General features: G+C 42.7%; 3 protein-coding genes across 3 annotated transcripts; 1 reads left to right on the top strand and 2 right to left on the bottom strand.

Annotated features, from left to right (window-relative positions):
- Window positions 1-6,376: 6,376 nt before the first annotated feature.
- LOC144696536 (filamin-A-like) lies at window positions 6,377-20,725 on the bottom strand. Its single transcript, XM_078567935.1, has 3 exons — window positions 20,460-20,725; window positions 17,611-17,780; window positions 6,377-6,547 (listed from the first exon to the last, which is right to left on the bottom strand). Exons 1-3 carry the CDS (start codon window positions 20,587-20,589, stop codon window positions 6,425-6,427), a joined length of 423 nt encoding a protein of 140 aa, XP_078424061.1. The 5' UTR covers window positions 20,590-20,725; the 3' UTR covers window positions 6,377-6,424.
- Window positions 20,726-34,202: 13,477 nt separating this feature from the next.
- On the bottom strand, window positions 34,203-48,135 carry ccdc59 (coiled-coil domain containing 59). The gene is made up of 4 exons (XM_078567934.1): window positions 47,952-48,135; window positions 43,261-43,498; window positions 37,981-38,059; window positions 34,203-36,186 (listed from the first exon to the last, which is right to left on the bottom strand). The coding sequence occupies exons 1-4, from the start codon at window positions 48,094-48,096 to the stop codon at window positions 36,016-36,018; spliced, it is 633 nt and encodes a 210-aa protein (XP_078424060.1). The 5' UTR covers window positions 48,097-48,135; the 3' UTR covers window positions 34,203-36,015.
- On the top strand, window positions 48,065-136,368 carry mettl25 (methyltransferase like 25). Its single transcript, XM_078567933.1, is given in 13 exon segments — window positions 48,065-48,227; window positions 48,230-48,568; window positions 55,832-55,984; window positions 63,558-63,664; window positions 81,863-82,501; window positions 83,975-84,128; window positions 100,896-100,990; window positions 101,114-101,143; window positions 113,173-113,270; window positions 117,356-117,449; window positions 130,935-131,009; window positions 135,362-135,433; window positions 135,948-136,368. Coding segments are annotated over 13 exon segments (2,055 nt in total). The 5' UTR covers window positions 48,065-48,115; the 3' UTR covers window positions 136,035-136,368.
- The last annotated feature ends 7,811 nt before the right edge of the window (window positions 136,369-144,179 follow it).

Genomic DNA, 144,179 nt, shown 5'->3' with positions numbered 1-144,179 from the left:
CCATTGTTTTTAAAGCAAGATTTGTAGTCCATCTATTAAATTAATCACATTTGAAGTGTAAAATAAGAGTGCAGAGAATTACTAAATCATGCTGTCAGTTATGGTGAAGAGCCTGACCTGTCATATGGCAGTACTTCCACAATGAATGTGCCAGGCATGAAGGAATTTACCAGATAGCACCAGACATGGCTATCTACCAAGTCGTTTAAATCTTTCACAAGGAATTTCTGGCCTTCGGATGTGATCTGTATTAATGATAGAAAGTCAGGAGTGAACTTCAATAGACTGTAATGAATTTGGTAAAAGTTATATTATGGAGGAGGGACTGGTGAGCACTGTGGGTCAGAAATTAGCAGCATTGAACAGGAACAGAAACATTGAGGTGGAGCAAGATCCAGAAGCTTCGAGGAAGAGGAGAGTTTAGCAGAATGGAACAGGAGCAAAGACTAGCATCATGGGACTTATGACAGGCAGGATTTTTTTTTGTGGGCTTCCTGCACCTCCTTGGCCACACAAAATTAAAAATGAAAAATGTATTAAACTGTTTTTTGAGTAAGCTTAAACTGACAAGTGATTGGCATCAACTAATATGATGGTATAATCAAGAATATTCAAAAAGAAATCTTAAGACAGTTTAAGATCCACTTGAGATCAACTTTTCTTCTTATAAAACCACACACCAATGTCCGAGTGATGTAGCCTGATTGATGTTACTACAGTAATTGCTTTTTATATCAACTCAGTGATGGTATTAACACTTATTATGTGACAATATGAAACATAATCGCCTCTGTGTTGAATAAAAGCACCTGTACGTGGGCATTAATGAGATCCAGGATGCATTCAACAGCGGAAGGATAATAATCCCAGCCTTCTTTAGGAATCTTCTTGTTAAATATTTTAGCTACTTCACGACCTTAGAGACAGAATGAATAAAATAAAAATTAATTTATACTTTTTCAATCCTTGGACAGCTAGCATTTCTTGTAAAGAAACATTCCAGTAACTTTTGAGAGACTGAGGTTGTGATGCCAATTATTGCCTGGAAACTGAACACATCAAGTTGCTTGCCAAATATTCCATGTTCCTGTCAAGAGAGAGACTCCACAGCAACAGTGTTTTGCCTCACAAAATTACATTCACTCATACATAGTTAGAAAGAAAATAACGCTGAAGTCATTCAGGATACACTTTATCCTTCCTCTAGACCTCAGATAATAGTGACTGACATCTTCATAGAAAATGTTTCAATGAGATCCCATTTTCAAAACCAACATGTTTTAATACAGCAAGTGAGCCATTTCAGCTGTGCAAGGTATTAGCTTTGAAAGTTACTACAGCAATATGAACACATGCTGAAATTTTGTGCACAGGGGTTTCTAGCTTTTAAGCTGAGGAATGGGGTTAAAATTGCTTTAGTGTAGTAACATTATAAATGCATTCAAAAAGAACATGATTATAACTTTACCACACAAATAGCTCTTCCTATGCAGTTGAGTAAATGTGTCCTGTGCTCACTGGAGTTTAGAAGAGTCAGGGGTGATTTCACTGAAGGGGCTTGACAGGGTAGACATTGAGATATTGTTTCCCCTTACTGGAGAATCTAGAACATAGCGACACAGTCTCAGGATAAAGTGTCAGTCATTTAGGACATGTTTTGTTCTATGATGTTCCTGTGGAGTTTGCTGTTGATTGAGATGAGGAGAAGGTTCTTCACCTGGAGGGTTATGAATCTTTGGAATTCTCTATCTGAAAGGATTATGTCCGCTCCATCATTGAATATATTCAAGGCTGGGATGGACAAATTTTTGATCTCTCTCGGAATCAAGGGATATGGAGACTGGGCAGGAAAGTGGAGTTGAGGCAGAAGGTCAGCCATGAAAGTATCGAATGGCAGAGCAGGCTCTGTCTACTCTTTTTCCTATTTTTATGTTCTTAATACAGCAGAAACTAACTTAGAAGACTTCAATTTATCAACGAACAAAATAAGAAAAAACAGTATTTGTGCTTAAAATCATTGTGACAAATTACCTGGATAAGGCTCAGAATCCTCCAATTGTAATGATTCAGTCAGAGAAGAAATAGATCTCTTGGTAGCACTTAATGAGGCTTCAAGATCAGCAAAAAAGGATAGTGGTGCTCTGGTTTGTTGTTTAGGCTTCTCCTGGTCTGGTGATTGAGCCTTTGGGGTCCACTGAATCCAAAACATAGCACAATCTCCTTAATCTGAATCCCTATTCCACAATTACCTCAGAAAACAGTAGCGTAATTACAAGGAACATGTGTCACTGTGCTCTTAAGTGCATTCAGCAAATCGATTCAAAGTTATTTGGTTTCTGTGTCATGTAAAATATATATATAGTGACCAATAGTACCGAAATTCTATGGGCAGAATTATTCGCTTGGTGTGCAGGCGCACACCCAACCCGCTTGAACATGAAATAACGCATGATGACGTCAAGCGAATGTCCTGATGTCATCACGCACTCGCACGATATTTCACTTGGCAGGCACGCGTGAGAGTCAGCCGCGCACCCGCCAACAGTTAAGAGAGGCCTATTAAAGTATAAAGTAGTAATCAATGGTGATTTTTCGTTGCCCGTCCAACGTTACGGTTGGCGGGCGGGCGAATCGGCCAGGGTCTTTGCCTTTTTGAGGAAACTTCATCCAAGGGCGGGGTGAGGTTTCCGATATTAATTTAAAAAAAGATGAAAATGTTTGGACAGAATTTATATCAGCCATAAGTTGACGTGACTGATCCTGATGCGTAGTCATTTTTTTCGGCATTTGAAAATCTTTATTCATGGCTTTTGGATTCTTCAGCTCCCTGAGGCAGCTCTCTAACTTCAGGGAGCTCTCTGTAAGCGCTCCCCCGTACCCACGCTGACTTCAGCCCCCACCCCAGCAGTGCTGAACATTTCAGCGTGCCTTCCATGCTGGCTGGCCATTAATTAGCCATCCTGCGTGAAATCATGGCCGGGGGCCGATCGAGGGCGATAGCCCATTTCCCGACCGCTCCTGGGCCTGCCGACTACGCCCACACGCCAAACTCAGAATCCTGCCCGACATTTCTGGCTTTAATGTGCATGCTGTTAGCAATGATATTTTAATAAGTATACCAAACTTGATTCAAAAGAAGATTTTCAAGGATATAGCAAAGTTTAATACCTGGAATGGGTGAGTTGTCTTATGAGGAAAGGCTGGACAGGCTAGACTTGTATCTGCATCGAGCTTAGAAGAGTAAGAGGCGACTTGATGAAACGTATAAGATCCTGAGGGGACTTGACACGGTAAATGTGGAAAGGATGTTTCCTCTTGTAGGAGAATCTAGAACTCAGGGGGCAGAATTTTGCCCTCGGATGGCGTGCGGGCCCCACTGGCTCGGTGGCTGGCGGACAGCCGACCCCCGCCACCGAAACGGGGCCCGCCGCCATTTTGAGTGGCCCAGCAGCCTGCCCGACAGGAAGCACTATGCGCTTCCTGTTCCGAGGTGGGAGGGATTCCCCATCTGTCAAAGAGCACTCTTTTGCGCATTGCTCCCTGAGGCAAAGTCCTGTCTCAACGAGATTTGTGACAGGTAAGTAAAGTCTAAAAATAGAAAAATATTGAAATTATTAACATGTCCCCCTCATGTGACAATGTCACACGAGATGGGACATGTTAATAATAAACACACAAAATTTATTAAATGTTTAAAAAACGGACGTGAAAATTCATCCCGCCAGTGGATGAAGTTTCATGAATAATCAGAAGGCCGCTGGGGCTCTTGGCCTGCCCGCAGTCTTAAGGTTGTACAGGCAGGTCTTTAATTATCTTAATTAGCCTGTCAATGGCCTCAATTGGCCGCTGACATGTCAACGGGCGGACAGCTGATTTCACTGTCCGCCCGCCCTCCTAAAAATTTAAAGGGACCGGGATGACGTCGGGGATTCCTCCCGACGTCATCCCGGGTCATTTTCCCCTTGGCGGGCGGGTCCCGCCCCCAAATCACAGAGGGAAAAATCCTGCTCAGGGTCACTGTTTCAAAATAAGGGGCAGGGTTTTCAGGTCGGAGGGCGGCCACAATTGGCGGGCCTGGGAGTGGCCAGGGAACGGACCGTGGTCCGCGATGGGCCCCTGACCGCGATTTCACGCTGGCTGGCCAATTAATGACCAGGTGGTGGGGGGGCGGGAGGAGGGCGAGCGCTTAAGTCAGCGCAGGCGCAGGGGGCAGTGGAATGAAAGCTCCCTGAGGGCAGGGAGCTCCCTCAGGCAGCTGAAGAATTTAAATTCAATAAAAAAAAGATTTTAAAATCTGGGGAAAATGCCCACGAATCAGAATGAGTCACCTAAACACATGGGGCAGAATTTTATATCCTGTGGGCAGACGGGTGCCGGATCCGATCGGGAGTAAAATGGTGCACAATGACGTCGAGCGAGCGTCCCAACGTCATTGCACAGTCGTGCGATATTTCGGTTGGCGTGCGAGAGTCAGCAACGCACCCGCCAACATTAAGAGGCCTATTAAGGCCATCAATCAATTAATTTAATACAATTTTTCGCTGGCTGTCCAACCTTATGGTTGGTGGGTGGGCAAATAGGTCAGGCGGCCTTTGCAATTTTAAGGAAACCTCATCCGCGGGCGGGTTGAGCTTTCCAACAGTAATTTAAAACAAAATAAAAACTTTTAAACATCACGGCCAGAATTCTTACCTTAATGGGCGGGCCCCACAAGCTCGGCGGCGGGTGGGCAGCTGAACTCCGCTGCCGAAACGGGGCCCACCGCCATTTTGAGTGGGCGGGCCAATTAAGGCCCGCCCAGCGGCCTGCCCGACAGGAAGCACTATGCGCTTCCTGTGCGGGTGGGGGAGGGATTCCCCATCTGTCAAAGTGCGCTCTTTCACGCACTGCTACCTGAGGCAAAGTGCTGTCATTTTCCCATGGGCAAGCGGGCCCCGCCCCCAAATCGCTGACGGGAAAATTCTGGCCCATTTTTAATATGTCCCTGCTCGTGTGAATTAGTCACGTGGGGACATGTTTCCCTTATTTTTAAAATCTTTATTTTTCATTTTAAAATTCTTCAGCTCCCTGAGGCAGCTTTGTGTCTTCGGGGAGTTTTCAGTCCGTGCTCCCCCCACATGCATGCACAGACTTCGGCTCTCGCCCTCCTCCCGCCCCCATCCCAGCAGTGCTGAGGCCCCTAGCGTGTGTTTCATACTAGCTGGCCGGTAATTGGCCAGCCATCATGAAATTGCAGTCGGATCCTGATCACGGGTGGCGGTCCGTTTCACACCCGTTTCCGGGCCCGCCCAGTGCAGGGAAAACCCTGCCCATGGATGCTGAAATTTGTGTCAAAACATTTTTACCTTTTTTTAAATTAATCTCAGAAACCTCATCCCCCCTTTGGATGAGCTTTCCTGAAAAATGCAAAGGACGCCTGGCCGATTTGCCCACCCGCCGACTGTAATGTTGGACGGGCAGCGAAAAGCCCCATTTAATTGCGCCGTTAATTGACTTAATAGCCCTCTTAATTGTTGGTGGGCACGCTGCCAACTCTTGCACACACCTACCGACCGAAATATCGCTCGAGTACGCAATGACATCAGGACACTCGCCCAACATCATCGCGCACTATTTTACACTCGAGCATGTCGGGTGCACGTCCGTACGTCAAAGGAAGAAACCTGGCCGAGGGGTTGCCCATTTAGGACAGAGATGAGGAAAAAAATTTCTGAGTTTTGAGAGCTTGGAATTCTCTTCCTCAAAAGCTCAAAAGGTGGTTGAGGCAGAGCCCTTACATATCTTCAAGGCAGAGGTAGATAGATTCTTGGTGAGCAAGGAGTGAACGGTTAGTGGAGAGGCAGGAATATGAGGTTAAAATCAGATCAGCCATGATCTTATTGAATGGCAGAGCGGGCTCGAGTGGCCTACTCCTGCTCCTAATTCGTATGTTCACACATCAATGATATAATAGACAGAAATATTTCAACATTATATTCAAAAGCAATTATTTAAAGTATCTATCAAAATTCCAAACCTCATTATCCCAAATTTGATTTAAAAATGAATGGATTAGGTTTTTTTTTATTCATACATGGGATGTGGGCATTGCTGGCTAGGCCAGCATTTATTGCCCATCCCGAATTGTACATGAGAAGGTGTGGTGAACTGCCTTCTTGAATCCCTGCAGTCCATGTGGTATAGGTACACGCACAGTGCTGTTAGGAAGGGAGTTCCAGGATTTTTACCCAACGACAGTAAAGGAGTGACAACATATTTCTAAGTCAGGATGGTGAGTGGCTTGGAAGGGAACTTCCAAGTGATGTTCTAATGTGCCTCGTGACATTGTCCAGGTTTTGCTGCAAGAAGCAAATAGATTATATCCCTTTTCCATTTTGACAATATGTTGAATGAGTAGCTGTGAACACTTAGAGAACATGAATAGTCACCCTTGTACCTTGAAACAAACAGAGCAGACCAGTTTGTTGTTGTCGAGCTGCAGTTGGCTTGATCTTTCCCAGGTGAATCGGATGTCATACACTATTAACTTCCATAGCAGTTCCGCTATCTAAAGCACAAATCAAAATGCATTCTTCACAACGTAAGTCACTGTGCAATCTAAGCGTTACTTGTCAAGAATCAGTGAATAACACTGTTATCAGCTGATCCATTTAAGAAGAATAATCACACAAATACATTGGCCTTGATTTTATAGTTGTAATGACAGTGAAATTGTTAGCGTTCGCTGTCATAATCCTGGAACGGACAACAATGTCTGGCATCCACACGTGCACAGTTAAATGCTTAAATTCTGAAGTTGCTGTGACGAATCATTGGCCATCCATAAGGTACCCTGTTGTATATTTGAAAATCATTGAACTGATGCAAATTTATCTTTTTAAGCTGTAATATCGCTGTTAAAAATATGAAAATGTTATGCATTGTTAATGAGGTTTAACTGGGTTTTAATGGCATACTAAGTCATAACTACTGTTGGACAATCTCTCTAGCCCTGGGAAACTAACCTTATGTCTGTGTAATGTCCCAATATTTATTTTGCTCTCTGTAAAATTTATAAAAAGTGAAGGATAATCAGTGAATTTTACTTCCAGGTTTGTTGTCTGTGAGAATACTTCAATGTAATTGGCTGCTTATTCTGCTTGATGATATCACAATTACTAGATGCTTAAAGATCCCTTTGACTTAGCGTCATGATTCAAAATAACATTGGGAAAGATGGAATCCATGCCACAGAGATTGCTAAATTTTTTGGGCAGCTTTCTTCGAGGTCAGAACTGAGTACCATTGTTTCATCGCTGAGTGCAAAATTTTTTTTTCTATTTGTTCATGAGATGTGGGTGTCACTGTCTAGGCCAGCATTTATTACCCATCCCTAGTTGCCCCTTAGTTCAGAGCGCATTTAAAAGTCAATCACATTGCTGTGGGTCTGGAGTCACATGTGGGCCAGACGAGGTAAGGACAACAGGTTTCCTACCCTAAAGGGACATTAATGAACCAGATGGGTTTTTTACAATCAACAATGGCTTTGTGGTTATCATCAGACTTTTAATTCCAGATTTTTACTGAATTTAAATTCCACTTACTGCCGTGGCAGGATTCAAACCCAGGTCTCCAGGACATTACCCTGGGTCTCTGGATTACTAGTCCAGCAACAATACCACTGCACTATCACTTCCCTCTGGGCCAATAAATCATTTTAATAGTTTGCCATCAATAAAGAACTAATATTCAATTACATTTTCTGTAACGCAACATTTAAGGGCAAAATCATCATCATGGGAAGAATTTTTGGAGGGCAATGAGGTTGGCGACAGAAGCGGGTGGTCATGTAATTTCTCACCATCAGCCAGCGTGCCAGTTTATCTGTACCATCCCGCCCACTGAGCTATTTTCAGGAATGTCGGGTAGTTTGTTCAAGTAATTAAAATGTCAATTAAGGCCATTGATCAGAGGTCTCCTATTGGGCCTCCAGCAATAGAGAGTCCACCTGCCATTCTTAATGGGACAGCGAGAGAGCCCTCTGGCTAATAAAGGGTCAATCCAAAATCAGTGTCGAGTGGCTGCTCCCAACATGGTGCTTTTGATCTTAACATCGAGGTCCTGACCTAAAATGGAAAATCCTACTACACGGGGAGGATTTTTCCCTCGTCGGACGGGCTCGGCGAGGGTGGGCGGGGACGGTTGGGAAGCTGGCCGCCGCCTGCGATCAGGACCGGACCGCGATTTCACGCTGGTGGGCCAGTTAAGACCCGCCCAACGTGAAACACAAGTGGCAGCGCTCAGCACTGCCTGTGCGGGGGGGAGGAGAGCAAGCACAAAATTCATGCATGCGCGTGGGTGCGTACTGGAAAGGCTCCCTGAGGCACAGAGCTGCCTCAGGAAGATGAACATTCTTCAAAATAAAAAATAAAAATTTCTAAAATGTTATAAAACATGTCCCCTCATCTGATTTATTATGTTATTTATTAAATTTTAAAATTTCTATTTATTTTTATTTGCTGTTGTAAACCTCATTTCACCCATGGAAGATCCTTCAACTTTGCAAACATGAGGCAGACCCAACCGAGCATAAAATATTTCGGTCTGAGGGGAGCTGCCGACTCCGCCCATGGATGAGGTTTCCTAAAAAATGCAAAGGCCGCTTGGCCGTTTTGCCTGCCCGCCAACTGTAAGGTTGGACAGGCAGCGAAAAATTTATTTCAATTACCTTTTTAATGGCCTTAATAGGCCTTTTAATTGCCGGAGTCAGCAGCGCGCCCGCTGACCAAAATATTGCGCGTCATTTTACGCTTGGTCGGGTCTCCTCCATGTTTCCAAAGTTGAAGGATCATCGCTACATTTGCAAAGTTGAAGGACATGTAACTGGAACAGATCTGAAAACTATCCTTTTAGCAAAACATAACTTACCCAGCAGGAAATGTCAACATACTATAGGAATTCATCATAATCTTACCAAAATTATAACCTTGGAGATATATTTTTTAAATTGCAAGACCTCTTGGGGGTGGGGGCAGTTAGCTAGATGGCTAGCATGTGGACCTAATTAATGTCAACTGTACAGGGTTCAATCCCTGTTTCAGCTGAGGTAGATTCGGGGCCTACCTCCTTGTCCTTCTCATAATGAAAAATCATGGCACTTAGCTGTGTTTCTGTGAAAAATTCCCAAGTGCCTGCCTTCAGACAGGCAACTGAGAGAAACTGATTTAATCTTGGGAGCCCTAAGTGGGATGAGGAAGGGACTCAATCAGAAAACTAATAAATGCATACAATTGTGAGAAGGACCCAGTCAGAAGGAAAAGTTAGAATAGTGATATGCCAGTAAACAGATTTATAAATATGCCATACACTGTTTATCAGATTGCTTTTTAACTTTACATGAGATTTCGGTGGTCTATGCATCTGTGGTTCAGTTGGCCGAACTCTTGCCTCTGAGTCAGAAGGTTTTGGGTTCACAGTCCCACTTCACGACTTGATCACAAAAGTCAATGCTGACACTCCAGTACGGTACTTGGTATTGTCGGAGTTGCTGTCTTTTTGATGAGACATTAAACTGAGGCCCCATCTGCCCTCTCAGGTGGATGTAAAAAATCCCATGTCACACAAAAATATAGAAACAGTGGGGGAAAAAAAACCCTAGTGTCCTGGCCAATATTTATCCCTCAATCAAGACAACAAAAAATAGATCTGGTCATAACCATATTTCTGTTTGTAGGAGCTTGGTGTGTGAAGATTGGTTGGCACGTTTCCATCACTTTGCTGATGGAAGTGGTCATTGACACAGCTATCAAGTGGCACTTACTCAGTAATAACCTGCTCACTGACAGTCAATTTGTGTTCCGCCAGGGCCACTCAGCTCCTGATCACACAAAAGCCTTGGTCCAAACATTGACAAAAGAACTGAACTCCAGAGATGAGGTGAGAGTGACTGCCTTTGACATCAAGACTGCATTTAACCAAGTATGGCATCAAGGAGCCCTCACAAAACCAGAGTCAATGGAAACCAGCGGGAAACGCTCCACTGGTTGGAGTCATACTTAGCACAAAGGAAGATGGTTGTGGTTGTTGGAGGTCAATCATCTCAGTCGCCCCTTGACATTTCATGGCATTACCATTGCTGAATCCCACATTATCAACATCCTGGGGTTACCATTGACCAGAAACTGAACTGGACTAGCCATATAAATACTGTGGATACAATAGCAGGTCAGAGGCTGGGGATTCTGCTGAGAATAACTCTCCTCCTGACTCCCCAAAGTCTGTCCACCATCTACAAGACATAAGTCAGGAGTGTAATGAAATACTCTCCACTTGCCTGGATGATTGCAGCTCCAACAAGGCTCAAGAAGCTCAACAACATCCAGGACAAAGCAGCCCGCTTGATTGACACCCCATCCACCACCTTCAACATTCACTAAATTCATGAGCAATACACAGTGGCAGCAGTGTGTACCATCCATAAGATGTACTGCAGAAACTCATCAAGGTTCCTGCAGTAGCACCTTCCAATAGCACGTCCTCTACCACTTAGAAGGCAAAGGGCAGCAGATGTATGAGAACACCACCACCTGCAAGTTCCTCTCCAAGTTACACATAATCCTGACTTGGAAATATATCGCTGTTCCTTCACTTTTGCTGGGTCAAAATCCTGGAACTCCCTCCCTAACAGCACTGTGGATGTACCTACACCACATAGGCTGCAGCAGTTCAGGAAGGCAGCTCACCACCACCTTTTCAAGGGCAATTGGGATGGGCAATAAATGCTGCCCCAGCCAGTGATGCCCACATTCCGTGAAATAATTTTTAAAAATGAATATCAGCAGGGGAGTTATCCCTGGCGTCCTAGCAAATATTTTATTCATCAGTCAAGATTTTTTTTAAAAGTTTTTCTGGTCATCATCATGTTACTATATGTGGGAGATTTGTGTGAGTAAATTGATTGGCATGTGTCATGAAAAGCAGATTATAGCCACAAATTACTTATGGGCATATTGAACCTTTTAAGGAAGACCTGTTGATCTATATCTCAGGAAGTGTAAAACGGTCTGAGATGAAAAAACATGGATGCAAGACTTCTCTTCCAAAATACACAGAGAAATGGGTTAAATAGCTAGCTAGAGAACTGATCTGAGTACTGGTGTACTGTGTGTGTATCAGCAAGGAGGAAAGCCAGTCACCCCTGCAGTTTAACAGGCAAAGTCTCTCTCTCTCTCTCTCTCTCTAGCTGGAGGCAAGGCTCAGCAGAAGTCACACTCAAAAGGAAATAGGACAGATTCTTCAGCTACTTTGCAGAACAAGGTGTCTCCAACTGAATGCAAATCTGCCAAAGTCAGCTCTACAGGAATCACCCAACTCAACAGCCAAAATGTACCGCCATCTACGCCTCACAGACAAGTCAAGGACTGATTTTGTATTTTTTTAAAACTTTAATTTGGAATCTTAACTTCTCATTTCTGATCTATATGCATGCGTGTTGTGTCTTTATTATTTTTCTCAGGTTTTAGTAACTAATAAACTTGCTTTCTTTGACTCAATTAAGCCTGGTTACATTGGCTCATTCTAAAACATAAATACGTTTGGGCTAGGGAAAGGTATCCACAGGGAAGTGATTTTTAAATTAACCATGTTGTGACCAACTTTGGGGTTGAATAAAGAAGGGGAACCAGCTCATTCCCCCTCAACCGGGATCATAACAAAATTGGGGTCCCGTTCGGGAATTTAACATTTAAAGAAAAAGGCTATTGCTCTTGGGCAGATGGAAGATAGTTCCCACAAATGTGCCTTACAAATGGAACACTGTCTGATGGGAGGAAGTCAATTATGAAGCACAGTAGGTGAGAGGGGCTTGTTCTAGTTTCAAGTTACTTGTGCGAGTTCATTTGATTTGTGACAGATGGACAACATCATAATATAAACTACCTAAGGGATTGTAATCGAAGAGTCATATCCCCTCCATTGGAGTGATTGACTGCATAAATTGCTTAAAATAAATACTTGTACCTCCAGTTCAATTAAAATATCTATTTGGATCACATACACAGTTTCACATGGCCGTTCTCGGCATCTTTATCTTGCATTTATAATAACCTGGAAATTCCAATTCTGGGCACTTATCAATCTTATTTGTAGGTCTCTTTTCCGCTACATTGACTGGTTACAGCTGCTCATAAGACTAAATAAATATTTTCTTTTTAAAATGTAAAAGACGAAGTGAAAGATGGAACCAGTAACCTTCCAGCTCTATTCAGGAGTGAAAATATGAATTCAAAGCATCAGAACTTCCTGAGGGGAGCAGGATGAAAGTTTGTAATATTTGATAATTGTCCTAATTGCATAGCACGAGGGAATGAATGTGCAAAAAAAAAATGAAGCACAAAATGACTGTTTGCTTAGAGACCCAGGTTTCTGTTATATCCAGGTGCTAGTTTGATATCAGTACCTCTTTTGGCTGCAAGTGTACTCCAGTCACCAGTCTCAGATTGGTAATTGTAGTGTACGATATACAGATGGCAGATCAGAGATATGTTGCATTTGCTGTGGGTCACACTAGGGTCAGCCACAAAAGAACACTTTTCACGTGTGCTTGCATGTAAGCCAAAACCTCTATTCCCTGAACAGCTAATTTTAATGTTGTGAGAAATCAATGTGGACAGGGAGTAGAGGCAGCATGCAATTTCTCCTAACGTTAAGTTTATAAAACCCAATGGAGTAGTGGGGCACTTTAAAATACAGCTTTGCATCAGGCTGGCATTATAGTGCAATTTATGCAACAATGGCAACTTGCATTTATATAGCAACTTTAATATAATAAGATGCCCTACATCAGTTCACAGGACTGGTATCAAAGTATGATACTGAGCCAGAAAAAGAGAAATTAGGGCAGGTGGACATAAGTTTGGTCCAAGAGGTAAGCATTAAAGAGCATTTCAAAAGAGCAGAGAAAAGGAGGATTAGAATCCCAGAGGTTAGGGCTTAAATAGCTGAAGACACAGCCAAAAATAGCCGGGCGAAGAAAATCGGGGATGTACAAGGGGCTAAAACTGGAAGGGTGCAGAGTTTTTTCAGGTGGTAGAACTGGATTACAGAAGTTATAACGATAGGGAGAGGTGAGGCCATGGAGATAGTTGAAAACAAGAATGAGAATTTTAATTCTTAAAATGGCTGCGAAATGGTTTCCTGGAGGGAATATTACACCTCCTGACATCAGTGCGTTCAAGAGTCAAATTTCTATGATTTCCTATTTGATAAATACTGCACTCAAAGCAGTTTCATATCGAAGCAAAGCAGCATCTTAATAATAGTGATCTGCTTTTGCATTGTTTTTTAAATCATTTATGGGATGTGGGCATCGCTGGCTAGGCCAGCATTTATTGCCCATCCCTGATTGCCCTTGAGAAGGTGGTGGTGAGCTGCCTTCTTGAACCGCTGCAGTCCATGTGGTGTAGGTACACCCACAGTGCTGTTAGGAAGGGAGTTCCAGGATTTTGACCCAGTGACAGTGAAGGAACGGCAATATATTTCCAAGTCAGGATGGTGAGTGGCTTAGAGGGGAACTTCTAGGTGGTGGTATTCCCATGTATCTGCTGCCCTTGTCCTTCTAGACAGTAGCTGTCTCGGGTTTGGAAGGTGTTGCCTAAGGAGCTTTGGTGAGTTCTTGCAGTGCATTTTGTTGTTGGTACATACTGCTGCCACTGTGTGTTGGTGATGGGGGGGGAATGAATGTTTGCAAATGAGGTGTCAATCAATCAATCAAGTCCTGGATGGCGTCAAGCTTCTTGAGTGTGGGAGCTGCACTCATCCAGGCAAGTGGAGAGTATTCCATCACACTTCTTACCTATGGCTTGTAGATGGTGGACAGGCTTTGGGGAGTCAGGAGGTGAGTTACTCACAGCAGGATTCCTAGCCTCTGACCTGCTTTTGTAGTCACAATATTAATGTAGCTAGTCCAGTTCAGTTTCTGGTCAATGGTAACCCCAGGATGTTGATAGTGGGGGATTCAGCGATGGTAATGCCGTGAAAAGTCAAGGGGCAATGGTTAGATTCTCTGTTGTTGGGAATGGTCATTGCCTGCCACTTGTGTGGTGCTAATGTTACTTGTCACTTGTCAGCCCAAGTTGTCCAGGTCTTGCTGCATTTGGACATGACTCCTCAGATAATGAAGCAGTCCATGACTGGTGCTGTACATTGTGCAATCATCAGCAACCTTATGACCTTACAATGGAAGGTCATTGATGATAATGCAGCTGAAGATGGTTGGGCCTAGGACACTACCCTAACGATTGACCTCCAACAAACAAAACCATCTTCCTTTGTGCTAGGTATGACTCCAACTAGTGGACATTTTTCATCTTGATAATCATTGACTCCAATTTTGCTAGGGCTCTCTGATTTCACACTCAGTCAAATGCTGCCAGTCACTCTCTCCTCACCTCTGGAATTTGCCCATGTTTGAACCAAGGCTGCAATGAGGTCAGAAGTTGAGTGACCCTGCCGGAAGCCAAACTGAGCATCAGTGAGCAGGTTATTGCGAAGCAAGTGCCACTGGATAGCACAATTGATGACCCCTTCCATCACTTTACTCATGATCGAGAGTAGACTGATGGGGCGGTAATTGGCCGGATTGGGTTTGTCCTGCTTTTTGTGTACAGGACATATCTGGGCAATTTTCCTCATTGCTGGATAGATGCCAGTGTTGTAATCGTACTGGAACAGCTTGGCTAGGTGGGCGGCAAGTTCTGGAGCACAAGTCTTCAGTACTATTGCCGGAATATTGTCAGGGCCCATAGGCTTTGCAGTACCCAGTGCCTTCAGCCATTTCTTGATATCATGTGAATTAATCAAAATCGAATTGGCTGAAGATTGGCATCTGTGATGCTGGGGATCTCGGGAGGAGGACAAGATGGATCATCCACTCGGCACTTCTGGCTGAAGATTGTAGCAAATGCTTCAGCCTTATCTTTTGCACTGATGTGCTGGGCTCCTCCATCATTGAAGATGGGAATATTTTTGGAGCCTCTTCCTCCAGTAAGTTGTTTCATTGTCCACCACCATTCATGACTTGATGTGGCAGGACTGATCCATTGGTTGTGGAATTGTTTAGCTCTGTCTGTCACTTGCTGCTTACGCTGTTTGGCGTGCAAGTAGTCCTGTGTTGTAGCTTCACCAAGTTGATGCTTCAATTTTAGGTATGCCTGGTGCTGCTCCTGGCGTTCCCTCCTGCATTCTTCGTTGAACCAGGGTTGATGGTAATTTAAAAAAATTATTTGTTCATGGGATGTGGGCGTTGCTGACTAGGCCAGCATTCATTGCCTTATTGCCCTTGAGAACTGAGTGGCTTGCTAGGCCATTTCAGAGTCAACCACATTGCTGTGGGTCTGGAGTAACATGTAGGCCAGACCAGGTAAGGACAGCAGATTTCCTTCCCTAAAGGACATTAGATGGGTTTTTACGACAACTGTTTCATGATTATCATTAGACTTTTAATTCCAGGTTTTTTTTTATTGAATTCAAATTTCACCATCTGTGTGGTGGAATTCAAACCTGGATCCCCAGAGCCTTACCCTGGGTATCTGGAGTACTAGTACATTGACAATACCACTACACCACCACCTCCCCCGATGGTAAAGTGGGGGATATGCCGGGCCATGAGGTTTGAAATTGTTGTTCAGTACAATTCTGCTGCTGCTGATGCCCCACAGCACCTCATGATTGCCCAGTCTTGAATTTCTAAATCTGTTTAGCACAATGGCAGTGCCACACAACACGATGGAGGGTATCCTGGACTTGGTCTCCACAAGGTGGTCACTCCTACCGATACATCATGGACAGCTACATTGTGGCAGGTAGGTTGGTGAGAATGAGGTCAAGTACGTTTTTCCCTCCTGTTGGTTCCCTCACCACCTTCTGCAGGCCCAGTCTTGCAGCTATGGCCTTTAGGACTCGGCCAGCTCGGCCTGTAACTCTTTCAGAGTTAAAACAATTAACTAAATTAACAAAATAAGGGATAAATCAAGCACAGCCCCTAAGTCAGGTCAGCTGTAAAATCAAGGAAAAACTTTAAAGGAACCTTACAAACATCAAACCAAAATGTGATTAAAGGGGTCAACAAAACACCCCAGTCCCCGCGGTGCCCACCGGGCACGGAAGGCCTCGATGGTGCCGGCAGACACCGCGTGCTCCCTCTCCAGTGACACCCGGCCGCGAACGTAGCCGTGGAAGAGGGACAAACACAGCTCGGCCTGTAGTGGTACTACCGAGTATCTCTTGCTGATGGACATTGAAGCCCCCCCACCTAGGGTACAATCTGCACCCTTGCCACCCTCAGTGCTTCCTCCAATTGGTGTTCAACATTGAGGAGTACTGATTTATCAGCTGATGGGGGGATGGTACCTAGTAATCAGCAGGAGGTTTCATTCCCCATGTTTGACCTGGTGCCATGAGGCTTCATGGAATCTGGAGTGGATGTTGAGAACTCCCAGGGCAACTCCCTCCTAACAGTATACCACTGTGCCGCCACCTCTGCTGGGTCTATCCTATCAGTGGGACAGGACAAACCCAGGGATGGAGATGGTGGTGTCTGGGAAATTATTTGTGAAGTATGATTCCATGAATATGGCTATGTCAGACTGTTGCTTGACTAGTCTGTGAGACAGCTCTTCCAATTTTGACACAAGCTCTTAGATTGTAGTAAGGGGGACTTTGCAGTTTTGACAGGGCCGGGTTTGCCATTGTCGTTTCCAGTGCCTAGGTCAATGCAGGGTGGTCTATCTGGTTTCATTCTTTATTGACTTGTTTTTTACACAACTGAGTGACTTGCTAGGCCACTTCAGAGGGCATTTAAGAGTCAACCATATTGCTGTGGGTCTGGAGTCACATGTAGGCCAGACCAGGTGAAGATGGCAGATTTCCTTCCCTAGAGGACATTGGTGAACCAGATGGGTTTTTACTACAATCTACATGGTTTCATGGCCATCAATTGACTTTTAATTCCAGATATTCGAACTTGGGTACCCAGAGCATTTCTATTGGTCACTTGATTACTAGTCCATTGGCAATACCAGTGTGCCACTGCCTCCCCTGGTAAGGAAAAGTGAGGTTGTTTTAATTTAAATTCATTTGTAAAGTTAGGCTCATGCAATCTCTAGAAGAGAACACGTGGTTACCTTTCGAACTTTCAAATTTAATTAAGTTGCATATTACATCAGTGCCAAAATAATACTATATGATCGCTTGAGCTGTTTTGCTTTTGAAACCAAATCGCAAAGATCACTATAGTCATGTAGCTGATTCCAAATCTAAGTTACAGCAAATTGCTGTGAAAATCTGACGGGTAATTCTCCCAGAGGGGAGCCATGCTCACAGTGAAAAGAGCAACAGTATTGTAGTCGTAATTCCCTGATCCGCCATCCCTATGAGTTCAGCTTCCGCGGAAGCATAGGATGCGCAATTACCTCCTCAGCTGTACATTGCCTATTAAACATGATTTCAAAACCCAATGGCATTGAAAAGTGCAGTTGCATGATAATTAGAATCATCAAAAGATCACCTATTAGGATATCAATGTGGTGTCAACTGAGTAAGAGAGTTAAAGTTGAAAGAGACTCTGTTACATACACATTTAGTGTTTTTCTTGGCAATCATCTTACAGTCAATTTCGCTATTCTCTGGTATGATGCCAGCTTCTCGTAATTCAACTAAAAGCAACTCAAATTGTGCAGTAAGTTGTCGGTACGTATGGCAGCGAGTCATGTTGTGCATATTCTTAGGTGACTTTCCGATAAAACCTAATCAAAAGACACAGAGAAGAAATTCAGCAAATCTCAATCAGCATTTAGCAGAAAAGCAGTTAAATTTGATATCAGGGATTAAAGGCTTGCATTGATTAAAGAAAACTTATTACTTAGATCTTGTCAGTGCTAAAGTTCCTTACTTAAACGTGATAAAGTCAATTTATAACAGCTAAATAACGTTATTTACAATGAAACACACTGCGCTGTGGCCCCCAAACCACAGGGGGGCCCCAAAATGAATGAGTTTCAAAACGTTCAAATTGGATCCGCAAACTGATGCTGCATTTGCAAAGTTAAAAAGGGAAGCACCGAGTAAATGAGTTATTTTTGGGACTGAGTACCGTGTGTGACGGGAATGACAGGCACCCGGGTTGGTCTCGGCAACATCTCTGCCTCTGAGCAGCTACAAAAACATACACGAAGAAAACACCTTTCAGATGTACTCGCTTTACTGACAAATGATCATTTTGCAAAGTGGGTCTGTCTCAGTCAAATCTTCACAAAGTAAATAGTAAGACTCCGCTATTCCACCAGGAAAGCGATGGTTAGAAAAGTAAGTTTGAAAGGAGATTGAAATGTTCACAAATTATATTAACCAATAGCTAGGAATTGCTTCTTTTCAACCAGATTGCTGCAGTAATTATATTTCCCCCTTTTTTTGATAAATCCCTCTCCCACACATACACACTCTCTCTCTCTCTCTCTCTGATACAAGGTGTGCCATTTGCTAACAAGTCTAGAGCAGACCGCTAGGGATATATGGTGAGCTCATTCACTTTACCCAACAATAGTTAAGTCCGTCCGCTCCCCTCAGCCCATGATTGCCAATGCAAGTAGGGAGCTCACTCACTGGTTGTTTGAATGATTAGCCAGGGCCACGGGTTAAAGGTGTCAGTGGTGGCCCCAGTGCTAGAGGTTTGGCCTCTGGGTCAGACAGTTGTGGGTTCAAGTCCCACTCCCATCCAGACAGTCACTCCAGGGAAGTGCTGACCTGTCAGACATGCCTGCTTTGGATGTAAAAGATCCCATGAGGCTATTTTGAAGAAGAGTTACCCTTGGTGTCCTGGCCAATATTTTTATCCCTCAATCAACATCACACAAAACAGATTCTGGTCATTATTGCATTGTCTGTGGGAGCTTACTGGGTGCAAACTGGCTGTGGCATTTCGCACATTCCCACTTCAAAGGTACGTCATTGGCTGCACAGCTTTGGGACTTCTGGTGGTGGTGAAAGGCGCTATATAATTGCAAGTCTTTAAATTTTGGTATGGCTATGAGGTGGTTTTAAAAGTACCGGCCCACCATGCTGGGGCAGGAGGAATTGTAATCCACACACATGCTTATGGCTAGCTTTTTACCTAGTTAGACTCAATGACAGGAAATAACTAGAGACAGATTCGCTTGGCACTGCTCTGGGTTACATCCTATCAGCTGGTTTCATAGTCACTTCAGAATCATTCCTTGGCTCTCACTCCAAACTTCGTGTCCAGTGCAGAGAGGCACCAGAAACTGGATCGGATGTTGGAGGGAAGATTCTGGGCAGTCCCAGAGCCTTACTCCACACATTCCCATTCTCTCTTAAAAATCAGCAAGCTTTGATGGGCAGAGGAGTTTCAGTAAAACTTCGGCCAGTTTGGTCAGAGGTTGAACCATTGACCTCGAGCTGAGTTTTAATTTGATTTTAATTTAAATGATTGTAACATGGGCCGGCCTGAAACCACAACAGCAGCTCATGCCCCTCCACTGAGCCACACTGTTATGAGATTTTCCAGTGAGTGATGAGATCTCAGTAAAGTGCAATATTTCTCGTGTCTCCTAGGTAACAGATGTATTGTCAGTGCTGTTTTGCCTCAATAAAATGTTGGCACCGGAGCAGGGCTTCAGTCTGCTGTCTCTGTCTCTGAACAAAATTATACCAACGGGCTGTTATATCTATGTTTGAGTGGGCATTTCGTCAGCTTCCCTCACCTATCTGCAGACACGCTCTGTCCCTCTCTCTATGTATAATCTGTCCTTGGTTTTTGGCTTTACTCGTCAGTAAATTCCATGTTTGCTCAACGCACATCGCAATATTTACCAACTTTACTATCATTCAGATAAGAGGTAAGCTTGGATTTCAATGAGGCAATTATTCACAGGGGCATGTTTTTACAAGTGAAGAAGCACTGATCCATTTGTGTATTTTCTTGGCTTTGCCTTTTGCACCCCAGGAGGCCCAAAAATGAAGCTGATCACAGGGCCCCAATATCTGTAAATCTGCCACTGAACATAACCGTTATATTTTCAATTACTCTACTTTGGGTATTCTTTAAGAGCTCTGTTCAAAAATGCAACAATTATGTTTAAGTAATTTGGGGAATTAAAAGCGTATTCTGCCTCTTCACCTGTTTCTATCAGCTACACCGCCACTTGCCGTTTCAATTTACTTTCCATAAAAGTCTACAGGAAGGTGTGAACTATAGACCAGATATTATAATAATTACACAGCAGATTAAAATTGATTTGATAAAGTTTTGTTTAACAGATTTGCAAAAACAAAAACAGAGCTGTACTTAAAAAATTTCATGCAAATATTTGAACAATGAAAGACAAAATGTGGTATACATACCGAAACAAATGACCTATAATCAAATTCTACTGAGATTGTTTAAAAATCAATTTATCTGAACCAACCTTCTAGCAGGGATTTCAAATGAGTGCCTGTGAATAGATCTGTAAATATGTTGCAGAGTGGTCGGTTAAATGATGAACATCGCGCATTTGCCCAGGCTGTGTAGCACGTTACTTTTGACTGTAGAGGCATTTAATCATATATTTTCCAAATTATTAGTCTGAAATGCCTTCAATATCTGCAAATAAAAAAGTAATTAACTTAATAAATGTTAACCATTAACCATTCTAGTTCCCAAGTTCATCATCCCCTGCAAATAAACTATTCCTCTTGGTCAGCATGGACAGATAATCCAATTCATGGATTGGAGCCACAACACAAGATACTTTCAGAGACACTGGCAGCTTGGGAAGCACACACTGCAGTGAAGATGGCAGTGGACTGATAAGGTCCTCTTTTTACTATGGCGATCTTTTACTATTTCCAGGACTCTGCTCTGCTTCCTAAAATCAAGTACAAACCAACTTTATTAGAACTGTCCTCATGCAACATATAGATCCTCCACAGGCACATTGTTTCATTTTATGTTATACTGTTGTCCAGGTTATTAGGTAACAATCTAAATTTCCATAAACCTTGGGAATATCATTTGGGACAGTCATCAAAGGAGGTTGTTGGGTTAGGTCACCAAAGCTGTCCAGCATGATCTCCAAACTGCAGCAAGAGAGGATTGGTTAGAATATTTTGCATATATATCTCATTGTACACAAACTCCAGCCCTGACCAATGATCACCAATGGAACGGTGACCAAAAGGGTATTTTGCATATTTTGTATAAACTTCTGCTTTCAACCCATCTTGAAGGCCACTGGAACCTTACCTTGGATCCAACCTCTAGCTCTATCCTCAGCTTCCTTACCCCTTGCTCCTCGTAGTCAAACGGTTTATTCCTTATCTTTACTGCAATACAACATCTCCATTGCCAAATGTGGATGAAGCACCTGTGGGATATTTGCTTACCAGTGTGCATAATGCACAGGAGATTAAGAAAGTACGAGAGGGTAGTGCCCTATTCCTGCACACTCGCTACTCACTCACTCACTCCACGCTGTCATTGATCAAGGAATTTCAAAAACAACCACAGAGTGAGCAAGTGGTAGTACACCATCACATACCAACCATCCACAGACAGAAATACCCAATGCCTGAGATTTTTTGTCCCTCCTGTCTTCCCTCCCATTGTATGATCTGAGCTCCCACTAGGAAAAGATACTGATCCAGTCAACAAGTGGAAAGATGATACCCAGTGAAATTTAATGCAGAGTATTTTTTAGAAAGTGAATGTGTATAGTGCACGAATGAAGAATTGAGAAAACTAGAGGTTCAAATACAGTTTTGATGTTATGACATGGTGACCATTACTGAAACATGGCTGGAAGCTGGTCATGATTGGGAGTTAAATATTCCATACTATAAGGTCTTTTGAAGGGATAGTAAATCTGTAAGAGGAGGAAGTATAGCCTTATTGATTAAAGATAGTATTACAAAATTTGTAAGAGACAGTTTGATTAAGAGAAAGCAATCAGTAGAGTCAGGTTAGGATTCCTTCCCTAAAGGACATTAGTGATGTTGTCACTGGGCGAGTAATCCAGAGACCCAGGGTAATGCTCTGGGGACTTGGGTTCGAATCCCATGACAACAGATGGTGAAATTTGTATTCAATAAAAATCTGGAATTAAAAGTCTAATGATGACCGTGAAACCATTGCTGATTATCTTAAAGACTCATCTGGTTCACTAATGTCCTTGAGGGAAAGAAATCCACTGTCCGTACTTGGCCTGGCCTAAATGTGATTCTGGACCCACAGCAACGTGGTTAACCCTTAAATGCCCTCTGAACAAGGGCAATTAGGGATGGGCGATAAATGCTGTCCTAGCCAGTGATGCCCACATCCCATCAATGAATTTAAAAAAAGGAATTAAACCTGCAACATGAGCTATCGACAGGACTCTTGGTAGCAACATTGAAGTGGTAGAAGGTATTAATTCAACAATGAGAGAGTTTGTATCAAAAGCAAAGTTATTTTAATAGGAGATTTTAATTTTCATACTGTTTTTTAATTATTCATTCATGGATGTGGGCCTCACTGGCAACGCCAGCATTTATTCACCATCTCTAATTTTTTTATTCTTTCATAGGGTGTGGGCGTCGCTGGCAAGGCAAGCATTTGTTGCCCATCCCTAATTGTCCTTGAATTGAGTGGCTTACTGGACCATTTCTGAGGGCAGTTAAGAGTCAAACACATTGCTGTGGGCATGGAGTCACCTGTAGGTCAGACCAGGTAAGGATGGCAGATTTCCTCCCCTAAAGAACAGAGTGAACCCCATGGGTTTTTACGACCAGTTGATGCTAGTTACATGGCACCAATACTGAGACTAGCTTACGATTCCAAATGTTTTTAATTGCCCTTGAGAAGGTGGTGGTGAGCCACCTTCCTGAACTGCTTTAATCTGCATGGTGAAGATAGCCCTACAATGCCCTTCAGAAAAGAGTTGATCGATTTTAAAACAGCAACGATATAGGAACAGGGATATACTTCCAGTCAGGATGGTGTGTGATTTCGAAGGGAACTTGGAGTTGGTGGTGTCCAATGTATCTACTGCCCTTGTCCTTCTAGGCAGTAGAGATCATGGGCTGCATCTTCCGGTTGGCGAGTGGGGGGCGGAGCCCGCTCGCTGATGCGTAAAATGACGCAGGGTGACGTCGGGCGAGTCTCCAACTCGGCTGTATGCCCGCCGATCTGACAACTGCCATTTAAGGCCTTTAAAAAGCTAATTAAGCCAATTGATGGACCTGCCGTCCAACCTTATGGTTGGCGGGCAGGCGAATAGCCCAGGCGGCCTTCAGAAAAAATATGAAACCTCATTCACGGTCGGCATGAGGTTTCATGAGGGATTTAAAATGTTTATAAAATGTTGAAATGAAAGAAATTGACATGTCCCAGCCTATGTGACATTGTCACATGAGGGGTCATGTCAGGAATTTCTTTTGTACACTTCCAAAAATTTTTACATCTTCCACCCATCTCCCTGAGGTAGCACTTTGCCTCAGGGAGATCTGTGCGCTCTTTCATGTGCATGCGCAAAAGAGCACACTCCCGACTCAGGGAATTCCCTCCACCGCCCACACAGGGAGCGGTCGGTTCTTCCGAGCGGTCATCACGCTGGGCGGGCCTTAATTGGCCAGCCCAGGTAAAATGGCGGCATGCTCCCGACTGGAGGTGCCAATCAGGAGCCTGCCCACCCACGCCCGCTCCCCTACATCCCCCCCCGACGGGGGAAAAATGTTTGAAAGATGCTGTCCAAGGAACATCTTATAGATTGTACACACCGCAACTGTAGTGTTCCGATGATGGGGGTGTGCAAGCTGAAGGTGGTGAACAGGGTGCCAATCAAGCCAGATTCTTTGTCTTGGATGCTGTCATATTCTTGAAGATAGTTTCATGGCACCATTACTGAAACTATCGAGTGTTGTCACTAGTTTCTCATCCAGGCAAGTGAAAATTATTCCATCACACTCCTGAATTGTGTCTTGTAGATGGTGAAAAGGAAGTAAATCATTCGACTTTTAATACCCAATGTTTGACCTGCTCTTTTAGCTGGTCCAGTTAAGTTTCTGGTCAATGGTGAACCCCAGGCTATTCATGATGAGTTATTCAAGAATGTTAGTGCTGTTGAATGTCAAGTGGAGGTGGTTAGAATTTCTTTTGTTGGAGATGCTCATTGTCTGGCACTTTTGTAGCATGATTGTTACTTGCCACTTATCCGTCCAATCCTGAATGCATTCCATGTCTTGCTGCATGCAGACACGAACTGTTTTGTAACCTGAGGGGTTGTGAATGGACTTAATACTGTGCAGTCATCAGCAAAAATCCCTATTTCTGTCATTATGGTAAAGGGATGGTCAGTGATGAAGCAGTGAGGGGAGGTGATGATGTAGTGGGATTGTCGCTGGACTAGTAATCCAGAGGCCCAGGGTAATGCTCTAGGGATCCGGGTTCGAATCCCATCACAGCAGATGGTGGAATTTGAATCCAATAAAACCCTGGAATTAAAAGTCTAATGATGACCATGAAACCATTGACGATTGTTGTAAAAACCCATCTGGTTCACAAATGCCCTTTAGGAAAGGAAATCTGTCGTCCTTACCTGGTCTGGCCTATATATGACTCCAGACCCACAGCAATGGCCTAACAAGCCATTCAGTTATAACAAAGTCACAAAAAAAGAATGAAACCAGACAGACCACCCAGCATTAACCTAGTCACTGGTAATGGCAATGGCAATGGCAGCCCTGTCAACCCTGCAAAGTCCACCTTACTACCATCTGGGGGCCAGTGCCAAAATTGGGAGAGCTGTCTCACAGACTAGTCAAGGAACAGCCTGACATAATCATCCTCACGGAATCATTACTTACAGATAATGTCCTAGACACTGCCATCATCATCCCTGGGTCTGTCCTGTCCCACCAACAGGACAGACCCAGCAGTGGTATACAGTCGGGAGGGAGTTGCCCTGGGAGTCCTCAACATCGACTCTGGACCCCATGAAGTCTCATGGCGTCAGATCAAATATGGGCAAGGAAACCTTATGCTGATTACCATGTACTGCCCTCCCTCAGCTGATGAATCAGTGGTCCTCCATGTTGAACATCACCTGGAGTAAGCACTGAGGGTGGCAAGGGTGCATAATGTACTCTGGGTGGGGGACTTCAATGTCCATCACCAGGAGTGGCTTGGTAGCACCACTACTGACTGAGCTGGCCGAGTCCTAAGGGCCATAGCTGCTAGACTGGGCCTGGAGCAGGTGGTGAGGGAACCAACAAGAGGGAAAAACATACTTGACCTCATCCTCACCAACCTGCCTGCCACAGATGCATCTGTCCATGACAGTATTGGTAGGAGTGACTGCCGCATAGCTATTGTGGAGACGAAGTCTGGCCTTCATATTGAGGATACCCTCCATCATGTGGTGTGGCACTACCACCGTGCTGAATGGGATAAATAGCAACTCAAGACTGGGCATCCATGAGGCACTATGGGCCATCAGCAGCAGCAGAATTGGACTCGAACACAACCTGTAACCTCATTACCATAAAGCCAGGGGATCAACTCTGGTTCAGTGAAGAGTGCAGGAGGGAATGCAGGAGCAGCACCAGGCATACCTAAAATAAATGAGGCGTCAACCTGGTGAAGCTATAACACAGGACTACTTGCGTGTCAAACAGCATAAGCAGCAAGTGATCGACAGAGCTCAGCGATCCCACAATCAACAGATCAGATCTAAACTCTGCAGTCCTGCCACATCCAGTTGTGAATAGTGGTGGACAATTAAACAACTCACTGGAAGAGGCAGCTCCACAAATATCCTCATCCTCAATAATTGAGGAGCTGAGCACAGCAGTGCAAAAGATAAGGCTGAAGCATTCGCAACAATCTTCAGCCAGAAGTGCCGAGTGGATGGTTCATCTCGGCCTCCTCCAAAGGCCCTCAGCATCATAGATGCCAGTCTTCAGCCAATTCAATTCACTCCATGTGATATCAAGAAACAGCTGAAGGCATTGGATACTGCAAAGGCTATGGGCCCTGACAATATTCCAGCAATAGAACTGAAGACTTGTGCCCCAGAATTTGCTGCACCCCTAGCCAAGCTGTTCCAGTACAGCTACAACACTGGCATCTACCTGGCTATGTGGAAAATTGCCCAGGTATGTCCTGTACACAAAAAGCAGGACAAATCCAACCTGGCCAATTACTGTCCCATCAGCCTACTCTTGATCATCAGTAAAGTAATGGAAGGGACCATTAACATTGCTATCAAACGGCACTTGCTGAGCATTAACCTGCTCACTGATGCCCAGTTTGGGTTCCGCCAGGGCCACTCAGCTCCTGACCTCGTACCAGCCTACTTCAAACATGGACAAAAGAGTTGAACTCCCGAGGTGAGATGAGAGTTACTGCCCTTGACATCAAGGCAGCATTTGACCGAATATGGCATCAAGGAGCCCTAGCAAAACTGGAATCAATGGGAATCAGGGGGAAAACTCTCCGCTGGTTGGAGTCATACATAGCACAAAGGAAGATGGTTGTTGGAGGTCAGTCATCTCAGCTCCAGAACATCGCTGAAGAAGCTCCTCAGGGTAGTGTCCTAGGTCCAACCATCTTCAGCTGCTTAATCAATGACCTTCCTTCCATCATAAGGTCAGAAGTGAGGACGTTCGCTGATGATTGCACAATGTTCAGCACCATTCGCGACTCCTCAGATACTGAAGCAGTCCATGTCCAAATGCAACAAGACCTGGACAATATCCAGGCTTGGGCTGACAAGCGGCAAGTAACATTCACATCACACAAGTCTCAGGCAATGACCTTCTCCAGCAAGAGAGAATCCAACCATCGACCCTTGATGTTCAATGGCATTACCATCACTGAATCCCCCAACATCAACATCCTGGGGGTTACCATTGACCAGAAACTGGACTAGCCATATAAATACTGTGGCTGCAAGAGCAGGTCAGAGGCTGAGAATCCTGCAACGAGTAACTCACCTCCTGACTCCCCAAAGCCTGTCTACCATCTAAAATGCACAAGTCAGGAGTGTGATGGAATACTCCCCACTTGGCCGGATGAGTGCAGCTCTCACAACACTCAAGAAGCTGGACACCATCCAGGACATAGCAGCCCGCTTGATTGGCACCACACCCACAAACATTCACTCCCTCCACCACCGACGCACAGTTGCAGCAGTGTGTACCATCTACAAGATGCACTGCAGGAATTCACCAAGGCTCCTTAGACAGCACCTTCCAAACTCACGACCACTACCATCTAGAAGGACAAGGGCAGCAGGTCGTTGGGAACACCACCACCTGGAGGTTCCCCTCCAAGTCACTCACCATCCTGACTTGGAAATATATTGTTGTTCTTTCACTGTTGCTGGATCAAAATCCTGGAACTCCGTTCCTAGCACCTACATCACATGGACTGCAGTGGTTCAAGAAGGCAGCTTACCACCACCTTCTCAAGGACAGCTAGGGATGGGCAATAAATGCTGGCCCAGCCAGCGAAGCTCACATCCCCTGAATGAATTTTTTTAAAAAGCTGGAGATGGTTGGTCCTATGACACTGCCCCAAGGAATGTTTGCAGTGATGTCCTGGGACCGAGATGGATATTTTCCAACAATCACAGCTATTTTCCATTGTGCGAGGTATGAATCCAACTTTTCCCCCACCGGCTTTCCCCCGATTTCCATTGACATTTTTACTCAGGTTTCTTGATGCCACACTTGGTCCAATGTTTCCTCGATGTTAATGGCAACCACTCTTACCTCATCTTGGGAATTCAGTTATTTTGTCTATGTTTGGACCAAAGCAACAATTTATTCGCAGCTTATGGACCTGAACTGCACCACTGGACTCATCAGCTACTACTATTGAGCTTGGATGGCTCTGTACCCCTTTATATAGCCACAACAAGCTTCAGTCTGCCCAGAAGTTTTGATTTCCAAATCTCAGTTTCAGTTGTTGTTAGAAATTGGTTGGGTCAGTTTCTTTTCTCTGTTTCCTTTTTCAGTTTCCTCTTTCAGTTTCTGTTTTCAGTTTCCACTTTGAGTTAGGGCTTGCCGCAAAAAAGACAACCTTTGAAAGCACAGATTCCATCACAGTAGTTGGATGGAATTGTGATACAGATCAACGGTAATCTCACTGAATGGTGGAACATGGGACTGAATGATCTGTGCCTGTTCCTATGATATTGATGCAATGAAGAATGTAGTTGACTAGCAATTTGGAGCCAATTCCAAGTAACAAAGCTAGGAGGATGTTGCATAGCCCAAGAAGTAGACGATAAGTCAGATAAATCAGAGGAAGTTGTGATCAAACTATGTGGGACCCAGGCCAGACCACACTTCCCAGTTCTGTGTCAAGTTCAGAACACCAAGAAACAAGAGGGACATTTAAGTCCTGAAGGCACTAAGTGGATCTGAGTGGTGAAGACAGATTGTATATACTTGGGCTTTTCAACCTGGAAAGGAGGCATCTGAGAAGTAACCTTGTAAAGTATAGAAAAAGTCAACCTTGAACACTAAATTAAACTGCAGTATACTTGGGGGGTAAATATTCAAACTAGTAGAAGGTAATTTTGGACTGATATCAGGAAATTCTTCACACAGATAGAATAGTGGAGAAAAATACTCTGGAATCACTACATGGATGGCTGAATTAAAATGGGCTGAATAGCCTTCCTCACCTGTGATTATCTCATGGAAAGCTTGCTCGCAAGCTAGAGTTTAAGCTTTGAAAACTGGGATAGCTCCTTCCTGATCTACGGAGGGGGTCGGGGGGGAGGCTATGCCTTCAGCCCCTTACCACGCAATTGAGAATGAGCCATCCCTATGTTTCCTATTGTTACAAAGACCACATCTTTCATCATTAAAGTCCTTAGACATCGCATTAATCTTTAATGACCAGCTGAGAGAACAGTTACCGTTCATGTCGCACCCTGACGATCTGAATAGGAAACTTTTGCCTTTCGCTGTTGAGTTCTGCACCTTTGCGGAAAAGACAACATTCGGAGCCTCCCGGCAACCGCGGGACTTGTGTCTTTGCGATTGGTGCATTACCTCAATGATTTACGCGTCAGAGAGAAAGGCGCAGCATTGTTTGGGGTTACTATGACTCCGAAAGAATCCGCTTGGTTCTCACTCACCGCTTTAGTGGAGTTTCACTCACGTTCTCCCTTCACCTACCCTTTGTTTCATTCAACTCTTGTACTTGGGTGTCAATATCTCCCTAGCGTCAGTCGTGCTGTAACATCCCTATTGTTAAATTACCCTCAAATTCGAGGCTGTTGTTGTTACTAGAACGTTTAAATAAACTAAAGAAAAAAAATACTGCAGTATTCTGGCAGCGAGGCAACTATACAGCGAATAATAGTTATTTTGGACCTGATTAAGGTTCGAATGACATATTGAACTATTAAAGATCCAAAGGTTTATAAACTTCATTTTAGAATCAAAGAATGGTTACAACACAGGAGGCCATTCGGCCCTCATGTCTCACTGCAAGAGCAACTCAGCTATTCCCAGTTCCCCGACTTTTCTCGTAGACCTGCTTTTTTTGTTTGTTTGTAGGTAATTACTTAAATCTCTTTCGAGAATCTGCCTCTACCACATTCCCAAGCAGTGCATTCCAGGTCCTAACAACTGGCTGCCTAAAAGAGATTTTCCCATGTCCCCATTGGTTCTTTTGCTATTCATGTTAAATCTGTCACCTCTGGTTCTCAAACCTTTTCACCAATGGGAAGATTCGTATACTCCATACAGATGCCACGTGATTTTGAACACCTCCATCAAATCTCCTTTCAACCTGCGTACATATACCCCAAGTCCCTCTGCTCAGAGTTATTACTGCACAGGAGACCATTTGGCCCATCAAGTCCATTCTGGCTCTCGTCGAGCAATCCAATCAACTTCATTGCCCTGCTCTATCCCCATTAAATTTATTTCCCCCATGGTGATTTCCTTTTAAAATCATTCATCATCTCTGCTTCCACTACCCCCAAATGTAATGAGTTCCTGCAGTCACCTTTAGAATTGTATCCTTTATTTTACATTGCCTCTCTTTGCTTGTCCTAGAAAAATATATTACTTCACACTTCTCTGTATTAAATTTCATCCGCCCATTCCACTTGTTTGTCAATGTCCTCTTGAAGTCTATCACTATCTCCCTTATAATTCTCAATACTTCCAACTTTAGTGTCATCCACAAATTTTGAAATTGTGCCTTGCCCACCCAAGTCTAGGTAATTAATATATATCAAGAAAAGCAGTGGTCCTAATTCCCACTCCTGGCAACCCCACTATTCATCCTAAATCTGTCACCTCTGGTTCTCGAACTTTTCACCAATGGGAAGATTCGTATACTCTATACAGATGCCTCGTAATTTTGAACACCTTCATCAAATCTTCTTTCAACCTGCTTACATATACCCCAAATCCCTTTGCTCAGAGTTATTACTGCACAGGAGACCATTTGGCCCATCAAGTCCATTCCGGCTCTTCCTCCTGTCCAAAAAGAACTGTTCATCTCGACTTTCTGTTTTCGGACACTCAGCCCACTTTGTATCCATGCTGCTACTGTTCCTTTTATTCTATGGGCTTTAACTTTGCTGACAAGCCTGCTAAGTGACACTATCAAATGCCTTTTGGAAGCCCATGTACACCACATCAACTGCATTACCCTCATCGATCCTGTTACCTCATCAGAAAACTCAAATCAAGTTAATTAAAATAGATTGTTATGGTTAGTAAACATAGATTATAATGGATTATTTACATTACTCTCAGATGCTGAAAGCATTAGTTTTAATTATTATGGGGTTGTTTTATTTAATCTTGGGTCTATTTTACTGAAAGCAGGATCTGTGAGCATAGATACTGCCAGTGTCTGCCAAGTCAATCGCAATTTTCAGACTGATTTCTAATTTTAGATCCAAATTACTTTAGTGCTTGCATACAATATTAAATGTAATCTAATAGGAATAAATTACTATTCCTTATTTCAGATTTCCAGCATCTGTAGTATTTTGCTTTTATAGAAATCAATAACTTATATGGTGTAGGTATATGTATTTCGTTACATGATGTGAGAATGGATGTTATTTTTTAATATTTTGGGGAATATTGTTGTATTCTGTAAAAAAAAAAGGCTGGGTGTCTGTGTTTGTGATTTAATTAAGCTGGGCAAGAGTTTGATAGAAGTCAGGTTGTCTGAGGGTTTTGGAAACATGAAAAGGTTAGAGGTGTTATGTTTGAAGTACAAGTATATAGGTTAGATCTAACATTTGCATTTTTAGGTAAATTGAGAGGTTGTTTGAATTTCAAAGGGGTGCCAGAGATGAAAAGGAAGATGTTTGCATCTTGCAGGAGTCCATAGGTAAATAGTGTGAGGATATTATATTTTTATTGACCCAAAAGTAAAGACAAGATGTAAACATGAGAGACCTTGTATTTGTAAGGGTTTGAGTTTCAAAGGGGTGTGAGATGAAAGGGAAAAAAAGGTTTATGGGAGTTACCCTGGATAGCTGTTAAGGTAGAGATGACTGTATAGCTATCGAATTGGAGGGCTGTTGAGCTGTTAAACTGAGATGGCTGGAGCGGTTTGAGCTGTTGAGAAGCCTTGGGCTGAAGCAAGCAGTTTTATTCTGTAGTGAATACCACCGCAAAATGGAAGAGGGTAAAGGTCATATGGTACACCTTTATTGAGGCTACAGCAGTTTGTCTTGTGTAATATTACTGGATTTCATATATAAATATCTATAAAGGGGTGTTGCCTGGAAAGTGTTTGCTTATGGGTTTGACCAAGTAGAAAGTTTTGGGTTAATGTTTTGTAAGCCTAACCGTAACTGTGTAACTGGAATCTTGTGTGCTTAAATTTTCTTTTCTTTCTTGTTAATAAAACTTTCACTGTAATTTCTAAAAACCCAAAAGTGAAGCTCTTACTGCTGAGATCGGTACACCTTCTTCTCGTCATTGGAATACAAAAAAAAAGGTTGTGGCCCATAATCCCTCTGGGATTTGGTTTGTGGAGCGATTAACACCGGCTGTTGCCATAACACTGGTGATATGCCTTTTTGAATTGGCAATTTATTCAGGTAGGAACTGGATTTCATTTTGTATTTAACATAAGAACTTAAATAGATTCCATTATTGCCATGAAATGAAGTTGAAATTTATAAGTGCCTTTCATATTCTCAAAATGCTCCAACGTGCTACAAAGCTAATGAATTACTTTCTCAATGTTGTCACTGTTGCTTTATCGTCAAACATTACAGCTAGCTGTGCAAAATATGATCTCATAGACAGCAGAGGTAAATGACTAATCTTTTTATGGTGTTGGGTGTGATAAATGTTGGGCTGCACACAGAACATCCCTGTTTATCTTGGAATAATGCCATAGGGCTTTTTTTTGTCCCTGTAAGCAGGCATGCAGAACTTAGATGAAAAGTGCCACCTCAATGTTGCATTCCCACAGTAAAATAACTGAAGGGCTAGCCTAGATCATATCCCCACTGAAGAAATTGAGCAGACAAACCTCTGGCTCAGAGACAAAATCTACCACTGAATCAGGTCCTTAGAACTTCCTTCATTGAAACCCTAACTCTTTTGAGGCACAGTGGAGCTCTCCTAGTGATTGTTTGTTTAACTAACATAACTTACTTAATAGAATGCCTTATTTATTTCATCATTTTTGTGATATCTTATATGAAAATTAGCTGTTGAATTTCTCACATTACAACGATGAAGTGCTCTGGACATCTTAAGGTCATGAAAAGTGCTATAATAAATACAAGTCCTCTCTTTCAAGGACGTGTGCTAGTATCTTGTAGTGGCAATGTACATGCTGGGCTGAAATTTTGAACGCCAAAATGTCAGCAGTTTATTGTTTTAACTAGTGGATGTTTCTTATCTAGACAATGTTAAACCCAGTGCACTGCTGAGGAATACACCTTTACTGCACAGCACCTTTATGGTTTGATTTTTTAAATTTCAAGGACATCATGTTAAATTCAATCTTAAGGGTTTGGGCTTTCCATTTGGCTTATTGTATGGTTTAAAACATCTCTGCTGATTTTGAGTGTTTGGACTTCAGCTCATTCATAAACTTATATTAAATCCATAACTGTCTTGAATCACTACAATCTCAAATAAAATCAGAGACAAAATTGAAGAATACTAATATTGTCTGTTATGCTTATTGAGACTACAAGATCAAAGGACTTTTAGCAATTTCTTAAGTTGATACCTTAAGTTTTTTAAAATAAAACTTTGTGAAAACTGCTAGCAATGCAAGTATTTAATTTTCACAACTGGAAAATGGAGAGTAGTACCTGCTAACATTTTTGATGATTTACACAGTTGGTTTAGGAGTCCAAAGCAAAATTAACTTGGGAGGTTTCAACCCTTTTCCCAATGAATACAAATTCGCAGCACAAAACTGGCAGTAATCAGTATTTTCATTCAGAAAAACTAGGATTGGTACAGTAAATGAAAATATCATACTGGTATAAATTTGGCATTTTCCACAGTATTGAAGTAGAGATTTTTTTTTCCCTTTGTTTCTATGATGTTAGGGCTCTACGATCTTTACTCCCTGACAAGGTAAATTTATTCAGTCAAACTGTTGGTCAGCCTTAATCCTTGACCAGGAAAAATTTTAAGTTATAAGAATTTAGTTAGTATACTAGCTATAGACTTGGTCTTAATATAAAATGTTCTCCCTCCCAAGAGCACTTACACTAAACAAAGATATCTCGAATAAAATATACTTACTACAGGTCGAGTATCCTTTATCTGAAACACTCGGGGCTGATTGCATTTCAGAATTCAGATAATTTTGGTTTTCGGATATCGCATATAGGCCTAGTCCTACTTACATTACAATGGCCTAAACCATGGCTAGCTATAATCTAAAGTAAATAAAATGGCTAGAAAAGTAAGATATGCCACTGAATAATAAAGATTGGGTGTGGTCAGCGAGGTTTGGGTCACAGACTACCCATGCTAAAGGTTGATGAGTGCGGTTTTCTACGTGTTTGGTTTTTGGATTTGTAGATAAAGGATATTCAACCTGTTGGTATATTAGCAGAAATAAATTCTTCTGAGTTGACCTCTCTGGGAGCATAGAATCCCTCAACGAAGAATTCTAGAGAAATTCGGGTCCCAAGGCTTACAAATTGAGTCTACACTTTCATAATGGTTACTTAATAATACTTTATTATAAGCCTAACTCTTAGATTACGTTATAGTAATTATTGCAATATTACAAAGTGTAAATGCAAAATAAGCTAATCCATCTAAAATATAAATCCACCCAAAAATAAATGTAAGATATTCAAATAAATAATGAACTAGGTTTATAGTTACAATCAAAGCATAAAGTGTAGTTTCTGTCTTTGTCTCAGCTAAGACCTCAACTCTTCTTCAGCCATTCAAGTCTAACTGAGATGTTTACCTTAGAGCCTAATTTAAAGAAAACCTTTTGCTTTTAGAATAACATAACTATTGTGAACATATTCTGAAGGTTGTTTGTCTGAGAATTCTTGTAGGATCACATAATGCATTTTTCTGACTGCAGGTGTTCTCCAGCTTGTTGTAAACAGTCTCAAGGCCCTGTCTAGCAAAAGCCTTCTCAAGACCTTTGTGTTCTGCATTCGTGCACAATGTTGTGTCTCTCTCTCTGCTCTTGGCAAGGAATTTTTAGCTGAGTTAAATTTTTAACCCTTTCAATAGCTGTGTCAAATCCTTAACCTGCTAAGCAATAACCTGAAAACATTTGAAGTTGTTAATGAGTAGAATATGTAGAAATGTGTTCCAGTGCCAATCTTATATATAATTACACAGACACAAAATCAAATACTGCTTGTAATTTCTACATTAAGTTGATAAACACAACATGCAGGCATGAGTATGGACACTGATTAATTTTAATGAGTTGAAACTTGTTTTTTGTATCAACTCTTGCACATATTGTTTAGGAAAAGGTTGTAATGGGTCATAAGAAGATAGAATTTGAGTCTGTATAAAAAATGGTGGTCGGGGTGGGGGGGGATCTTCAAGTTAAATAGGAACAAGTTCAAGGTGGTATCCTGAAGTTTCACATGTGCATTTTCCTTTCAACTCAAAGAATTGAATTCTAGCTCAGATGGAGGTAATGAAAGTCTATTGCTGCTGTTAGGGTTCTATGAAAAATTAGTCTGAATAGTCTTAATTAGTTCTTAGTGGACACTTCTCCACAGCAAAAAAATAATACTGGCGACAATTCAGTTCAAAGTGGCTATCTGAATCAGTAGAACTAAAAGGATGGACAAATTCAGGTGAGTGCACTAGGGAATGTTCTTCTGAGACTGGGTCAATTCATACTTTTGGATATTCTGCATCTAGCTTTGTTAAAAGTTGATTTTCAAATGCACCACTTAAACATTGTATTGCATATGCAGGGTGTTCAGTTTTCCAACTCAAGATATCATTCAACTTCACAAGTACAAGAAATTACAAATTTTGTATTGCATCTCAAATAGTTTAATATCAGAAAGCAAAGTTTTTTGACCCCCATGGGTCACTCTTTACAACAAAATCAATAATACTTTCCATAGGAAAAAAACTCCTTAAGTAAAGGGATAGAAAAATCACCGACCCTTTAGGTTAAATCTTTAAAGCGAATACTTCAAAACTTAGAAACATAAAAAATATCCCATACGTTTCAAAGTTCAAGCAAGCTATTTTGATGAGCAAGTTATTTTTCAAGACTACAAAGGGACAAGTTATTTTTCCAGGTGTATTTTTGTCTTGTTTGATTTGCACTTTCTTTGCATTGGACCAACTACACTGACTAGCTGAGGATCTGCATATACAGATCTCTGCATTGAACAATTTTGCTAGTAGTGTCAGTATGACATGTTATAGGTTACTCAAGCTGAGGGAGCAATGTGAATTAAGGGAAAAACTTTAGGCACTAAGAGATCAAAATGGTGCCACTGTTGAGGCCAGAAGGATGTTATCTTATTTTATGCCCTGATTATCTTGTATTTTTTTAAGCAGGTATTCCATCTGTATGTTCAGGTTTGGCTGTCCTTTTCTTGTTTTTTTGCTGAGAATTCTGTACTTCTCTAGTTTCCGTTCCTTGTATTTCCTCAGGGCCTCTTCCTTTGCTCGTTGGCTTTCTTCAGCTGCCTTTATTAAAAAATATTTAAAAAATTAAGTAGGTGCACTTTGAATGAATAACTCTGGAACAGTATTCGTTCAGTGGGATTAAGAGATTTATGACAATCCTTTGCAAGTATTCTCAGACTTTTTGGCACAGCATATAATTCAGAGAGTGTGTCTTGAATAGCACTGATGGCCACATTTTCTTTTTATATTCTTTTATGAGATGTGTACTTTGCTGGCAAGGTTAGCATTTATTGCCCATTCTTAATTGCCCTTGAGATGGTGGTGGTGAGCTGCCTTTTTGAACCACTTCAGTCCACATGTTGTAGGTATGCTCACAGTGCTGTCAGGAAGGGAGTTCCAGAATTTTGACCCAGTGACAGTGGTAGACTATATCAGCAGTGATATAGTTCCAGGTCAGGGTGGTGTGTGGCTTGGAGGGGAACTCCTAGGTGATGGTGTTCCCATGCGCCTGCTTCCCTTTCCCTTCTAGATGGTAGAGATTGCAGATTTGGAAGGGTCTGTCAAAAGAGGCTTGGTGAGTTGCCAAATTGCATCTTATAGATGGCACACATGGCTGCCAATATGCACGAGTGGTGAAGACAGTGAATGTTTAACGTGGTGGAAGGAGGTTCAAATGGATCTGGGCACTGATATCAATTATGATTGCTCTGTTGCAGCAATATTGCTATTTACTGGATCTTTTTGGTGGTGTTTTTATAGTTTTATGAATTTTCAGGTGCAGGTAAATTGGTACAGATCAATCTGAGTTATGTGGCAGATGATAGCCACTGGCAGTAGGGAAATAATGTGAATTGGATTTTGGAGAGCTTCTTCAGCTTCAGAATCATCAGGTATGTTACTTTCTCAGTTTGGGTTAATTTTCATTTTGCCTTAACCCACATGGACTCGCTGAGATGAGGTGTGGTGGGCTGCAAGAGGGAAGGGCATGAGTTTTCTGCCTTAAGGCTTCCTTCAATGCCTTAACGAGAGAGCTTCAAACGTAGACTTGCCACACCTGGCAAGAGAGCTGCCAGAAGCCGGTCTCTTTAGGACAGTTCCTATTGTCAGGCTCCAGGGGACAACCCCAGCCACCTGTCACTTAACCTCATCTGGATTCAGGGAGCACCTTATAGAAGATTAGGAATACAAACAAGTCAGTTAATTGAGAAAAGTTAGAAATGGTACTAAGAAGTAGATGTAGACATGGGCAACATCATGTTCTAAAATGTAGCAACTAGTGAGGAAAGTAATAACAGGCTCGAGGAGGACATAGACACACTGGAAAAAATGGGAAGATACACAGCAGATGAAATGTGAATTGTTGCAGTTTGGAAAGAATGAGGAGAAGCAATATAAACAAACTGGTACAATTTTAATGAGTATAGGAACAGAGAGACCTGGGGGTTCACAAAAACAAATCTTTGAAGTTGCAGGACAAATTAATAAGGGTGCTCAAAACAAAAATGTTAGTTATGGTATTGACAATTTTTTTCTAGCAAATATTAAAAGATGCAATTTTGCAATCAGAATATGTTAAAGCTCTGGGCTAAAAAATGAGTTAAGTATATATATATGTGCGTACTGGGATTAAAAAGAAATGCTTGTTAATTCAGAACATTTAAATTCTTTTTCTAATTATCATAAAACTATTTCATTAAATCCTCGCTGTTTTTCTCAATGAAAGTTTGTATTGATTCTACAGTTTAAAAGCTTGGTGCATTCTTGCGTTTCTAAAACCATAGTTAGAAACACAATCTAAATGATAGCTCACGGAATCAAACTTCAATTCCAGAAAACATACTGCATGTCACTTACCTCTTTCTGTTTTATAAGTTCTGCCTGTCTTTTTTCATATTCCTCTTTGGACTTTTGATATGATGACTTACTCTTTTCCCTAAAATCAGAAAGTGCAATGAAAGCAAAGGATATCCTTTGCACTTAGGTAAACATCTTCAACTATAAGACATCCACCAGAGATTTATCTTCCAGAACTTAAACATGATCAAAGTCAGCACTCTGCAATTTTATAGTTTTGGCACACAGCTCAATGACAGAATCATGGAAATTTCAGCGGATGACTGCTATTTGTCCCATTCTGCTACCCCCATGTTAGAGTTACCTATTCTAAACTCATTTTCTATGTTTTCTCTATAAGTGCTTATCGTAATGCATTTTAAATGTTGGGGTTGATTTAGTTTCAAATAGCCACATTGCATATTCTAATAACTCTTGTATGAAAAAGTCCTTCTAACCTTTCCCTTTATGCTTCTAGTAGTAATCACAAATTAATGCTCCTGGTTTCAATTCATCAAGTTATCATTTATTATTTACCCTCTGAAATTCTTTCAAAATGTTGAACCCTTACAACAGATCTTCCTTAACCTTTTCTGACCTAATGAATACAGCCCTAGTCCTTTACTCCACACATCCATCTCAGAATCTGCATCTCATTAGTATTTAGTCATGTTCCTCACTTCTTAATGTTGTCCAAGTTGCTGCACTAGATCACAAGCCGATCTCACAACTGTCTTGTTGGGTTTTCCTTTCAGTTTCAATGATACTTTTCTACTGAATAATACTCTACTGCACTTCTTCCAATTACTCCAACCAGAGCTAATCTGTTGATTAATTTCCATACTCCCATCTTCTGCCACCACTGGCTTTAAACTACTCACTTTCTCCAAGTCTTCACCCATAATTTTTACACCTTCACTCTGATCCTCTTCACTGGGTTCAAACTAACAGTCCACAAATTGGGTCTTTGGTCTGCTGATTTTCATATCCACTGTCTTTCATTGCATTTCTCCAGATACTTAGTCAAGTTCTCATCACCCCCACCGTGTAGCTCATTGTCACCTGCAAACATCATTGACCATGGCACTTCTCATCGCACTTGCTCAGTTAGAACACCCATGACAATCAGGAAGAGAAAGGGGCTCGGTGCCGATTCTTGATGTAATACAATTTTGGCTTTGAAACACTCTTCCACACTGCTCCTTACTCTTGTCTGGCACAGTTCGTCAGGGTAAGGTCCTCGGCCCAACCATCTTCAGCTGCTTCATCAATGATCTTACTTCCATCATAAGGTCAGAGTGGGGATGTTCACTGATGATTGCACAATGTTTAGCGCCATTCACGACTCCCCAGCTACTGAAACAGTCCACGTCCAAATGCAGCAAGACCTGGACAATATTCAGGCTTGAGCTGACAAGTGGCAAGTAACATGCGTGCCACACAAGTGCCAGTCAATGACTGTCAATAAAAATAAAACAAGTGGATGAAAAATAAAAATGAATGTAGAAGAAAGGAGATGAAAAAAGGTGAGGATGGAGGCACGCACTTTCTTCATCCCCTTTCTTCATCATTCACTTTTAATTTTTACCCACTTGTTTTAATTTTATTATTTTTATTCATTTATCCATAGTTTTATCCCATTTTTTATTCTATTTTCTATCCTTTTTCCCCCTGCACCACCGCCCCCTCCCCCCACCCCATCCCCTACAGGGCCAACTATCACTTGTTCCATGATGTTCTTTCACACAATGCTATCCTTGTTCTGCTATAATCACATTCTACTTTCTTACCTTTACACAACTATTAGCACCTTTATTAGCACTAACCACTACCATTAACAATCCCTTTGTCCTTTAGTTCATGACATCTTTGTCAATCCCTCCTTTGTCCCCACCTATCGCTGGCCTTCTATCCAGCTCCACCTGCCCCACCCCCGTGAAAGAGTATAAATTTCATCACATTTCCACTTCTCTTCAGCTCTGAGGGGTCATACGGACTCGAAACGTTAGCTTTGCTTTTCTCTCTCCACGTGTGCTTTCAGACCTGCTGAGTTTTTCCGGCATGTTCTGTTTTTGTTTCCGATTTCCAGCATCCGCAGTATTTTGCTTTTATATTATTATAATACAATCTTCTTGTTGTATTGGCCGTCTCAACATTTCTCCATGGCATCGGTAGTACTTCTTCATGGCATGAATTCGAACTGGCCTTCATGGATTTCCACTATTTTTCTCAGTCTCTGGTCCATGACTCTCTCCCATATCTTGATAGCAGCTCATCTGGTCCTACTGCTTTGCCATTTTTCATTCCTTTCAGTGCTGTTCTGATTTCTTTCAGATTCAGGCTGATGCTGGTTGTCATTCCTGGACTTGCAGACACCTCTTCTGTCTTTGTTCTCAGGTTTTCTTTAACCCTAAGTCAGTTGAAATATTGGCCCCACCTCTCTTTGACTATATCCTCTTTCACTAAGGTTACTCCACCTGCATCCTTGATTGTACATATATTCCCCACATCTCTTGTTCACCTATCTCCAGCAACTATTCTGAAGATAACTTATTGTTTCTCTTGATATCCAGACGCTCATATAGTTCTTCCATGGCCAGGGATCTGTCTCTAGCAATTACCTTCTTTGCATTCCTTTTTGGCTTTTTGTACTGTTCTTTATCTTCTTTAAGCCCTGTTTCCACTTATTTAACAGCTCTTTCTTTTCTTTTAACTAGACTGTGTTTTTCATTCATCATTAAGTCTCTTTTCCATCCTTTCTCTTCCCTAATGATCTTGTACACACTTCTCCCAATCAAGTCAGTCACCAGGTTCCACCAGCTTCCACGGTGTCTGCCGTGACTTCTTCTATTTCTCCTAGCTGTCTCGCGATAGGTTGTAGAGATAAGCCAGGGAACTACAGGCCTGTGAGGCTCACGTCAATGGTAGGGAGTTTCTGAAGGAGAGTATCTATCTCCACTTGCAGTGGCAAGGTTTGATCAGGGATAGTCAGCATGGCTTTGTCAGCGGGAGGTCATGCCTAACAAATTTGATTGAATTTTTTGAGGAGGTGACCAGGTGTGTAGATGAGGGTAGTGCAGTTGATGTAGTTTATATGGATTTCAGCAAAGCCTTTGACAAGGTCCCACATGGGAGACTTATAAAGAAGGCAAATGCACATGGGATACAGGGTAATTTGATAAGGTGGATTCAAAATTAGCTTAGTTGTAGGAGGCAGAGGGTGATGACAGAAGGATGCTTTAGTGACTGGAAGCCAGTGTCCAGTGGTGTACCACAGGGATCTGTGCTCGGTCCCCTATTATTTGTCATTTATATAAATGACATAGATGACTATGTGGGGGGTAGGATTAGTAAGTTTGCAGATGACACAAAGATTGGCCGGGTGGTTAACAGTGAGGTTGAGTGTTTTGGGCTACAGGAAGATATAGACGGGATGGTCAAATGGGCAGATAAGTGGCAGATGGAATTTAACCCTGAAAAGTGAGAGGTGATACACTTTGGAAGAAGTAATTTGACAAGGAAATATTCAATGAATGGCATGACACTAGGAAGTTCTGAGGAACAAAGGGACCTTGGCGTGTGTGTCCATAGATCTCTGAACGCAGAGGGGCACGTTAGTGGGGTGGTGAAAAAGGCATATGGGACACTTACCTTTATCAATCGAGGCATACATTTCAAAAGTAGGGCGGTCATGTTGGAGTTGTATAGAACCTTAGTGAGGCCACAGCTGGAGTACTGTGTGCAGTTCTGGTCGCCACATTATAGGAAGGATGTGATTCCACTGGAGGGGGTGCAGAGGAGATTCACCAGGATGTTGCCTGGGATGAAACATTTAAATTATGAAGAGAGGTTGGATAGACTTGGGTTGTTTTCGTTGGAGCAGAGAACACTGAGGGGCGACCTGATCGCGGTGTACAAGATTATGAGGGGCATGGACAGGGTGGATAGGGAGCAGCTGTTGCCCTTAGTTGAAGGGTCAGTCACAAGGGGGCATAAGTTCAAGGTGAGTGACAGGAGGTTCAGGGGGGATGTGAAGAAAAACTTTTTTACCCAGAGGGTGGTGATGGTCTGCCTCACATCCTTTAAAAAGTACCAGGATGAGCACTTGGCACGTCATAACATTCAAGGCTATGGACCAAGTGCTGGTAAATGGGATTAGGTATGGAGGTCAGGTGTTTCTCACGTGACGGTGCACTCGATGGGCCGAAGGGTCTCTTCTGCACTGTGATTCTGTGATATGTTCTCTGAATTCCCCTTCACTTGCAAATCTTTGAGCTTCCACCATCTGATGTTCTGTCTACCTCTTGTTTGGTGTTTTGTTTCCTTTGCAATCAGCTCTGCCATCAGCACTCTTTATTGGGTGGTCAACACCTCGCTTGGGAAGACTTTGCAGTTCTTTGCTTCCTTTGCACCTTCTTTTCTAACCACTACTGTTGTAGGTTATAAGCTGGTTTCTGCAATTTTGGTACCAGGTATTTAGTATTACCAGTTGGTAAGACAAGGCAAACTTCAGGTCCTTGGCTCCTTCTTCATTTGCTTCTCTAAAATCATGTCCACCATGGATAACCTCATATCTCGTTCTTTCTCAATTCACATGTCCATTTAGGTCACCTGCCACCACTAGTCTACCAAGCTGTGACATTGTATGAATCGCGCTGTCCATCTGTTCCCAGAATTCTTCTCAATATACCGTCTTCTTATAAAAGATCTCTTAGCAGTAGCCCCAATATCTTAACGCCGGGGAATTTTAATACTTCATTCTCTGTTCTTTCTTTCCCCAAAATGTACTCCTTTACATTTATCTATACTGAACTGTATTTTCATATCTAACACTTGCCTAATTTATTTAGGTTCTCTTCTAGTCTCCCAAAATGGAAAATCTTCAACTTCATAAATTATATGGTTAACAAGCTATTCAGAAATTTGCAGTTACACAAGAATATACACAGCGTAAGCAATTTAGACCAAATTAACAAATCAGCTGTTTGCAGGAATGGGCTCACTTGTGACAGAACAGTCTTTCAATGTGGGAAGATGCAGTATTCTGCACTTTGGATGGAAGTCCCCAGGTATGTTTAACCTACCATGTGGGAAACAAAACTGCTAATAATTATATGCTAGTGGTTACATTAAAACAAGAATTACAAACCATTCCTAAGTTACGACAATGACCACAATTTAAAAATACATAATTGGCTGTGAAATGCTTTGGAACATGCTGAGATTGTGAAAAGCCTAATATAAAAGCAAGCTTTCTTTGCACGTGAATTTCACAATTTTGAATGTTAAAAAACCACCTACTTTTTTGTTGTCTCTGCTTGGGAGTCTGGTTGACTTATTGCTACAGTCTGGCTCTTTTTGGCTTTCTTTGATTGTTTTTTAAGCAGCTCTTCTTCAGCTAGATACAGATGGCGCAAATGATCTGGGTAATTCTCAGTATACTGTATTTCTTGAGGATGCTGTGCTTTCTTTTCTTTTCTCAGTAACTTCTTGTACTCATGCTTAATCCTATTCTTTTGTTGGAAAGCAAAGCCTTGTCCTGTAAGAGAACAATATTATCAGGACAGTATCAAAACCTAGAGTCTAGAATGTACCTGACATCAAATCAGCAGCAACATTGGATTTATACTCACCTCAAACTGATCATCGCTTAACAATTTATAAAATTAACATTACAATTTACTGTTTCCCAGAAGATAATTAGAAACTTGGGAGTACATCATAGCAACACATATCACACAATGAACTCAAGTGGTGCCCACACAAATATTTAAATGGTGCAAAAGGTTAATTGCTAATATTTTAGATGTGACTTTTTTGTGCAACAAATTGATATCTTACATGGACATTTCCGGAGGAGTTCATCTCTCCAGTGTGATATTGGATGTTGTTTTTCAATACTTTGGGATATACTGTGTTATTCTGCAAAGAACACTGGATGTCTCTGTCTGTGTGTATGTGAATTAATTAAGCTGAGCAAGAGTTTGACAGGAGTCAGGTTATCTGAGGTTTTGGAAACATGAAAAGGGTAGAGGTGTTAAGTTGATGCACAGGTTAGATCTAACATTTGGATTTTTAGATAAGTTGGGAGGTTGTTTGAATATCAAAGGGAGGTCAGTGGTAGAAAGGAAAATGTTTGCATCTTGCATAAGTCCATAGGTAAATAGTAGTGGGGATGTTGTATTTTTATTAACCCAAAAATAAAGACAAGATGGAAACATGAAAAATCTTATATTTGGAAGGGTTTGAGTTTCAAAGGGGTGAGAGAACAATAGGACTGAGATGAAAGGGAAAAAAGGGATATTAGAGTTACTGTGGACAGCTGGAGTGAGCTATTGAGCTGGAGAGATGGCTGTATAGCTGTTAAGCTGGCGATGGCTGAAAATAGCTGCAGCTGTCTGAGCTGTTGAGAAGTCTTGGGCTGCAGCAAACAGTTTCATTCTGAAGAGGATTCCATACTATAAAGTGGAGGAGGGTAAACTTCATGTGGTATACCTTTATTGAAGCAACAGCAGTTTGTTTTGTGTGGTATTAATGGATTTTTCATATTTAAATATCTATAAGGGATTGTTGCCTGGAAAATGTTTACTTGTGGGTTTGACCAAGTAGAAAGTTTTGGGGGAATGTTTTGTAAGATTAACCATAATTGTGCAACTGTAATTTCTGCACTTAGAAGTTTTCTTTTTTTTCTTGTTAATAAAACTTTTACTTTTAATTTTAAAAAACCCAGAAATGTTACTGGAGCTCTTATTGCTGAGATCGGTACGTCATCTTCTTGTTATCAGAATACAAAAAGGTTGTGGCCCGTAAACCAAGTTTCCCTCTGGGAATTGGTTCGCGCAGGAATTAACGCCGGCTGTGGTCATAACAACAGTTTGAACAGGTTATCTGGGTTTTTGGAAACATGAAACACGTCCTGCCAGGATGGACTGGCAGAACAAGCACAATAAAAAGTAAACAAGTGAAGGGTAAAATGAGGAAAGCATACTTCGAAATGACCTTAAATAATAGCTTTTAATATTATAACACTGTGTGTTTTTAGTAGCAGGAAACGCAAATTCATTACGAAGCCCAAAATTCACAATGTGGGTACCTCTGGCAAGAAAAACTACGCATTGAAATTTACTCCATAGATTATGGGGTAAACACACTTTCAATTTGCAAACCAAATTTTAGATGTACATTTTTTCAATAATCTATTCAAAAGCCAAACTACCCAGTCAAACTGCTCCCCTCTCCTTTTCCCAAAACCATGATAGGGTTCCCTTTGTCCTCACCTACCAACCTCTACATTCAATTGATCTTCCTTTGTCATTTCCCCCACCTACAGCGTGATGCCACCACCAAACACATCTTTCCATTGACGTTTCACCTTCTCCTTTCACACCATCCAGGGCCCCAAATGATCATTCCAGATGAAACAGTAATTTCCTTGTATTTCTTTCAATTTAGTATACTGTATTCACCGCTCATGATGCAATCTCCTCTACATTGGGGAGACCAAACACATATTGGGTGACCACTTTGAGAAATGTTCATTCAGTCTGCAGGTGCTACCCCAAGTTTCTGGTGACCTATCAATTTAATTGTCCACTGCATTCCCACTCTGACCATACTGTCCTCAGTGTCCTAAACTGTTCCAAGTGAAGTTCAATGTAAGCTTGAGGAACAGCACCTCATTTTTCCATTAAGGACTTTATAGGTTTTGAGACTCAACAGTGGCTACAATAATTTCAGATCATAACCACTGCCCTAATTTGTTCAGACAGCAACTGTTAGTAAAGATTCTGCTATTCCTATTTACACCTCCTGTAGACCCATCTTTTGTTTCTTTCCTTGATCTATTACCATTTCCTTTTGCCTTGCACTATCACCCCTTTTGTCATTTAATCTCCCTTACCTTCCACCTTATCACATCCTTTTTGTTCTTACATCCCATTTCCGCCCCCCCAGTCCTTTTTCTACTTATGTGCTTGCCTAAAATATGTTGCATCTCTAATTTTTGATGAAAGGTTATTGAGATTAAACATTATGCCTTCCACTTGTGCCAGACCTGTTAAACATTTCCAGCATTTTCTTTTCTCTTTCACTTAAAAACTAGTTTTGTGAGGAACCCACTAACAACTTATTCTAACCATGTTCTGTAATACAGATTCAAAGCTTATCAATGTAACTATCCATGTACAATATAGAAGATCCTGTGATGCTGCTGTCTTGTGAGAATCTGAGCTATAAGGACTAGGAATGTTTAGAATACCCCATCTTTGCAAGTTGACTGAATTTAACTGAACACCAATGGAGTCCCGAGACTAATGGGAATGGCAATGAGGGGCAGAAGTGGAAAAAAAGAGCATCCAAGGTTCCTGCTCCTGGTTGATGGAGTGGTGGTATTGGCTCAGGTGGAATGTGTGAATTAATCTGTAAGTATTCACCGTTAATATTCACAGGTGAACATGGGCGAACTTGGGCAAATTATTAAGGAACAGGTAACTTTGGATTTTTTTAAGGAGTTGCAGTAGGTCATGTGTTGGCTCTTCAAGCTTCCTCTGCCATTCATCAAGTGGACTTTCAGAAGGTTTTCGACAAAGTCCCACATAGGAGATTAGCGTGTCAAATTAAAGCGCATGGGATTGGGGGTAGTGTATTGAGATGGATAGAAAACTGGTTGGCAGACAGGAAACAAAGGGTAGGAATAAACAGGTCTTTTTCCGAACGGCAGGCAGTGATTAGTGGTGTACCGCAGGGATCGGTGTTGGGACCCCAGCTATTCACAATGTATGTTAATGATTTAGATGAGGGAACTAAATGTAATATCTCCAGATTTGCAGATGACACAAAGCTGGGTGGGAGGGTGAGCTGTGAGGAGGATGCAGAGATGCTTCAGTGTGATTTGGACAAGCTGAGTGAGTGGGCAAATACATGGCAGATGCAGTATAATGTGGATAAATGTGAGGTTATCCACTTTGGTAGCAAAAACAGGAAGGCAGATTATTATCTGAATGGCTATAAATTGAGAGAAGGGAATGTTCAACGAGACCTAGGTGTCCTCGTACACCAGTGGCTCAAGGTAAGCATGCAGGTGGTAAAGAATGCAAATGGCATGTTGGCCTTCATTGTGAGGGGATTCGAGTACAGGAGCAGGGATGTCTTGCTGCAATTATACAGGGCCTTGGTGAGACCACACCTGGAATATTATGTGCAGTTTTGGTCTCCTTATCTGAGGAAGGATGTTCTTGCTATAGAGGAAGTACAGTGAAGGTTTACCAGACTGATTCCTGGGATGGCAGGACTGACATATAAGGAGAGATTGAGTCGGTTAGGATTATATTCGCTGGAATTCAGAAGAATGAGGGGGGATCTCATAGAAACCTATAAAATCCTAACAGGACTAGACAGGGTAGATGCAGGGAGGATGTTCCCGATGGTGGGGGAGTCCAGAACCAGGGGCCACAGTCTGAGGATACAGGGTAGGCTATTTAGGACTGAGATGAGGAGAAATTTCTTCACCCAGAGAGTGATGAGCCTGTGGAATTCGTTACCACAGAAAGTGGTTGAGGCCAAAACATAGTATGTTTTCAAGAAGGAGTTAGATATAGCTCTTGGGGTGAAAGGGATCAAAGGATATGGGGAGAAAGCGGGAGCAGTCTATTGAGTTGGATGATCAGCCATGATCGTGATGAATGGCGGAGCAGGCTCGAAGGGCCGAATGGCCTACTCCTGCTCCTAGTTTTTATCTTTTAACCTCAACTCCACCTTCCTACGATATCCCCTAATTCCCTCAGGAGGGTACACTGCTGGGTTTACCTCATGCCATGCTTGGATGGTCTGGGTCTGCTGTATATTAAGTGATCGAGATTGACTGCTCCGATTAGAAGCTAAAACTCAGTTATCATTGGGCTGCTGGTCACCGGGACGCTGAAAGTTGAAGTCAGATGGACGTTCGGTCTTTTTTTTCCCCCTAAGCCCAGCTTTGCAGCTGAGCGAGTCCTTACCTTCTTTAATACTGCCCCAGCCTTTCTTAAAGTGATTTGCTCCCCACTGGTGCTTTTGTTTTGAATTCTGTCCGCTGGGGCCAGGAAAACCTTTCACCTTAAAGGAGCGGCCGCCATCACCGCCTTTCCGCGAACCGGGCGCCATCTTCAGTGAAACGTCATCAATGTGCGACCGGTCTCACAGCAGCGACGGAGGCCGAGGGAGATCAAAAGCGTCCTCCGGGGAGTCTGGAGAAGACGGAAAACGCGCCCGTGACTCTGTGTCGAGGTTTAATGATAGATCATTGGAATATTTTACCGATTGATTGAGAACCTTGTCCATTCTCCCGGGTTTGGGGCCTTGTTTCTTTTCCGGTTAATTTGTTTTGGGAGTCAGAGGCCGGACCCCGCGGCCACTCCATTCTCTCACTCAATGTTCTTCTCCACTGATGTCCGTTTAGACCTGGTGAAGAGCAAAATCAAAAGTCTCACCGAGTTCTTGGACGTTTACCTCAAAATAGCAAACGTGCACACAGTCGATTTTTATACCAAAGACGTTTGGAATGAGTTTGTGGCTCTGCCGCCTGAAGCTGTCATCTCCCATCTCCTCTGTCAGCAGGAAGGAAGCCCTGGACCGGGTAAGGAGGGTTTGCATCAACTGACCCTCAGTAAGTTGAGCATAGTTGAGAGTTATGTTAATAATCAGAGGTGGCAGCACAGTGGTGTACAATCGGGAGGGTGTTGCCCTGGGATTTCTCAACATCCACACCAAACCACTTGAAGTCTCATGGCATCAGGTCCAACATGGGTAAGGAAATCTCCTGCTGATTACCACATACTGTCCCCCTCAGCTGATGAATCAGTCCTCCTCCATGTTGAACACCACTTGGAGGAAGCACTGAAGGTGGCAAGGGCGCAGAATGTATTTTGGGTGGGGGACTTCAATGCCCATCAGCAAGAGTGGCATGGTAGCACCACTACTGACCGAGCTGGCTGAGTCCTAACTGCTAGACTACATCTGTGGTAGGTGGTGAGGGAACCAACAAGAGGGAAAGACATACTTCACCACGTCCTTATCAATCTATCTGTTGCAGATGCATCTGTCTACGACAGTATCGGTAGGAGTGACCACTGCACAGTCCTTGTGGAGATGAAGCCCCATCTTCACATTGGGAACATCCTCCATCGTGTTGTTGGCACTACCACCATACAAAATAGGATTGATTTCGAACAGATCTAGCAACTCAAGACTGGGCATCCATGAGGCACTGCAGGCCATCAGCAGCAGCAGAATTGCACTCAAAAGCCACAATCTGTAACCTTATGTCCTGGCATATCCCCCACTCTACCATAACCTCCAAGCCAGGGGATCAACCCTGGTTCAATGAAGTGTGCAGGAGGACATGCCTGGAGCAGCACCAGGCATACCTAAAAATGAGGCGTCAACCTGGTGAAGCTACAACACAAGACTATTTGCGTGCCAAACAGCATAAGCAGCAAGCGACAGACAGAGCTAAGCGATTCCGCAATCAACAGATCAGATCTAAGCTCTGCAGTCCTGCTACATCCAGTTGTGAATGGTGGTGAACAATTAAACAACTTATTGGAGGAGGAGGCTTCACAAGTATCCCTATCCTCAGTGATGAGGTAGCCCAGCACATCAATGTAAAAGGTAAAGCTGAAACATTTACAACAATCTTCAGCCAGAAGCGTCGAGTGGATTATCCATCTCGGCTTCCTCCGGAGGTTCGCAGCTTCACTGATGCCAGTCTACAGCCAATTTGATTCACTCTGCGTGCTATCAAGAAATAGCTGAAGGCTTTGGTTGCTGCAACGGCTATGGGCCCTGACAATATTCCGGCAGTAGTACTGTAGACTTGTGCTCCAGAACTTGCCACGCACCTAGCTGTTCCAGTACAGCTACAATACTGGAATCTACCTGGCAATGTGGAAAATTGCCCAGGTATGTCCTGTTCACAACAGGACAAAACCTGGCCAATTACTGCCCCATCAGTCTACTCTCCATCATCAGTAAAGTGATGGAAGGGGTCATCAAGGGTGCTATCAAGCGGCACATGCTTAGCAATAACCTGCTCACTGTTGCTCAGTTTGGGTTCCACCAAAGCCGCTTCGCTCCTGACCTCATTTACACCCTTTGTTCAAACATGGACAAAAGAGCTGAAATCCAGAGGTGAGTTGAGAGTGACTGCCCTTGACATCAAGGCAGCATTTGACCGAGTGTGGCATCAAGGAGCCCTAGCAAAACTGGGGTCAGTGGGAATCAGGGAGAAAACCCTCCACTGGCTGGAGTCAAACCTAGCACAAAGGAAGACGACTGTGATTATTGGATGTCAATCATGTCAGTTCCAGGACATCACTGCAGGAGTTCTTCAGCATAGTGTCCTTGGCCCAACCATCTTCAGCTGCTTCAATGACCTTCCTTTCATCATAGGGTCTGGGGGGCATGTTCGCTGATCATTGCAAAATGTCTTGCGACTCCTTAGACAATGAAGCAGCCCATGTCCAAATGCAGCAAGACCTGGACAATATCCAGGCATGGGCTAACAAGTGGCAAGTAACATTCACACCACACAAGTGCCAGGCAATGACCATCTCCAACAAAAGAAAATCCAACTATCACCCCTTGACATTCATTGGCATTACCTTTGCTGATTCCCCCACTATCAACATCCTGGGGTTACCATTGACGATAAACTGAACTGAACTAGCCATATAAATACAGTGGCTACAAGAACAGGGCAGAAGCTAGGAGTCCTGCTTCGAGTAACTCACTTCTCGACTCCTCAAAGCCCGTTCATCACATACAAGGCACAAGTCAGGAGTGTGATGAAATATTCTCCACTTGCCTAGGTAAGTGCAGCTCGAAGAACAGAAACTGGACACCAGGACAAAGTAGCCTGCTTGATTGGCAATTCATCCCCAAACGTTCACTCCCTCCAGCACTGATGCACAGTGGCAGCAGTGTGTACCATCTACAAGATGCACTGCAGGAACTCACCAAGGCTCCTTAGGCAGCACCTTCCAAACCCACAACCACTACGATCTAGAAGGACAAGGGCTGCAGACAAATGGGAACAAGTTCTCCTCCAAGCCACTCACCATCCTGACTTGGAAATAACTTGTTACTCCTTCACTGTCGCTGGGTTAAAATCCTGGAACTCCCTCCCTAACAGCACTGTGGGTGTACTACACTACATAGACTACAGCAGATCAAGAAGGCAGCTCACCACCACCTTCTTAAGGCAAATTAGGGATGGGCATTAAATGCTGGCACACCTTGCGATGCCCAAATCCCATGAATGAACAAATAAAAGGATTTACCACCCCAACCCCACCCAACTACATCTAAAAAAACAGATGATCTAGTCATTTATTTCATTGGGACTTTAGTGTTTGGTATTAAGATCAAGAACCATCAAAACTTGCACAATGAAGGCAAGAAACTTGACTCTGGTTACCCTCGGTTTAAACTCACAGAGTCCATACATAGAAACATACATAGAAAATAAGAGCAGGGATAGGCCATTCAGCCCTTCGAGCCTACTCTACCTTTCGTTATGATCATGGCTGATTATCCAACTCAATAGCCTGCTCCCGCTTTCTCCCCATATCCTTTGATCCCTTTTGCCCCAAGAGCTATATCTAACTTCTTCTTGAAAACATACAATGTTTTGGCCTCAACTACTTTCTGTGGTAGTGAATTCCACAGACTCACCACTCTCTGGGTGAAGAAATTTCTCCTCATCTCAGTCCTAAATGGTCTACCCCGTATCCTCAGACTGTGACCCCTGGACTCTCCCACAATCAGGAACATCCTTCCTGCATCTACCCTGTCTAGTCCTGTTAGAATTTTATAGGTTTCTATGCGATCCCCCCATATTCTTCTGAACTCCAGCGGATATAATCCTAACTGACTCAATCTCTCCTCATATGTCAGTCCCGCCATTCCAGGAATCAGTTTGATAAACCTTCACTGCACTCCCTCTATAGCAAGAACACCCTTCCTCAGATAAGGAGACCAAAACTGCACACAATATTCCAGGCGTGGTCTCACCAAGGCCCTGCATAATTGCAGCAAGACATCCCTGCTCCTGTACTCGAATCCTCTCGCTATGAAGGCCAACTTTACTGCCTGCTGCACCTGCATACTTACCTTCAGCGACTGGTTTACGAGGACACCCAGGTCTCGTTGCACATTTCCCTCTCTCAATTTATAGCCATTCAGACAATAATCTGCCTTCCTATTTTTGCTACCAAAGTGGATAACCTCACATTTATCCACATGCATCTGCCATGCATTTGCCTACTCACTTAGCTTGTCCAAATCACACTGAAGCACCTCTGCATCCTCCTCACAGCTCAGCCTCCCACCCAGTTTTGTGTCATCTGCAAATTTGGCGATATTACATTTAGTTCCCTCATCTAAATCATTAATATATATTTTAAATAGCTGGGGTCCCAGCACTGATCCCTGTGGTACCCCACTAGTCACTGCCTACCATTCGGAAAAAGACCCGTTTATTCCTACTCTTCGTTTCCTGTCTGCCAACCCGTTTTCTATCCATCTCAATACACTACCCCCATGCACTTTAATTTTACATGCCAATCTCATATGTGGGACTTTGTCAAAAGCCTTCTGAAAGTCCATAAAAACCACATCCACTGGCTCCCCCTCATCAACTCTACTAGTTACATCCTCAAAAAATTTCAGTACATTTGTCAAGCATGATTTCCCTTTTGTAAATCCATGTTGACTCTGTCCGATTCTGCCACTCTTTTCCAAGTGCTCAGGTATTAAATCTTTTATAATGGACTCTCGAATTTTCCCCACTACCGATGTCAGGCTGACTGGTCTATAATTCCCTGTTTTCTCTCTACCTCCCTTTTTAAATAGTGGGGTTACCCTCCAATCTATAGGAACTGTTTCAGAGTCTGTAGAATCTTGGAAGATGACCACCAATGCATCTACTATTTCTAGGGCCACTTCCTTAAGTACTCTGGGATGTAGATTATTAGGCCCTGAGATTTATCGGCCTTCAGTCCCATTAATTTACCCAACACCATTTCCCTACTAATACTGATTTATTTCAGTTCCTCCCTCTCACTAAACCCTGTGTTCCCCAACATTTCTGGTCTGTTGTTTGTGTCCTCCCTTGTGAAGACAGAAGCAAAGTATGTATTTAGTTGGTCAGCCATTTCTTTGTTCACCATTATAAATTTCCCTGTTTCTGACTGTAAGGGACCTACATTTGTCTTCACCAATATTTTTCTCTTCACATACCTATAGAAATTTTTACAGTCAGATTTTATGCCCACCTTAAATAATTTCCTTTTGGTCTGGATTTTCATCCTCGAGGTGGGTAGTGGGAGTTGGGAAAGCTCCCAGATCCGCCTTCCCTCCTCGGGAGATAATGCCCGCAAGGATGGGATTTTCATTGTGATGGGGCTGGTGTGGACTGGAGTTGAGCCAGCAGCCCCGACAGAAGTTTCAGAGGCAGCCATTGAGGCTGCTGGGTGCCAAGGGGCACTGTTTAAAGGGCCCAGCTTGGTGCTGTGGGACTTTTTCCCAGTTAGAATAAAAGCAGAAAGGCCCTCCAGCCCTCACCCCTCACACTCCCTCATTCCCCACACACTCCCCCGCTCCATCCACGCCAACCCATGTCACTTCATGCCCCCTGCCCACCCCTCGTAACCCCATTTACCCTCCATCCCAACCTATGCCCTGCACCTACCCCCATGGCCTTATAGCCCCTATGCCAACTCATGCCAACCCATGTCCCTCACCCAGCACCTTTTGCCATTACATCTACCAAACTAACTCACCTAGTATCCATCATGGGCAGACCTCAGGAGCCATGCAGAGATGAGGTACAATAACGTTCCATAAGATAAAATTCTACCTATCAGATTTCACTATATTGAAAAAAACACTCATTCGTTAAAAACCTGCTTACTATATTTACATTCCTTCAACTAAAATAAGCCTTATAACAACAAACATATCGCTCAAGTGCCCAATCCCTTATAACAACAAGCATTGGAATTCAAAGCGGGACCTCAAAGAGCCTATAACCACTTGTAGCTTTTAATCAATCTGTGAAATGCCAGGCACCCTACTATGATAATGAATGGTTGTGAAATCAGCCATGCAGCACTAATCCAGTAATGGAAACCCTCAGGCCTATGTCAACAGAGTGAAATAGAAAACAATTTTTTTAACACACCAGACATTTTAAAAGATTCAAAGGGCAGGTCTTTTAAATGACAGCTTAATAGCTCCCTTTGATAGGGCCCTTTGACAGATGCTCCTGACAGATTTGTCTGTTAATTTTACAGGTCTGTTGAGCTTGACAGAAATGAGTTTATGCACTTTTTACACACATTTATTCCTACTTCTAACAATTCCATAGTGCACCTGACCTAACCCAAAGGGCACCTGACCTACCCTAATGGTGTCCCGGGATCAGACCCAAAGGGGTACTTTACTTCTCCAAAAGGGTACCCTGGCTATCCAAATGAATCCACAAAGTTCAGATCTGCTGTTACCTGGCCTAATCTGCACACTTCGGGGTTCACACTTCTGGCCTACCAAAATCCCACTTTAGCTGATGATTTAAATGGCCAGCTGCTCTGTAAACTGTGCATGTGTGAAATGCGCCCTGCCCCTAATCTTGCCCCTGTGAAAATGGAAAGTGCCATGTTCCGGGGTGGGACTTAAGCATTTTCGAGCATTTCTGCTATCTTCACCACGATGAAGAGCCTCTCCATTGTAGCGGAAATGTGGGCCTATGGCTACAGGAGCAGGTCAGAGACTGAGAATTCTGCGGTGAGTAACTCACCTCCTGACTCCCCAAAGCCTGCCCACCATCTATAAGGCACAGGTCAGGAGTGTGATGGAATACTCCCCACTTGTTTTGATGAGTGCAGTGCAGTAACACTCAAGAAGCTCGACACCATCCAAGACAAAGTAGCCCGCTTGATTGGTACCCCACCTTAAACATTCACACCCTCCACCACCAACGCGCAGTAGCAGCTGTGTGTTCCATCTACAAGGTGCATGGTAGCAACTCGCCAAGGCTTCTTTGATAGCACTTCCAAACCCGCAACATCTACCACTTGGAGGATCAAGGCCAACAAGCTCATAGGAACTCCATTACTTGCAAGTTCCCTTCTAAGGTACACACCATCCTGACTTGGAAATATATTGCCTTTCCTGCAGTCACTGGGTCAAAATCCTGGAACTCCCTAGTAACACTGTGGGTGTACCTACATGAGATGGACAACAGCAGTTCAAGAAGGCAGTTCACCACCATCTTCTCAAGGACATTTAAGGATGGATAATAAATGGTGGCTTTGCCAGCGTGCTCACAACCCATGAATGAATTTTAAAAAATCAACCATTTGTGCTTCGACTGAGAATAACTTGCAGCTGTCCTGAGAATCTTCCTTCCCGATATTGTCAGCTAGTTTCATGCCCCACTCTCACTTGTACCAATGAGCTACATGAGGCCAATAGTAATTGAAATTTGTCCAAAATCCGAAATCTTATTTTCAACAAGTCTTTGCTTTAATATTATAATACAATATTTTACCCTGAATGCTAAAATCATTCTTCATGTCTTTGAAATGGTTTCTAAAGTTTACCACAAATTAAATTTTCTAATGCTAATGCACTTTATGTTCTTCATTGGATATGTAAAATATATTTTTTTCAGATTCTAATGCAGAAAAAAATGTGAATTTGGTATTATAAAATATACATTGATCCAGAGTGCTCAAAGATTTAAGAATTTCTTTTTTACTTTTTCTTTCCTAAGCGGTAATGGTAATTAGAGCTCAGATTTAGTTGTTGCTTAAACATTATCTTTATTCATGACCAGAAGGAATGGGTGCCTCCGTTTGGGACCAGACACAAAAACTTAGAGATGTGGCTGCCTACAAGAGAGTTACTCAGGATCACTCTCTGCCAAACCTTGGAGTGTGCACACCACTAGATGACCTGCTCCAGGAAATGTGGAGAGAGAACAAAAAAGGTTTGGAAATCACTGGTTCTATATTGAGCATTTTTTTTTATTGCAATGTGGACTGCTACGCACATGACACATGTACAGCACAGAAACAGACCATTCAATTTGGTCCATGTCGATTTTTATCTGCACAGGTGCCTTCTCCCACCATCTTCATCTAATACTATCAACCTTAATCTTCTATTCATTTCTCCCTCATGTGCTTATCTAGCTTCACCTTAAATGTATGATGCTATTCACTTCAACTACTCCTAATGGTAATGAGTTCCACAATTGAGCCACACCCTGAGTAAAGAAATTTCTCCTGAATTCCCTATTGGACCAATTAGTGACTATCTTATATTTATGGCCAATAGTTTTGGTCTTCCCCCACAAGTGGAAAGATCTTCTTTATCTTTACCCTTTCATAACCGTAGAGACCTTTATCAGGTCACCTGTAAGCTTTCACTTTTTATTTGGTTTAAATAAGCAACCACTTGAGTTAAAATGACCCATTAATTCTTGTGTAATAGCCTGTCACCATTTACATTTGTTTTCCTTGTTAATTCTGTAAATCACATTTTCTTCCAGGATCTGATAAATTGTCCAATTTTACCATCTTGCCTTCAATCCAAAACCAGATTAAGTTCTGACCTACCTTGTCATTTTTGAACATTTTCAGATTTCAAACCTTCTGATTTCTCTCAGAAAATATCTGGTTTCTTCTTCATATATATTTGAAATCTACTTCAACCTTTCTTGTGTCCCCTCTTCAATCATTTCATGTTCTATCACAGCCTTTATCATTACAATCATCAGCTTCCCAATAACATATCAAGTAGCTTTGTGCAGGATACGATGTCTGTTGTGAATCTAGACTGTGTTACTGAATTTACAATTGTATGTTGTATGAAATTGCACGTGATTTCAAGGAGGAAATTTAGTTTTATTTTCAGCTATGAAGAAGAGTCATACGGACTTGAAACATTAACTCTGTTTCTCTCTCCACAGATGCTGCCAGACCTGCTGAGTTTTTCCAGCATTTTTTATTTTATATTAGGGAATTTTTATTTCATGACATGTTGGGAACTGAGGAATCTGGTAATCTGGGATTCCTAGCATGCTGTTGTTTTGACTTCATAGCGTGTGACTTATAGCCCTGACATGTTCCTTACCTGGATGTAAGCCTGATTGACAGGCTTGGCTTACAGTTAGTTGGGCAGCACTCTGGAGAAAGCCACAGGACCAGGTAGGCCCAACTTTGGGGATGGAAGTCGGCCCAATCCCAGGGAAGGGGTTTGGGGACTGGGCGTACAATCTCAGGGCAGATTTTAACCCAAGGGGAGGTCTTATCCCTGATTCCAGGGAGAGAGGGTCCGATTCCTGACCCTGGGGAAACCAATGTTTGGTGGAGTTTGTTGCATTGGGTGGGGGGGTGGGGTGCAGGTGAGTTGGTGAGTCCAAGGTCTGATGGTGGGTGAACTTGGGGACTGGAAGGAAGCAAAGCTGCTTCTCCCAGCCCACAAGGAATGCTGTGAAGGCACTTGCCTTCTCCGAGACGTTCCCTGCCTTAGTTCCCTGGTTTCTCAAGGCCTGGAAAACCCAGCTGGCTACAGTTAAATTTGCAAAACTGGTTAAATCTGAAGATTCCAGCCTCATTAACGTATGTAAAATACCAACCTGCTTCTGGGAGTGGATTAGTTGTTTGCCCCTTCTCTCACTTCAGTAAATCCCGGATGTTGGCGGGTTAGAGCATGTTTCATAACACCCTCGGAATTTTTGCTCATTTAACCCTCAATCCCATCCACTCATCTCTTCATCTCATGTTAAAATTCCTCCCCCCTTAAATATTTATCTTTTAAGAAAAATGTAGGAAAGTTGAGTATGCTTGGTTGAACTGTCACACAGCATGGTTTGATATTTAGATGTGGGCACCAAACGTAGAATTACACAGAAATTATAAAGAAACAAGGAAACAACACGTTAGCCTCAACTGGACCATGTTGATGTTTATGTTGCATGTAAGCAACCATCCTGATCTTGAGCATCCCTTTGTTTTCATATCCTTTGATGACCATTTGGCATCAATTATCTATCTAAACTCACCTTAAAAGTTGACATGGTCACATCTTCAGTTACTAATTGTGGTAGTACATTCCATTGCATTACAGCCCTCTGCAAAAATATTTCTCCTGCTTTCTGTCCTAAATATTTATATTTAGTCTGACATTTATATCCCCTTGTTCGAGACCCTTCAATCACTGGAAACAATCTGTTTCTAACTACTTTATCCAGGTCTTTCATATTTTCATATAATTCAAATTATCCTGTAGTCCACTCTATTCTAACAAAAACAGCTCCAATTTTTCAAGCTTTCTTCGTATTTCTATTTCCTCTTACTGATCAGAATCTTGGTGAATCTGCTTTATACCCTCTCTAATACTTCAATGTCCTTCCTACTGTACCCAAAACTGTACACTGTACTCTAACTTACTCTTACTAACATTTTAGATGGATTTACCATTACATTGCGGATTCTTTATTCTACACTTCTTCCATAAAGCCCAGTATTCCATTAGTTTTTTATGGTTTTATCCATTTGAGGTGATGTTTTTAATATCTTGTGAATCTGAAATCCTCCCAAATCCTTTTGCTCTTCTACACCACCCTACTTGTGCCCATTCAAAGTGTAACTATTACTTCCTTGAACCAAATTGTACCCATCTCACATTTAACGTGTTGAATTCCTTCTAACATCGTTTTGGCAAATCCATCAACTTATCAATTTCTTCTTGCAGCTTCCTTTGGTCCTCAAAATTATTTACTACATTGCCTATTTTAGTAATGTCTGCAGATGTGGACAGTGTTTCCTCTAGCATTTAATCCAAATCATTGATGTACAGAGTGAATAGAACAGTCCCAAAGCAGAACCCTGTCAGGCACTGTTTCCTACTTCTAAACATTCTGAGCAATTGTTCCTATTCTCTATTTCCTTCTTTCCAATCAATTTTAAATTTAATTTTCCATAATTTGCTTAATTCCATATGCTTTAATCTTCTCTTGTAGTCTCTTTTGTGATATTTCTCAAAAGTCCGTGTACATAAAGTACATGCACACCTCATCCATATTTCTTTCATCTTTCATAGTTGAAGGATAAGTTAAACTTTCGCATCCTCTATTGATGCCACCCCTCCACCCGTGATAGCATCACAAACTTCTTTTCACCCCTCTACTAAAATGACTGATAACCACCTTGAAAATCTTCATTGTGAGAACCACATATTAAATCCATTGAGAGACAAATCAATCAAAAATTCTACTTTTCATCACTACAACTTGGGAACCAAAATGTGGCTTGATATAATTAGCAGTAAAACATATTTCAAAATCTTGGTCCCGTGTGGAAAGAAGGATATCCTTACTTGTATGACAGGCTCTTGGTATAGTCCTGTTACTGACTAATTTTAATCAAGATTACACTTACCTCCTACGGGGCAGAATTTTTCACTGAGCAGGCGGGCACACACCTGACCTGCTCGAGCGTAAAATAGGGCGTGATATTTTGGTCGGAGCCACGTCCGCCATCAATTACAAGGACAGATCAGGCCATTAAAAAGGCAGTTAAGGTAGATTTTACTTTGCCCGTGCAATTTTGCGTTCGTCGCACGGGCAAAATGGGCAGGCGGTCATCTGACATTTTGCAAAACCTCATCCACGGGCGGGATAAGAAGGGTCAGCTGCATTGCCAGTGTGAGTAGCGAGGAGTTTTGGAGATAGTTTGCTGCTGGTTGCTTATTGGTACTTGGCAGCTTCATCTTTGTTTGGGGCTTCATAATTAGTATTTCCAGGCCTCATTTCAGGACTCATTGTTGTCTGCCAGGCCCCCTGAGGATTCAGACTGTGTGGATCCTTTCAGGTATCAGACAGCCTTCCGTTACCCTGGTAATGGGAATTGTGGTCTCCACTGGTGGCACCTCTTACAAGGAAGAGAGGGGCAGAAGGGAAAGGAAGCCACTTATCCCTGTGCAGTTTCCAGGGGAGTGACCTGTGGGAGGAGAGGTGCAGGCACAAGGGGCACAGGGCCAGCAGGTAGTCCAAAGCAGAAGGGGCCGCAGAAGACGCCATTATCCTGCTTTCAGGGTTTACAGGCGGTGATGCAGCTACCTCAATATGTCTGAGATGCAATGTGGAAGGAGGCTCTGCCTCTCAAGAGAGACAGTGACCTCCATTTGTCAGATGATTGTGCCTGAGATCAGTTCCGACTGTGTGGGTGGACACCCCATGCCAGTGGCTCTGAAGGTCACAGTGGCCGTCAGCTTCTATGCCTCTGGCTCTTTCCAGGGGTCAATGAGGGATCTTTGTGGAGTGTTCCAATCAGCTGTCCACAGTTGCGTCAAGCTGGTGACAGAAACCCTGTTCAGGTGGGTATTGACATTTATTCTCTACCATATGGATGAGACCAGCCAGGCTGTGCAAGCCAGAGGCTTTGCAGCAATTGCTGGGTTCCCCCGCGTCCAGGTTGCCATGAACTGCACGCATGTGGCCATCAAGGTGCCAACAGGCCAGCCAGGTGCCTTCGTCAACAGTAGAGATTCCACTCCATGAACGTGCAGATGGTGTGTTACCACAGGATGCAGATTCTGCAAGTCTGTACAGGGTACCCTGGCAGCTGCCATGACGCTTACATCCAGAGACACTCCCAGATGCCGAGGCTCTTCAGTGCTCCAGCCCTACTGGATGGATGGCTGCTGGGTGACAAGGGCTGCCTCCACAAGGGTGGTGGTAGAGAGGACCATAGGTGGTCTTAAGATGCCCTTCCGGTGCCTGGACCGTTCAGGGGTGCACTACAATACTCCCCAGAGCGGGTGTCACTGATAGTGGTTGCATGCTGCGCTCTCCACAATCTGGCACTGGCAAGAGGGACCCACTGGAGGAAAAGGATCTTGATGCAGCTGTACAGGCCACAGATGATAAATCCAGCAGTGAGTCAGAAGAGGAGCATGGTGAGGAGAATGCCGAGGGCGTGGAGGCAGACCTCTGTAACCTCCAGAGAGGCAGGGACACCTTGATCCATCGCTCCTTCAGCTAGGCTGCCAAAGAACTATTCCCACCTCAGGCCAGGGTTGCCGCCTCCATTCCAGGTGTCTGAAATGACCCTTTCATTTGAACACAAAGTCCACTCAATGCCTGTTTCATAAAGCATCAAGCCACTCACATCCAGCATTACATACTGGTGTACCCTGCACCAGACAAAAAAAAGGTGAAGCATACTCAGGCCATCAGAACAAAAGCAAATTTAATGTTATTGTCACGTTGAATGCATAATTGCATTACCATTACTGGTATTGATGTCCACACCAGCAGACATATAAACCAAACATAAATGAATTGAAAATCACCCGTGAACTGTCTCTCTTGTGCTCATGGTGCCTTTAACTTATGTATCCAAGTGCTACATCTTGGTTTCCCCCGTCATTGCTGGCACCGGCATTGGAGACAGCATTCCTACTCTATTGTCTTGTTGGCCTTGATGACCTTGGCGGTTGTCCTCTGCCCAGTGGAGCCTGTGCTGGTCCCCCCTGGGAGGGAGCGGCCAGTGCCACAGCTGGCATCTCCCCAGTCATTGCATGCTCATCAGATGCCAAGTCACTGGCGGAGGAGCTGCTGCTGTCATCCAGAATGCCCTGAGAGGAGCCCGCAAAGAGAACAAACAGCTCATGCGGCAATGTGAGGTTGCTCTGGACCTCCCTGCTCACCATTGATGGACGGGCATCTATCTGGGATACTGGGTGCTTCATCCATCTCCCACACTGGCACCGACCACCTGAGGTCATTGCCTGCATGAGGGCTTGCATGTGCGAGTGCAACCCCAGGAACCCCTGATTCTGTTCCTGGAGATGGCTCTCCGTGCTGGTATCTGCTCTGGTGCCTGGTTCAGAGATCGGGTGTGACACAGGTGTAAATGAAGCCTGATGGTCCTCCGGCATCAGGGGTGCCCCTTTGGGGTCCAGAGAGCAAGTGCATGCTGGCAAATCTAAGGGAAAACAAGGACATTTCATTAGTTAAAGTCGTCACACTGTCACTGTGCACGCCAGGCATCCTGGTACGACTGTGGAGATCTGCATCATGGTGCTATTGTCTTTCAGTGATCAATGGGGACTCCAGGTTTGAGGCTCCCAACAATGAAGAGACGACATTAGAATGGTTGCACGATCCGAAACTCTCACCTCTGTGCACTGCACTCTTACCTTCGTCTGGACCCCCCGCCTCTCCATGCTCGGTTACACAGGAGGTCGAATCTGGTGAGCAGCAGCAGGTTGGACGGGCTTCTGCCTGTACGTGACCTCTCTGCTTGGTTATAGCTTGTCTTCTCCTGAAAGGAGAGAGGAGCATAGATTAGTCCACTCTTTACCTGCAGCGCCATTGCAACCTGGCCAACCCTAGCTGAGGAACACCTTGCAGGGCACGTTCATGTCGTGGCCCTCAAGCCGTAAGGCATTCAGTCCAAGCAGCCAGAGCTCATCCGCTTGGCCAGCTCTGGTGTCATTGACAGTTGGCACTCAGATTCTAGCACCCCTGAAGTCCACGGGGGGATGGCCACACCTTAACACTTCTGCACACTGATCCATGCCAACATGGTACTCACCCTTCCTGAGTACAGCAGTCATTGAACCTCTTCCGGCACTGCACCAATGTGCGCCACACCACGTCATGGCTGCTAACCTGCGCTTCTACCTCCTTCCATGCCCTCTTTGTCAGGTACGGTGGCCTCCTCCTCCAACTTCCGGGCACAAGGGTTTCCCTCCTGACAGCCACCTCCTCCAGGAGGACCTCGAGGCACTCATCTGAAAAGCGGGGGGCCAGGTGCCCATCCAACCTGCCCTCCCACCTGGCGTCTCCAGCTGCACTCGACTCCATCACTTGGGTTTGCTAATGCAGAACAGATGTTCTTCCATGGCAGCCTTCCAGGGGCTGCCTGTGCTGTTTTTAAAACCGACCACCAGATCGCGGTGGGAAACCAGCCTGTTCTGACACAGAGCCGGCTGGCAGGCTGGGCTTTGGTGGGGAAAGAGCGGTGAGGAGGGGGAAGCGATTGTGGTGATATGGCCTTGTACACATCAATAGCAGGCTGGAGTTTTTTTTGTGGGCCCACAAATATAAAAACTGAAAATGACTTGGTCACTCAAAACATGTTCCTACCAGGCAGAGCACAAATCCACACCCTTATGCACCTGAAGTTCACAATCACATTTTATAACAGGTGTTGCGGACCATTTGTATGGTTATGAAGCCTAACAGCTGTTCTAGTGGCGCACTCTGTTGACTACAAGTCATTCAAGGAAATACAGTGTCTGGCACGTTCCTGGTCTAGATCAGGCACAACAGATTGCAATGTGAAATTTGAAAACCCAATGTCCATTTTACAGGTGGCTGTAAATTGAATTTCTATTCCAATGTTGCTATAAGGTTATCGTTGATCTAGATTTTGTAATGTTATATAATGCTATTGCAGCTTGTATTTTTGGGAGATGATGAGTAAAGGCAGTCTCCTCTTGTGTAAACACCTAGTAATTTTTCAGTGTTTTGTCTTTCCTCTTAGATATGTTCCTGAAAACCAGCACGTTTATGAGTTCAAAGAAGTCCCATGAGGTTGAGGTGATGTCTGGAGTCATTGCATGTTTTGCCAAATGTTGCAATATTCAACAGGTGAGAGAGAACTTACAACCATTCTAATAGTGTAGCCACAGGACAATTTTCAAGTCTGTTTAAAAAAAAAAACAATTGTTTGAAAGCAGTACAGTGTCCCCGAAGTTACTTAGCCTTAAGTCCTTTTAGTCCAAACCATGTTGAATATGTCAGGAAAATGCTGGCCCTAATTCCTGAATTAATTTCCTTTCCTGGAGCTTCTTTCCATATATAGAGCATAAAATGGTGTGAAAGTGGTGTTGGTGGAATGCTAGTATTTTCAGCTTCAATAGGAATTAAGATGTTCTACATTTTAGTGATGTAAGCAAACATGCAGATTTTAGAACATGGCATAAAAATGATTGTATCATGGAACACTAGATCTGTTCTGCAAATTCCCCAAAGTTAATACTCAATGAGGATAATTTTACCTCCTGCATGGGAAGCATGCGAGGCAGTCTATGCTAATTTTAATAGCTGTCCTTCATAAGTTCACTGCTTCCCGATCTCACACTTCTCCAGATCTGCCACCTTATTGCCCACCCTCTTAACCTATCTATATCTCTTTGCAGTTTCTTTATGTCCTCTTCACAGCTTTCATTTCCACCTAGCTCTAGCTTTGTATCGTCAGTAAACTTAGATACTTTATCCTCTGTCTCTTCATCTAACGGGTGTTTAAGTAATTAATATCGATTGTAAATAGCTGAGACCCCAGCACTGATCCCTCCATTAGTCACAGGCTGCCAACTTGAAGATACCCCATTTATCTCTACTCTCTGCTCCCTGTCCGTTAACCAATCCTCTATCCAAGCTAATATATCACCCCCCAATTCCATGACATCTGTTTCCTACCTCTGGAAGGAAAATCCTGCTCCAAAAATCAGTTTAATTTCAAAATAGTTTATGTATGTGCTATTGATCCATAATTAGCATTTAAATTTGTGTTTAGTCCAATCCAAAATCCAATCCAATAAGTACAGAAATATCCCTGAAAATTTAAGAGTAGGAACCAGACACTGACAGTTCTTGATGGTTGCAGCAAAAAAGGTGTATGTTCATATTGGCTCTCCAGTGCACAGAGACCAGAGTTGATTAAGCAGAATGATATGAGGCCCCTTTACTGCAGCAGAAAATCCCACGGTGTCTGTGTTTAAAACCGTTCTTGTGTTGGTATGTTGCAGTGAAGTCTGTCAATGAGTTCAGAGGTCATTTTTAAGAAGTGTGACTCAGGAAGTAATGGACCATTATAAGGAGGCTAAGGATTACTCTGTGCAATAGCTCATGCGTGTTTATGAAATTCTAATGTGTGCAATTATATAAGATCCATAAAAATGCCTGTTACACTTCTGATGATCAGTGTATTTATGGATCTCACTGGGGCTTTTTACATAAAGGTATCTGAGGATAGATTTTCTGCCCGTTGGCTCTGAATAATGCAGAGAAAAAAGATCTTGCTCATATTTTCTTGATTGGAGTGAATTTAATGTACAAAATCAATTTTATGTGTATCCAATCTGTTGATGAAAGTTGACAAATGGATTGATTAAAGTTTCAGTTAATACTTGTTGTAAATAAATACTAGCTAATCCTGAGTTGCTACCTATTATTGAAAGATGCAGTGCAAAGTAAAGAAATTGGGTGGTGCGGTAGATTAGCACACAGCTCCAGTCTCAGTGGGATTGAACTCTCCACTATGTCAGCTATGAAGGCTCTGACATAAAATGAGATTGAGCAGCATAACCAAAATTTGGCACAAACTGTGAATTTTAATCATAGAATGCCCAAGGGTACCTAGTAGAAATGTCAGTGGTGCCATAAGATTGTGTCTTCAGACTTTAATTAAGGCACATAGAGCAACTTCACCCTTAATCAGATAATGTTGAATTTCATTCTAACAACGAGTGGAAAGAGCAAATAAGATGTTCCATTCCAAAGCACTGACATGCCTCCCATTAAGCAAAGTTCAATTCACCAAAAAATTACTACTAACAAATAAATCTGTAAATGTAAATTAACCTTAAAACCAATATTAAAGATCACCAAACTATATCTGATATATACATGTATATGACCAAATATATTCCTATACGTTGAAAAAAAACATTTCAACAAGAATTGAGGCAGTTTATCTTGGCTCCAGATGTTTCCAATTTGAATATTATTCAAATCTCAAAAATCTCCAGATGTGACCTCATCAGTGATATCATAACCACTTGCTAATATGCAATGTGTATTACCCGTTTAAGAAAATGATGCCTCTAATATCATTTGACAGCATTAGCTATAAATTTGGCTGCAGCACCATTGATATTATCATTTTGTATATCCAAAGGATCAGTATAAGTATTGAGAAACATTTGAAGATTAAGGCTCCGTTCAAGTATACAAATGTATAGAAGCTTTCTCTAAAACAGAAATAAAATGCTGATGGAATTTTTTGGTGCAGGGGGTAGTCAATCTCAGTTCTGCTTTTGAAGAGATATAACAAGTAGATAGATGCAAGATGTATCTCCCACAGAAAGGAAATTACAGTGAGTCGCCACAGACTACTCTTGCAGTCAGCTCAAAAACTGTCATCGATCAAAGATAAATGATTCCTGTCTACCAGGAAATTATGCTTTGCAGTGAGGAGGGCAACAGGATGGGAGGAAAGAAACAAACAATGAATAAAAGGCCAGTGGTGAGTGTATCATTCTGATTCAATACAATGGGAGTTTGTCACAGGAGACAGTTTTTTTTCCCTTTAATCAGGTAGTTTGTTCCAGGAAATTAGTCATGAGATAAATTATTGTGAGACATAATTTGAAATCTAAACACTATCTTAGCTCATCAGTTTTCCTGTGCTAGTGTAAGACCATTAATTATTAATGCATATTTTGATATAATGCCTATCCTAAAGTAATATTTTGAGAAAATAATTTTGATTTCAAAATGATAGCTCACACGTACAAGGCATTGATGGACTAAAGCTTTGGGAGGCTGTTTATTTGACATAATTGAACATTGATTTTAAACCTTAGTGCATTTCCTATGTGATCGTTCCAAATTATTTATCTTCCATAACGTTTCATGTTTTCATCTTTGGGTGTTATTTAATGGGGACTGTAAGAGCAGGAAATGTGGCAGGCAGGGAGTCTTAATTAGGCGGGAGCCGAAATCTCGGTTTCCCAATGGCAGGTTGAGATGTAGGGATTGAGTCAGCGGCATGGCAGGGGCGAGTCAGGCCTCACACCATCTGGTGGCTGGTTCCTATTTTCAATACATTTGCATCCCACAGATACTTTTTGTCTTTAAAAACTTCTTCAAATTAAGTCCCACCTTCAAGGTTAAGTCAGAGGTGGACACTGGTTACATGGCCATTTAAAGGTGGCATGCACCAGTCAAGTTTGTGGAAATCTGTGGTACAGAGGAGGGGAGCAGGAGACAGCCAGCTTGGATGGAGGGTCAGAAGGGGCAAGGATGATTTGGGGTAGGGGTTGTTGGGTCAGGGACATTTATAAGGGCCTGAGGTCTTCGAGGAAGGGGACCAGGTGGGGCAGGGATGTGGAAGCATACAACAGGAAGGGCCTAGTGTCCGGTCGGAGGGGTTGCATTCTTACTGTTATGCCTGGTTGTCCAGCCTTGCAGTCTGCGATCGCTCAACCATCCTCCTCTCCTGCAATCTGCACTGCCTCTTGCTCTGCAGGAATGAGCACCTTCAAATCAGGCAATCCACCTCTAGTCCTTGCCTTCTCCCTCAAGTTGTGGATCTGCTTCTCCTGCATGACAACACGCAGATTTAGTGACATGTCAATCAACACCTAAGCCCATTGTCTGCGTGCATCCTAATCACCTATCTCAATGGTCTGTCAGTGGTACATTGGATCCAAGTACTCACAAAAGCTAGACTGTCACACACTTTGCCCTCAATTGTCATCCAGTACTGAGGCTGATCATGATTTCACCCGCCTGGCCTAGCTGCCCTCACATGCTACCTAATGGCCCCTCAAGAACCCTTTGGTAACATGCGACCATGCCACTTACCCTGACAGACCAAAAAGCTCGTTGAGCATTTTCCTGCATTGAAGCCAGGATCTTTGGAGGACCCCACAGTTGTACACCTCCTCTGTGTTCTCTGTCCAGGTTGCTCTGGTCAGGCGGAAGGGTCTTCTGTTGCCATCTGTGGAAAAGAGCATCTCCTACCGTTTCTTGACAGCTTGGAGGAAAATCTGCAGGGAGGTGTTGCTAAACCGTGAGGCCGGTTTCTGTCTAGACTCAGACATACATGTGCAGTTGCAGGGGCATGGATGTGATGGGAGGGCCCCCAGGACACAAAAGAATAATAAAGTGGGGATGATGCAGGGAGAGGTTTGAGTGGGGCAGGGGAGGTGATGAGGGTGATGAAGAGTTGCAACAGGAAATGGAACAAATTACTGCTAGAATAGAAGTGGACAGGCAAGTTGTGGCCGTTATGCAGAGCCTCACTGTTTTTCCAGGAGGCTCTTTTATAGCCCACCTGTATTTGCTGCATTGTCACCTGGCGGAGGGTTCCACCAATGAATACCCGCCACTGCCATTTAAACACACGTGCCTGCCGCCAGCCCTTTAAATTTTAATTTGAATTGTGTGTGCGCCGGCTCCCAACACGCAAGCGGAAATGGTGCCCACTTCTGGTTCCGCTGTTGGGACCTGCATGTCTCTTATTAAATCCTTCCCTTTCTCTTTTTCCATAGCCTATTTCAAAATTGAGAAATATTCTATTTTTAGCTTGTAGAATAGAAGTGACTATACTACACGAGCACATAATGGCCTTTGCCATTTAACAAAGATACAAATCTATTTATTTTAAGTAAGTAATGATTCCATTAAAATAGCAGAGAGAAGCATTTGGTATAAGCATGCTCATATGATAACATCATTAGAAGTAATTTTTGCCCTTATATGAGGAATCATGGATTTCATTGCCTCTCTCACCTCCCCCGCCACTATCATTTGCTACCTCTCTAAGTTTATATAGCTCTCCATCTGGTAATCCTGCATACTTCTTATATAATTTTCTAAATTTTTCCCGATTTGTTTTTCTGATTTGTCACTCCCCTCATTGCCTGCTTCTTATTCACACTATCTCCATTTTGTGCCATCTGCCCTTCTATCAAACCCTCCCTCTGTGCATTTCTAATTTCTCTCGGCTTTTTGATCATATTTTTTTCCCACAATTTCTGCCTTGTTTTCACCCTCTCTAACTCCTTGCTCACTCCACCTTTGCCTATATCCTGCTTCAAAGTAGGATTGTACATTAATTGTACATGATGTTTGTGATGAATACAAGTTTTGTTTTACCTGCTGCTTGCACCCTCCAACAATAACCATAGCCTCTGCTGGTCTTTGTTAGTTATTTTTCCTGTTCACTCCCCATATGAATTAGGATTATGTTGCGGTAGGTAAAATGTTTTTTCTATCCATTAGCCATTTTTGAGGATTCTTAAACCTTGACTTTACCAGCAACGCTTGGAAATGTCAGCCTACTTTTTTGTGCTCAAGTCTTTGGTGTGAAACTTGAACCCACAATTTTCCCACTCAGAGGAGAAAGTGCTACCAACAGAGTGTAGCTGGCATTCCAGTGTAGTACTGAGGGAGTGCTGTACGTTTGGAGGTAATGTATTTCAGATGAGACCAAGGTCTCGTCTGCTCTCTCAACTGGACTTAAGAGGTCCCATAGCATTATTTCGAAGAAGAGCAGAGGGGATATCCTCAATGTCCTGGGCAATATTTATCCATCACTCAACATCACTAAAAAAATTGGATTATCTGGACATTATCACATTGCTATTTGTGCAAGTTGGCTGCTGCATTTCCTACATTACAACAGTTGACTACACTTCAAAAGTACTTCATTAGCTGTAAAGCGTCCTGAAGTCGTGAAACTGTAATTCTTTTTCTTTTTTTCCAGTCTGAATGATTCAGTGCTAATACCTGCTTCAAGTGGGAGTGAGGGGAGTGATGCTTTTCAGCTGCACCCAATCAACTACTGGGCTCTCTTTGCTCTATCATAAGAAGTGATGCAACGTTTTGAATCTCTAGATGCATTTACCCATTTGAGGGCTGTATTCTCATTCCATGCATTATTGATCACTTATGGAAAATCAGAATGTATGATTCAAGGGCAATTGGAGATAGACAACAAATGCTGGCTTTGCCAGCAACACCCATGTCCCATGAAAGGATAAAAAAATGCACTGATGTTATGCAAATTATAGATTATATGGCAGTGTTCAAACCTCGTGTTTCCACAGTGTATCGACCTGGTGTTTCATTTCAAGTAAGCTCTTATGTGGCATCAATTCCTTCATGTTGTAGGATATGCCATCTTTTCTATTCTGTTTCTCCTGTTAGGCGTCAGGTTTGATTATGAAGTTAAGAGTTATAGCAATCCAGACAGTGTGATTGACACATGGAAATTTCTTCCTGTGATATATTTACATTAATCTTTCAAAACCACACAGCCCCACAGTTTTGTTAGTATATTCTAAACTACAGTGAAACTATACTTTTTCCCTTTTTTCATTTAGAGTGAAATTTAGTGTCTGGGTCACGAGAAGTTGAGTAAGAATGTGAAATAGGACATGAAAGGTATCAGTGGCAAGCAGAGGGAGCCAGAACTGGGAGAAGCCAGAAAAGGGAGAGAGAAAAATGGCGGCAGCCATTTTAAGCTGAAGCCAGAAATAAAAATGTTGTAGTTGATGTACTGTGCAGCTGAGAGATTCTGTGATGGTGGATTGTTCTTTGACAGACTTCATTCTGAGTGTTTAAACTCAACTTGTGTCAAACCATGTAGTCTGGAAACATCAATATGCGTTGATAAATCAGTGCATTATTAACTTTCAGTGCGCTGACTTTGTATAAGTTGCCAGTTATCGCTTTGACAAATTAAATGCACTGAATTCAGATTTTGTACTTTGCTGGCTTACAACATGGTGTCAAAAACTGTCATGGTAGACTGGCCTTGAACAAAATTAGTCCCACACAATGACCCATTATATTCCTTGAGATACTCTTGAAAAAATATACAGAGAGTAATTTGATCTACAAACATTATAGTCAGAAACATTTTTTTCAAATTAATGCCCAGACAATCTTCCAAATAAATCTGGTAATATTTATCTAACTATTGTTTGCCTTAAAGATAATGGTTTCAATGCCCAACAAATGAAAAATATAAAAGAATGGAAACAAAGGCATAAACCTGCATGGTTTCATTATATGGATATAAGATTCAAGATACAGGCTATTTGATGTCAATGACGTACAATGTTTCTGTTGATACTGACCTTTATTTCAACTCTAGTTCATTTTTAACTTAATGCAGGGTTGTTCTTCATAATCTAAAGTGTTCCAACTTATTTCTGCACCACCCCCAAACTTTCTCGTTCTGAGCAGTGTCCAAGTTTAAATCCAAATGTACAACACACATATAACCTTTATGGTGGTTTTCTTTTCTTCACTGTTTCTGAATTGAATTGCAAATTCCCATGCGTAATGGTTTAATTGGGTTACTTCTATTTCAAAGATGTGTTATGTAGAACGGAAAAAGGTTTCCCTATACCAGTGCTACACCAGAGCAAAAAAAATTAGGTCAGTATATTTGTAGTGCCTTTATGGTAGCTAAAGGTCCCAAGGCACTGCCAAATGTGTAAGTAAACCATTTGGCATATGGTTACTGATTATTTCAACCATGGCCATTTTGGAGACATTGTCCATAGTGCCACGTTTGCTGACAAAAATTAGCACAAACCAGGCCCTGCTCTGCACTACAGCACCTGCATGAACCCTACCATTGATGGATATGATTCTGGCTGCTAACGTTAGGCAGAAATTCTCACAAGAGCAGCAATTCGCAATCCCAAATCTGCGACAGCCTGATTCACTTTCAGTAGCAGTAGGAATTGGATAGGAGTGGTGATGAGGGCAGGGGAGAAATGAATAGTAAAGGAGAGAGAGAAAGGGGATAATAAAGAGGAAAAGGATGAACATGAAGAGAAGAAAGAAGAAGGAAATTGGTGGCAGTGAAAGAGAAAGGGAAGGGATGGTAGTGGATGATGAAAAGGATGCCAGGATCACAACTACCAGTGTATGCAGGGTCAGTGGGAATGCATTGGATTTTCAGCTCAGGCACGCGCCAGATCCGTACCCAGAAATTCCAGGCAATTCTAAATCCCCACCAACACTGAGAAGCAACTTACATTAAAACATTTTGTAAACAAATCTGCTTCTCTGGCCTGGCCCCATTTCTTTTGCAGCTCTGGTGGTGTCCACTTGTGGCTTGCTGGAGGTCAGTATTCTTCCTTTGACTCAGTGGCTTGCTTTCAGCCTTGCACCAGGTCCAAGTCGGCCAGAGAAATCGGAAGTCCCACTATTAGGTTGGGACCCGGTATGTTCAGGTCCCATCCCATTTCTAAGATGCTCCGCTGAACCTACTTTTGGAGTTATGGCAGAGTCTATTGGACTGATGGAGAACATCTGACCTACTATTTAGTATCAAGTCTGGATCATATTTTGAGATTGATTCAGGGCTGCAGCCCAATGATAATCCGACTCTTCCCTCTGTACAGCAGCAATGCTAAATCATTTTTGAAGTTTTTTAAAAATCTCAGATTTGCTGGTGCAGGATGTTGTAATTTAATTTGTGTAGAAATTAAAGGTCTGAAAATATTTGCACTGCATGGAAACTTTGTCAAGACTGGCAAGCTGTACATCCCACTATTTCTACTTTGAATCTTTAAATCTTGAAGTCATTAACATTCTGAATCCTGTTGATATGTTGATCAATATGACAGATGTTCAACTTGTATATTAATTTAGATAATTTGAAACCAGTCTTTTTTCTTTCAAATGTTTTCATTCAGTGTGACACTGACATTTTGGTTTAAGGTTTTTTTTAATTCTTTTGTGGTATGTGGCATGCAAGGTCAGTGTTTGTTGCTTATCACTAATTGCCCTTATGAAGGTGGTAGTGAGGTGCTTTCTTGAACAGCTGCAGTCCATCTGGTGCAAGTACAGTCACAGTACTGTTGTGAAGGGAATTCCAGGATTTTGACCCAGCGATGATGAAGGAACGGCGATATCATTCCTAGTTTTGTTTTATTTGTTCATGGGATGTGGGCATCATTGGCTAGGCCAGCATTTATTGCCCATCCCTAATTGCCCTTGTTCAGAGGGCATTTAAGAGTCAACCGCATTCCTGTGGGTCTGAAGTCACATTTTTAAAACATTCATTCACAGGATGTAGGCTTCGTTGGCTGGGCCAGCATTTACTGCCCATCCTTAGTTGCCCCTGAGAAGGTGGTGGTGAGCTGACTTGAACTGCTGCAGTCCATGTGGTGTAGGTACACCCACAGTGCCGTTAGGAAGGGAGTTCCAGGATTTTGACCCAGCGACAGTGAAGGAATGGCGATATATTTCCAAGTCAGGATGGTGAGTGACTTGGAGGGGAACTTCCAGGTGGTGGTGTTCCCATCTATCTGCTGCCCTTGTCCTTCTAGGTGGTAGTGGTCATGGGTTTGGAAGGTGCTGCCTAAGGAAACTTGGTGAATTCCTGCAGTGCATCTTGTAAATGGTATACACTGCTGCTACTGTGCATAGGTGGTGGAGGGAATGAATATTTGTGGATGTGGTGCCAATCAAGCAGACTTCTTTGTCCTGGACTGTGTCCAGCTTCTTGAGTGTTGTGGGAGCTGCACTCATCCAGGCAAGTGGGGAGTATTCCATTACACTCCTGACTTGTGCCTTATAGATAGTGGAGCGGCTTTGGGAAGTCAGGAGGTGGGTTACTTGTCGCACGGTTCCTCTGACCTGCTCTTGTAGCCACAGTATTTATATGGCTAGTCCAGTTTCTGGTCAATGGTAACGCCCAGGATGTTGATGGTGGGGGATTCAGTGATGGTAATGCCATTGAACATCAAGGGTCAATAGTTGGATTCTTTCTTGTTGGAGATGGTCATTGCCTGACACTTGTTGTGGCGCGAATGTTACTTGCCACTTGTCAGCCCAAGCCTGGATATTGTCCAGGTCTTGCTGCATTTGGACATGGATGGCTTCAGTATCTGAGGAGCCGTGAATGGTGCTGAACATTGTGCAATCATCAGCGAACATCCTCACTTTTGACCTTATGGTGAAAGGAAGGCTATTGATGAAGCAGCTGAAGATGGTTGGGCCTAGCTCACTACTCTGAGGAATTCCTGCAGTGATGTCCTGGAGCTGAGATGACTGACCTCCAACAACCACAACCATCTTCCTTTGTGCTAGGTACCACTCCAACCAGCAGAGAGTTTTCCCCCTGATTCCCATTGACTCCAGTTTTGCTAGGGCTCCTTGATGCAATACTCGGTCAAATGCTGCCTTGATGTCAAGGGCAATCACTCTCACCTCACCTCGGGAATTCAGCTCTTTTGTCTATGTTTGAACCAAGGCTGTAATGAGGTTAGGAGCTGAGGGGCTCTGGCGGAACCCAAACTGGACATCAGTGAGCAGGTTATTGCTAAGCAAGTGGCCATTGATAGCACAGTTGATGACCCCTTCCATTACTTTATTGATGATTGAGAATAGACTGATGGGATGGTAATTGGCTGGGTTGGATTTGTCCTGTTTTTTGTGTACAGGACATACCTGGGAAATTTTCCACATAGCCGGGTAGACACCAGTGTTGGAGCTGTACTGGAACAGCTTGGCTGAGGGCGCATAAGTTCTGGAGCACAAGTCTTCAGTACTCTTGCTGGAATATTGTCAGGGCCCATAGCCTTTGCTGTATCCAGTGCCTTCAGCTGTTTCTTGATATCATGTGGAGTGAATCGAATTGGCTGAAGGCTGGCATCTGTGATGCTGGGGACCTCTGGAGGAGGCCGAGATGGATCATCCATTCGGCACTTCTGGCTGAAGATTGTTGCGAATGCTTTGCCTTATCCTTTGCATTGCAGTGCTGGGCTCCTCCATCATTGAGGATGGGGATATGTGTGGCGCCTCCTCCTCCAGTGAGTTGTTTAATTGTCCACCACTATTCATGACTGGATGTGGAAGGACTGCAGAGTTTAGATCTGATCCGTTGGTTGTGGGATCTTAGTTCTGTCTGTCACTTGCTGCTTATGCTGTTTGACACGCAAGTAGCCCTGTGTTATAGCTTCACCAGGTTACACCTCATTTTTAGGTATGCCTGATGCTGCTCCTGGCATTCCCTCCTGCACTCTCCATTGAACCAGGGGATCCCCTGGCTTGATGGTAATGGTAGAGTCGGGTATATGCCGAGCCATGAGGTTGCAGACTGTGTTCGATACAATTCTGCTGCTGCTGATGGCCCACAGCGCCTCATGGATGCCCAGTCTTGAATTGCTAGATCTGTTTGAAATCTATCCCATTTAGCACAGTGGTAGTGCCACACAACAGAATGGAGGGTATCCTCAATGTGAAGGCGGGACCTTGTCTCCACAATAACTGTGCGGTGGTCACTGCTACCGATACTGTCATGGACAGATGCATCTGCAGCAGGCAGGTTGGTGAGGATGAGGTCAAGTATGTTTTTCCCTCTTATTGGCTCCCTCACCACCTGCCACAGACCCAGTCTAGCAGCTGTGACATTTAGGACTCAGCCACCTGAGTCAGTAGTGGTGCTACCAAGCCACTCTTGGTGAAGGACATTGAAGTCCCCCACCCAAAGCACGTTCTACACCCTTGCCACCCTCAATGCTTCTTCTAAGTGATGTTCAGCATGGAGTAGCACTGATTCATCAGTTGAGAGAGGGCAGTATGTGATAATCAGCAGGAGGTTTCCTTGCCCATGTTTGAGCTGATGCCCTGATACTTCATGGGGTCAGGAGTCAATGTTGAGGACTCCCACGGCAACTCCCTCCTGACTGTTTACCACTGTGCCGCCACCTCTGCTGAGTCTGTCCTGCCGGTGGGACAGGACGCATCTAGGGATGATGATGGTGAAGTCTGGGACATTATCTGTAAGGTATGATTCCGTGAGGATGACTAAGTCAGGCTGCTGACTAGTCTGTGAGACAGCTCTCCCAATTTGGTACTGGGCCCCAGATGTCAATAGGGAGGACTCTGCAGGTTCGACAGGGCTGTGGTTGCCGTTGTCGTGTCTGGTGCCTAGGTCGATGCCGGATGATCCGTCCAGTTTCATTCCTTTATTGTGGCTTTGTAGCAGTTTGATGCAACTGAGTGGCTTGCCAAGCCATTTCAGAGGGCATTTAAGAGTCAACCACATTGCTGTGGGTCTGGAGTTACATGTAGGCCAGACCAGGTAAGGACGACAGATTTCCTTCCCCAAAAGGACATTAGTGAACCAGATGGGTTTTTAACAACAGCCGACAATGGTTTCAATTCCAGGTTTCTGTTGAATACAAATTCCACCATCTGTCATGGCAGAATTCAAACCCAGGTCCCCAGAGCATTACGCTGGTCTCAGGAATATTAGCCCAGTGACAATACATCTATGCCACCGCCTCACCTTATGGGGAGGATGATGTGTGGCTTGGAGGGAAACTTGCAGGTGGTGGTGTTCCCCGGTGTCTGCTGCCCTTGTCCTTCTAAATGATAGAGGTCGCAGGTTTGGAAGGTGCTGTCGAAGGAGCATTTAGCAAGTTCTGGTAATGCATATTTTATATGGCACACACTGCTGCCACTATATGGCAGTGGTAGAAGGAGTGAACGCCTAATGTGTGAATGGGTGCTGATTAAGCAGACTGCTTTGTCCTGGATGGTATCAAGCTTCTTGAGTGCTGTTGGAGCCGCAAGTGGAGAGTATTCCGTCACATTACTGACTTGTGCCTTGTTGATGGTGGACAGACTTTGGGGAGTCAGGAGGTGAGTTTCTCACCACAGGATTCCCAGCCTCTGACCTGCTCTTGTAGCCACAGTATTCATATGGCTAGTCCAGTTCGGTTTCTGGTCAAGGTAACCCTGAGGCTATTGATAGTGGGGGATTCAGCAATGGTAATGCCAATGCATGTAAAGGGGGATGATTAGATTCTCCCTTGTTGGAGATGGTCATTACCTGCCACTTGTGTGGTGCGAATGTTACTTACCACTTATCAGCCCAAGCCAGAGTGTTGTCCAGGCCTTGCTGCATATGAACATGGACTGTTTCAATATCTGAGGAGTTGTGAATGATACTGAATATTGTGCAATCATCAGCAAGCATCCCCATTTCTGACCTTATGATGGAGGGAAGGTCATTGATGAAGCAATTGAAGATGATTGGGCGCAGGACACTACCCTGAGGAACTCCTGCAGTGATGTCCTGTGTCTGAGCAAGCAACTATATTTAGCAGTGGCAGCTGACACCCAAAAAATGGGTTTGCTAACCCTCTGCTAAAATGGCAGAAATACAGATCTCTGGCAAATGCGTAAAGCATTCATATATGTTTAACTCATGGTGTAATTTCAGAGTCCTTATTTTTAGCTGCATATGTTCTTCCTCTCTTCATTATCAATTATCTATTTGTAGCAATTTATGGCTTTCTTATTGTAGTCAATAGAACTGAATGTCAGCTGCTGTGTATAACTGATCCATAGTGCCCATTTTGCACCATCACCTGAGATAAATTTCTGCTCCTTTAACTTTGATATATGTCTTCTGATGTACATTTCCTCATGTAATATAGATGTTAGCTTGACACAAAACAGTTAACACAGATTGATAGAGTCCTTATCTCCGTAATCTTCACCAGCCCCACAACCCTTTGAGATTTGTATTTCTCTAATTCCAGCTTCTTATCCATGCCCTGTTTACTTTGTCCCACCAGCTGCTTCGGGCTAAAGCTGTGGAATCCCCTCCCTAAACCTCTCAGCCTCTCTACCTCTCCTTCTTTAAGATGCTCCTTAAAACCTACTTCTTTGACCCAGCTTTTGTTCACCAATCCTAATACCTCCTTATGTTTTCAGTATCAATTTTTTCCTTATAATGCCTGAGTAAAGTGCCTTAGATGATTTTACTATGTTAAAGACACTATAGAAATGCAAGTTGTTGTGTTGTTACTTTTCTAAGAAATAACATTCACGTACTTTCTATTTGTTTTAATGAGAGTCAGTTTGCTGATTCCTATTCCCAACAATGCACCCAATACAACAGGTAAGAGGGTGACCAGCCCTTAAATTTATGCCAATGTCATTATAGAAACTAGCCTACCCTGAGATTGACAGCACCCTGGTGATCACTCTTTCACCATTTTCATTCCTTCCCTTAGTCTTGATTTCCACTTACTCACAGCACTAGCTCAAATTCATGCTCACCATTCATTTACATCAAATGTATACTTTAATACAATGTGCTACTTTGTTTTTAGTTGTTTAAAAAAAAAATTGTGGATTAAAATTCTAGTTCAGATTAAGGGAAGTTTAATATTACAAATATCTTGGGGATTATGAGGTTGCTTTTAGGGCTAAGAGTTTTTCTTTCTTTATGGTATACTCATAAGTCAGCACAGTGTGGTAGTTTTAGTACTTATATGCTTACCATTTAACCTCCTGCTGCAGGAGATTATCACGTCTTCCTGAGATCCACTTGTCTGTCATTAACCCTATTTCACATGTTCCTACCTTGTATTCGACAAATTTCATTGTCAAAGTTAATTTTTATTCGACTGAACTGCTGATTTATTTGTTCTGAGAAAATGTCCAACCGGTTGCCAAAGAGGAAGCAAGCGTGGAAAGTTCCTGCTGTGAACAGTTGTGAGGGAAGCTTTTTATGCTGCTGTTTGTCATCTTTTTGAATTAGTAGGCTTTCATCACTCATGAGAATCTAAACAGCATTTCATGGGACTCCATTAAATACCTTCTATAAAGCACACAACATTTTATTTCCCAGTAATTTGTCCCCACCCCATTCCGCTCCGTGGTATTATAGTATTAGTCATGTGGCGCTGCACAGCTTCACATCTGACGTCCCAGTTGATTTGGTTATATTTACTTGCCGTACAGCTTCAACCATGTTCCATGGACTCTGAGAAAAGAAAGCTGAGAACTTTTTGTCACGACTTTTCAATATGTTTCATGAAAACGAACTCAATATAAGGCAGTAATTCAATCTCTGAGGCTCTGCTGAGAATCAGAAATGCTCAGGCTTCGCCCTTGCGGTTTATGATGTGATTAGAATGGCTTGATTGAATTACTGCCTTGTAACTGTGTTACATGCAATGAAATAAAATCTGATATCACTGCAGTACAAATCATATAGTATGATGGAACTGTAGTTCAATTTCAGCCTAACTGCCTTCAATTGTCAGCTGCTTTTCGTCTGTATGTTCCACAACTGTCTTCACGAGTGCCGTGTTTTCCTCACAAAATTTCATAATATTAAAAAAATGTCATGTACCATTTGTGAGGATGGAATCTGGCACATAGGTAGCTTTAGTATGTAGTCATGAGCAGGAATTACAGATTAAGGATATAAGGCTACGTACTGAGCTGTTCTTTAATGCAGTACATTGTCACCATAAGTAGTCACACTCTGCAAATGAATACAATTTATTCCATACAATTTCAAACAGTTTATACACTTTTACTTAATTTTTCCCTTGGCCTACTAAATTTCCTCCTCAATCTCTCCCTTCCTTTAGAAGTACAGAAAATCACCAAAACTACGTTGGGGATAGTCTTCAGGTACAGAGTATGAGTGGTCCAGATTTCCATTTTATCCAAAATCTGCTCAGTGTTACAAGAGTGGCAGAGACTTTGTGCAGAATGTCTAAGATGTTTTTATGTAGGCTCTCAACCTTATGAACTTTCTTTTCCATCAAAAATTCTTTAAATAAAAAGTTTTAGATGAAAAGAATCAGTTTGGGTTACTCTGTTATTGCCTCAATGCTTTAGTTTGTTCATGTACAAAATAAATTTGATATCATGCAGTTCCCACACATAAGGCACTTTATTCATATAAGTTTACTCAATCTCCTCAAGTATGCATTGTGTTTATTTTGCATATAAAGACTTACACCCCAACTGGTTTAAAATTAATTCAAATATACAATTTTAATGTATTAAAATAACTGAACAGAGAATACTCCGACGATTACTCTTTAACAGTTTACACAAGTAATTCCTATTTTGAGTCTTGTTACACAAATGAAATTTAGAACTGGATTCAAACCATCAAACTGCAGCAGTGTACTCTAAGATGGCTATACTATATATATATATATATATATATATAAGAACAAATGGTTTAATATACATTAGACTGATATTCGCTGTAATATTCTCAGCTATTCAACACCAAAACAATAATGAAGGAAAATTTAAAATGAAAACTACTGCCCCACAGTTAGAATTATCCCCCATATTTATTTGCCTCACTTTTTTATTCCTATTTTTTATACGTTGACGTTATCTTGAGGCAATAGATACAAGTTGTTCCCTTTGTTCCATTGACTTTGAAGGGGAGGACAGGTAGATTTTGGTTGATAGCGCTGATTGTAACACACTCACAATCCTGTCATTTAATTTACCATTGCAGAAGAACTAATTCACTTTGGGCAGGATTTTCAGCCCCCACTGGGAGGTGGGCAGATGGGCACGAACATTTCTGCCGCCATGCCGGTTTGGTGGCACCATCCCACTCCAGACAATTTCCCAGAGACAGGATCGGCGGTCAAAGGCTGCAGGTTGCCCAGCTGCTGGGACTGTTTTTTATTTTGAAAGTTTAAAAAGTTGAGAGAGGGCATCTCAAAATGGAGGCTCCCTCTCTCTCACTCTCTCTTTCCCTCTCCCTCTTACTGCAGGTTTATTCTCCTTCTGAGCTGGAGAGCCTCTTATTGGTCCTCCAACTTTGAGAGCCCACCTGATGTCCTGAATTGGATGGCAGGCCCGGCCTCTGGCCACTAATTGCCAATTTGGGGAAAATCACTGCCGAATGTTTGTTTCCCACATGATGGCCAGAATTTTTAGCTTGGTGGGTGGGCGCGCGCCCTACCCGACCGAGCGAGAAATGACGCGCGATCATGTTGGCTGCGCAAGCTGACGTCAACATGCAGTCATGTGATAGTTCGGTCAATTTGGACAATTAAAAGTCCTATTAAGGCCATTAATTTATCAATTGACGTTAATTTTTCACTGCCCGCTCAACCTAATGGTGAGCGGGCAGGTGAAAAGGCCAAGCGGCCTTTGCGTTTTTTTGAATCTTGTCCATGGGCGGGATTGAGGTTTTCAGAAGCAAATACAAATAAAATAAAAACTTTATTTTTAATTAAAAACATGTCCCTGCTCATGTTTTATCACGTTTTTCTGCTCTTCATTATTTAAAAAAATATTTCTTCATCTTCCTGAGGCAGTTCCGTGCCTCAGGGAGATTATTCAGCGCTCTCTTGCGCGCGTGTGCGAAGTTCGCGCTAGGCCTGCTCGCCCTCCTCCCCCTGCCCACACAGTGCTGCTGCTCGCGTATCACACTGGACGGGCTTTAATTGGCCCACCAGCGTGGAATCACGGTGCGCTGTTGATTGCGGGCGGCGGTCGGCTTCCTGATCGCCCAATCCTGCATGACAAGGGAAAAATTCTGCCCAGTGTGTGGGGTCGTGGCACCCATTTGACCCCTACATTGGGGTCCCATCCTAAAAGGCAAAGTCCTGCCCTATGTGTCAGCTCGTTGTTTGGAAAGGGTTAATATTGATAATAAACAAAAACAGAATTACCTGGAAAAACTCAGCAGGTCTGGCAGCATCGGCAGAGAAGAAAAGAGTTTAACTCTTTTCTCCGCCGATGCTGCCAGACCTGCTGAGTTTTTCCAGGTAATTCTGTTTTTGTTTTGGATTTCCAGCATCCGCAGTAGTTTTTTGTTTTTAATATTGATAATGTTCAGTGTATTTATGTTACAGTCCTAGGGATTGCATTGCAAAGCACTAATTGCTCTGTCTCCTTTCCAACATGATGTATTGAAAATACTGTTTTACCATCATTGCTCCATGCATGAGTGAAGTACATTTAATACAACATTTTTAGATATTTCTAGTTATCACAGTTTGAAGTGTAATGCTCCACACTTCAAGCCCTGGTTACACTATTCCCTTGTGCCCAATATGGAGAACAATAAGAAATGAATTACATTAAAAGAAAACATGAAAATGTTATTCAACTATGAATACACATTTGGTTTGCAATTGAGAACTCATTACCTTGGGGTATTATAAATTTGACTGATTTTGTTGTAAATTGTGATAATGAGATTGAATTTTTTGTTTTGATTTCCTTTAGGTAATTGATATAGGATCAGGAAAGGGCTATTTGAGTTCTTACTTGTCCATGCGATATGGCCTAAATGTGTATGGCATCGATTCTTCCAGCACCAACACCAGTGGGGCGAATGAGAGGAACAGAAAATTAAAAAGATACTGGAAAGTTTATCAACGTCAAACAAAGCATCTGAACCAAGATTCTGTTCCAGAACACCTGGATGAAAAGCCAATGAATAATGTGGAAAGTTTTAAGGAAATCAAGGAACAGATTGGCCATGGTGGGGAGCAAGAGAGTGGTCTGCTAAATCAGACTGGCCGTGTACAGCCACCTGTGCAGACTCCTATTTCTGCCACTTCCTTAGAGTCAGAAACAATTGAGGAAAAGAATAGAGATGTATCTGCACAGATTGTGGGATCAATTGAAGACCAATTTAATGGTGCTGAGAATCTGTTTCTGGAACTTCTGTCAACTGATGCTGTGGAAATGAGTTCACTTTTAAGGAAAAAGAAAGATCTGGATGAAAAAGAGAAAGAGAGAAGGAAAACTGCAAGCTTAGAGGCCAAAGCAAAGCGAATTAAAGAGGCTAATCTGTATTCCCCATTAACACTGCATGTTACTGCCACAACAGAACTCCAAGACATCATTTCTGACATAAAGGTTAGCCTTCCTTAGATAAAGTCCAATGTCTTAAGATGTATATTAAGATTGTGTGAGTAACACAGTGGGTTAATACACTCTCTTTTCACCTTTGGAACCGAGTTTGAATTCAGGCTAGGATGATGGCTTGAAAGTAATCTCTTTCAGCTAACTATAAGGGTGAATTATGATAGCCATCCCAATTCTGTGTGCGTTGTGTGTGTGCGCGTTTGTGCATGTACTCTCCTATCAATGAATGCATATGATGGTTCTGGCTGGTGAGGAACATAGAAAGATTCATACAGCTACAATCAGAAGACACTCTTCCAAGATTCGGAAGTTGGGATTAAAACACATTGTTGAGTTGTGAAAGGTGAGCTATGCCTGCATCAAGTTTTTTTGTACTTGATTTGGGAGGTCAAAATAAGGGCCTTGGGTAGGAAATATAGAAAATAATATTTCCTTTCTTTAGCTCTGTTATCCCTCAAATTGATGAGCCCCAAAAATATATCAAGTAGATATGATGTTGTGGTCCATTTTATGTGTCTTTAAGGCACTGAAGTTAAGCTTGTTAGTTCTATATATGTACTATTTCAAAAGGATAAAATACTTTTACCTAATGGACTATTTTGTGCATAACATTGTGACTGCCACAAGGTGGCAGGCACTCAACTTACCTTTTTTTACAACTATAAACAGCATCTGAACAATTTATAAAAAATTCTTTTGATTTGATTTTAAATAGGTCATTTAATGAAAATTGAGATTTTTAACAGCTGTTCTACTGCAACAAAAGGACAATATTTTAGTTGAACTTTAGCCATTGAAATGTTACCGAAATTAGAATAAAGGGTATATAACATTATTTCCACTCACTGAAATATAAAATATGGTTGAGATCATTCCGACCAGATCAAACCTTGTTAAAAGAGTGAGTTTGTCCGATAGTAAATGCTTTGTGTGGTGTAGTACTGAGCTATACAGTCCCAGGAAGTTTCTTGGTTAGCAGCCTACAATGTTCTCAGTTATCTGATTCCAGCTGGGGAATTGGTGAGGCTACAGCAGTTGACTGTACTATGTTCAGGTCTTGGAGGAAAAGAAATCGGGCAGGGTTCCTACTCCTGTCCGATGACTCATAAAGAGTACAATAATAAGTATAGAAGAAGGAGATTTTGGCTTATTTAACTCATTCTTTCATGGAAACCAATATTCTTCCCATCTCACCATCTCAACTGCCTCTTAAATGGTTTCAGAGTATTTGCCTATTGGAAATTGCACTTACCAGATAGTGATCAGGTGGGATAAGATACTGGAAGGACAGCACTTGTTGAACTGTAACTAGCACATGAGATTTACTAAAATTGAACATATTATTTTATCTAAGATCCATAAAAATCAATGTTCAGAGAGCTGCTCCTCAGCAGGTGCTCCAGGCCATTTCTTGGTTTGATTTGTCATGTAAATGGAACAAGGACTTTACTGCTTACTTTCCAGGACTCTATGATGGTCGGTCTGCACACCTGTGGTGATCTTGCCTCAGATACTTTGCGCATTTTCATGACTAAACCGGAGCTCAAAGCTGTTTGCAGTGTGGGCTGTTGCTACCATCTTCTTTCGGAGGAGTTTGAATTATCAGGTGACAGCAAAGGTAAGCAAAGGACTACCAAGCAAAATAGGGTATGTGATTTGTCAGTAGAGTGCTGTAATTGGAAACTGCTGAACCTAATGAACACATAGGTCAAAATTTTTGGGTTGGTGAGCAGGGGCGGAGCCCGCTCGCTGAAGCATAAAATGACACCCAGTGACGTTGGGCGGGTGCCCCGACGTCACTGCATGTCATTTAGATTTTCAGATCGGCGGGTGTGCAGCCGACTCAGCTGTGTGCCTCCTAAACTGTCAAAGGCCTATTATGGCCATTTAAATAGTAATTAAAACAATTAACAGGGCTGTCTGTCCAATTTGAAGGTTTGTGGGCAGGTGAAGAGCCCAGGCGGCCTTCGCATTTTTCATGGAACCTCATCCACGGGTGAGATGAGGTTTCATGAAGTGTTTATAAATTGAATAAAAATTTTTATAAAAACTCATTGCCACGTCCCAGCTCATGTGACACTGTCACATGAGGGGACATATCTTAAAATTTTTTCTTTATTTAAATTTTTGAAACTTAAACTAATGTCCCTCAGGGAGATTTCTGTGCATGCGCAAAAGAGCGCAGGCCCTGACTCAGGGAACACCCCCCCCCCGCCCACACAGGGAGCGCACAGCCCACGCAAGATGGCAGTGTGGACCCGATCGGGGGCGCTGATCAGGTCCGCGCCTGCCCCCGCACAGCCCCCCCCCCAACGGGGGGAAAATTCTCCCCATACAGTGTGCTGTGGGAGTTAGATTCCTGGTTGTGCTGGTTGCAGCATTTTGTGAAGAAAATGAACAAGCAAAATGGAAAAAAAAAGCTCAAGGTATTAGAAAATGAATGGATACATTTTATTTCCTTGGAATAAACATGTTTATTAAATTGAAGTGACATGAATTTGACTTTTGCTGAGGGATGAAGCCAGGGAATGATGTAAACATGAGAATGGGGATTTAAATTTGCGTCATGGGACTAGGAGCCAATGTGATAGCATGGACAGGGATGATGGCTGCACAGGTTAGGATACGGGTAACAGAGATTTTGATGAACTGAAATTTATGAAGGTTTGTAGGTTGGCCAGGAAAGCATTCGTCAGTTGGAAGTCACAAAGGCATGAACAAGGGTTACAGCAGCAGATGGGCTCAGGCAAGTATGGAAGCAGACAGTGCAACAGACGTGGAAGTAGGTGGCCATTATGATGGAGAAGCAATGACACAGGTGCCCAACATGGGGTAAAATAGAATGCTAAGCTCTAACTAACACCAGCCTGTGATGGTGACCAAGGAGAGATATAGAATCATTGACAAGGAGGCAGAGTTTGTGATGGGAGCTGAAAGCAGTGACTACAGTTTCCTGATACTTGGCTGGGGCAAAATGCAATTCATCCAATACTGCATGTTGGACAATCGGCCTGACAAATTAGACATAGTTGAGGTGTCAAGCGAGACGGAGGAGAAGTAGAACTGGGTGTTGTTGGTACACTTGGATAAATTGAAATTTTCTACTGTTAAGTGCTGATAAAACCAAAGCCAACCTCTTTGGCTCCTGATGGTACCTTTATAGCCTCCCCAGCTGCCACCCGAGTCTCAGTTTGGAGATGAGAAATCTTGATGCTTGGTTTATTGTTAAACTCATCTTCTTTCCTCACATTCATCTAATGTTAAGACCATTTTCTTTTATCTGCAGAATATTGACTAGCTCTGTCTTTCCTTTGCTGGTCATGACCCTCAATAGCGTATAACATGTCCAGAAGGCAGCGGACTATGTCGCCTCCTGCATAAAATCCTGCACATCCATGCAAAGTTCTGTTATTCCGTGTGCTATTGATTCACATTTGAAAATATTAGGACTAGGGCTGGTAATTGATTATTACTTTTTAGTTTTGATTTTAAACTTCTCGCCCTCATTCTCAAATCCATGCATGAATCTCAGCCATCCACCTCAAAAATCCCACCCCCCCAGCCATCATCCCTACACACACCATGGGCTACTCCAAAACCAGATTATTTCTTGTCCTTTACTCCCGCCACTAAACCATTGATATCATTCTGAACCCTTCTAAAAATCCATTTCTTCAATTGTGTTTTTCCCCCTAGCTTCCATTTCTTTTTCTCTTTTCGCTCCTATTTAATATCCTTTTAGTTCCCCCATCCTGGAAAACGCTCTTCAAACATGTTCTTCACGCGAGGAATACTATAGAAATATAAATTGGGAAATGTAAGAATTGTAGGAATTAGTTATGAGAGAGACACCTAATGGATATAAAGGTGGGATACCGATTGGCAGGTGGCAAGTTTCGAATCTTCAGTATGCTTGATGACACTATTCTGCTCGCTAACTCAGTGGACGAGCAACAGGAGTTGGTGGATTGTCTTCATTAAGTTAACTGGAAATACAGTCTCTTGATCAATGTCGACAAGACAAAGGCGATGGGGATTGGTGGAAAGATCTGAAAGATTCTGATTAACGGAGTTCAGCTTGAACAGGTTGATACCTTCTGCTGTCTTGGGTCACTCATCACAAAAGATGCAAAGTTTACCAAAGAATTTGGGCTAGACTTAACAAAGGTCTGTGTTGTGAACCCACTTATGGAGCCACAATATCTTAATTACAATGAAAACTCATCTTTTGAAAGCCTTTGTGTGGCCGGTGACAATGTATGGCTCTGAAAGCTGCACTATCAAGAAGAGTGACGAGGCTTGAATAAAGGCATTTGAAATGAAAAGATGCAGACGGATATTACATGTGTCATGGACGGCAAAGCGGACAAATAATTGGGTGCTCGAGAAAGCTGGTGTTTAGAGGAACTTGTTTGAGGCAGTAATATCCTGAAGTTCACATATTTTAGATGCAAACAGGAAGGGAGTGTTTGGAAAAAGAGGCAGTACAAAGTAAAACACCTTGAAACCCAAGATGGCATGGATGGATAATATCAGAATGTAGACTGGCTTCTCCATGGGACAAGCACTGAGGGCAACGGAGAATAGAAATCAGTGGAGAAAGATTGTTCATAGTGCGGCCAACCCTCAGAACGAGGACAGATGAAAGACAAGGCAAGGAATTGTACAAAAATTGCCTGAGGGTAACTGGAATTAATAGTCATTTATTATACTTAAATATCTACTGCAGGTTGCCATCATCTCTGGATAGGGTGAGGGGCGGATGATTCTGCTATTTTAAAAGTTACCATTTCGGCAAGGTGATGTTTCCCTCTTAGCTTTGAATGGTGTTTCTTCAGAGCTGGGGAAGCCATTTCCTAGCTCATGTCCTATGTACACTCAAGGAAAGTACTTTTCTTTACCATTTATGATATACATTGTGAAATAGGAAAGTTTTGGTAGGCGATTTGACTTTGATGGGGTGGGGGGCATTCCAATTGACCAAAATACTGTTGCTACCCAATGATGATATGTGCACTTTTGACAGGGTTCATAAAATAGCAATCAGAGAATTAAACCTAGCTATTACTGAGACTAATAATCGTGCATCCACATTATCCCAATTAGAATTAACTCACACCAACATAAATGAGGGAGTCAATCAGAGTTCTAATTCTGAAGTTATATGGCTGGATACCACACAATGTGGCTCATTTATGCATTGATCCATTGCAGCAGCTGTCACCAGTAAATTTGCAAAACAAATCTGAGAGGCTAAAAATTGTAAATCTATGAAATATGCTTAAAAGCAACTTTTTTTTCAGAATAAATTATCTGAGAAATAAGCTGTGTAGCAGAAAGTGAGATTGGGGCTAACATCATTTATATGAAAATGTGATTTTAAGTTAAAGTTGCTTTCAAGGAGCTAAGATTTTTCAGGACAGCCACATCTTGGGGATTTACATCCAAAGTTAGGCAAATTGCCTATCCAGGTACTTTAGGCAATGGAGGTAACATCCCATCAAGCATTCATATACTCTCACACTTCTGAGCTTTGCAGAAGCTGGGCATTGGAATTAGCAGGTTTAATTGGCAACTCTACTGGTCAGACCCCATAGAGACAAAGAATCATGAATCAACCTTGCCACATTTTGCATGTCAATTTGTAAGAACTGTTGAGAGATAGGTAAAATCTAGCCAGTCATTTTTTAAATATTCTTGCATGGGATATGAGTGTCACTGCCTAGGCCAGCATTTTTATTGTCCATCCCTAATTGCTCTTGAGAAGGTGGTGGTGAGCTCCCTTCTTGAACCGCTGCAGTCCATGTTGTGTAGGTACACCCACAGCGTTATCGGGGAGGGAATTCCAGGATTTTGATCCAGCAACAGTGAAGGAACGGCGATATAGTTCCATGACAGGATGGCGTAAGGCTTGGAGGATAACTTGCAAGGTATGGTGTTCCCATGCTCTGCTGCCCTTGTCCTTCTGGTGCTAAAGGTCATGGGTTTGGAAGGTGCTGTCGATGGAGCCTTGGTGATTTACTGCAGTGCATCTTGCAGATGGTACACACTGCTGCCATTGTGCTTCGGTGGTGGAGGAAGTGGATATTGAAGGTAGTGGACAGAGTACCGATTGAGTGGGCTGCTATGTCCTAGATAGTGTCAAGCTTCTTGAGGTTGTTGAAGCTGCACTTCTCCAGGAAAGTGGAGAGAATTCCATCACATTCCTGACTCGTGCCTTGTGGATGGTGAACAACCTTTGGGGAGTTAGGAGTTACTCTCTGCAGGATTCCCAACCTGTTACCTGCTTTTGTAGCCACAGAATTTATATGGCTGGTCCAGTTCATTTTCTGGTCAATGGTAACCCTCAGGTCTTTGTCTGACACTTATGTGGCGTGACTGTTACTTGCCAATTATCGGCCTAAGCCTGGATGTTGTCCAGGTCTTGCTGCATGTGGGCATGGACTGCTTCAGAATCTGCGGAGTCACAAATGGTGCTGAACATTGTGCAATCATCAGCAAACGGTAAGTCATCGATGAAGCAACTGAAGATGGCTGGGCCTAGGACACTACCTTGAGGAACTCTTGCAGTGATGTCCTAGCACTGAGATGAATGGCCTCCAACAATCACAGCCATCTTCCTTTGTGCTAAGCATGACTCCAACCAGTGGAGATTTTTCCCCCCGATTCCCTTTGACTTTTGCTAGGGCTCCTTGATGCCACACTCGGTCAAATGCTGCCTTGATGTCAAGGGCAGTCAGTCTCACTTCACCTCTTGAGTCCGGTTCTTTGGCCCATGTTTGGACTAAGGCTGTAATGAGGTCAGGAGCTGAGTAGCCCTGGCGGAACCCAAACTGGCATCAGTGAGCAGGTTATTGCTGAGAAAGTGCCACTTGATAGCACTGTCGACGACACTTTTCATCACTTTGCTGATGATCAAGAGTAGATTGATGGGGTGGTATTTGTCCGGCTTGGTTTTGTTCTGCTTTTTGTAGACAGGACAGACCTGGTCAAATTTCCACATTGCCAGGTAGATGCCAGTGTTGTAGCTGTACCGGAACAGCTTGGCTAGGGGAGCAGCAAGTTCTGGAGCACAAGTCTTCAGTACTATTGCCAGATATTGTTAGGGCTCATAGCCTTTGCTGTATCCAGTGCCTTCAGGCATTTCTTGATATTACGTGGATTGAATCGAATTGACTGAAAACTTGCATCTGTGACGTTGGGGACCTCAGGAGGAGGCTAAGATGGATCATCCACTAGGCACTACTGGCAGAAAATTGTTGCAAATGCTTCAGCCTTATCTTTTGCACTAATGTACTGCACTCTCCCGTCACTGAGGATGGTGATTATTGTGGAGCCTCCTCCTCCAGTAACTTGTTTAATTGTCCACCACCGTTCACGACTGGATGTGGCAGGACTGCAGATCATTTGTTTGTGGAATTGCTTAGCTCTGTCTATCGCTTGCTGATTTCACTGCTTGGCATGTAAGTAGTCCTGTGTTTAGCTTCACCAAGTTGACACCTTATTTTTAGGTATGCCTGGTGTTGCTCCTCGCATGCCCTCCTGCACTTTTCATTCAACCTTAAGAAAAGAACCAATGGGCCCAGAGCAAACCTTGAATTGATCTGGTAAGAGGGCTATCCCAAAGGATATGTTTGCTTTGACAGTTAATGGGAATAGAGTGGTGTGTTTTTGCTATTTTCTTTATTGAGGAAGAACCAAAATTAAGTTGGAGTAAGGTAATATATTTGCTGTAAGTGTTATCCTGTGCATTTACTTACTGACAGCTAACAATTGGGAATTCTGACCATGTTCCACTGATGGGCTAATTGATCCCCCTTTCAGAATATTGGAGACATACACATCATTTTTATCATCTTTAGCTCTTCAACTTCCCCCTCCCCACCCACCCCATGGGCAGGATTTTGGAGTTGATTTGAGGGGCAGGAACGGAGGCAGGTAGGCATGGAATTCCCCAGTATTGGCCAGCTCCCCACCATAGTCCTGATTTCCAGCCATTTTCCCGAAGGTCCGATCAGGCGCAGAGGGCTACCTGCCCATAAGCGGCAGACAGCTTGTTAACTCAGTTAAGAGGCCAACTAAGGCAGTTGATCAGAGGCCAATTGGAATTTACCAGTCAGCCTGCGGGACCCCTGTGGCATTGGGAGCCCAGCAGAAGCCAGGAGGCAACCTCCTGGCAGCAGATCGGGGGGGGCCAGAACTCCAGGATCACTTTCAGCCCTCCCCTCTACATGTCCTATAGCCGCAATACCTACCTGGCTACATCTGTGGCTGCAGGCTGCCCTGTGAAGGGGCTTCTCTCCACAATGGTCACTCAGCAGCTGTGGCCATTTCTTTTCTTCATTTTTGTAAAATGTGCTGAGAGAACGCCTCAAGATGGAGGCTATCTCTTATTTACCTGCAACAGCAGGCTGCAGCCCCTATTGGCCCTCCAGCTTTGAGGGTTCTGTTGTCAAATGAAAAGTTCTGCTCACTATGAAGCTACATATTGAAAAAGAAAACTCCTGATGATGAGACTTGTAGGCCTGCTAATGGGAGATACCTAAGCAGGCCCAAAATTTGTAAACAGCAATTGTACCCATGGATACCACATCACAAGTGGTTTATTTTCTCTAATCTATTCACCCTTTTATGTTTTATTGGCACTACACGCGTTTTTTCAGCTCTAATTTTCTTCTGAAGTACATTTATATAGATTTATTTGCTTGTTTTGGCTAGGCATACTTCTGTGCGCTGGTTCCCAGTGATGTCATGCCGAGTGTCACGGTTTGACTGCTGTTTCACAGCTCCAAGTGAACGTTTGATGTAAGTTCCAGCAGTGACTTTCAGAAGGCACAAAGTATTGGTCAGAAGCCACTGTTAAAACTTCTCATGTTTACAGTATAGTTTAAAACAAGCCAAAGTGACAGTCCTGACTAATGCCTGAATTAGATATTCATCTGTTTTAGCAGAATGTCAGACTGCAAAGTCAGTCTAATACTCAACAAAGGCACTGTAGAGTGGCCAGTCTGCTTTGATGGGATAGTTTTCTGGAGGAGAAAAAAAACAGTAATGTGATTATCCCACTGAAATGACATTCAAATTACTCAGGCATTTGGCTTAATTGAAACCACCCATACAGTCCTCTTGTGCTGTTGATTAGCGCTTAGCTGATATAGGAGCATAGCAATCTTTGGGTTGTTCATTGAATGTCCTGTGAAGTAAACAAAATAGCTTCTGTTTTATTTGTGCCCTTTGCTTTGAAGATTGAGAAATCTAGAGTACGAGTGGTACAAAGAAATATATTTAGAGTGACTTGAATTTTCCTACTGATAAATTAATATCCATGGCAAATTTTGAATGTTGATATGCTGGAATGACATCTGAGTGCTGGGGAAGAAGTGACCTCACACAGTGCAGGAAGTTTTAAAAGGCTATTTCCTCCCCAGGTGTAGGCCCAAAAATAAAAATGAGGCATTAAGACTATTGGGAAAACCAGTCCTTTGGGATTAGGGCTCTATAACTTTAAAATTGTGTCCATTCTCACATTTTCTTCCTATATTTCTTATTATCTCCTAATATTGCCCACCTATCGCCCATGCTCCCAGGCTTCTGCTTCTGTTGCTGAGGGGCCATTTGCCACATTTATGCAAGACTAATCTAGGGTTACTCTGCTCAATATCTCCTGCATGGCATATTGGAGGTCAGTAGCTTGTTATGTTGAGAATCAGGAGCATGAATCATTTTTCTGCCTTGTAGCACACCATATTGGACCTTCAGCATGCTGTACTCTCATGCCGCCTCCTGGGATCCTTTTTTTAAAATTGGCTTCGAGCAAATGGTTGGAAACACTACTTGGGGGGGGTGTGGGGTTGCATTGTCTCTGAGGTTTAAGTATACATCCTATTCAAGAAAAGAAGGTACTTGAATTTTATATAGTGCCTTATATGACCTCGACATCCAGTGCTCTACAGTGCTCTACAGCCAATGAAATACTTTTGTAGTCACAGTTGTAATGTAGGAAACGGGCAGCCAATTTCCACACAGCGAAGCCCCACAAATAGCAATGTGATAATGACCAGATAATCTGTTCTAGTTTTCTTTTTTAAATAAAACTACTTTGGCAGTACCTCAGTTGTGTAGTATAATTACCACTCCATTTCACAGAGGCGCTTTTGTCATGCCAGTGAAATTGGCAAATGATGCTGCAATCAGTACATGATAGTAAACTCCATTGTCACAATAGTGATAAAATACACTACTTGTCTTGACAAAGAAAGAAATAAACATAATCTACATATTTATAGCACCTTATAACACATCTGATAAACATTCAAAGCATTTTTTATACAATGATTGTTTTGAAGTGTATTAACTATTGTTAGGTCGGCTCAACTGACAACTATTTTGTGCAGAAATAGATCCCATGAACAGCAGTGAGGTAAGTGAGAAGTTAGACCTCTTTTGGTGCTTGCTGTGTAGAGTTGTAACCTGCAGTTAACAGTGTAAAAAGGCCTGCCGACTACTTTCCTTCAACCTGAGTGATGGGGAAGAAGGAGAATGATCCAGTTCAGATTTATTGCATGCTGAAAACTAATTGTAGTTACGGAGGGAATAATTTAGAGCTGATTTCAGGAGGAATTCTTTATCTTTCCCTTGCGTTATTTTCATCACAACTGCTGTCAGATCAAAAGCCTTCCTAAAATTTGGTATTAAACTTCCGAATCACATGTGGTGATATTACTTGAGGACAGGATTTATGTACATTATTTATGAGCATTTAGATTAAACTCTAATGTTGTCGACCATCTCCATTGTGACCATAGTCACAACCATATCACTCCATTTAAAGTCTCAAGATGGAATCTACAAATATACATCAAAGCGTCACATAGTGATGACAGAATTAAATATTATCCCACACTTAAGAATGCGCCGATTGCTTTACACACTGTACCAATGCCACAGAACTTACCATTTTCACATTATTCCAGTTACCTCCAAAGAATTCTTTGTTATAATTAAAGAGCAGAGAAAACTACTTGATTCCAGTCTTGTGGATTCAGCTGCATTCATGCTTTTCCATCCTCTCATATTACTCCCCATAGTTTGAATTTGGCTTTCGTTTCAACATAATCCCTGCCAGTAACTGGATTTAATGATGTACTGAGTCTTGTACTACTACCTCACTTGCAGCTGTGTCTGATCCTTGGTTGGTTCTGTTTTGCATTCATTTTTTATTCCATTTATCTGGCAGCAATTTAGCCATTTTCTTTCTTTCTGTGGCTGTCTTTGTGTTGTTTCATTGGCCCCCATTTATTTCCCGCAAGGTGCCTTCAGAGTAGTCAGTAACTCGACTGCGATATCTTACCTTTGAATAATATAATTTTGTCAAAATATTTACGGTCTGAACTGCATGTGTTATAGTTTGAACTTAACAAGATATGTGTTTTATATTGAAATGCTATTGTCACAGGAAATTGATATGGCTTCTATTGTCATCAAATATGAAAGAGAAGTGTATTTTACTGAGAGGTCACACGATCCTAAGCATTAGGAAGGGAGATATATTAGTGTCTTTCAACAATTACTTAGTGTTCTTGTTGTGCTTTAAAATTGCTGGTTTGAGGCAGCCTCAGAACAAATGTGTACATTCTCACTGACGTCTAATGAACAGTTTGGAGTTTCCAGTTTTCTCCCCAAAACGATGCTTTAAGGTGGACTATGGAAGAATCAGTACTGAGTCCAATGTAGCTGCTGGACATGGCCTGCAGCAGGTGCTGAGGGAACGAACAAGGGGGAATAACATACTTGACCTCATCCTTACCAGTCTACCTGTCGAAGATGCATCTGGCCATGACAGTATTGGCAGGAGTGACGACCGCAGAGTTCTTGCGAAGACGAAGCCCCGTCTTCACATTGAGGATACCCTCCATTGTGTTGTGTGGCACTACCACCGGGCTAAATGGGATAGACTTAAAAAAGATCTTGCAACTCAAAATTGAGCATAAGGCACTGAATGTGGGCCATCACCAGCAGTAGAATTGTATTTAACTACAATCTGTAACCTTGTGGCTTGGCATATCCCTCACTCTATCATTACCATCAAGACAGGGGATTGACTCTGGTTCAATGAAGAGTGCAGGAGGGCATGCCAAGAGCAGCACTAGGCATACCTAAAAATGAGGTGAAACTACAACACAGGATTACTTGCATGCCAAACCGGCATAACAACATGCGATAGACAGATCTCATAACCAACAATCAAATCAAAGCTGTGCAGTCCTGCTACGTCAAGCCATGAATGGTGATGGGCAATTAAACAACCAGTTGGAGGAGGAGGCACCACAGATATCCCCAATCTTAATGATGGGGTAGCCCAGCAAATCAATGCAAAAGAAAAGGCCGAAGTCTATGTAATCATCTTCAGTCAGAAGTGCCGAGTGGATGATCCATCTCAGCCTCCTCCTGAGATCCCCAGCATCACAGATGCCAGTCTTTAGCCGATTCAATTCACTCCACATGATATCAAGAAATGGCTGAAGGCACTGGATAACTGCAATGGCTATGGGCACTATAACATTCCATCAATAGCACTGAAGATATGTGCTCCAGAATTAGTTGCGCCCTGAGCCAAGCTGTTCCATTACAGCTACAACGCTGGCATCTATCCAACAGTTTGAAAAATTGCCTGTCCACAAAAAGCAGGACAAATCCAACCTGGTCATTTACCACCCCATCAGTCTACTCTCGATCATCAGCAGAATGGTGGAAAGTGTCGTCAACAGTGCTATCAAGCAGCACTTTCTCAGCAATAACCTCCTCACTGATGCTCAGTTTGGCTCCGCCAGCGCCACTCAGCTCCTGACCTCATCACAACCTTGGTCCAGACATGGACAGAAGAGCTGAACTCCAGAGGTGAGGTGAGAGTGACTGCCCTTGACATCAAGACAGCATTTGACTGAGCATGGCATCAAAGAGCCCTAGCAAAACAGGGGTCTGTTGGAATCAGAGGGAAAACTTTGTGCTGGTTGGAGTCATACCTAGCACAAAGGAAGATGGTTGTGGTTGTTGGAGCTCAATCACCTCAGTCCCGGGGCATCACTGCAGGAGTTCCTCAGAGTAATGTCCTAGACCCAATCATCTTCAGCCACTTCATCAATGACCTTCCCTTTATCATAAGGTCAGAAGTGGAGATCTTTGCTGATGCTTGCTCAATGTTTAGCACCATTTGTGACTCCTCAGATACTGAAGCAGTCTGTGTCCATTTGCAGCAAGACCTGGACAAAATTCAGGCCTGGGTTGATAAGTGGGGAGTAATATTCATGCCACACAAGTGCCAGGCAATGACCATCCCCAACAAGAGACAATCTAACCGCCTCTCCTTCACACTCAATAACATTACAATCGCTGAATCCTCCACTATCAACATCCTGGGTGTTACCATTCACCAGAAAATAAACTGGACCAGCCATATAAATACTGTGGTTACAAAAGCAGGTCAGAAACTGGGAATTCTGCAGCAAGTAACTCACCTCCTGATTCCCCAAACCCTGTCCACCATCTACAAGGCACACGTCAGGAGTGTGATGGAATAATCTACTTGCCTGGAGAGTGCAGCTCCAACAACACTCGAGTAGCATGACACCATCCAGGACAAAGCAGCCTGTTTGATTGGCACCCCATCCACCACCTTAAACGTTCACTCCTTCCACTGCTGACTGACAGTGACAGCAGTGTGTACTATATACAAGATGCTCTACCTGCTAGAAGGACAAGGGTGGCAGATGCATGGAACACCACCTCCTGCAAGTTCCCCTCAAAGTCACACAACATCCTGACTTTGAAATATAAATACTGTGGCTACAAGTATTTGTTCCTTCACTCGCATTGGGTCAAAATCCTGGAACTCCCTCCCTAACAGCACTGCGAGTGTACCTACGCCACATACACTGCAGTGATTCATGAAGGAAGCTCATCAGAACCTTCTCAAGGGCAATTTGGGACGGGCAGCAAATGTTGGCCTAGCCAATGGTGCCCATATCCCATGAAAAAATAAATTAAAAAAAGAATCCTGGCCATACTCTTTGTTCACATGTATGCAGTTTCCGACAGATTGTATATTGTTAAGAGATTTATCTTTCCCAGTCCAATTGTAATGCTGTTATTGTTGGCATGGCTAAGATTAGTTAACTCAGGCATAATCTAGAGATAAATGTTTGGCCTTACTAGGCCAGAATTTTCCAGCCCCATTGGTGTCCGGTGTCATGGCGTGTGGGGGGAACGACAATATGGCGATACAGCCAACAATCGGTTTCATGCCGTTGTGAAACCAGTTTGCGATAGTCCGCTCCACCCGTCAATGGCGGGCCGCGTTTCCCACTGCCACATGTCGGGAAGCTAATTTCAATACTTCCGCATCTCATTATAAGCCCTGCTCACTGGAATCATCCCCCCAGGCTGGATCATCCGGCACCATGTCGACGTATTTCACAACTGTACATAAGCGATGTGCACCTGACGAGCTGCACTTCGCTCGGGACTTCGAGGTTTGTTTGCCTACCTTGCTTCGCGGTCATCAGCACCAGGCTTCGCAGACAGCACCACATCACTTTTAGGGGGCTCACAGGCAGTCTGTACTTACCAGACCAGTCGTAAGGTGGAAGTGGCTTTTCAACAGCTGTCGGTCTAGGTCTTGCTTGGGGAAGGGGGAGAAGTGGCCTAAGGCAAAGTAAAAGGCTGCAGGGCAAGGGCTGGATGGGAAAGAGGGGTTTCCCAGGGTGTGTGTGGGGGTACATGTTGATCTGTGCAAAACAGATTTGTATGCAAAACAAAAATAGTTGTAAAATCCTTCGAGACTGCCTCAAGACGGTGAGGGCTGAGGAGGCAGTCTCCAGGGGAGATAAGGCCAGATTGAGATGCGAGGGTGTGTGTGAGAGAGTGAGTGGTGATGTCCCTTGAGCTGACCGTGAGTGAGATGCCAGTGAATGTGTGAGGGTCTTGTGAGTGTGTGAGTTTAGTGTGATAAGATGGTTGCCTTACCCTTACAACATGGATGAGATCATTCATTCGTTTTCAGCACTGGATGGCCGACCTCTGTGCATCATTGGCACTGACCACCACTGCCACCGCCTCCCAAGTTGGAGTGGTGAGACTAATGAGCCTCCTGTGGCCAGAGTGGGGTTAGAGGACATTGTGGCGGGCCCCCATGGCATCCAGAAGGCGTCCCAGGGATGTGTCACTGAATCGGTTTGCTGCACTCATCTTGGCTTTTGGGGCTGTGTCTTCACCAGAGCAATCCTGGGCTGTAAGCATTGAGAAGTGTGTGCGCGGGCGCAGTTTAAATATGGGGCCCTGCGTGAGGAACCGGCGAGGTAACGGCATGGCGGGCCGATTGGAGGCCGCCCACCATCGACATGGAGTGTTTCCTGCGACTGCCTAATGAATGAGGCGAGAATGGAACTATATGGCGTGAAAACCCGCCATTGCAGCCAGTGGGTACAACAATTTTTTCCCCGCCCATTACCACACTTTGTGCAAATCTGGCACGATTCCACCCCTAGTCTGTATGGTTCAGTATCTCCAAAAATTGTAATTTTGTAGTTTTGCCATATCGGGAACCTCTACACAGGAGTTTTAAAGCATACAACACAATACAGTAGCAAGCACCAGATAAAAGGTACCAGTAGGTGTGTACATATTTCCCTTTTAACATTTAGAATTGTACAGTATTTCAATTTCAATTTTCCTTGAAGCAAAGGATTTTACAACTATTTTTGTTTTGCATTCAACAAATTTGGATATAAACTGATATTTAGGTTAAATGAAGATCAATGATAATGTCTGCATTTGGCTAGGTTTAACCCAACAGTCCTCTCATCACTCCATTATTATTAACCATAAGGAGCAGAAGTAGGCCAGTTGGCCCATCGAGTGTGCTCCGCCATTCAATAAGATCTTGGCTGATCTGTTAATCCTCAACTCCATTTTCCTGCCTTTTCTCCATAACCCTCGATTCCCTTACTGATTAAAAATCTATCTCAGCCTTGAATATACTTGACAACCCAGTCTCTATGGTAAAGAATTCCACAGATTCACTACCCTCTGAGAGAAGAAATTCCTCCTCATCTCTGTCTTAAATGGGCAACCCCTTACTCTGAGATTATGCCCTCTGGCCCTAGACTCTCCCACAAGGGGAAACAGCCTCTCAGCATCTACCCTGTCAAGCCCTCTAAGAATCTTATATGTTTCAATAAAGTCACCTCTCATTCTTCTAAAATCTAATGAGTACAGGCCCAACCTACTCAACCTCTCTTCATAAGAAAATCCCTCCATCCCTGAGATCAACCAAGTGAACCTTCTCTGGACTGCTTCCAATGCCAGTATATCTTTCCTTAGATAAGGGGACCAAATTGTTCACAGTATTCTAGGTGTGGTCTAACTAGTGCCTTATATAATTTTAGCAAGACTTTCCTATTTTTATACTCCACTCATTTTGAAATAAAGGCCAACATTCCATTTGCCTTCCCTATTACCTGCTGAACTTGTATGCTAGCTTTTTGTGATTCATGCACGAGGACCCCCAAATCCCTCTGTGCTGCAGCTTTCTGCAGTCTTGCTCCATTTAAATAATATTCAGCTCCTCTATTCTTCCTGCCAAAGTGCATAACCTCACATTTTCCCACATTATATTCCAGCTGCCAAGTTTTTGCCCACTCACTTAACCTGTCTATATCCCTCTGTAGACTCTTTGTGGCATCCTCACCGCTTGCCTGCCCTATTTTTGGGTCATCCGCAAACTTGATGATAGTACATCCACTTCCCTTATCCAAGTCATTAATATATATTGTAAATAATTGTAGCCCCAGCACTGATCCCTGTGGCACTCTATAGTTACAGGTTGCTACCCTGAAAATGCCCCCCTTATCCCAACTCTCTGTCTTCTATTAGTTAGCCAATCCTCTATCCATGCTTATATAATACCCCCAACACTATGGGCTCTTATCTTATTAAGTAGCTTTATGTGCAGTACCTTATCGAACGCCTTTTGGAAATCCAAATATATTACATCTACAGATTCCCCTTTATCCTGCTTGTTACCTCCTCCAAAGAATTCTAACAAATTTATCAGGCATGATTTCCCCTTCATGAAGCCATGCTGACTCTGCTTGATTATATTATGCATTTCCAAATGTTCTGCTATGACATCCTTTATAACAGACTCTAACATTTTCCCAATGATGGGATGTTAAGTTAACTGGCTTATAGTTACCTGTTTTTTGTCTCCCTCGCTTTTTGAATAAGGGTGTTACATTTCTAATCTTCTGAGACTTTTCCAGAATCTAAGGATTCTGAGCACATCCACTATCTGTGCATCTACTTCCTTTAATATCCCTGGATGCAACCCATCAGGTCCAGGGAACTTATCGGCCTTTAGCCCCATTAGTTTCTCTAGTACTGTTCTCATGATAGTTATTGTATTAATTTCCTCCCTACCGCCACCACCCCCCCCACCCCAGCCCGTCCCTTGATAATTTAGTATTTTTGGAATGCTATTAGTGTCTTCTACTGTGAAGACTGAAGCAAAGTATTTATTCAACTTCTCTGCCATTTCCCGGTTCTCCATTATTATTTCCCCAGCCTCATTCTCTAATTCTTATTGTACTGCTGCATAAAAAGATAAGATTTTGTAATACTTAGTAAAAAAAAAGGAAGTGTTACTGTAGAATAATTTAAAAAATAATCTTAAACATCCCTCTTTTTATCTCAGATTTGGGATCTAACCCACACTGATGGAATAAATGTTTGATTTTTCTACTGGTTGCAAGGATTGTACTGAACCCATTGACCAGTCCATACCACAAAACGACCCACAATTCAGCAAAGATTGGCACTAAGGTAGACGTCTTCCTGAAAAGGCCACAAAGAAGGCTATTTTGAGAAATGACAAATTGCTACTGTAATGAGCATTCTTCTAAGGCTAGACTTAAGGCATATTGATGGAACACAGCAGTGCTTGATACTGACATTGGAAGAAAACTATAGGGAAGAATTCCATTCCCTGGTATTGACATCTTTCATGCTGTGGAACACAAAAGTAAAATTTGAAATATATATAGTACTGCTGAAGGTTGTAAATGGCATTGTAATAAAGTTAATTGAGAAACAAGAAAGCCCAAATAACTTAATAACAATGGCCGACCATACAGTACCTCAACATTGAGAACAAGCACCTATTTAGTTTGAGTTATTGCATTGTCTTCAAATACTAGTTTTCTTGATTAAGTTTTCGAGATTAGCTGATACGTTAGCAATTACTTCTCCAAAAATAGCATCTTAAAATTACTTCAAAATATGAATGCGTGTGAATGAAGATAATGAGTTCTTCATTTTTCTTTCTCTGCAGAATGCTGTCAGGGACCATGGGGGTTTCCTATGAGCCAGTACTTGAGAGGCAGCGTCTGGCGTTGTGGACGGAACGCTAGAATGTCTGCATGTCTGGTACATTTTCACATATGCCTTGCAATTTATTGCATGTGATGCATCACTTTTAGTAAATATAAAGTAAATTATAGAGTCATCCAATTCAAAGTTTAAAAATCTTGTTTTCATCTCACTTTGTAGCCATTAGAAAGAGTGACAGTTGGCCATGGGGTAAGTGCATCCATTTATATTCTACCTTTGACAACCAATGAATATGGTCATTTGATTTTAAACTTCACTGTAATTGTGGTTTATGGAACTTTAATTTCCCTTTCTTAGAGTCAAATAATATGAAAATTTGAATAGCAATAGCACTATAGAATGTCTTGGAAATGGGAATAATTTACCAGCTTTGGGACAAAATACATGTGCTATGGACTGACTTCAATAGTTCAGAAAGTATAAGCATGCTTTTCCAATGAAGCCAATGAATGCACAGTTTCTTTCCCTCTGAATAACAACCAAGGATTGGAATTCTCATCATATGGCATTTGTACAGTACTCAGATAAGACCCAAGTATATTTTTGTAAGGAAACTATTGTAATTGACTAATGGATGTAATGTGTAGGTTCACAAATTTAACATCATATCTCAGGGCTGATAGTGCCCAACTTAATCAAGGACATTCCCAGATTAGACCTCTGTTCTAGGCTTAGTTATCTGATCTCAGCTGAACCAGTGGTGGGGCAATAATTTAATTCATTATCCACAAGCTAAAGGAAGAATAGTTAGCCAGGGTTCCTGCTCCTGATCATTATCCATATTTCTTGCAGCACAGAGCAAAAATATGCTTGAGCATATGTGGTGCACAACTGGTTTGGTCACCCAGCAACAGATCTGGCTGACTAGATCAGCCACTGTCAGACCTTGCTGTCCTTTATCAAAACTGTTCACTTCTCTAGGGTCATCCTGGAGAACAAAGATAACTCCACCACCAACAAATCCTTAAACCACCTCTTCCCTCCCCCCTGCACACTCATCTTCAACAAAAAGTAGATCATGGGCTTCCCTATCACTAAGGTGGAGACCATCCATTCAACAGCATCTGGTGCATTTCTTTCCTTCCCACTTGCCCACCATGCCCCTTATTTTCCTCATTTACATGCTGCTCCTTGTTGGCATTATCAGAAAACACAAGGCTAGGTTCCTCCCATATGCTGTTGACATCCAACACTGCCTTACCCCTAACCATCTTGAACCGTCCTGTGCTGTGTAAAGTACATCTGACATTCAGTCCAGGATAAACTACAATTTCCTCTGTTATCATGGGAAAGAACAAAGCCATCCCATCTCTGGACATTCTGAATTCACACCTCCCCATCGCAACAGTTGTCTTCTTCCACCTCCATAATATCACTTTTGTAATTCCAGACTAGTGTAAAGAAAATACAATTTTTTTTTTCAATATTACTGTGGGAAACTGTGAAGCAGGCTTGTGGGGATTGTGTGTGTGTGACTAATTTAATTAGACTGAAGGCAGTCAGACTGCAATGTTTAAATCATCAAAGGGTTAGGTGTAAAGCAGACATTTTGAAATGGAAATGAGTGAGCTAAGATGGGTTACCAGTAGATACAGCATGAATAGGAATTTGCATTAGGAAATAAATGAGGAGTTGATCTTTTAGCTGGTGAATTTCAAAGGGAGAAAAGGAAGTTTTATAACTGGCAAAGAACATAAATTATATAAAGCAAAGTTATTAAATTTATTTTTCCCGAAAGTGGTGGCCATAAAGACAACATGAATGATTCTTGGTTTTGGGAAAGGTAAATTTCAAAAGACAGTTAAGAACAATGGGTTTAAAGATGAAAGGAGAAAAATGTATTTAAGGAAACATTGAAAGCTGTGTGAGGTATGTGTGGCCATATGATCTTGAAGAGTGTGCTGTGCGAGCACAGTCTTGTGAAGGAAGCAGCTTCTAACCACCCCAGAGAAGTGTCTGGTTGTTCCAGAAAGCAGGGTTTTGCTACAATCCACCTTGGATTTCCATTGTCGAGTAAGAGGGAGGGAGAAGCTTATGAAATATTTCCCTTTTAGCAACAGTGGGTGCCTTGCGGTAATGTTACTGGATGTTTTATAGATTAAGAATCTATAGCAACTGTTGCCTGGAAAAGGGTGTTCATTTGAGGGTCTAGCTAAGTAGAAATCTTTTGGGAAATGCAATAAGACTAAATTTAACTGTGCAACTGTAATCCTGTGTGTTTAAGTTTTCTTTTGTTAATAAATGTTTTAATTTAATTTTAAAACCTCCAAAAGTGGTAGTGTAATCTTTACTTCTAACTTCAGTACACATACCTTCTTGTAATAAATACAAATTGCAAAACCGCTGTGATAGCCTGACTAAGTTTCCCTTTGGTATTTGGTCAGACTGACAAATACCACCTGCCTTATCATAACACTAGTCTATTGCAATGGTTTGCTGTCTGGCCTCCAATCCTCCAGAAAATTCCAGTTTATCCTAATCGCATGCCCATATCATATCCTGTTCCGAGTCCCACTCAACCCTGTGCTCACTGAGGTTACCTTAACTCCCAGTCTCCCAATGTCTCTATTCTAAAATATTAATTTCTTCATTATCCCTTATTTTCTTTCATGGCTTCACCCCTCCCAATCTCTCTAACATGCTGCAGCCCTACAACTCTCCAAAAACTCTACTTACATCTGACTCTGGCCTTCTCTTCATCGCTCGCTCCCTTCGCCCCACCAGTGATAACAGTTACTTGAGTCATCTTCACTCAATGCTCTGGAATTCCCTCCCTGAACTTCACTGCCTCTCCTCCCTCCCCCTCCTTAAAACCTACCTCTTTGATCAAGTGCGCCCAAGGCTTGATTGTGTTTCTTTGAAGCATCATGAGATATTTTTCTATATTAAAGCCGCTATGTAAGTGAGCATCCTTGGTTACATTTCATGTAAATGTTGTTTTAGAATTGGTTAAAACTTGATGATAAAACATCTCCTATTGTTGAATTGTGTGTATTTGTGAGGAATGACCTTTTTAGTGAGATACTGCAGGGCTGCCAGTGCTTTTGGAACCATACTCCAGCATAACCCATAGAGGAGAATCAGAGGAAGAATTATTTTTGATTGTGTAAGAAGTATTGGGCTTTTTCTTGATTTAATTCAAAATACTTTCATCTTAACAGAGAGACTTGAGAATACTAGGCAGAACTTTTGTTTTTATTATTTTTGAAGTATGAGTTTCATAAGGGGTACTGGTCTTTCTTAGAATTCTTAAAGCACTAGATAGTTCATGTGCAAATTCTAAGGAAGTTCCTCTCCAGCATGAATGGATATAATTTCTGTCATGGTTTGACATATGTTCCACATTATTTCTTGGTAGAAGGATATGAGATCCCTTCAAACTGAGCATTTTGTTATCCCTTTGCTAATGTGATGAACATATTGACAAAGAGTTAATCTGAACCTTACCCCTGCCCCCGCTTTCTTCTGTTGTTTGGTTCTTCATGCATAGATACGTAATGAATTAGAGAACTATTTCTATAGTTTGTGATGTCCTTTACTGCATTTAGTAAAGGAAATGTTTTGGAACATATGCCGGAATTTTCTGGCGGAAGAGGCCTGAATCTGGAAGTCCCATTCCTGAGCACAGCACCTACCATTTTTGCGGGGGCAGGAATAGGCCCCAGTCAAGATTCGTGCATGAGCATTTTGCAGAGGAAACTGCCCATAGGAATCAGCAGCTGCCTTTACTCATGTGTGATTTTGACGTGTGAGGTGTCTGAAATCCATTGTGCACAGTTTAGACCCGGTAGGAGCAGGTCTGAACTTTGCAAATTTGTTCGGAAAGGCAGGATACCCTTTTGAGAGGCAAGGTACCCCTTTAGATATGACCCCAGGACACCTTTGGTGGAGATCAGGTGCCCTTTGAGGGAGGTGAGGTGCCCTTTCAGAAAAGCCAGGTGCCCTTTTGGAGAAATAAGGTACCCTTTGGGAATGTTAAAATTAGGCATGAATGTGTGTAAAAAACGTATAAGCTCATTGGAACTGTGAAACTCATTGGAACTGTCAAAAATATCAAGATGAACTTTCAAGAGGAGCTTTAAAAAACAACTGTTAAAAGTGTTGAGATGAACTGTCAAGAGGAGCTGTAAAAAAACAGCTGTCAAATGTGTCAAGATGAACTGTCAAAAGGAGCTGACCAGGCATTTCAAACTCCTGCCCTTTAACTCTTTGAAAAAACTGTCTGGAGCATTAAAAAAAATGATTGCTTGCTATTTTACTCCATCTGTTGTTATAAGCCTTAGGGCTACCACTACTGGATTAGTGCTGCATGACTGATTTCACAATTGTCCATTGAAGGGTAGGGTGTCTGCCATTTAAAAGCTGAATGACAGCTTAAAGTGGTTTTAGGCTTTTTGAAGTGAGACTGTTAATTCCAATGCTTGTTTTTGTAAGGGATTGTGCAATTGAATGAAATGTTTATTGTTATAAGGGACAATGTAGTTGAAGGACTTAAATGTCATAAATGGTTTTTTTAATGAATGAGTTTTTTTTTAAAGTCTGCAATAGACACTTGGAACTTTATTTTATTTAATCGCAGCATGAATCCTGAGGTCTGCCCATGGTGGATGCTGGGTGAGTTGGCATGATAAATGTAAGGGTAAAAGGTGGTGGGGTCATGAGTTGGCATGAATTGGCACTTAGTTGGCATAGGGGCTGTAAAGGGCCATGAGGGGTGGGCATGGATTGGTATGGAAGGTATGAGGGGCCATGGGGGTGGTCAGAGATACATAGGTTGGCATGGAAAGTATGAGGAACCATGGTGGGGTGGGGGCATAGGTTGGCTTGGATGGGTGGGGCATGGTCATTGGGAGTGTGTGAGAGGTGAAGGCTGGAGGGCTGTTTTTTTTTTAATGTCTTTGACAAAGTGCTGGTGCACCAAGGCAGACCTTCCGCCTTGCCTGCCTCCACACCAGGCATTCTGTGCACTCATTCTGGGGGCAACAAGTCTGGCTCCCAGGGATCCCTGCTACATCAGAACAAAATCTCAACTTCTGGGGCATTTTCTCCTGGTTCAGGTTTGCAGAGCCAGGAAATGCCCAACTCTGTTCTCCCAACCTGGGAGTGAAAATTCAGACCCATGTCTACAAAGATCCATTAAGGACAATGACCAGAGGAAAATGAGTGAACCACATATCCTGTCCCCATAAGCAAGGCAAGGCAATCACCTGAAGTATTCAACTGATGGAGACAAACCATTAAACCTAATAACTTGAACAATGGGATCCTGGCTGAAAGGGGAGATTCCCAGATGTGAACTGATTAAGTTAAAAGAGGACGTACACCAGTGATGATCATGTTGGAAAAACAGGGTGACAGTCATGTGACAGGCCCGTCCTTTATGTGTTTAAACTTCGGCTTTCTCTGCAGTAAGAGGACAAGCAGCTGACACGCTGCTCAGGAGAGAAGACCGAGCGAGGTCCCTCCTTCCTCCCTCTCCAACCTTTTTTTGCAAGTTTTCTTAAGTTTAAATTTTATATTAAGAGTTAGGTTCTTACTTTCAAACACTTAGTTTAACAGCCTTGTTAAACAGGAGCTGCATGAAGTGGCAGTTATCTGCCAATCAGCTGAAAGCAGTTGCCCCCAGTAGGTGATAATTATTGTAGCAAAAAGCTGAGCTAGCTAGTGAGTCATCAGAGGCTCTATATGTAAACAGAGAGGTTTTGAACCCGCACAGAGAGAACGCAGGGACATGAGAGTAAACGTGAGTGAGACGTAGATTGAGTGGGTAGTTGGGAGTTTGGTTCAGGTGGAAATTCAGTGCTGACGGGCAAAGAGGTGCTCTTTTTTCTACTTTTTTCCAGCCTCCAGCTGGTGAGTTTCCTTCCTTGTTTCCAAGCTAGATGAATGTAACTTTCTATTACTTTATCTGTGTAAGTTATTAACTAATTGACTAATTAAATAAATTACATTGGACAGAAATGTCAGCGCTGGTGGTGTGCCATGACTGCAACACGTGGGAACCTGTGGATTGCATTGCAATCCCAGACAACTATTCCTGTTCAGATTGCTGAGCTGGAGTCTGTGTTGTGGATATTGTGGGGCATCAGGGAGGAGGAGAGTTATCTGGACACTTTGTTGTAAGAGGAAGTCACACCCCTTAGGTTAGGCAGAGCATTAGAGTTGATCAATGGTCAGGGTAGGCAGGTATGGGGAACCAGCATGTAGTGATGGAGGAGCCTCAGCCCTGACTTTGTCCAACACATACAAGGTGCTTGGTACCTGTGTGGATGAGGAGAAGGACTGCAAGGTGGATGAATGGTCTAACCATGGTACCATGGTGAAGGATGCCATTCGAATTGGGAGAGTGAAGAGGAATGTAGTAGTGATAGGAAAAAGTATAGTCCATGGAATAAATACCATGGTGCAGTGACTGTGCAGTCACGACCGAGAGTTCTGATTGCCTGCCCGGTGCCAGGGTTAAGGACATCTCCCTGTGCCTAGAGAGGAACTTGGAGTGGGAACAGGAGAATCCCGTTGTCATGGTCCAGGTGGGAACCAATGACATGGGTAGAACCAGCAATGATGTTCTGCTAAGAGAATTTGAGGAGCTAGGGACCAAATTAAAATGCAGAGCAATCTCTGGATTGTTATCTGCGCCATGTGCAAATTGGCATAAAGTCAAGCAGACCTGAGAATTAAACATGTGGCTCAAAGCGTGGTGTGGGAAGAAGGGGTTTCGATTCATGGGGCACTGGCTCAATACTCAGGGAAGAGTGAGCTGTTCCATTTGGATGGGCTGCAATTGAACCAAGCTGGGACCAGTGTCCTGGCCAGTTGTATAACCAGGGCTGTGGACTGGGCTTTGAACTAACAGGGACGGGAAGGGCTTGGATAAAGGGAGATTTAGAAATCCAAAGAGAAATGTCGAGGCATCAAAACAATATAGCAATGTGGGTAAAGGTAAGCAGAGGGACAGAGAGCTTAACAAAGTTTGTACATCAGTGAATAAGGATATTGCAGGGAACAGAAGTAAAAATTGAAATTAAAGGTTCTTTGTTTGAATGTGCAAAACATTTACAATAAGGTAGAAAAACTAGTGGCACAAATAGAAATAAATGATTTAAATTTAATTGCCATTACAGAGAGATGGTTACAAGACGATCATGGGTGGGAAATTCCAGGGTATACAATATTTAGGAAAGACAGACAGAATGGCAGAGGAGGAGGTGTGGCTCTGATAGTATAAGATGACGTAAGGACAATAGTGAGAAAGGATCTGGTCTCAGAAAATCCTGAAGTAGAATCAGTATGGGTGGAAATTAGGAGTAGCAAGAGTCAGAAAACACTGATTTAAGTAGTTTATAGGCCCTCTAACAGTAGTTATATCATTGGGAAGAGCATTAAACAAGAAATTATTGGAGCTTGTAACATAGGCAATGTAATAATTGTGGAGGGACTTTAATCTTCATGTAGACTGAGACAATCAAATTGGCAAGAGTGGTCTAGAAGCTGGTTTGTAGAATGTTTTCATGACAGTTTCTTGGACTAATACATTGTGGAACCGACTGGGTTAAAACTAACTTAGATCTAGTATTGTGAAATGAAACAGGGTTAATTAGAAATGTCGTGGTAAAAGATCCTCTGGGAAATAGTGATCATAATAGTGATCATTGAATTCCATATTAAGTTTGAAAGTGGCATATTCCAAACATAAACAAGAACCTTAAACAAAGCCAGTTACATAGGTATATGGAGAGAGCTGGCCAAGGTTAATTGGGTAAATAGACTAAAAGGTATGGAGGTGAATGAACAGTGGGAAACATTTAAAGAAACAATTCAAAGTCTTGAACAAAAATACATTCTATTGAAAACAAAAACTCAACTAGAAAGACCCAGCCATGGCTCAATTTACTCAGGAAGTTAAGGATATTATTAGATTAAAAGAAGAGGTTTACAATGTTGCAAAAAACGGTAGCAAGTTTGAGGATTGGGAGTGTTTTAGAAACCAGCAGAGGACCACCAAAAAGTTGATAAAAAGGGAAAAAGTAGAATAAGCGAGTAAACTAGCCAGGAATTTAAAAACAGATTGTAAGAGCTTTTTAAGTATATAAAGAGGAAGAGACTAGCTAAAGTAAACTTTGGTCCCTTAGAAGCATAGACAGGAGAAATTACCATGGGGTGGGGGTTGAGGAAATAACAGAAGCATTGAACAAATATTTTGTGTCTGTCTTCACAGTAGAAGGCACAAGTTTCAAACCAGAAACTGATGGTAATCTAGGGGCCAAAAAAAACTTGAGGAAATTAAGGAAATTAACATCAGCAGAGAAAAAGCATTGGTAAAACTTGAGGGACTAAAATCCGACAAATTCCCAAGACTTGGTGGCCTACACCCTAGGTTCTAAAAGAGACAGCTGCAGAGACAGTGGATGTGCTGGCTTTGATTTTCCAAAATTCCTTAGATTCGGGAACAGTCCCATTAGATTGGAAGTTGGCAAACGTTACACTACGTTTCAGGAAGGGAGGGAGAGAGAAAACAGAGAACTACAGGCCAGTTAGCATAACATCAGTTGTTGGGAAAATGCTGGAATTTATTATTAAGGAATTCTTAACAATGCACTTAGAAAAGCATAGTATGATTAGAATAAGTCAGCATGGTTTTACCAAGGGGAAATCCTGTTTGACAAATTTATTAGCATTTTTTTGAGGATGTAACCAGTAGGGTAGATAATGGGGAACCAGTAGATGCAGTATATCTGGATTTCCAAAAGGCATTCAAGAAGGTTAGTAGGCAAGATAAGGGCTCATGGAGTTGGGGGCAGTGTTTTAGCATGGGTAGAGATTAGTTAAAGCCGAAAGTGGGCATAAATGTTTTTTTTTTCAATTTGGCAGGCAGTGAATAGTGGAGTGCCACAAGGATCAGTGCTGGGGCCTCATCTATTTGCAGTTTATATTAATGACTTAGATGAGGAGTCAGAGAGTGAGGTATTGAAGTTTGCTGATGATACCAAGCGAGGTGGGAAGGTATGCTGTGGGAAGGACACAAGGAGGCTGCAAAGAGATTGAGACAGGTTAAGTGAGTGAGCAACAAGATGGCAGATAGAGTATAATGTAGGGAAGTGTGAAGTTACTCACTTTAGCCGTAAGAGTAGAAAAGCAGAATATTTTTTAAAAAGTATAAAACTTGTATGTGTTGATGTTCAAAGCGACTCAGGTGTGCTTGTAAAAGGAATGCAGAAAGTTAGCATGCAGGTGCAGCAAGCAATGAGGAAGTCAAATGGCATGTTAACCTATTTTGCAAGGGGATTGGAGTACAAGAATAATGAAGCCTTGCTGCAGTTGTACAGGGCTTTGGTCTGCACATTTAAGAAAGGATATACTTGCATTGGAGGCGGCACAGCGAATGATCACTCGATTGGTCCCTGTGATGAGGGTGTTGTCCTATAATGAAAGGCTACGTAAATTGGGCTTATATTCCCTGGAATTTAGAAGAATGAGAAGTGATCTCATTGAAACCTACAAAATTCTGAGGGGCTTTGATAGGGTAGACGCTGAAAGATTCAGCGTGGATTTACGAAAGGGAAATCATGCTTGACAAATCTACTAGAATTTTTTGAGGATGTAACTAGTAGAGTTGATGAAGGGGAGCCAGTGGATGTGGTTTATTTGGACTTTCAAAAGGCTTTCGACAAAGTCCCACATAAGAGATTGGCGTGTAAAATTAAAGTGCATAGGATTGGGGGTAGTGTATTGAGATGGATAGAAAACTGGTTGGCAGACAGGAAACAAAGAGTAAGAATAAACGGGTCTTTTTCTGAATGGCAGGCAGTGACTAGTGAGGTACCGCAGGGATCTGTGCTGGGACCCCAGTTATTCACAATATATATTAATGATTAAGATGGAGGAACTAAATGTAATATCTCCAAATCTGCAGATGACACAAAGCTGGGTGGGAGGGTGAGCTGTGAGGAGGGTGCAGAGATGCTTCAGTGTGATTTGGACAAGCTGAGTGAGTGGGCAAATGCATGGCAGATGCAGTATAATGTGGATAAATGTGAGGTTATCCATTTTGGTAGCAAAAACAGGAAGGCAGATTATTATCTGAATGGCTATAAATTGAGAGAGGGGAATGTACAATGAGACCTGGGTGTCCTTGTACACCAGTTGCTGAAGGTAAGCATGCAGGTGCAGCAGGCGGTAAAGAAGGCATGTGATATGTTGGCCTTCATAGCGAGAGGATTCGAGTACAGAAACAGGGATGTCTTGCTGCAATTGTACAGGGCCTTGGTGAGACCACACCTGGAATATTGTGTGCAGTTTTGGTCTCCTTATCTGAGGAAGGATGTACTTGCTATAGAGAGAGTGCAGTGAAGATTTACCCGACTGATTCCTGGGATGGCGGGACTGACATATGAGGAGAGATTGAGTCGATTAGGATGATATTCGCTGGAGTTCTGAAGAATGAAGGGGGGATCTCATAGAAATCTATAAAATTCTAACAGGACTAGACAGAGTAGATGCAGGAAGGATGTTCCCGATGGTGGGGGAGTCCAGAACCAGGGGTCACAGCCTGAGGATATGGGGTAGACCACTTAGGACTGAGATGAGGAGAAATTTCTTCACCCAGAGAGTGGTGAGCCTGTGGAAGTCATTACCACAGAAAGTAGTTGAGACCAAAACATTGTATGTTCTCAAGAAGGAGTTAGATATAGCTCTTGGGGCGAAAGTGATCAAAGGGTATGGGGAGAAAGCAGGAGCAGGCTATTGAGTTGGATGATCAGCCATGATCATAATGAATGGCAGAGCAGGCTTGAAGGGCCAAATGGCATACTCCTGCTCCTAGTTTCTATGTTTCTGTGTTTCTATCGTTTCTGCTGGTTGGGAGTGTAAAACATGGGGGTGCAGTCTCAGGATAAAGAGCCAATCATTTAGGACTGAGATGAAGAGAAATTATTTCACTCAAAAGGTTGTGAATGTTTGGAATTCTCTACTGCAGAGGGTTGTGAATGCTCCATTGGTGAATATATTTAAGGTTGGGATAGACAGATTTTTGGTCTCGCATGGAATGAAGGGATATGGGGAGCGGGCAAGAAAATGGAGTTGAAGCCCAAGATCAGACATGACTGTATGGAACAGGCTCAATGGGCCATATGATCTACTCCTGCTCCTGTTTCTTGTGTTCTTGTGTTCTTTTGAATCCTGTTTGTTGACTGTGACCACCTGGAGACACCCCTGCTGCAGACAGAGATATCTTGAAGGAAATCAACCCCACACTACTGTCTCCATAAGGATAGCCAAATCAGTTGGCTACTCCTTTAAATCGCATCCATGAGGGAAACAGCAGAATCACCGAATTCTTCCTGAAGGCAACCAAGTCACCAGCCCACACAAACTGTATACCCCTTTAATTCTCTCTGGACTCTAACTTGTTTAATCTACCCTTCTCCACTCAGTATTTTATTTGTGCATGTGCTTGAACTTTGAGTGTAGTGTTGGTGTGCAAAAGTTGGAGCGTATTTTATGATTTTTACTAAGACCGGATTAAGTACAATAAAAGCTATCCTTTTTCTTTGTTAGAACTCAAGATTGTGTCTTTTATGATCATGCTGCGTAAACAGTTAAACACTATGAATTGGCGAGTATATCCTTTCCAAAAAAACAGTTGCGGTCCCATGAGGAGAGGGAAAAGAGGGGAGCCTCCGACCCCTCCTCACCTGATCGTAACAGTAGATTCAGTTGCTGATGAGTAATTGTTTGATTGCCTAGTTGCTCATTCAGAGTAGGAACTGTCGCCCATTTTGCACAAAACCGTATTCACAATTTACTGTTGTTTCCATCATTTCTGTAGGTGTGACACATGACAAGCCATTTTCAGAAGTCAGCTGGCTGCTTGGCATTTAATTAGAATATCCCAGAATTCCAAAAGCAGTTCCAGCAGTGCGGCTGTTTTATAGAAAACAGCAGCAAAAACCACAAAAACAGAGCTAGAGTGAAAACTCAAAATGGGGTTGACTTTCGGCATGACAAAAAGTCAAATGTATAAATAAACCCTGCAGAGTAGATCGTTGGCACTCCTGTGATTATGCAGTTTTTACAGTATTTTTACCAGCTGTTGAGATCACTGGGGATTGTTATTATCAAACTCATTACACTCTTAATCTCTTCACTGTGTGAATGTGCTAAATTACATTTGTCCATTTGTTCTGAATTGACAGTGATTGTTCTTTTGTTGTTGGCAGCTTCCTTCTGAATCCTTATTTTATCGTGCTGTTCTGCAAGTTATTATCAAAGAGCACTTTGAAAATGGAAAGGCATTCACCACACTGCAAAGAACGAAGTATGTTTTGGAAGTTTGCTTGAAATTTCAAGAATATTACAGTCGGCATCTCTTGGATGTTTTCTGACATAGACTATAGGGAGGACACAGTTCATTGCACAGCATCTGAGGACAATTAATTGGAATGGAACTAGGGGACTGGGTGGTAGGGTGGGCTTGCACATTCCACTTTCATCTCTAATTAATTAAGTTTCAAGTAATGGGACAACAAAGCTCCTCTTTCTGTTGGATGTGACAGTCCTAAGTAGGAGGAATTTGGAAAGTTTCATTCTAGTTCCAGTGAGGATGTGTTCATAATTTGGAAGTAGATTAGTTTATCTCGCAAACAAGTGAACATTTTGCAATAAGGGTGGTCTTCTGAGCTTGTCATTAATGCACGTCCTTGGATCACAGTGGCAGTATCATTTGATCTTGCTACGAAAACCAAATTGCCAATTTCTATCTCTATCTCACTATTTTAGAAACATAGGAACAGGATTAGGCCAGGCAGCCCTTCAAGCCTGTTCCACCATTCTTTCATGACTGATCTTTATTTACCTACATATGTAAATTCCTGCCGAACAGAAATCTCTTAATCTCATTTTTCAAATTTTCAATTGACCTAGCCTCATCAGTTTTCTCGGGGCAGAGTTCCAGATTTCTACTACCTTTTACATCACCCTGAACAGCCTAGCTCTAATTTTAAGGTAATGCTCCCCCTTTATGGGCTCGCTCACCAAGGCAAATTTGTTTATCGCTGTCTACCCTATCATATCCTTTAATCAATTAGATCACCCTTTCCCCTCCCTCCCAGAAACACACAAGGGTTCTGCTTGTCCTAACTTTCCATTCCACCATCTCTCACGTTCAAAGTCTCCACCATTTCCACCACTGCCAGCATGATGCCACCTCCAAAAACATCTTCCCCTCCCTCTCCCTTATCAGCATTCTGAAGGGACCATTCTTTCCTCGACAACCTAGTCCATTCTTCAGTCACCCCCAACATCTCGTTCCCTTCCCAAGGCACCTTCCCATGCAATTGCAGGAGGTGTAACACCTGCCCTTTTACCTCCTCTTTCCTCATCTTCTAAGGTCCCACGTAATCCTTCCAGACGAAGCAGCGATTTACTTGAACTTCTTTCAATTTAGTATACTGTATTTGCTGCTCACAATGCAGTCCCCTTCACATTGGGGAGACCAAATGTAGAATGGGTAACCGCTTTGCGGAACACTGCCACTCAGTCTACAAGCATGACCTCGAGTTTCCGATTGCTGCCATTTTAATTTACCACCTTGCTCTCATGCTCACATTTCTGTCCTCGGGCTGCTGCAATATTCCAGCGAAGTTCAGTGCAAACTTGAGGATAGCACCTCATCTTCCCATTAGGCACTTTACAACTTCTGGACTGAACATTGAGTGCAACAATTTCAGACAAGGAATTCGGTCTCCCACTCTTTTTTTTTTGCCATGTGCTGGTTTGAAACTTGTTTTTCATGTTTGTTTTCTGAGCTGCCCATTTTTCTGGCATTTACACTCACTCTGGACCAATACTTTGTATCTTTACTACAACCATTATGTTATGATCCCAGCTGAGGTTACCCCTGGACAAGCCTGATCCCAGTATGGAACCTGGCTTGATAGATCCTAACTTTTATTTGTTTCTTTAGGTACATGGAGAGTGGCCACTAAACAGAGTCATTGGAGTCAGCTAATGAAGTTTTAACAAAAGAATAAAACAAGAAAAGATGAAGTGTATTACAATACTCCTTCACCCACAGCTATACCTTTACAGATGTATACAGATTTGTAAGGATAACACAAGTTACAAAAGCTATCTTACACTTTAATGTTCACAGTAAGTACACAGTCCAAGTACTAATAGGCACTCTGTGGTCAAATACACTACACTCTGAAACCAAGTGACAGATGCCACCTCAACCAGATACTATTGATCTCTCCTCGACTCCCCCCAGATGCTTGTCACACCGTGAGCCAACCGGTCTCACTGCACTCCATCTTTCACATGAGGGTTTCCAATCTCCACTCCCCCAAGACCTCGCCTTGGAATCTTCTCCCAAATCGACGCTTTTTCTTAGAAGCCTTCTGCAAGGGTTCAACTTCAGGGTTTCGAATTTTCCTTCTGACGTTCCTCTTCCCTGGGTCACCACATGCATTCAAGCTGTCTTCCATGCACTCTGTCTCTCTGACTCAACCGTCAACAGTACACCACTGCTCCACATGCCCATAGCAAAGAGTTACAGACCTTCAGCCATCTCTTTGGACCTTCTTGCCTCTTGCTAGCTGTTCTCGCTTTAAATCTGCTTTCTGCAGCTTTTGTCTCTTTAAATCTGAAGCGTGGAGTCTTTCTTACCCCTCATTCTTAACTTCACTTAACAGGACCTTTTTCAAGCTCTTGTCCTTCCTTTGACTGAAAGGTCTGCTTGGGACTTTCTCTTGTTCCACTACCCTGGATTTTTGAGATTTATCTTTAGCTTGGGACTGGCTGTCTCTCCCATTTGCTCCAGTCTCTCCTGGCAGTTAATTTCAAAACCAACTTTAGCTTGGAGCTGGCTATCTGCCCCTTCTAGGTGGCTTTTGTTTGGCAGCTGTCTTCCAAACCAGCTGAACTCCAACAATTTCTAAAACAAACTGCTGTTCTAGCTTTTCTGTGTGTGTCTGTGGGAGGGACAGCACTGTTTTTCTACTCTTGTGTTTGCTTAACTTCTTAAATTGTAAATTCATTAGAAATGCAAGCACCTTTTTAAAGTGAAACTAAAACTCCATTTGACCTTTCTTAACACGCAGAAACAGAAATACAAATCAAACTTAAACTTTAAAGCTAAAACTCATTCCTAACACCTACAAATGCCAATATAACTTAACCCTGTCTCTATTTCCTAACACATTACCACTTCTTTTGCTTTTTGTTCCATGACATCTTTATCATTAAATCTCTCCCACCCTCTCCCATATTCCAGACCTTCCCTTTTGTTCTTCCTCCCCTTCACCCCTTTTGATGGCATATAACCCATCACATTTCTATCCTTCAGTTCTGAAGAAGTCATATTTGACTCAAAATGATAACTCTGTATCTCTCTCCACAGATGCTGCCAGACCTGCTGAGTATTTCCTGCACTTTCTGTTTTTAGATAATCTCTTCCATTGTCCTACATTGATGAAGAACATGCCATTTGGAGTTTATCTCCCCTTAGTCCTTAAGATGACTTACAAATCTGTGCGCCCCATCCCACATTCTGAGAAATACCTGTGTTGCATCGTTTCCATTTCTCAAACAGCGTATCCTTATGGTATCTTGTAGAGAAATAGCTGAACTCTCAACTTGCACTAAATTTGAGAGCATTTCTTTTCAGGAGAATCCATTGGGGGCTGGTTTGAGATTAGCTGAAGTAATTTCACCATAGAATCCATTATAATACTCTGAAACAGGACAGACTTTCATCTAATCTCTCTGGGCTGAATTTCAACTTGGGTCCACAGGTGGTCAAGCATAGTATTCTTATTCTAACACATTGCACCGTTTAGTTTCTTCAGGTTATGTAGGTTTTAATGAAATAAGATGAAAAATGAAATAGAAGTTGATAGTAAGAGTTGTTAAACACATTAAATTTAAACATAATATTGCTGTAAAATTGATACTGCAGTTTGGAAGTATTTCAGCTGGAATGACAGGGTTTTGTCGTGTGCATGTGAGAGCAGTTGTGAATTTTTTTTTAATGGGCATTGATGGGTTTCTTTTTCCACAGCTTGCAAAAATAAAATCTTTTTGAAATAATTTTATATGTAAAAAAAACATGTTGAGTGAGCAGCTGATCTGCATGCTAATTGAGAAAGGCCTTCTAGCTCTTTCAGGCTTTTTAAGAAATGCTGCTGATTAAATGTGTGACACGTATGGACTTTATAATCCAAGGAAGTTCTGTACAGTAGTACATTACCTATGTGCCCCATTTCCGTTAAAATAATTACAATTTACTTAAGTAAGGTTTCCCTGTGTCAAAACAAATGATTGCAATTAAAATGTCTGCAGCTCCTTTAGTAGTAAATTCAATTGAAATGATTGTGTTTCATGACTTTTTTCAACTTACAGCAGCAAACATGTTGGCAAGATCTATTCCAAGTCTTCATCCTTTGTGGATTACACCAGAAAATCAGTAGAAAAGCTGGGAATGGATGGCTCAAAGGTTGGTAGTATTATTTATTTGTTCAAGCTATTCCTTGGATTGAGACTGGCACAGTTTACCAATTTCATGTCAGGCAAAATACCATTTTCTTGTGCTGTCTGCTACTAGATGTTGCTAGAGTGTTTAAACGCTTTTAGTCCTGCATGAATACTAAGGGTCTAGTAAATTTCCTCCATATGGTTTTAAACTGAGTGTTAACCTGTTTAAAATCAATTGGTTAATGCCTGTATTCAAAAAGCACAAAGAGAAATTTAGTACAACCACAATAAGAACTAGTGTGGAAACTGGGCTGGTTAGAATGGGTTTGAATCTGGATTTCTGCTGCCACTGAACTAGACGATCTTCTGTGAATGAGTTTCATTGCATCAAGGCTAGTTATGGACACAGAGCATCCCCACCAATCAACAGAGAAGCGTGTTCCACCTTGAAGTTTGTGCCATTGCAAGCCATTGAAAGTTAATGGGCCACACAGACTTCTGGGGCAGGATTTTCCCTTCGTTGGGTGGGTGTGGCGGGCGGGCCCGGGAACGGCCGTCAAACGGACCGCTGCCCATGATCGGGCTCCAACCATGATTTCACACTGGCGGGCCGATTAACATCTGCCCAGCCTGAAATGCGGCTCGGCACTGGCCGGGAAGGGCCAAGCAGGGCCGGGGGCCTGTCGGCCGCCGGGCCCAGCGGCAACCCAGTGGCTGGTTTAAAAGTGGCCCAGGGACCCATTGGAAGACTGGCATGGAGGACATCCCTTGAACCTTTGTGATGGACCCGAGTGCAGCTGGACACGGCAGGCGGGAGGGCAGGTCGGGTGGACACTAGGCCCCCCCCTGCTTTTCTGATGAGTGCCTTGCCATCCTCCTGGAGGAGGTAGCTGCCAGGAGGGACACCCTTGTCCCCAGGAATGGGAGAAGGAGGCCACCATACCTCACCAAGAGGGCATGGGAGGAGGTGGCAGCAATGGTGAGCAGCCATGATGTGGTGCAGCACACATAGGTGCAGAGCTGTAAGTGCTTCAATGACCTGCTGCACTCAGGAAGGGTGAGTACCGTGTTGGCATGGGCCAGTGTGCAAGTGTGTTAAGGTCTGGCCATCCCCTCATGGACCTCATGGATGCTAGAGTCTGAGTGCCAACGGTCAATGACGCTGGAGCTGGCCAAGGGGGCGAGCCCTGGCTGCTTGGACTGAGTGCCTTGTTGCCCGAGGGCCACGACTTGGAAGTACCCTGCCAGGTGTTCCTCAGTTGGGGTTGGCCAGGTTGCAATAGCGCTGCAGGTAGAGAGTGGACTAATCAATGCTCCTCTGTTATTTCAGGAGAAAACGGCCCACAACAAAATGGAAAATTCACGGGCCTTTGGAGGCCCCGCTAGCCCCCTAACCCTCTCAAGATACGAGCAAGAGATACGAGCTTGAGAGCCAGCAAGTTACACGTGCAATCGGGCGTGTAGAGGCAGGGGTGCCAGACAAAGTTAAGAGTGCAGTGCACAGAGGTGAGACTTTCGGCTTGTGCAACCATTCTAATGTAGTCTCTTCATTGATGTGAACCTCGAACCTGGTGTTCCCATTGATCATTGGAAGACGATTGCATCATGATGCAGATCTCCTTTGGCCGAGATTTTCCAGCCCCGTCACGGGTGGGACCCGCCGTGGTGAGGCGGCGCCCCAGCCAGAAGTCCAGTGACTTGTGGCAGGATCAGAAGACCCCGGAGGCGGGCAGGTGCGGAAAATCCTGCCCGTTTGTGTCACCCGGGTACCTGGCATGCACAGTGACAGTATGATGACTTTAACTAATGACATGTCCTTGTTCTCCCTTTTAGGTTCATCAGCAGGCATTCATTGTCCGGACCCCAAGGGGCTACCCCTGACACCGGAGGACCACCGAGCGTCATTTGCACTTGCGTCACACCCACTCTCTTAAGCAGGCACCAGTGCAGATACCAGCACCTGGGTGGGCATTAGAGCGGAGGCTAGTATCTCAGTGCACATTGGTGAGGGCACTTCACAATCGCATGATGTGCAGGCGGAGGCAGAGAGTGCCCAGGATGCCGGCAGTAGGAGGACTGGTGGAGACCAGGATGATGCTCAGTTGAAGGCTGATGATGAGCCTCTGGAGCCGTCCATTAGGCAGCAGATGCTGGATGCCCAGCGAGATCTGCTGGAGGATCTGGTGGAGATCCATGAGGTTATGCGTGCTCTGGTCTCCGTTATGGAGGAGTGCATGCAGAGTATGAGCACTGCGTTCACCATCATGGTTGAGTGTGCTGCCTCCTCCTTTGAGAGAGCGGCGACTCTCATGGAGAGGCAGCTCCAGGGGCAGAACCAGTGGTTCCTGGGGTTGCACTCGGAACTGCCAGCCTTCACACAGGCAAAGACCTCAGGTGGTCAGGTCAGTGTGGGAGATGGATGAGGCACCCAGTATCCCAGCTAGGTGCCTGTCCATCAATGGTATACGGGGAGGTCCAAAGCAACCTCATGTTGGCGCACGAGCTGCCTGTCGTCTTTGTGGGCTCCTCTCAGGGTGTTCTGGATGACGGCAGCAGCTCCTCTGCCCCTCCGTTGGTGACCGTGGCATCTGATGATGCTGCGGAGATTGGGGAGATGTCAGGCGTGGCACTGGCTGCTCCTTGCCAGGCAGGGCCAGCACAGGCTCCACTGGCCAGAGGACGACCGCCAAGGTCATCAAGGCCAACAAGACAGCAGGGTCAACAGACTGTCTCCAATGCCGGTGCCAGTGAGGGGGGAATACCTAGACCTAGCACTCGCTAGAAGGCCGCTGTGACCTTCAGAGCCACTTGCATGGAGTGACCACCCACACAGTCGGAGCTGATCTCAGGCATAATCATCTGGCATTTGGAGGTCACGCTGTCCCTTGAGAGGTGGAGCCTCCTTCGGCATTGCACCTGGGACATATTGATGTAGCTGCATCGCTGCCTGTAAGTGGTGTCTTCTGTGGCCCCTTCCGCCTTGGACGTCTTGCTGGCCCTGTGCCCCTTGTGCCTACGCCTCTCCTCCCACAGGTTCCTCCCTTGGAAGCTGCACAGGGATTCGTGGCCTCTTCTCCCTTCTGCCCCTCTCTTCCTCCTCCAAGGAAGTGCCTCCAGCGGAGACCACAATCCACGTTACCAGGGTAAGGGTAGACTGATATCTGGAAGGCTGTCTGATACCTGGAAGTGTCCACACGGTCTGAATCCTCTGAGGGCCTTGCAGACAGCAATGAGGCCTGGAAGTGCTAAGAATGAATCCCCGAACAGAGATGAGGCTGCCAAGTACCAATAAGCAACCAGCAGCAAACTAACTCCAAAACTCCTCACTGCTCACACTGGCAATGTTGCTGACCCTTTTTATCCCACCCTTGGATGAGGTTTATGAAAATGTTGGCTGGCCACCTGCCTGTTTTCCCCATGCGACAAGCTGGAAATGGCAGGGGCAATGAAATATCACATTCACTTGGACTCTTAAGGGCTCTAAGTGGCTGCTTAATTAATGGCGGGTGTCTCTCTGGCACTCGTGTGCACCCGCTGAGCGAAATATCGTGCAAGTGCGCGATGACATCGGAACACATGCCCGATGCCATCACGCACTATTTTACTCCCGATCGGGTCGGGCACACGCCTGCCCATGGGATGTAAAACCCTGCCCCGGAGATTGTACATTACAGGAGGACAGTTGGAAAGAGGAGACGCCGATAAGGGTACGCAGAGAACACAGCAAAATTAAAGGGAGAAACAAGTAATTTTCACCTTGTAGCAATAACATTTCAACAGGGAAGTCTAATAAATCTTTAGATTGAGTAGCAAGAACTTATAAATTATGACTAGTTATTTTGGCTATTCTCCAAATGCAGCAATCAATCAAATGTTGCTAATAAGAGATTGGACTTCATGATGGGAGGTACGTGCCTGTTGTTTCCTTCAACTGGATTGTAGGCTCTGACTGATTCTTCATGGAATGACCAACTCCATCTAAGCTCATGTTGCATAGAAACAACATAATGCTTTTCATATTTTTCGAATTTTTTAAAAAATTATTTACTCACTCCTTGATTTGAAGCACTGGTTGTAATATGCAACCAAATTGCTTAAATTCAAACTTTCTTTTCTCAATATTTTCCATGAAAATGCCACTTTGCGGACTAAACATGGAGAAAACAAAAGGAGATAGATAAAGAAATATCTAACTTCAAGTTGCCATACCTGCTCCAACCTATTTCAGGATATAAATTGTTATTTAATATTTTTGTAAATATGGACAGAATACTTGGGGTGAGTTTCTGCAGGGGCGGGGTTATTCATTTTGTTTCTGAGTTGTTTTTACCGCCCTCCTGGTGAATGATAGACAATCAAGAGAGTCCACACTGGGTTTCACCTGAGTGTTGAACTCTTTGCTTAAAATTTTACCAGCCCTCCGCTGCACAGATCTCAGATGTTTTGTATTGGGGAGTTGCTCATCTGAGGTGCTCACCAGGAGGGCTGGTAGGTGTTCCCTTTCTAGTTCTGAACAACAAAAGTTAAAACACATGGGCCAGAATCTTATGCCTCTCCACCAGCGGGTTTTTGGGCGGGGGTGGTGGGTGGCGGGCGTGAAACTGAAGGGATGGGATTCCCTCAGGGTTCCTGCCTGCCTTGACCACACAGCGATTTTACACTGGGGCAGGCAAGGCATTGGATGGGAAGCCAATTGCCCCAATTGAGGCCCATAAGTGGCCAATTGTTGGTCAATTAAGGGCCTTTTCCCACCCAGCCTCAATTTTTAGGCTGGTGGGAGGATTGACCTTCCGCGGGGAAAGCCCGAAAATCAACGGACTTGGATCTCGGATGGGAAGTGGGGAGGGCGCCTCCGTCAGAAGCTTCCTTCAGCGCACCGAAGACGGGCACACTGAATGTGTTCCCTGCTGACTCTTCAGGTGACGGGAAGCGAGACCCCACCATCCGAAAAATTCAGGTCACAGTGACAGACAGTCAAGTAGAGATGGCTTGTTAAAGAGAAAATGTGAGTACATTTGCTAAGGTGAAGAGATTAAAATGCTGGACGATAGTTAGAGGCCATCTTTAAGCCAAATACTGTGATCCACTTATTCGGCATATTATTTATTTTCAATTATACAAATTGAATTAACTAAGTTTGATCAGAACGGAAGTTTGCTATGTTCCCCATACTGTGAAATAAGGCAGAGCAATGATTTATATCTGGCTTTAGACTCAATAAATGTTTGCTCCTTGTGCCTTCAGAGAGATGGAAAAATATATATGCAAAAGACACAACTATTTAGCCTAAGGCATAGGGGGTAATGTTGCACACCCACCTTTTACTATTGTGCAAACAGATATAGGGCAGGGTGAGTCAACACCAATAAAAGTAAGATGCTCAAGTTGCTTACGTGAGTGACTGATGCTACTGAACTGGTGGTGGGGGATGGCTGGTAGAGTAATCATTAGATAGGAAATTCCCTTGGAGGTTTAAAAAAAATTCAAACCAAATTATATGCCTAGAATTTCTAAGTTGGATGCACTTTGGCCCAGATTTTCTGCTTTAAATTATGCACTGAGGGATTCGAGTTCCTGAATATCCCCAGTTTAAAACTGAATGAGTTAATGGTGATACAAATTCATGTTGAAAAGCATTCAGAATTGTCAGCTTCTTATGCATTCTATATGAATTAATACATGGATTGTGTTGCAGCTGTTTTCAATGGGGAAAAAACAAAAAAGTTTTGAAAGCAAATCTGAAATGCTCTTTATGCATATTATTGGGGATTTGAAAGAATATGCAGTAGTTTGCTCAATGTTACTTGTAGAAAAAATATTTTAATACAGAAGTAAGTCCATTCAGAGCTAATTTTTTTAAAAATCTTCTAAAAATTCACATTTTATGCTGTCTATTATGACAGCTCAGAAGGGTAGATATTTGGGTAGCTGTATGATTAAAATTTCAATGCCACCAGCATATAAGGATATTTTCGGTATGTTGCCCATAACTTTTCAAGTTACGCCAAGAGTGTGTGAGGACCCAGAATATCTAGTGACAGGCATCTCCTTTTGAATTTCTTTTTAGTATAATTGTTCCCTGATGTGTGTGATGATGGCAGAAGTGCATGTATCCTTAGTTGCCATGGGCTAGATTTTATGCTGCCCTGCCAGTGAGTTTGAAGGCGGTGGGCACATAAAATGCAGCAGGTGGTCTTCCCATCGCTTACCTGCCCTCACTTAAGCTGTATAAAAGTTTATGGAGGTGCAGGAGAGGCACCCCATAAAATCCAAGCCCATGGTGGTGGTGATGAGTCACAGCCTTGAACTATTGTAGTCGTGGTGGTGATGGTACTCCCAAGATTGTGTTAAATAAGAAGTACCAGATTTTGACTGTACATCAGTGAACAACTGATAGTGTATATAGTCAAGCTATGATGGAGTCTGACTTAGAGATGAATGTGGAGGTGATTGTGCTTTTCTGATATTGTTGCTCTTGTGGTTCTTGGTTGTAGAGTTTCAAGGGAGGGAGACACTGCCAGAAAAAGTTCGGCAAGTTGGTGCCAAGCACCCTGTGGATGGTACAAACTGTAGCCACTGTGCATGCGATGCAGATTTGCACTGATACTTCCCCACATGTTGGAGCTTCCAATCTCAGAGATCCCAGACTAGAAACCTGCTGAAATGAGAAGAGAAATTACTGGAATTACTTTGCAGGGCAGGCAGTATCTGTGGAAAGAAAGTTAACAGACTGAGGTTAATGGAGCTCGCCAGAGTGGGTAGTGGGCAATAGGCTGACACTGGGAACCTGCACACTGGCTTAGGCCATTTTCCCTGAGCCCAACAAGATTTTGTGCTGACTCATGGATTCTCACCAACTTGCAAGGATTCCCCATGCCTCCTGAAGGCTGCCCTGCAAATCCTATTGTATTTGGAAGCAGTATCCTGGGGGGTCCCTCTTTCAAATACACTTAGTGTCCGATCGATGGACCCAGCATAAGAAAGGGGGAATGCCTGCTCAGAGCCAAGCCACTGTTTTTGCATCAGACCCCACTGCCCCTTCTCCCTTCACCGGAGACCCTTCCCTGTGACCCCATCCCATCCTCACTCAACTGCGGCTTGGGTCCCTCGTTGACCCTAGGCCTCTGGTGGGTTTATTACTGGCAGCAGCCACCACTCCCAGTGGCGCTGACAGAGGAATGGAGAGCTGTGGCCTCAATAATGCAAGTATTGATTGGCCAGCAACTCTTGATAAGTGGGATTTCTGCCGCTGGGGTCCTAAATGCCCATGAAGGCCCCATGCTGGCCACTTAAGTGCCTGAGGGACACTTAATTCAACCAGGTCTTCGCCCGCCACTCCCCCCCCCCCCCCCCCCCCCCCCACACCAAAGCAATGCACGTCTCATGCTGGGTCTCCAACCAGTGGGTGGGATCTGAATCAGGAACACTAAATCCAGCCCAACATTTCAGGCTAATGACCCTTCATCAGATGCTGCCTGACCTGCTTTGTATTTCCAGCATTTTCTGTTTTTATTTCAGATTTCCAGCATCTGCAGTATTTTGCTTATGCAAACATCATGAGAGGAACAAAAGTCCATTCAGGCTGCTTTCAAGGGTTTAAGAAAGATGGGATTTGTAGCAGATCATGGGAAGCTGTGAAAAAGTGAAAATTGACTAGAAATTAATCTTTCCCCCCTTCCTAAAAAAAAACTGGCATACTAATCTGCCGAATTTGATCATGTTTATGTTTTAACACTGCGTAGTTTATTTCTAATTTTAAGTTCGACATTTCCCCCCCCTCCTCCCCGCCCACCCCAGCTTAATTAGGAAACTAACAAAACATTTTTTTAGTATAATTTTGGCAGACTGCTTAATAGCTTTACTACAAATCTAAATCTATATCGAATTAACAGCATTATTTTTTAACTTTTCTGTGGCATTGTAAATGAGCAAGTGGATGTTCTGATGCCGAGGGGGTTTTTTTGTTTCAAACTATTGCAATTAGCCAAACCCTTATCAACTGTAATGGAAGAGCTGGAGAAACCAGTTCGTCCTCAACAAATAGAAAATGCTATTAATATTCTTCAATTATATAAAGCCCCTAGTTCAGAATGATGCTCATCTGGATTTTATTTAAAGAAAAAAATTGGCACCTTCCTCTGTACCTCTCTTGTTACAGAATTTTAATGAAGCCAGCGGCAAAGGCTACCTACCGGATATATTGCATCAAGCTAGCCTTCCTCATTTTTAGAAAGAAAGACAATGTAAATTGGTTGAATTGTAGCCACATGTCACTCAACAACAACTTGCATTTATATAGAGCCCTTACTGTAGTAAAACATCCCAAGGTGCTTTACACATAAATGTAGATTTGAAAATCTTCATAAACTTGGTTATTGTAGACCTTAATCAGCCTATTCTATTCTGGTCAGATGCCCTATTGATAAACGTGGGATAAATGTAAACTTCACTTTATTGTTCAGAGAATAAATGACATCAGTATCTGTTGTTTCCATTAGTGGCAAAAAAAATTACTTGGTAGAATGGAATAGATTTACCTGTTTTGGGTGCTGGAAGTCTTGTTTTCTAAATGAAGTTTAAAGTTGGATTGATACGATGGGAGAGACCTCCATTGATGCAGGTATTGTGGTAGAATGCTAAAGATGTGCACGATCTATCTTTGATCTTTGTTCCCAAACAAAAGATTGAACTACACGGATGGCTGTAAAAGCACAAAAAACAGCTGTTAAAGCTCACCAGGGTACTGGATATGACAAGATTAGAGACAAAGAACATAAGATCTTCCTATATGTTGACAACATCTTGTTCTGGTTTTCTTTGCCATACAAAATGTTTAAAGAATTTGCAAGTTAACAGGTTAAAGGGTTTGTGGCCTTAAGTTTGAGATTCTGAATAATTTTAAAGGTTATTTTCCTTCAACTATACCTTCTAAATTGCCTTTGGAAGGACTAATGTATCTGGTATATTAGATTCCTATTAATGAGCTTACTCACTTAAATCTAAACCACATATTCTGTGTGAATCTTATCTCACTCAATGAGAAAGGCTGAAATGTTTAAAAATATTTTCCGATGCTCTAAATTTAGTGACATTTTCTCTTTGCTCCCATTCTCCAAGGTACTTTTTAGAATCCTTTATAATTTTCTAAAGAAAATCTGTTTATTGTTTAACATGCTCGGCGGGACATAATTAAGCCAAGAACTGAACATGGTAAAGTTACGACTTAACGGAACAAAAGGACCCATGCCTCTTATTCCAACTGTTAGTGGTTGTAGTTATTTTTATACCTCCTCTCCCAAGCACCAATAAACCATCAGATTATTTATAGAGTAGTTGCAGCTCAACCTCTTGCACTGTGCTACTTGATGGATCAGCAAGTATCATTTAGAAAGTAATGCAATCAATTTGTTGTATTGAATACTGGGTTTTTCAGAAAACTACAAATGAATAAGATGGATTGTTCATCTCACACAAAATAACTTGAAATGCAGGAAATTGTACAAAACGACCTGGAGGTCCTCTAATAACTAGCTATTTGTGAAATGACAATAATATGTTAAATATCAGTAATGTAAATGTGTCTACATTGTTTAAAGTCTTGAGTCTAGCATGTATCCATAATTTGTGGGAATTGTTCCTTGCACTCAAAGTATAACATATGCAACAGACCTGTCGCTCATGCATTTGATTGCCCAAAATAACCATTATCTGTTAAGCTAACCACATATATTTGCTGAAAGACAGACAGGTTGGAAATATTACCCAGCGCAAATCAACACACTCCATTTGAAAGGAAACAACTAATCAAGTTACTCAAATATTTTCAAAGCTGCCAATCAGGAACCGGCAACTGCACATTTTTTCAAACTGGCCGTGCTATTTCCTCAGACAGCTGACTGTGTATAGCTAACAAATAAAAGTTGTAAAACAACCAGTCATTACCAATCATTAAATTTGGCCATAAAATGACTGAAGTTCTGTTGGAAACCTGTCCAATAGATCTACTTTTAGGGGCTTGACTTTACTGGAACGTGTCCCATTCTGCGAGTACTCCTACACCTCAAACCTTCCCGTGTCCAGATTGCAAGATCACTAATTATTCCCCGTTCCTGGCCTTCCCATGTGCCCCAATCTCCTGCTTCCTCTTGACCACAACTTGCACCTCAGCTCCTCTTGCCTTGAACCTCAGTTCCACCTATTCACCACTCTAGCCACCTCTTTTTTCATAATCCAGGTACCCCTCTATAAATCCAGTATTTATTACCTCTTGCAGCACACCCTGTGTCTTTAACAAAGGTGGCACATATTAAATACGCATGCAATAGACCAGCCATATAAGTACAGTGGCTACAAGAACAGGTCAGAGGCTAAGAATTCTGCAGTGAGCAACACATCTGACTATCCATCATCTACAAAGCACGAGTCAGGAGTGTGATGGAATATTCTCCACTTGCCTGAATGAGTGCAGCTCTAACAACACTCAAGAAGCTCGACATCATCCAAGACAAAGCAGTCTGCTTGATATGCACCCCAACCACAACTTTAAATATTCATTCCCTCCACCACTTGCACACAGTTGAAACAGTGTGTGCCATCAACAAGATACACTGCAGCAACTCACCAAAGCTCCTTTGACTGTACCTTCTAAACCCAGGACCTCTGCCACCTAGAAGGATAAGGGCAGCAGATGCATGGGAATACTACCACCTGCAAGTGTCCCTCCAAGCCACACCCATACTGACTTGGAATGAAATTGCCTGGGTCATCATCGCAGGGTCAATATCCTGGAACTCCCATCCAAACAATGATATGGATGTACCTACACTAGATGGACTGCAGCAGTTCAAGAAGGAGGCTCACAACCACCACCTTCTCAAGGAGAATTAGGGATGGGCAACAAATGCTGGCCTTGCCAGTGATGCTCACATCCCTGGAATGAATAAAAAAGCTAAAAAACATTTGTGGGTGCCCTGTCATTGTGAATGGAGTTTAGGGGGAGGTGGTGGCATTGCAGTATTGTCACTGGTCTAGAATTCCAGAAACCCAAGGTAATGCTCTGGGGACCCAGGTTTGAATCCCACCAAGGCAGATGGTAAAATTTGTATCCAATAAAAATCTGGAATTAAAAGTCTAATGATGACCATGAAACCATTGTCGATTGTTGTAAAAATCCGTCTGGTTCACTAATGTCCTTTAGGGAAGAAAACCTGCTGTCCTTACCTGATCCGGCCTACATGTGACTCCAGACCCACAACAATGTGGTTGACTCTTAAATGCCCTCTGGACAAGGGCAATTAGGGATGGGCAGTAAATACTGGCCCAGCCAGTGACGCCCACATCCCATGAACAAATAAAAAAAAAGTTATGAGGAGAAGTCATTTTAAAGAGAGAGACAGAAATACAAAGCAATGAGAAAAAGAGTCAAACATAGTCAATGAGATAGCCTCTTCAGCACTTACACCATTGATACATCAATATTCTACTGAAAAGATTAAGGATATTTGCATTTTGCCACATTTGGGTGCATTTGTGCAAATGTGCTAAATGCAGGTTTCCTTGATCTTTTTAACTGAAAACCTTAAAGTCCCTCAAGGCTCATTTGAGTAGCTGCACTGCATAGAAATATTTTTGCTTTACTACATCCTGCACTCGGTATAAGTTTACAACCCCCAAAATTGACTTAACAGTTTCCCCTATCACTTCAACCAAGTGTAAGTGAGGGGTTGGTGAGCTGCACATAGCTCTGACTTCACTTACTGATCACAAAATTCCAATGAACTTTTTTAAAACTATTTTTTCACATTTTCTAATCATTGACACCTGTTCTTCATTTTACTGTAGCGCTATCCTCTCTTCCCAGTAAAAAGATTCAAGGTCCCAGACTTTCTCCATCTCCAAACCCATACTCAGACCAACTTCAGCCAAAGGTTATCTTTCCCCGTGAGCATACAACCCAATGCCATTATAATGGGGGAGGAGTTGCAACAACAGGCCAGGGGAGTCAGGCAGTCTGGCTGAGGAAAGCAGCCCACCATGTACTGCACATTCACTGCACCAGTCCAATGGGACCTCTCCAAGGAGCTGTGCAGCCGGCCGTACCTATCTCAGGATGGCATAGGACAACTCTGCTAACCGCATCACAAAGATTATCAGCTGTCACAACTGCTTCATCCACAGCAGTTAAAGTGAAAGCTGCCCTCAATGTTTGTAATTTTGTATTCTTCCAGCCTGTTACAGGGCATCTGTATAACATTAGCCAAGCAGCTTTCATGTCATTCGTGTGCAGGTTTCAGACGCCCTCATTCATAGAGCAGCCTAATTCCTCCACGTGGGCATCGCCCTCGGGCAGCAGAGGCACAAAGCCAGGGACCTCTACAGAATAGCTGCATTCCCCAGGATGCATAATCGTGTGAGTTTACCTACTTGATGTAACCTTACACCACTTGTTAGAATGTGAAGTGCAGCCAATTTGGCAACTTCACTCATAAGTTATACTGCTAGTTTTGCAAAGTGGCTTTGGAATCAATTGGTGGTATAACCTGACCTTAAAAGATAACCAACAAAATGTCAATATTCTGTCGTTTGGCAGAATCATACTTGTAAAAGTAGCTTGTTTTTCTGCTGCTCCTCACTCTTCTCCTTGACTTGTCCACCTTCACAATGAAACATTTCCCCATAAGTTACTCGAATAAAGAACAAAACTTTGATGCCTTACACAGTAAACCAAAGATTTTGATTTGGTAGTATAAAAACTTGTGGAGAATCATCCAAGTTATTTTTCTACCTCTGTTGTGTTTTGCATGGAGTCTTCATATAAGCAGTTTATATTAGTTGTCTCCTATAAAAAAAACCTATAAAATTATACAGATTAAACTGCTTTGAAACTGCCAAATATTACTTGTCACTAGTTGGCAAGAACTGTACTGAAAATCTCGTGCTAAATGTGCTGAGGTAATTTTGTGGTAATAAGATGTTCCGGTTAATTATTCCTTAAATAGAAATATTACAGAACTAGCACCATTGATACTTTAAAGTGGCATATGATGTACGAGTGTTTTTTGATTTATTTACAAATACTGAATGCTATGAAATAATTTCATCTAAATAAGTGAATCTGTCAATGAAATAATATGATGAAAGTGATAAGAAACTATCTGGATTTTTCCCTGCCCAAGCAATAGCTGAAGATTTTTCATAAAGGTAGTGTCCTAAATATAAGTTGACATTAATTACATTCTGTTGTGTCTTACTTGACTAAATGTGGCAGAGCTGGCACCATAAAAAGGAAGGCATGTCTGCAAAAACTTACTTGACCTCCACCAAATCAAATTGCTTACGCAACAAGCTTTTAGCCAAAGCTATGTCTTATTATCTGTATGGGGTACACCAACTACATATTGTAACAATTGTACTTTGACAGGTATGTTTATGACATTAGTTGGAACAATGCCAGTTGATCGCATGGTTATAATTGGACTTAGATGTGTGCCTTTTTTCCATTTTTCAGATGTCAGACAGTTTAATACAAGGTTATTATGACAGATACATGCCCCGAATGAAAGAGTTGGAAGCATTTAACCTGGTAAGCTTTGGGGAATAGACATAAAAAGACTTTGCACATGAGAAACAAAGGAAGTATGCTTATTCCTCCAGAATCACTGCTCCTAACACTGTTAGCCTGACAGTGCAGCCAAAACAAAAGTTTGTTGTGATAGCAGTGTTTTTTTAACATTGTGAGGATCTGCAATAAGCTAAATGCAATAAATGAAAAGTGTCCTATTTAAGAACCATCAAGCACGGGGTAGGAAGATTTTTTATATCTGCTGGATAATAGAATGCAACAGTTAACTTCTCTTCAACAAGTATTTCAGCTGTCTACAAAGGAGACACTATCCTTTTAACACTGGTTTCTGGGTTTGAATCAGCCCATACTGTTGAGATAAAAGCCTACTCTTTTTGATGGCTGTGGGGGGGTCATAAGTCAAGAGAATTTAGACCTACTCAAGCTAGTTCACATTGAGCGTGGATCCACGACACAAATTTGTAATTTGACCTAAAATGCTAAACCCATTCTAAGAAGCTACAGGGTTTGAGGAAAGTAAAATCATATAGGTATTCTAATGCCAAGGTGTAACAGATGTAAGACTGCTTGATGCTGACATTGGGTGCTAGAAGTGAGAAAGTTAAAAATGCATTTCATCTTCCAGCACTGACATCCTGTTACCTTAACCAGAACAAAAAAAATCAACAACTTTTTTTTTCATTTAAAAGAATGTAAATGGGTACAGAAACAGATAATTGTCCTAAATTTGCAACTGTTGTGGCAATTATCGTTGCACAGACACCTTGATCATGAAAAACCTACTTATGAGAAACCTACTCATGATACATACAAGTAGATGTCTTAAATCCAGTAATATCACTGGATGCACTTATAATTTCAGTTTAACCTATTTTTGATCTCGTACAGTATAGTCTTCCTGAATGACATCATTCAGTTCTCGGAATTAACTAGGAGGTTAAGTAGAAATTGTGTTGAGAAAAAATTACGTGTTTGAAGACGTTTGGCTATTACACATTTAAAGAATAAAAACATCAGCAAAATTTAGTTTTATTAATTGTTTGCTGGTCTCCAAGGATTCACCTCTATTCTATCCCAAAACTTGCAGTATTGGTGAACAAACCATAAATTTTTCCATAATTTCTGATGATCAATTCCTGTCCTTGTGAGCTGTGTGCCAGTAGAGTCTGATGAACAGAGTAACAAACAATATTTCATTCCAAACATTACATCCCTCCATTCAACGGATCCTTTCACCCACCTCCAGTTCTCTTCATCCACCTGGACCCCTCCCTCTGGCCTCTTACCTGCCCTTGATCTTTTCATTGAGAACTGTCGGCGTGACATCGTCCGTCTCAATTTCTCTGCTCCTCTCACCCACTCTAACCTGTCTCATTCTGAACTTGCCGCACTCCGTTCTCTCAGGTCCAACCCTGACTTTGTTATCAAACCTGCTGACAAGGGTGGTGCTGTTGTTGTCTGGCGTATTGACCTCTACCTCGCAGAGGCTGAGCGCCAACTCTCAGACATTTCCTCCTACCTCCCCCTGGACCATGACCCCACCACCGAACATCAGGCCATTGTTTCCAGGACTGTCACTGACCTCATCTCCTCTGGAGATCTTCCCTCCACAGCTTCTAACCTCATAGTCTCCCAATCTCGGACAGCCCGCTTCTACCTCCTCCCCAAAATCCACAAACAGAACTGTCCCAGTAGACCGATCGTGTCAGCCTGTTCCTGCCCCATGGAACTCATTTCTTCCAATCTTGACTCCGTTCTCTCTCCCCTTGTCCAGTCTCTTCCCACCTCCATCCGTGATTCCTCTGATGCCCTACATCATATCAACAATTTCCAATTCCCTGGCCCCAACTGCCTCCTCTTCACCATGGACATCCAATCCCTGTGCACCTCCATCCCCCACCAAGATGGTCTGAGGGCTCTCCGTTCCTTCCTTGAACAGAGGCCCGAACAATTTCCATCCACCACCACTCTCCTCCGTCTGGCTGAACTTGTTCTCTCACTGAACAATTTCTCCTTAAACTTGTCTCACTTCCTCCAAATAAAAGGTGTGGCTATGGGCACCTGCATGGATCCCAGTTATGCCTGTCTCTTTATGGGGTACGTGGAACATTCCTTGTTCCAGTTCTACTCAGGCCCCCCTCCCACAACTCTTCTTTCGATACGTCGTTGACTGTTTCGGTGCCGCTTCATTCTCTTGCCTGGACCTGGAAAAATTTATCAATTTTGCCTCCAATTTCCACCCCTCCATCACTTTCACGTGGTCCATCTCCGACACTTCCCTTCCCTTCCTTGACCTCTCTTTTGGTGATAGACTGACCGCCAATATTCATTACAAGCCCGCTGACTCCCACAGCTACCTCAACTACAGCTCCTCACACTCTGTTTCCTGTACGGACTCCATCCCATCTCTCAGTTCCTTTGCCTCCGTCGCATCTGTTCTGATGACGCCACTTTCCAAAACAATCTCACATGTCTTCCTTCTTCCTTAACCGAGGTTTCCCACCCACAGTGGTTGACAGGGCCCTCAACCGTGTCCGGCCCATCTCCCGCAACCCTGCCCTCACACCTTCCTCTCCCTCCCAAAACCATGATAGAGTCCCCCTTGTTCTCACTTTTCACCTCACCAGCCTCTGCATTCAAAGGGTCATCGTCCACCATTTCCGCCAACTCCAGCATGATGCCACCACCAAATACATCTTCCCTTCACCCCCCTGGCGGCATTCCGTAGGGACCGTTCCCTCCGGGGCACCCCACTCCTCCATCACCCCAAACACTTCAACCCCCTCCCACGGCGCCTTCCCATGCAATCGCAGAAGGTGCAACACCTGCCCCTTTACTTAGCCCCTCCTCACTGCCCAAGGGCCCAAACACTCCTTTCAAGTGAAGCAGCGCTTCACTTGCACTTCCCTCAATTTGGTCTACTGCATTCGCTGCTCCCAATGCAGCATCTCTAGATTGGAGAGACCAAATGCAGACTGGGTGACCGCTTTGCGGAACACCTTCGGTCTGTCTGCAAGCATGACCCAGACCTCCCTGTCGCTTGCCATTTCAGCACCCCATCCGCTCTCATGCCCACATGTCCATCCTTGGCCTGCTGCAATGCAAACTAGAGGAACAGCACCTCATCTTCCAATTAGGCACTTTACAGCCTTCTGGACTTAACATTGAGTTCAACAACTTCAGACCATGAACTCTCTCCTCCATCCCCACCCCCTCCCCCTTTTTCAACCCCCTTTTTTCCATATTCATTTTTATTTTTTTTATTTTTTCCCCACTTATTTTCATTATTATTACTTTTTAAATTTATTTCCATTTTCATTCATTGTTTTATCTCCAGCTTTTAGACTATTTTCGATCTTTCTTCCCACCTCCGTTCCCTCCCCCACCCCACCCCACCCCCACTAGGGCCATCTGTCACTTTCCAGAGTGTTTACCCTGGTCCGGCCATTATCATGATTTGCTTTCTTAATGTCACCATTAGCACCGCATTTAGCCAGTACCACCACCATTAACAACTCTTTGACCTTTTATTTATGACATCTTTTGCCATCTCTCCTTTGCCTCCACCTATCGCTGGCCTTCTATCCAGCTCCACCAGTTCCACCCCCCTTAATCAGTATATATTTCACCACATTTCTACCTCCCTTTAGATCTGAACAAGAGTCATACGGACTCAAAACGTTATCTCTGTCCCTCTCTCCACAAATGCTATCAGACCTGCTGAGCTTTTCCAGTATTTTTTGTTTTTGTTTCAGATTTCCAGCATCCACAGTATTTTGCCTTTATTATAATATTACATTCCTGATTGTCCATCTGAAAACAGTCCGAATAACACATATTGGTGCTCAGGCATTCTTAATAGCATGGAGGGAGCACTTTAACAGCTAAGCTACAGTGCCCCTCTGCACAGACTGTATTCGCAGTTTTGTTGGCAGCTAGTCCAAGGAGCCCCACAAAGAGCATACTGTGTCTCTCGGTAAAACATATTGTGTCTTGTATATTCCAGAATTGTGTTAATTAGAGCAAGGAAAAGGAAGAGGTCATTTTCTCATATAATGTGTTGGCATATTTATGTATAGCATACTTAATTAACTTTTACTAAGGCCTGCCTGATGCTAAAATACCTTGGAATTTCAGAATATTATATTGACATAAGAATCTATACCATATGAGCAAAAGTCATGAACCTCAGTGAAAAAATACTTTCTATTAAGTACAATTAGGGACAGCTGTTTAAATAGACTAATAATTAAAACTATTGAATACATTGTTCAACTTAGGTGTCTGAGGAACTGATACTCATGAACTACTTAAACAGACAATTGAAACTATTTCATGCATCTTTCTTTCAGCTGAAAGTAGCCTTAGCCCCTTGTATAGAGGCATTGATTCTTTTGGACCGACTTTGCTACCTCAAGGAACAGGTAACTCTGCCTCTCACTGGGTGGTACATGTGGGGTACTTCATTCTGCCAAAGATTTCATGCCGATAATGTAATTAAAGAGATTTTCAGAAAATGCTTTATTTCTTTAAATTGATCTATTTAACTTTGCATTCTTTAAAATGTATGGCTAACAGATGTTCTTTATATTTGATACAGTCACATTTGTTTATCTCACTTAATCAAAAAAGCTGGTATTTAAAATAAGGCTATTAGATAGTATATAATCCTATTGAAAGATATACTTTACAGTGATGGGGTAGAAACAGAATAAAATAGTGAAATTATAATACCTTAATTGCAATGAATTACCTGTTTTTGTTACAATAAATTATTTACATATGGTAGCTACTGTAATTATAAAATGATTTTATTATTAAATAGAAGACTACAGATGCAGGAACACATATGAATTAAATGTAAAATGACATGTGTTTTGCTGAAGCCTTTTTTAATGAACCATCTGAGAGTTTTCTAAAACTTCTGTCTTTTTGCAGGAAAATATAGCTTGGTCAGCACTAGTACAGCTGTTTGATCCCCTGAAGTCCCCAAGATGTTATGCAGTAATTGGTGTGAAGAAGTAGCACTGCTCCAAGTTCACCTACCATATTGTTAATACATGACAAGTTTTGATTCAATGCCTTTTGGTTTATCCATTCCTGTACAACTTAAATTTCTGATATTAAGAGGTCTGAAGTTCCTAGTTTTATATCATATTTTTAAGCTGTTGATTTACAAATTTTGCACATATGAGAATGGACGAACAAATGGAAAGCATTTGAGCGGGAAACTCATTATTGCATGTTGCATTTCTTGGCAAGACTTGCTCAACTGAAAGAGCAACGTTTTAAAGATCCGGTCAACTTTTCATAATACTTTTCTTGATACAAAAAAAATAAAGATTTTAGTTAAGAAGCAGCCAGGCTATATGAGCCTCTTCATTGTGTGTAAACAGAAATTATTACACTTTCCTAATGGAAAATTAATTCAAATCTACTATATGCACATTTTTGTTGGAGAACTTAAATTATGTTGAATAAATGGTAAGTGGGATGCCAGTTAGTTCAGTTGGCTAAGCAGTTAGTGTGCGGTTCAAAATAATGCCAACAGTGCAGGTTTTGATCCCCATTCCAGCTGAGGTAGACTTTATATAATCAAACTTAGCCATCTCTCTCCTCATTCCTATGTAATTTGCCTTGTTTGACATTCTTGTTTTGGATTCAAGTATGTCGCTCTCAAACTTAGTATGGAATTCAGTTGTTCTTTTTATTCATTAATTTTGGGTTATGGGCGTCGCTGGCTAGGCCAGCACTTATTGCCCATCCTTTATTGCCCTGTTCAGAGGGTATTTAAGAGTCAACCACATTGCTGTGGGTCTGGAGTCACATGTACGCCAGACTAGGTAAGGGCAGCAGATCTCCTTCCCTGTAGGACATTGACTTGTTTCCAGAGGATCTTTTACTGTGAGATTACTAATTAACCCTGCCTCCATATACAATACTGCATCTAAAATAGCTTTATTCCTAATTGGTTCCACAATGTATTGTTTCAGGAAACTGTCACAAAAGCATTCCACAAACTGATCTTCCAGATACCTTTGCCAATTTGTTAATTTCAGTCTATCTGAAGATAATAGTCCACAATTATTACACTGTCTTTGCTAGAAGCTCTAATTATTCCTTGCTTAATGCTCTGTCCAGCAATGAAAGAAGTGGGACTTGCTACATGAGAGTGCAAGGAATAGAAGAATCTGTTGAAGAAGGATGGATTGAGTAACATGTGGAGCATAAGCACAGACATAGACCTGTTGGGTTGAATGGCCTGTTTCTGTGCTGTAAAGATACTTAAATAAGAAAAGAGTTAATAAAGTGAGCATTAGTCTTATAGAAAGTCAGCCTGGGGAATTAATAATGGAAAATAAGAAGACGTGATGAATTGAACAGGTATTTTGCATCAGTCTTCATTACACAGGATACAAGTAACACCTCAGAAATAGCTGTAAGTCAGGAACTGGAAGGGAGGAAGGAACTCAGGAAAACTACAATCACCAGGGAAAGTGACACTTAGCAAACCGTTAGAGCTGCAGGTTGACAAATCCCCAGATCCTCTTGGACTTCATCCTAGGGTCTTAAAAGGAGAGGCTAGTAAGATAGTTGATGTTTTAGTTTTCCAAAATTCGCTGGATTCGGGGAAGGTTCCATTAGATTGGAAAATAGCAAATGTAACTCCTTTATTCAAAAAGGGAGGGAGACAGAAAGCAGGAAACTACAGACCAGTTAGCTTAACATCTGGAAAATGTTGGAAGCTATTACTAAAGATGTTATGGCAGGGCACTTAGAAAAATTCAAGGCAATCAGGCAGTGTCAACATGGTTTTGTGAAGGGAAAATCCTGTTTAACCAATTTATTGGAGCTCTTTGAAGGAGTCACGTGCTGTAGATAAAGGGGAACCAGTGGATGTGCTGTACTTAGATTTCCAGAAGGCACTTGACAAGTTGCCACATCAAAGGTTATTGCAGAAAATAAAAGCATGATGTAGGGGGGTAGCACATTGGCACGGATAGAAGATTGGTTAGCTAACAGGGAACAGAGGGTAGCCATAAATGGGTCTTTTTGTGATTGGTGGGATGTAACTAGTGGTGTGCCACAGGGATCAGTGCTGGGCCCTCAACCTTTGCCAATTTATATAAATGACTTCGATGAAGTTATCAAAGGTATGGTTGCTCAATTTTGTAATTTGTGAAAAAAACATAAGGATGCTGGAGCGAACGTGAACCTGATCGGCACACCCGATTGGGTGCGCGCCGCCATTTTACGTGGGTGGGCCAATTAAGGCTCGCCCAGTGTGACGCACACCCGGAAGTGCTGAGCGCTCCCTGTGCGGGCGGTGGGGGGATTCCCTGAGAGATTCCCTGTGCTCTTTCGCACGCGCAGAGAACTGCCCGAGGCACGGAAGTGCCTCAGGGAGATTGGTTCCAGTGCTAAAGTTTGAAATGAAGGTTTGTAACACTTTTAAAGTATGTCCCCTCATGTGACACTATCACATAAGCTGGGACATGTCAAAGAATAAAAGTATAAATTGTTATTACATTTTAAAACACTTCATGAAACCTCAAACCACCCGTGGATGAGTTGTCACGAAAAATGCGAAGGCCGCCTGGGCTCTTCGCCTGCGCGCCGACCTTAAGGTTGGACGGGCAGCATTCTTAACAGCTTTAATGACTTTCTTAAGGGCCTTAATAGGCCTTTGACAGTTCAGCGGCCGCGCAGCTGACGCGGCTGCGCGCCCACCAAACTGACAATCTAAATGGCATGCGGTGACGTCAGGACTCCCGTCCGATGTCACTGTGCGTCATTTTACACGTCGGCGAGCGGGCCCTGCTCCTACTTGCTGACGGGAAAATTCTTCCCATAGATAGGTTAAGTGAATGGGCAAAGATTTGGCAAATGAAGTATAATGTGGGCAATTGTGAAATTGTCCATTTTGGCAGGAGCGATAAAAAAAGAAGCATATTATTTAACTGGTGAGAAATTGCAGAGCTCTGAGGTTCAGAGGGATCTGGGTGTCCTAGCGCATGAATTGCAAAAGGCTAGTATGGCAAGTAATTAGGAAAGCTAATAGAATGTTGTTGTTTATTGCAAGGGGAATTGAATACAAAAGTAGCGAGGTTATACTTCAGTTGTACAGGACACTGGTGAGACCACATCTGGATTACTTTGTACAGTATTGGTCTCCTTATTTAAGGAAGGATAGGAATGGGCAGGTTATCTTGTGAGGAAAGATTGGACAGGCTAGGCTTGTATCTGCTAGAATTTAGAAGAGTAAGAGGTGACTTGATTGAAACATATAAGATCCTGAAGGGTCTTGACAAAGTTGATTTGGAGAGGATGGTTCCTCTTCGAACAGAATGTAGAACCAGGAGTCACTGTTTAAAAATAAAGGGTCACCCATTTAAGACAGAGATGAGAAGAAATTTTTTCTCTCAGGGTATTGAGTCTTTGGAACGCCCTTCCCCAAAAGGCAGTGGACTCAGAGCTTTTGAATGTTTTCAAGGCAGAAATGGATAGATTCTTGATAAACAAGGGAGTGAAGGGTTACCAAGAGTAGGCGGGCGGTTACAGTCAGATCAGCCATGGCCTTATTGAATGGCGGAGCAGGCTCGAAGGACTGAGAGGCCTACTCCTGCTCCTAGTTCATTTGTTTGCCAATACCAAGTAATGTGGTTAAGTATTGTGGAATTAAGCAGGATGTGTTGATTTTTGTCTTTTTTTATATATTGTTTGCAGTGATTTAATATCCTTATGGATTGACCATTTTAGTTCCTTTTTTATTTCGTAAAATAAAATGCAGGTTGAGAATATGAATCTTTGGGGTCTAATTTTCCAGTCTCCACATAAATGAGTTTGTGCTGGCCTAAACCTTAGGTGCATCGCAGCTATAGTGCAGGAATAGGCTACATCCAACTTTTTAATTATAGGATCCACCACCAACTTTGGCCAGGTTACAGGGCGCAAGAGGAACCCTTATAAGGCTGCAGTTTAACATGAAAATGGGAACGTTTGGTGGGGACAGAAATGGTGGCTAATTGTTCACTGGGGCACATTGGAGGCATGAGATTAACACCACATGAAATGCTAAAGGTTTGGGGGCCCAGTTGCAAAAACTGCACATAATGAGGGCCTTCCTCTTTGGAGTAGTAGATCACCCTCCAATTAATGTGCTAGCTGCATGTAGGCAAATCTGAACCTGAGTAATCCAGTCACCCAAAAAGACATGCCTTACTCCTTGGAGCAAGGCAAATGTGAGTGTGCCTTTCATATCAGCACGCATTTTTAGGAGGCCCAACAAGCATGATGCAAGCGTAATTTGGGAATCTAATTTAGATTGGAAAATGGGTGCAGAGAGCGTGAGACATTTGAGATCTTGCGCCTGATTTTCCAATGGTCAATGGTGGTTTGCAAGGAACTATTAGAGATATGAGACCTCAGAAAATAAGGAATCTAGTGCCTTTCTTAGTTTCACATTCACATTTTGTATAATGAAGTCTTAGTATTCAAAATTGAGAAAGGTTGTCAGACATGTGAGCTTAGGTCCTCAATGCTCCTCCAAAATGTCCTGCATTTCCAACAGAGCATGACAGGTCAGGATTGTTTGTGCTGGTGCTGCCCCCAACAGCCCCCACTTCAACCCCCAAACCCTGACCCCAACTGAATTTCTACCCCAGGGTCATTTATATATGATGTCGTGGTCAGCCACAAACACTTGCAGCAGTGGGAGGAAGAGGCATCTGGTGATGGGGCCTGTACATGGCTGTGTTCTGCCCACTTATGAATGGACATTGGGGGGCAGCCGGTGTGTGATGAGTACAAAAGGCTAGAAACATAGTAGAAATCATGGGCGGGATCAGCTTTAGTCCCTGGAGCAACGGCGAGACCATTTACAGGTTTGGAACCTGAACACGTGAACACAAGAAATAGGAGCAGGAGTAGACCATATGGCCAGTCAAACCTGCTCTGTTATTCAATATTGATTTTGGGCCTCAATTCCACTTTTCTACCTGCTCCCCACATCTCTTGATTCCCTGAGAGACCAAGCCTTAAATGTATTCAACTATGGAGCATCCACAACCCTCTAGGGTAGAGAATTCCAAAGATTTACAAAAGTACAAAAGACGTACCCCCCTTTCTGCCTTTTAACCAACTTGGGTGAAAAAATGGCCTTCTCACTCTTGCCCCCCTCCCACTGCCCAGCATATTACGGCATTATAATTGCTCACAAAGGCCTCAATAGGCCCAAGGGCAGGTGGGCTAGTGGATGCTTTACCTCCCCCATTCCTGCCACCCCACATTATGGGGACCGGGTCAGGGGTGGGATAGCCACCCAACATATTTTACGTGACCTCCCCACACTGAAAATACGCCTGGCAGGGGTACTGTAAAATCCAGCCCGCATTTCAGGTCGATGACTTTTCGTCAGAATTGAGAGCGCTTAGAAGTGTAATAGTTTTTAAGCAAAGCAAGGAAAGGAGGTGGGGTATGGGGTTGGCAGCTGTTGGTGATGATTCTGCTTTTTCCCATTTGCACCTCTAGAGAGATCTTTTGTTTCTTTACTTGTCCCATTACTTTCACTTCTTGATTTACACTATTATCCCTTTTGTCATTTAACTTCTCCTGTCTTTCAGCCTATAGACCCTCCTGTTTGTTCTTTCCTTCCCTCCACAACACCACCCCTCCCACCCCTGCAACTCCACGCCCCTGCCTTGCTTAGAAACTGTTACACCTTTACGCACCCCCAGTTCCTGATGAAGGGTCACTGACCTAAAACATTAACTTTTTCTTTTGCACAGATGCTGCCAGATTTGCTGAGTAGTTCCAGTATTTTCTGTTTTTATTCCAATTTTGGCTACTTGTCAAGTTGGGGTGCAGGACAAAAACAAGGCACTCTCCACAGAGAGAGAGTGAGGGAGGATAACAAATCAGTCTGTTTTACATTGCACTCCATTTTCCTTTGTATTGACCATCAACCTGCCATTTACGTATCTTCCTCAGCCATTCACGTTATACCTGTATCTCTTAAATATCTTTAATTTGTCATATTATACTTTTTCCTACTAATATCACCAGCCATATCCTATTTTCTTTACAGGTCATGCTATTTTCTCGTGTGTGTGTGTGAGTATCCTGCCTACCCCTTTGATATTTGATAAGTTTCTTTTATGAATACTGTTCATTTGTACTTTTCTCCCTCTTTCTGATGAAGGGTTACACCTGAAAGGTTAACTGGTTTGTTCTCACCACAGATGTTGACTGGCCTGCTAAGTGTTTCCAGGATTTTCCATGTTTGTTTCAGCTTCCCAGCATCTGTAGTTTTTGGTTTTAACCTCTTTTCTGCTGGGAAATCTCTGCCCTCTGCTTGTTGCCTCTCCAGTGGGACAGCCTGCATCAAAAGCTTTAGTTTTCATCATGAAATTAGTGATGCAGAATGAAAACCAGTGAGTTCAGCCACAGCTGAAAGAGAGCAATGTGGAAAGGAATACAAATATGAGATTATAAATTTCAACAAAAATGATTTTTAAAGAGAAACAAAGCCAACAAGTACCTTAAAATACTTTGGAATTATACATGTTTTGCACATGAATCAAGACCTCTACTATGAAAGGACATTGTACTTTTGGAAAAAGGAATATTGTTGTTATTGTGGCAAGTCCCGCACGAGTGATGTGATCTGATTTGAAATAGCCTATGTACTTGATCTTGAGCAAGGAGACTTATCGGACAAATTATTTCTAGTGAAGGTGCTGTCCTTTTGATGTAGTAGCAGTGATCCTTGTTTTGTAGAAGTCAAATACCAAGCACTTTAAAGCCAAAAAGGATAGAAATGCACCCATCTTTTGCTAGTTTTTTTCTATTGCTTTTTCCTGCATTTTTCTCCTTGGTGATGATTCTTTTTGTGAATGTTTACACAGATGCAGCCAGCTATTCTTCAAGTGCTAGGTAAATAGTTCAGTGTTTGCAGGGTATTCAATCATAAGAGACATCACAGCCAAGGACAATCCCATACACGCACACTGCAGCAAAGATGACTAGATAGAGGTCAGAAACTGGAAACCTAGCAACATCATCCCCTCCTGAGCTCAGGAGTGCTGCAGTTAATTGTAGCACCCTTACTATCATCTGAAATGAAATTTGCAAACTCAGCAAACTGTATAGCACAGCAGCACATGGTAAGGTGCATTTATCTATGAAGCCGACTCAATTTTTAAAAAAAATAATTGGGAGACGACCAACTTCAATGGGGTGAGAACAAATCTGTCTCAGATAAATTGGAATCAACAGAATGGAACAATGGGCTGCCTTCAAAGAAGAGATAATTTGGGTACAGTTGAGATATATTTCCATGAAGGGGAAAAGTAGGACAAACAAATCTAGAGCTCCTTGGATGGCGACAGTGATAGTAAGATAAAGCCGAAAAAGCATGCATGTGACAAATTCTATGTCAATGATACAACTGAGAACCAGGCCGAATATAGGAAGTTCAGACGGGAGTTGGAAAAGGAAATAGGATAAACAGGAGTATGTTAAGAGACTGGTAGCTAACATTAAAAGGAATCCAAAAGTTTTTTACAGGCACATAAAAAGTAAAATGGTGGTAAAAGAAGGATTGGGGATGATTAGGTACCAAAAAGGGGATTTATGCATGGAGGCAGGGGACTTGGCTGAGATACTGGGTGGGGTTCTCCGCACCACCCGCCACCGGAATCTTCCAGTCCCGCTGCAAGTCAATGGACTTTGGCTGGGACGCCCACGGCGGGTCCTGCCCGTGACGGGGCCAGAAAATCCCAGCCACTATATGAGTACTTTGCATCTGTCTTTAGTAAGGAAGGAGATGCAACCAAGTAGGAGGTAGTTGAGACACTGGATGGGCCAAAAACTGATTATAGAGGAGGTTTTGGATTGGCTAACTATGTTTAAAGTTGATAAGTCACCAAGGCCGGATGAGATGCATCCAAGGATACTGAAGCAAACAAGAGTGTAAATTGCAGAGGCACTGGCCTATCTTCCAATCTGCCTTAGATACAAGGGTGGTGCCAAAGGACTGCAGAATTGCAAATGTTACACCTTTGTTCAAAAATGGGTGTAAGGATAAGCCCAGCAAAACAGGCCAGTTAATTTACCTTCGGGGTGGGAATGCTTTTAGAAACGATAATTTGGGACAAATTTAACAGTTAC

Source organism: Cetorhinus maximus, chromosome 22 (genome assembly GCF_964194155.1).
Source record: "Cetorhinus maximus chromosome 22, sCetMax3.hap1.1, whole genome shotgun sequence".
Lineage (NCBI taxonomy): Eukaryota > Metazoa > Chordata > Chondrichthyes > Lamniformes > Cetorhinidae > Cetorhinus > Cetorhinus maximus.
The sequence above is the reverse complement of the archived record's forward strand: the minus strand, read 5'-3'. Positions and strand labels throughout refer to the sequence as shown.

Excerpts from the sequence above, each read along its gene's own strand:
- ccdc59 (XM_078567934.1), bottom strand. The coding sequence starts at position 48,096 with ATGGCGCCCGGTTCGCGGAAAGGCGGTGATGGCGGCCGCTCCTTTAAG. Across the intron at positions 38,060-43,260 it reads CAAGCAGAGACAACAAAAAA|GGAAAAGAGTAAGTCATCAT; the intron begins GTAGGTGGTTTT and ends TTCTGATTTTAG. Across the intron at positions 36,187-37,980 it reads AACTTATAAAACAGAAAGAG|GCAGCTGAAGAAAGCCAACG; the intron begins GTAAGTGACATG and ends TTTTTAATAAAG.
- LOC144696536 (XM_078567935.1), bottom strand. The coding sequence starts at position 20,589 with ATGCCTCTACAGTCAAAAGTAACGTGCTACACAGCCTGGGCAAATGCG. Across the intron at positions 17,781-20,459 it reads TTTGAAATCCCTGCTAGAAG|GTTTTATCGGAAAGTCACCT; the intron begins GTTGGTTCAGAT and ends TCTTTTGATTAG. Across the intron at positions 6,548-17,610 it reads CCAAGAAAAACACTAAATGT|ATAGCGGAACTGCTATGGAA; the intron begins GTATGTAACAGA and ends TTTGTGCTTTAG.